The sequence below is a fragment of the Uloborus diversus genome, chromosome 1, assembly GCF_026930045.1.
Source record: "Uloborus diversus isolate 005 chromosome 1, Udiv.v.3.1, whole genome shotgun sequence".
In the NCBI taxonomy this organism is placed as follows: domain Eukaryota; kingdom Metazoa; phylum Arthropoda; class Arachnida; order Araneae; family Uloboridae; genus Uloborus; species Uloborus diversus.
Genome location: NC_072731.1, coordinates 60,720,633 through 60,864,811, shown reverse-complemented (window position 1 = coordinate 60,864,811; position 144,179 = coordinate 60,720,633). Strand labels below are relative to the sequence as shown.

General features: G+C 33.6%; 2 protein-coding genes across 2 annotated transcripts; one reads left to right on the top strand and one right to left on the bottom strand.

Moving 5' to 3' along the window:
* Positions 1 to 56,898: 56,898 nt before the first annotated feature.
* LOC129229965 (three-prime repair exonuclease 1-like) lies at positions 56,899 to 71,255 on the top strand. Its single transcript, XM_054864352.1, has 2 exons — positions 56,899 to 57,349; positions 68,762 to 71,255. Exons 1-2 carry the CDS (start codon positions 57,091 to 57,093, stop codon positions 69,736 to 69,738), a joined length of 1,236 nt encoding a protein of 411 aa, XP_054720327.1. The 5' UTR covers positions 56,899 to 57,090; the 3' UTR covers positions 69,739 to 71,255.
* Positions 71,256 to 71,395: 140 nt separating this feature from the next.
* Positions 71,396 to 130,413, bottom strand: LOC129229955 (tRNA wybutosine-synthesizing protein 3 homolog). Its single transcript, XM_054864341.1, has 7 exons — positions 130,087 to 130,413; positions 106,506 to 106,571; positions 104,440 to 104,538; positions 85,261 to 85,332; positions 85,082 to 85,150; positions 76,236 to 76,300; positions 71,396 to 71,784 (listed from the first exon to the last, which is right to left on the bottom strand). Exons 1-7 carry the CDS (start codon positions 130,249 to 130,251, stop codon positions 71,604 to 71,606), a joined length of 717 nt encoding a protein of 238 aa, XP_054720316.1. The 5' UTR covers positions 130,252 to 130,413; the 3' UTR covers positions 71,396 to 71,603.
* Between the last annotated feature and the right edge of the window lie 13,766 nt (positions 130,414 to 144,179).

Below are 144,179 nucleotides of genomic sequence, written 5' to 3'. Positions count from 1 at the left end.
ACGAGAACTTATTTTTTCTTATCTATGGTTGCTGCAGTCAGCAACTGTTTAGCTTTGGATTGCTTGTTATTTCATGTCTAGAGAGTAGTAAAATGTGTCGAAACTAATTTTACGCCTTTGCATTTTGGACTGCCCTTGATTTTTTAGACGATGTATGCAGCTATTAAGTTAGTTAAAAACCATGTGCTTCTTTACAATTTCCAGTGCGACCATAATTAGATATATATTGTGTGTTCAAGCGTGAATAGTTTCAACACCCATGTGTATACTTAATGAAACGAAACCCTTTCGATTACTTATTCAGTTGTAATGGTGGTACTTAGATTTTCTTCCGCTCATGTTCACTTGTAAGTATTAATGAATATTTTAAAACATGTTGTTATATACATTTATATTTTTGTTAATTTGCATTTGATGAGGCTCCAATTGTAACTGTTTTTGGGTTTATCGAATTAATTTAAAGTTATCCTACATACCTATGTGCGCGGTGTACTATTTGTTGTAACCAACTGAAACTGATTAATTACGCAAAAGAAATAAGATTTATATTTGAGAAGCAATCACAGAAAAGTTATTTCGAAATACTTGGATGTACATACATTTTGGTTCAAAAAGAAAAAAAAATCAATTGTTTAATTCATTAAAAATATGGTAATGCAAATGTTTTCTAGTATTGTAATATGCTTCACAAAAAATGTGCCAGTATTATTTATCTTTTTTTATTATAATTTATTCATTCATTTAAAAAATATTTATACCATTAGAAAATGACCCAGTTATCTATTAGAAAGCAACATAGTTATGCAATTAATTCATATGCTTATTCATTTTGTTAAATATGGTTGACAATAAAGAATTCCTTGACATTAGTTGTTCGGTAAATAACATTTCCTTCGTGGATATATTAGTTTAATGTAGGACAGTCAGGAGGAATGAGTCAGTGGCAAAAATGGAACAGCTGCATTTATGCCGAAATAAAAAGTAATATTAGTGATCATTTTTAAATACTATGTTATTAATATACAATGTACATATGGGGAGAAGACAAGGGGCGTTCACCACGCAGACTGCCATTGACATTTTCAGGGATTGCTTTTTTTAAGGGGGGGTGGCGCTTTATAGCATTTTATGGGTGCACCATCACTCTTATGGTGTGGAGGGAGATTCTCGTATGTATGAAATGGAATAATCATGCAACGGAATTCAATGTTTTAATAAATAAATTATATAATGCATTTTGCGCACATTGTAAAAATTAAATTAGTAACCTATTTTGATTAAGTATTTATATTTGTGATGAACTGGAAAAGGGCAAAAACAGAAGAATAAACCCGAATGGTTCCAGCAGGAGGACTTGGTGTCATATTTAAATTCACCAATTTCTCTGTTGGTACTTTTCGGTACACTTTGTTCGCCAGAGAAATTGACTTGAGGTGTACGAATTCCGGAACGCGAAGGGTAGGTAAGTTCTGTCAAATTTTATTCGAAATTAAAAGCTACCAAGTTTGATGCAAGATATCTTTTTAAGTACTGCATTAAAAATACAATATGTTGATAATTTTGTCTTGAAAATATTAAGAGAAAAACTGAAGTTTAAGCTTGTTTAACAAACAATCCCTCTTCTGAGAAAGTACCCCCCTCCCCTCCGCTGACGATTTTGTGATTAAAAATGAAACTACTATATTATTTCATAAATTTTCAAAAATTTATAACTGCGCATATGTTATGCTGTTAACCGTGCTATTTGTCATTAGAAATTCAGAAAAAAAAAATCCACGAATGATTCTAAAATTGCTTGTTTCATTGCTCTTATATATGAAAGAATTGAAACTGATATGGTATGCAATAGTATAGTAAAGAATGATATTTTAGAAAAATTCACGGAAAAAGGATTCCGAAATTCTTCGGAAACGTTTTTGAAAATTATTTGGAAAATTCCGAAATACTCGGAAACGTTTTCGAAACTTTCATGAACCACAGCTGCACAGAATACTCAGAAACATTTCTGGAAATTACGGAGACAGAATTCCGAAATACTCAGAAACGTTTCTGAAAATTACAGAAAGAGTATTCCAAAATACTCAGAAACATTTCTGGAAATTACAGAAAGAGGATTCCGAAATACTCAGACACGTTTCTGGACATTACAGAAAGAGAATTCCGAAATACTCAGAAAATTTTTTGAAAATTTCATAAACCGCAGCTGCACGATATACTCAGAAACGTTTCCGGATTTTTTTTACAGTGTATTAAATTTTCTAGCATTAATTGTTATTCTTGTCAGGCCACAATTATTATTTAGTTTTATCAAGAATTGATAAATATCGAATTCAACATCGTGGAAATGGCTGCTTAGAACTACGAACTTATTAGCATTTTCTTCGTTACCACGTGCGTTTGTTTTAGTTTTTTCGTCCGCCATTAGACAGTGACTGCAGTGCCCCCTATAGTTCGTTGGAGTTGCGAATAGCAAAAAGGTGTTGTTTCCAGTGCATTGTAAGAAAATAACATTAAGATTAAACGTAAGCTGAATTTGGCAAACGATAAATGAAAAATGTAGTCGAAACAAAATCTTACTAATATTATATATGCGAAAGTTTGTCTGTATGGATGTATGGATGTATGGATGGATGTTTGTTACTCTTTCACGCAAAAACTACTGAACGAATTTTGATGAAACTTTACAATAATATAGCTTATGCATCAGAATAACACATAGGGTAGTTTTCGTCCCGTTATGGGGGGCAAAACCCCCTTAGGGGGGCAATAAAACACAGATTTTGTATAAATTCTCTAATATTGGGATGAAAAAATACTTGCACATATTTACATTATATGTCCATCGAAAGCTCTGATTTTTCTGCTGAAGATGGCACCTGTTCGAAATTTCTAAGTAGAATAAAAAACGAGTTATGAGCTTTTTAGATCCATGTTCGAAGGCTTTCCTCAACTCAATACAGTATTTAGTGTATCATCTCAACTCCCTGTCGATAGCGACAATTGTTGTATTGTTGACTTTCTTTGCTTTTCGTGATTGTTCAAGGCTTTTCTCAAGTCAAATCTTGAAGTAAGATTTTTGCACAAGATTGACAAATACATGATTTGGCTGATGATTTTCCATTTAAACGGAACTTTAATGTTATTAATGGCTTTTAATATTATTTATGCTGATTGAACACTTACTCATTATCCAAACAACCAGCAGATCGCCAAAATTTTTGCAGAAATATTTCCGTAGCTGATGCATTTGGCAGTTTTTTCAACGTTGCTGTTTTTGAAGCCGAAGACTACGTCATAATGTTTCTCAGCTTTCACCATGTAAACAAAATATCGCCAATCAAAGAATTTTCAAAAGACTTTTTTTACTGTGTTAAATAATCCAGCAACTAAATTAGGCAAATCCATAAACAGCACAAAAACTTCCATTAATTTTCCTTTTTGCACAATTTCAAACAATCACCAAATTTTATTACTTATTTTGGTAACATTTCGGATGAAACTGTTTAGCGCCATTTTATGGTGACCAAAAATATCTCAGCATCTGGCGACGATATCTCTGTAACGAAAATTAATATCATATCGTTTTATAAAAGTTAAGGAAAGAATGGGGGAGTATCATCGAAGGTACCCCGAAACGACTTTCGCAAATTCGGTAAAATCGCACCAAGAGACCACAATGATTGAAATTTCCCGAAATAACTAAAGCAAGTGTAAGGGGATTACGAGCGCAGCTACTTTTTTTTAATCACTTCGTACTTCATTAGCCATACAGAGAAGGTTTTAGACTCCATTTTAAAAAAAAGTATCAACAGATTAATCTTTTTAAACATGAGAAGATTAATTTCATGTTTTTTTTAATTTGTGTATGCTTAAATATAGTGCTTTCGTTTCTAAATCAATACTACTTTGTTCTTTATACTTATTGCTATTTTAGTTTTATGGGTAAGGAAGAAACTCGATTTTTAATCACGTCAAAAAGATGTGTTTTAAATTCTTTCACTTAAAACAGAAAACAAAAGCAAGTAACGATTTTTTCTAATAATTATTACTGACCCAGGCAACGCCGGGTATTTTTGCTAGTGTGGAATAAAACAAATAGAATGATTCTATTCATTTTATTCGCCCTCCAACAAACTATAGGGGTCGCTGCAGCCACTGAATAATGTCGGATGAAAAAGGTAACACAAACGCACGCCGTAACGTATAAATTGCTCTTATGCTTAGTAAATGACAGAAATTTTTGTTCGCATGTATGATTTTTTTGTTTTTCCGTCTTTTGAAAATCTTTTGAAAAGTTTTTTTAAAGTCTTTTAGTTATTCTGATCTATGTAGAAATCGATGAAAAATCAAAATGTATTACGAAAGTAGGAAATTAATGCAAAGCACACAGTAAGTTGTTCTAATGCAGCCATTTTCACAATGTTGAATTCTATATTCACAAATTTTTGATTTACTTCGAACAACATTTTCATTTTGTTCTATTGTTTTCTATACGTTGGTACTTATTATGTTCAGTTTCGTGACATTTCTGGCATTTGATGACATTTTTGTCACTTAGTGAACATACGTGTTTTTTGAACTTAGTGAACAAACGTAAGTTTGTCTGTATGGATGTATGGATGTATGGATGTTTTACTCTTTCACGCAAAAACTACTGAACGGATTTTGATGAAACTTTACAATAATATAGCTTATGCATCAGAATAACACATAGGGTAGTTTTCGTCCCGTTATGGGGGGCAAAACCCCCTTAGGGGGGCAATAAAACACAATTTTTGTATAAATTCTCTAATATTGGGATGAAAAAATACTTGCACATATTTACATTATATGTCCATCGAAAGCTCTGATTTTTCTGCTGAAGATGGCACCTGTTCGAAATTTCTAAGTAGAATAAAAAACGAGTTATGAGCTTTTTAGATCCATGTTCGAAGGCTTTCCTCAACTCAATACAGTATTTAGTGTATCATCTCAACTCCCTGTCGATAGCGACAATTGTTGTATTGTTGACTTTCTTTGCTTTTCGTGATTGTTCAAGGCTTTTCTCAAGTCAAATCTTGAAGTAAGATTTTTGCACAAGATTGGCAAATAATACATGATTTGGCTGATGATTTTCCTTTTAAACGGAACTTTAATGTAATTAATGGTTTTTATTATTATTTATGCTGATTGAACACTTACTCATTATCCAAACAACCAGCAGATCGCCAAAATTTTTGCAGAAAGATTTCCGTAGCTGATGCATTTGGCAGTTTTTTCAACGTTGCTGTTTTTGACGCCGAAGACTACGTCATAATGTTTCTCAGCTTTCACCATGTAAACAAAATATCGCCAATCAAAGAATTTTCAAAAGACTTTTTTTACCGTGTTAAATAATCCAGCAACTAAATTAGGCAAATCCATAAACAGCACAAAAACTTCCATTAATTTTCCTTTTTGCACAATTTCAAACAATCACCAAATTTTATTACTTATTTTGGTAACATTTCGGATGAAACTGTTTAGCGCCATTTTATGGTGACCAAAAATATCTCAGCATCTGGCGACGATATCTCTGTAACGAAAATTAATATCATATCGTTTTACAAAGTAAGGAAAGAATGGGGGAGCATCATCGAAGGTACCCCGAAACGACTTTCGCAAATTCGGTAAAATCGCACCAAGAGCCACAATGATTGAAATTTCCCGAAATAACTAAAGCAAGTATAAGGGGATTACGAGCGCAGCTACTTTTTTTTAATCACTTCGTACTTCATTAGCCATACAGAGAAGGTTTTAGACTCCATGTTAAAAAAAAAGTATCAACAGATTAATCTTTTTAAACATGAGAAGATTAATTTCATGTTTTTTAAATTTGTATATGCTTAAATATAGTGCTTTCGGTTCTAAATCAATACTACTTTGTTCTTTATACTTATTGCTATTTTAGTTTTATGGGTAAGGAAGAAACTCGATTTTTAATCACGTCAAAAAGATGTGTTTTAAATTCTTTCAATTAAAACAGAAAACAAAAGCAAGTAACGATTTTTTCTAATAATTATTACTGACCCAGGCAACGCCGGGTATTTTTTGCTAGTACTTCATACTTCAACAGAAATAATCTAGATTCATTTCGTTTTAAAACATTTTATTCATGTAATGCTACGCAGTTTTTCTTTTGAATTAAAATAAAATTACCTTCAGAAGGGTCCAATGGGTCTAATGCTGCTTTGCAGACTGTACTTTTCAGACGAACGTTTTCTTCAGACGACGTTAACTTTCTTTTTAGAGTAATCCTTTTCGTCATTTTAATTTTTTTGTTTGGGTTTAAAAAAGCTTGTTATCGGTTTTGCTCGCTTCATTATGCAACAACTTTCACTTAGAATGTACTATTTTAAACAGACTGTACGTTTCCAAAGGAATACGTAGTAAATACTGGCCGAAAAATCAATGTGATTGCAATGGATACTCTGGTTAGCAAAGGTCGTTTTGACTATGATCTATGACACACACGAGACCAGACCAACAAAAACCTCTATCGTCTCGAATTCCGGTTATGCTATCACTTTCGGTTTCGAAGCCAAATGATCTTTAAAGAAGCAAACAAAAACATTTTCTTCAATTCAGAAACAGAGGAATTGTCTTCAAGAGCTGAGGAGGCAGTGGAAAAAAGAAAGAAATGCGTTCCACGAATAAGCTTTCCATAGGAAGATCAACCAAAGGACAGTCGTTTCGCGCACTTTCTTGGAAGAAGAGCAAATGGGTGATATTCACAGATTTGACATGTAAGATGAACATTTCAAGTTCATGGTTAAAGGTCATTCAAGTTAAAAGTCATTTCGCTCTGTTATCTGGATTAGTACTGTTCTTTGGTTGCTCTCTTTCTTAAAATTGTGATTCCTTAGAAAACCGAAACGATAGGAGTGAAAAGAAAGTATAAGTTTTTTTCAAGTGATGAAAAAAGGAAAACCGTAGAATACTGTCCAAGTTAGATTTGCAACAATTGCTAACCTCAAGAGAATAAATAATAAATCCAAAAAAAAAAAAAAAAAAATCAGGGACTAAAAAGCAATAAAAGACTTTCTTGAAAAAGATATGTTTAAAGCTTCTTTTACTGTCAAAATGATCCCTTAAACTCGCAATAAAGCACTTAATAATGTAATAATAGAATAAATACCTAACAAAACTAATAAAGAGGAATTTTAATCAAGAGCACATATTGTCTTTAGTATCGATTTCAAATTTTCACCATCATATTTCAAACTTCTATAAAAAATTTTCTTAAAACCCCCGTATCTAGAAATCTTTTTATCTCGATTTTTTTTCTTTAATGTGAAATTCGATATATATAGATTCGACTGTATGCAATATTCCCACTGCGCGGCTCAGAAAATTAAACATATTTAACAATTTGCAGAATCTATGACAAAGAAAGGCTGCATATACGTGGATTTAATAAATCAAACTCATTTCTAAAGCGAAGTGTCAAATTTCACTCAATTATCAAAAAATTGTCGCAGCAGAGGGAGGCGTCTTTATGCTTGAGGGTCACACATGGAGCAGATTTTCAATGGCATTGGGGGGGGGGGGGGTAGAGCGAAGTGAATTTTTGATCTTTGTTACTCAGAAAAAAGTCGTTTTGATTTTTTTTTCTTTTTCTTATTTTTTTCTTTCTTTTCTCTATTCTTTTTCCCTTTTTTTTGAGACTAACGTTTCGGGGGGGGGGGGGTTGTCCCCAAACCCCCCCTTAGCTACGCCCCTGTTTACCCCAGAGAAAACACGCGGAATGGAATGTTTACCTTTTTCTTTAGTATTGTTAATCACCGCAAGGTAGTGTATTCGAGCTCTGGAGTTGCGAATTGAGTTATTTCTTCGAATCGATTTATTTTAATTCTCGCTGTTTCATGTGTTTCTATTTATCAACAAAATAAAAAAATTCTGTCATTCTATGCTGTGTAAATCATCTACAAAGTGCTCGCGGATTACGGTAATGGCAGTTCTCTGTTTTAAATCTTCATGCATTTAATTCATTTGTCATGGACATGATTAAACTTAGAAGCGAAATCTTGTCAAGATACATTATTCTTTCACACAATACCAAAACAATAAACCTAGACAAACTTTTTGGCCATATTCGCAACTCCAACGAACTATAGGGGGCACTGAAGTCACTGTCTAATGGCGGACTTAAAAACTAAAACAAACGCACATGGTAACGAAGAAAATGCTAAAAGTGTTGTGATTTTTGTTCGTACGTATGATTTTTTCGCTTTATTCTTTTAAATTAATTTTCAAAGTCTTGTGGATATTCTGGCCCACGTAGAAAGAAATGAGAATTCAAGAAGCATTACTAAACGTTAAAGATTAATGCAAACTACGTAGTTCGTAGTTCTAAGCAGCTATTTCCACGATGTTGAATTCGATATTTATTAATTCTTGATAAAACTAAATAATAATTGTGGCCTGACAAAAATAAAAATTAATGCTAGAAAAATCAATATGACATTACAAATTGTTATCGAAAGAAGATGATACTTTTTTGCCTTGCTTGGCTAGCGCTTATTGTTTTCCATTTGTAACTGAGTTATTTCTCTCGAATTCCCGAATCGGTAAATTTAAAAATTTTCTGTTTCGATTTTTCTAATTTCTGAGTTACGATTTAATTGTGTCATGTTATGCAAATCATCAACAAAATTCTCACGGATATATGGTGGTAGTTTTCTCTTCAGTTGATTGACCATTATTTCTTTTCACTTATCGAATTCTGTAATCTTACTACCATTTTATTCCACTCATGATAAAAATTAACTAGTATGTTGTGGCCATCACGAAACTTTCTTCTATATTTTTCCTTTTTCTGATCCCTCCCCATGCTTGACGAGGAAGCAATATTCCTAACAGAAACAAAATTACACATGCAAAAACTTGACAACCATCCCAAGGTCTGAATTATTGTAAAAACAAAACAAAGAGCGAAAATTGAAAGTTACTTTAAAAGCCTTACTTGAATTAATTACAAATATTTTATTTATTAACAAACATAAGATGGCAACAGTTAAAAATTTTAAATCATTGAGATAATATTTCCGATCATTTCCATACAATTAAAATCACGAGAAATACGCAGACGACAATCTATTACGATTTATCTTTCTTATTGTTGCATTAATAAAACTATTTTTATTCGCAAAAAAAAAAAAAAAAAAAAAAAAAATCAACACCTCTTGGAGCGATTAGAGTCAAAATTGAACCAAAGCCTGTTTACGTATGGATTCACATATATTCCAAATTTCAACCAGAACGTAGCATTACTTCTTGAGATAGGGCACTCACAATGGAAAAAAAGAACGGGTGATTGCGCTACCCCCTTTTTAGCTGTTGACACCAAAATAAAATCAGCTCTTATACCCACTAAGGGCTACTTGTCAAAAATTTTTTGTTTGATTCCGTTCGTTATTTCTTGAGATACAGCAGTCACAATTGACGACAAAAAACGTTCTATAGCTCAACCCCCCTTTGAGTTATTGACACCAAAATTGAATCAGCACCTGCTCCTGTTAATGGCAACATATGGACCCAATTTTGTTTGATTCCGCCAGTTACTTCCTGAGGAATAGCAAGCACGCGTAACTCAAAAAACGTCCCATTGCTCCACCCCCCTTGGAGGAATTCGCGCCAAAAACTAATGGGCACAAGTTCACATAGGGGCACATATGTGTACCAAATTTCGTTCGATTTCATGCGGTAGTTTTTGCTATAGAGCGGCCACAAAAAACTGGTCACACACAGACGTGACACACATACATACACACACACATACATACATACACACACACATACACACACACACACAGACAGACAGACATTTTCCAAAAATAGTCGAAATGAACTCAGCACACCTCAAAACGTTCGAATCCGTCAAAATTCGAAATTCGAAAATTTGCACGAATCCAATACTTTCTTCTATATATTAGATATAGAAGAAAGTAAAAATGGTTTAATTAAAAACGCGAAATCTCGCCAAGGCTACTTTACTCGCACTATACTAAAACTATAACCCTAAACAAATTTGGCGAAACCTTTCAGCTGAGAATAAAAGGAATAAGAGTAAATTCTTTCTCGGTTATTCATTTTGTTCTACGATAATATATTCAAGAAAATATTTTGCATACTGTCCATTCCAACTAAATGCTGCAGTAAAATATGGTAAGTTTAATTAATTTAAGATTAAAAAAAACCCCATATTCTTACAAATTCATACAAAACAATAAAAATTTTTACCTTGTATAACGTTATCCAAGTTTGTTAATCCAGAATTTTCGCTTTCACCAATTATTAAGGAAATAATGAAAACTAACATTATTTTGAGAAGCTCGAGAATACTACTAAGGGACGAATTAATTTCTGTAGCTGAAAGCAAACTAAGACACATCGATTGCGTTAACAAATACTCAGAACAAACTGCCTGTGTTTACGTCAACAGACACACGTGGAACGCAACGTGGCAATGTTTTAGTCTCATTTGCAGTTTTGTAAATCACCGCAAGGTAGCGTATTCGAGCGCTGGAGTTCCGAATTCTTCCACCGATAATGGCAACTTTTGCAGAGCAATAAAGTAAAGTTGGCGCGCAATTTTAGCGATAAAAATTCCAAGCTATTATTTTTAATGTTAAAATTCTTAACGTTCTTTCTGGATTTTTCAATCCGTTCTGTGATAAATATTTTCAAGAATATTTATTTGTATACTGTCCATTTCAGTTATTCGCAACTCCAACGAACTATAGGGGGCACTGAAGTCACTGTCTAATGGCGGAATTGAAAACTACAACAAACGCACATGGTAACGAAGAAAATGCTAAAAGTGTTGATTTTTGTTCGTACGTATGATTTTTTCGCTTTATTCTTTTAAAATTAATTTTCAAAGTCTTGTGGATATTCTGGCCCACGTAGAAAGAAATGAGAATTCAAGAAGCATTACTAAACGTCAAAGATTCATGCAAACTACGTAGTTCGTAGTTCTAAGCAGCTATTTCCACGATGTTGAATTCGATATTTATCAATTCTTGATAAAACTAAATAATAATTGTGGCCTGACAAGAATAACAATTAATGCTAGAAAATTCAATGTGACATTACAAATTGTTATCGAAAGAAGATGATACTTTTTTGCCTTGCTTGGCTAGCGCTTATTTTTTTTTCCATTTGTAGTTGAGTTATTTCTCTCGAATTCCCGAATCGGTTCATTTAAAAATTTTCTGTTTCGATTTTTCTAATTTCTGAGTTACGATTTAATTGTGTCATGTTATGCAAATCATCAACAAAATTCTCACGGATATATGGTGGTAGTTTTCTTTTCAGTTGATTGACCATTATTTCCTTTCACTTATCGAATTCTGTAATCTTACTACCATTTTATTCCACATGATAAAAATTAAAAATGGTTTAACTAAAAACGCGAAATCTCGCCAAGGCTACTTTGCTCGCACAATACTAAAAATTAATAACCCTAAACAAATTTGGCGAAACCTTTCAGCTGAGAATAAAAGGAATAAAGTAAATTCTTTCTCGGTTATTCATTTTGTTCTACGATAATATATTCAAGAAAATATTTTGCATACTGTCCATTCCAACTAAATGCTGCTGTAAAATATGGTAAGTTTAATTAATTTAAGATTAAAAAAAAAACCCATATTCTTACAAATTCATACAAAACAATAAAAAATTTTACCTGGTATAACGTTATCCAATTTTGTTAATCCAGAGTTTTCTTGTTTACGCTTCCACCATTTAATACTTTTTTGAAAGAAATAAGGAAAACTAACATTATTTTGAGAAGCTCGAGAATACTACTAAGGGACGAATTAATTTCTGTTGTTGAAGGCGTTCTTAGACATGTTGAATGCGTTACTCAGAACAAACTGACCGCGTTTACGTCAACAGACACACGTGATGCGCAACGTGGCAATGTTTTAGGTGCAGACGCAGTTTTATAAATCACCGCAAGGTAGCGTATTCGAGCGCTGGAGTTCCGAATATGCTGTAGTAATAAGGTTATTTAAATCAAATATTTGGAATTAGATTAAGGGAAAAGCAGTAATTTTCAGCATGGCCCTAGTGTCCAGCCAATGTTATTAAGTCCGCTTTTTCCATCGAAATGAAAAACTAGTATTTATTCAAATTCACTCATTATATGGTAAATAAAGTGTGTACTCACAGTTTTTTAGCAGATATTTTTAATGTTACGCTGTTGCGGATGACGATTCCAAATGATGATCACGCAAGTAAAAAAATACACAAAACCAACTGCTTGTTTTGCCCAAAATGGTACACGTGGAACGCAATGTTTTACATTTTTCGGCAATTTTGTAAATCACCGCAAGGTAGCGTATTTGAGCTCTGGAGTTGCGAATTTTAAATTACGTTTTGTTGTTCAAACGAACTTTATGGCTACAGAAAAGCTCAGATATTGTTTCTTATAGAATGCGTTTTGTTCTTAGCACAGAAAAAAAAAGTGGATTAAGTTTCTTCTTGTTATGCATAACAGTTTAATTTAAGGCTTCCTGGATCTATATGACTATTTTAAGCAAGTCCACGCATTTTTTTAAAACTTTTAACTATTGTTTCCATCAAAGATGGATGAATCTCGATGTTACGGTCCCAATGTATTTTTCAGCCTGGCCTCTGACTCCAGTATTACTTTTATAGCAAACAAAAATGCTTATGTTCAAAATATGCTGTGTGTGTTTCGTGTTCTTTTTAAACAACTGTAAAAAAAAAAAAATGTAACAGAGAAATCAATAAAGAATGGGATAGTTTTCTTCAGACAAAAGTACTACTTTTAGTCACTGAAATTGATAGGATAAGCAAAAATAATAACATGGGCCCAGGAAATACTTTTATTTTCCCAACAGTAATTTTTTAATTAATTTTTTTAAATGTCCGATTTTTCCAACAAGGCCTGGTGTTGATGACGTCACAAATGATGCATTTTGGCGTATCTTTCTACAGCGTTTCCACGTTATGATAGTCAGAAGCGATTTAAACATTGCGCTCTACGCTTGCTATCAACCATATCGTTGCCAATACACGTGACTAAAGATGAGAATTAAATATTTTTCTCTGTGAATGGCAACACTGATTGGGGAGGGGGCACGGGCCCCCTCCCCACCAAAAGGGGCCCCTTCCGCCCTTTTTTGGTGCAGTAAGGGTTTCCTGCAGTAGGGAAAGGAAGCCTTATATCCCAAAACGATTACCGCAAAGTTTGGTGGCATTTTAAATCGCAGTAAGAACTCACAATATTTAAAATTTCCCAAAATAATTAAAGCAAGTATAGGGGGATTAAGGGCGACTACATTTTTTTAAACAGTTTGTACTTCAACAGCCATATAGAGAAGGTAGGGGATATTTCGATAATTGGGAATCTGGTGCGGTCGTCCTATTTTTGGCGTAAACAATTTTATTTTGGTAACCCTGCTGATTTATAGTAACCCTATGTGAATAGATGTTTCCGATCTCTTTGTTTTGATTTGCAAAGAAAAATACCTCTCGCTCAGGCGCTGGAGCCAAAAATTGACGCCAATGAAGAAAGATCGCCAGATTCCCAATTATCGAAATATCCCTAGAGCTAGAGAAGGTATATACTGTCCAACCACGGATTGCATGGAATTTTCAAACGTCCAGATAAGACAAATCTATGTGAATAAGGGGGAAAAGCATAGACATGGGAACCGGTTCGCTTTCGCTCACTTAACTAGATGGATCAGCCTACCGAAGTTCGGAGGGGAAAATGATTCTCCCTAGGAGTAGACGCGGCAGACATTGTGAGGGCAAATACAGTAGAACCTCTCAATAAGGGACACTAAGGGGACCGAAAATTTTCACCCTTAAATAGAGGTGTCCCTTCTTCGGAGGTATATGAAATGATTAGATATTAATTCAGAATAATTTCGTAATAAACATGAACTATTAACATTTAAGATAAAATGATTTATGTATACTGAATAAATTCAAAACCATTCAAATTTCAAAATTTATTCTTTAAATAATTAAAATTTAATCAAAAATTTGATTATCCTAAAGTTTTGGAAGATACATGAACTATTTTGAAGTAATTTCTTACATGAATTTATTTGATTTCATGCAATTTAAAATTCAATACAGTATAAATTTCAATCAGTGTTCACACCTCAAGTTTTTTTCACAAAGCTATTCGTGGGCCGTTGACTATCCATCGGCTGTTAGCCTACTTGAATAAAGTGCTCAGAGAGAAAATGAACAGGCATATAAATTTTAGCAAGACTTTTAGAATACGTCAGTATACGTTCATGTCAACCTTTCTCCAATTGAGTTAAAGACTCAAATTCCAGTAAATTCAATACTTTGTATGCATTAATTTTTGTATGTTTTCTCTGTAACTGTCCCTTAAATAGAGTGTCCCTTATTCAGAGGCAAATACATGAAGCTCCCAATGACCAGAAAAAATGTCCCTTAAATAGAGGTGTCCCTTATTTGGAAATGTCCCATAGAGGAGGTACTACTGTATATTGGTGGTTGAACACCATTTGCTTCATTTCTCAGCTTTTTTCAGGTGGATGAAACTCAATCATGCCGACTTCGTGTTCAGCATTTAAGTGTACGAATAGAGCAAAGAAAGGAAGCAATGTATCTTTCTACAGATAAGAGTGAGTTTGTATTTAGAAGCGTAGAATTTAGTTTGAGCTACTATAAGGTTAAATAATCAACAGGAGTAAAAATATTGTAACGCATACTACTATTTGATAGGAAAAATAAAGGAGGGCTGACGAAACCGACTAAGGATAGTGTTAAAATTTGCTCAGAAACAGAAAAGTGTATCCGTAAGTATATTAACAAAGGTTTACCAAAAATGTGTGTGGTCAAAATAAGAACCAAAATTGTCAATTTAATGGTAGCCAATTTTACTTGCATTTCATTATTTAAAGAGATCAATCATGGCAATGATGATAAAGATAGGGAGCATACACTTCAACTAATAAAATTACTTGCAAACCAATATGTTAAAACTAGATGTCACCATATTTCTAAGAATCTCAATTGTAAGCGTAGTAGAATCAGACACAAATTAACAAAAACTCTTTAATAACGATTAAATTATGCGTTAAGTGTAAAATAGCATAAATAAACTTATACCAAACAGCATTTTATTTTAATTTTGCTTGAAGTAAAACATGAACAATTACTAAGTTAACATATAAGCTGATTACGTATAGTTTTATGCAATTTACTAGCTTTTAGAACAATATAACGATAACTAATGCTTCAACTTTAAGTTTGAAAGATACTAGGAAACCATACGATAGTGTAATAACGAAAAAATATTGATGATTTAGTAGCAATGGAAAGAGCTAAGTACGTCATGTGTCTAGATTCGTAAATTTTTTGCATTCGTGTCCCCGTAACCGAAATATGAAGTTTGTAGTTCTCTCGTAATTTTAAGAAAAGTTTAAATTTAGCAAGTTTCAGTGAGAAATGGATAACATTTTTCACACGCATGCAGGCAGATACCGCTCGAAAACTAAAGTCTTTTGTATTTTTAAGGACAAAAAACTTTTAGATCAATCAAAAAATAGCGTTGAAAAGTTGTCACCATTAAAACCTGCACGTAATAGAGAATTAATAGCAAATTTTCGTGTTTTATCAACAATTTAGTTGCAAGTGTTACATATTATTTTATTTCATAATATTTGTTATTGATTCTGATCCGAAAGTGGATGTGAGATTTACAAATCTATGTACCTTATGCCATTTTTGTTCAATAAAAATATTTTGTAAATTTTACTTCTTGCAATTTAAAGTACATATTCTGTTTACGAGTAATTAAACATGTTATCATGACTTTAAAAGCCATTCAATATCAATTTTGATTTCTTAAATTTATAATTTATTACCAACCAAAAGTACATATAAATTTACCCATAAATTGCAAATTTTATGCAGTAAACTTCACAGATATATCCGAGTTAATTTAAAATCCCTTTATTTGAAAATATGCGAGAATTCACACAAAATACGAGATGCAGCGTAAAAAATCCTCGTAATGATTAAAACTGACTTATCCGTTACCCAAAAATTAATTTTTCGTTAAAGACAAAAGTATACTTTAATGTTTCGCATAATTCCGAATGACGAATGAGTTACAAATTAAGAAGATGCGAAATCTATTTTCTGTTTTGAAATTACCTCCAATAGTTAATTTCGAACAGAAAAATTATTTTGAGGATTTTTTTTTCAAATTGAAAAAAAAATCTTTCACTGAAAGTACTATTTTAAAACAGAAAAATCCCAGAAAATTGCGGAAAACGAACCGATAGTAAGCTTATGTGATGCGCGGTGTAAAGTTCTTGCCCTACCAATGGCGGACGATCGCTGGTTGAAAAGGAATCACTTTTCTACCACAGGATGATCCATCTAGTTAAGAGAGCGCGAGCGAACCGGTTTCCATGTCTATGGGGAAAAGTAAAAATTTGATGTGCGTATTCCGCTCATTTGAATGCGACTCTGCTTCTGCAAAAGCTGACATCGGTAAAAAATAATAGATTCGTCCATTTCCAGCTGTAAAACGGATGTTTGTCTTTCCATACAATCCATGGTCAGACAGTATACATGATACATGAATATAGCTATATATATATATATATATATATATATATATATATATATATATATATATATATATATATATATATATATATATATATATATATATATATATATATATATATATATATATATATATATATATATAATGCTGAGAAATCTTTTTAGACATACGGTACACAATTTGAGTCTCAGAGCATTTCCGAAACTAAGGTATCATGATAAATAAGATATCACCGACTTAAAACTTTCTCAGGGTAAAAACAGTAATAAATTTTTTTAAAAAATACTTACCTTAATGTATCAACAAACTCATTAGATTATTTATTTTGTTTCATATACAAGAAAATATTTCTTCAATTGCCACGCTGAGGATTACAAAACTCAAAATCACGAAACAAAATTATTTTGGCTTTAGTAAAGCCACATTCTTCTGAGAAAAGTCATTTTGAACAGTTGAAGCAAAAGTTCATGAACTTACGTCATACTTTTTTATTACCCCCAAATTTTGATTACTGTTTGACCACGGATTGTATGTAATTTGGCAATGTGTCAAGTAAGACGATTCCATCTGAACGAATCTAGCAGGGGAGAAAGTAAAATAACGATAAGATTTTGATGCATGCCACAGCCTTCTATATATCAGGCCTACGTGCTGTATTTCGCAATCGATGTCACGTGACCTCCCAGAGGCGATGAGCGGTAAATTCCCTTTAGTTCAAACAACGTTCGTGGACTAGCTGATCGTTGCAAAACAACTCTGGAATTAGTTAGCAAAGTAATAATTATTCGAAAAGTATGTGTGAATGTTTAGTTTACGTTATCAGCAGTCTTTTAATGAAGACTTGGAATGATGTTTTTTTTTCTTTCTTTGTATTGTTGTGCTTAACGCTGCAGAAGCCGTTGGGATGCTTTAAGCCCTGGTTTCCTAGAAGCGAAATCACCGAGCTTTGACGTCACTATTCGGCGTGACGCTGAAATCAAAGTCAAGTGATTCCGGCGTGCCACTCACAACGCCGATTTTGCTCGGGCGCGCATGCGCAGAAGAATGAAGCTTTCCTCTTGTCGAGAAGCGACGCCGAAGGTCGGCGATTCCCTCCTAGGAAACCAATGATTAAGTAATGAAAATTTAACGTTTTAACATTTCCGAATATGTTTGGAAGCTACATTTTTGGACCATAACATGTTTTCAAGAAGGTAAGTCTGATTATCAATGCTTTTTTTTTTAATAGAATCGATAATAAAAAATAAATACTAGTTAAATGATTTTTTAATGATTTTTTCCCTGTAAGGTACAAATTTTTATGTGTGGTTTTTTTCATGCTATACATTTTCATTACTTTCGATTTTAGTGACGAAGGTTTTTAGCCCCCACTTTGGGTAATAATTATATTTTGTAAATATTGTTTCAAGGAACTTTTTAGCATGAATTTTCTGAAGAGTGCGTTTAGTAGAATACAATAGATAGCGGCATTTTAAAAAGACCAATATTTTATATTTTAAAGCAGCTTCTATTACTGTAAGGTACTGTTATTCTATTACTGTAAGGTACACATTTTTATGTACTATGTTTTTTTTTCATGCTACATGTTTTTATTACTTTCGATTTTAGTGACGAAGCTTTTTTGCCCTCAATTTAAGCAATGATTTTTTTTTTTTTTTTGTAACAAATGTTTAAAGGAACTTTTTACATAAATTATGTGAAGAGTGCAGTTTAATAGATACATTAGACCGCGGCTCTGTAAAAGGGCCAACTGTTTCAACTTTTAAAGCACCTTCTATTTGTACAAATATATTTCAAAATGTTGTGGAAAATTTTTAGGAGGAATTCGTATTAAATGAAAATTAATTAAAGCTTTTAACAAATATTGGCGAGCCATGTATTAGAAATCTGGTACATGATCATTACAAGCTTTGGTCTCACAACATTTTCTTGATTTTGCGAAATGTAATGCAAACGATTTATAAAATACAGTTGTACAATGATGTTCCCATCAATTTTTCTGAGAGTTTACCCCCAGTAATCCATTACGCACAATTTGTGTATGTGATCAAATGCATGTCATAATATGAAAATTTATGAAGCTTGAGGGTATACGCTATATGTCTAAAAAATGTTTGAGAGTATACGGCGTATCGAGTATACCCTATATGGTAGTAATGAAGTCCAAGTCGGTTGCGCAAACTTCCCCCGAACACAGGGCAAGTTTACACATAGAGTGGGTCCCGTTTACGCATGATAAAAATGATATTAAGGAGTAATTGATATTGTGATATTGATATTTAACCAAAATTTAAATGTTTTATTCGCAACTCCAACGAACTATAGGGGGCACTGCAGTCACTGTCTAATGGCGGACGAAAAAACTAAAACAAACGCACGTGGTAACGAAAAAAATGCTAAAAGTGTTGTGATTTTTGTTCGTCTGTATGATTTTTTTGTTTTATCCTTTTTAAATCAATATTTTAAGTCCTGAGGATATTTTGGCCCACGTAGAAAGAGATTAGAATTCAAGAAGCATTACTAAACGTCAAAAATTAATGTGAAACACGTAGTTCGTAGTTATGAAGCCGCCATTTGCGCGAAGAGTGCATCTTAGGAGTACACCGTCATTCTATACACTGTTAAAAATTCAGGAAGATTTTCTGGTAATTGTTACTGTAAAATTGCATCGCCGACGCATCGCTGATTTTTACGGTAATTTATACCAGAGAAATAAGCGATCCCAGCGCCAACTGGTTGCTGTGGCCTACCGAGGAAACCGTAAAATTTTACAGTAACATTTGATTTTTACGGTAATAGTTACCGGCAACATGGATGCCAGTAACAATTACCGTAAATTTTCCGGAAAATTTTTAACAGTGTATGAGTCCCCTCTCTATGTAAGTTGGTCTTGGTCACCTCAACATCAAAGGAATTCTTTTTAAAAAGCGGGCTATTTGGAATCTGGTTGTAGAACGGAATACATCCGTAATAATAACGTCACTTCCGAGTTCCGACCGTTTGCCGTGGTTCAAAGATTTCCTACGAGAAGGTGGAATGTGGTTTAATTTATGTCGAATTAGGCCCACGTAGAAAGAAATGAGAATTCAAGAATCATTACTAAACATTAGAAAATACAAATTTCGTAGTTGTAAGCAGCCATTTCAACGATGTTCAATTCGAAATTTATCAATTCTTGATGAAGCAACATTTTTATAGTAACCATATGAACACTATAAATATTTCATGTAAATAAACCTTTGTTTATCAGTATTATCAAAAGAGGAAGATGAAAGTTCTTTGTTTTGTTTGGCTAGCGCTAATTGTTTTACATTCGGTTTCGTATGTTTCTAATTTCTGAATTATGATTTAATTCTGTCATGCATCATCAATAAAATTCTAACGGATACATGGCGGTAGTTTTCTTTTTAATTGATCTTCCATTATTTCTTTAAACTTATCGAATTCTCTAATCTTTCTACCATTTTAATCCACACATGATAAAAAATAAAAATGGTTTACAACTGACATGCAAAATCTCGCCAAGAGTGTCCTTATTGCTCGCACAATACTAAAACTATAACCCTAAACTATAATCGCACTATTTTGGCGATGAAAATTCTCAGCGTTAAACATTTTTCATTCCGTTCTACGATAATATATTCAGGAAAATATTTTGCATACTATTCTTCTTTTGAGCTTAACATTTAAAAAAAAAACATATTCTTACAAATTCACACAAAACAATAAAAAAAATTTACCTGGTATAAAGTTATCCTCTTCCAAAAAAAAAAAAAAAATGCTTCGAATAGACTTGCAAATGCAAAGTTTGTTAATCCAGAGTTTTCTTCTGTTTAGGATTTCACGCCATTAACGACAGTCAACTCGCTTTTTTGAGGGAAATAATAAAGACTAACATTATTTTGAGGAGCTCGAGAATACCATTAAGGGACAAAACACTTTCTATTGCTGAAAGCAATCCAAGACACATCGAATGCGTTAATAAATACTCATAACTGCCTATATTTACGTCAACAGATATACGTGGAACGCAATGTTTTAGTTTTTTCGGCAGCTATGTAAATCACCGCAAGGTAGCGTATTCGAGAGCTGGAGTTGCGAATAAAAATAGTTACCATGGAAACAACAAAAAGAAAAGAAAATATTTTCATTTCGTTCAGGAACGTAAAAGCAAAATGGTAAGCTTAAAACTTTGCAATGAATAAATATAAATCATTTATTTTTTGCCGTGAGAATATAGATCGAATATACTTTAGATTTAAAAAATGTTGCTGTGAACAAATTTTCATTTTTACAACATTAAGGCTAGATAATAGAGAGGCAAAAGTGCACAAATGAAACAAACCAACTAACATCCCTATAAACTAATAGATGCGTCCATTTCCGCCTATAAACCGGATATTAGACTAGACGTTGAATCCCGGTTATCACAAATTTGCCATTTCAACTGCGCTTGCCCGCGGACTTGGCTTTTTATGGCTTTTTGTTTTAAGATTTCGCGTTGCTTGTTTATATTTAGACTGAGCGAGAGTCCCACCAAATTAATGAATGAGATTAGAATATTTTCACAGCGATTTCGTGATATATTATATGAAACTACGGATATGAATAACTGATACTCTTAAGAGAAAAATGACACTTCAATATTTATCAGTTTGGAAATATTTATTTAACATAAATGTAAAACACGTTGTGTACTTCAAAAATGATTGGAATATTAGTACAAAAATCCATCTTTTGCGGATATTTAAAGTTAGGCGTAAACAATTTAGTATTATACATTTTTATTTAGGTTGGGGGTTCGGCTTTGTATTAGAAGTGATGCTGCAATTCTAGTACGCTCTTCTGAGGTTAAAAATTTGGTCCTGAAAAAGGACAGACAAATCAAACACCGAATCCACTAATAATTAAGACGCAAAATTCAATCTTTACCGAGGCCTAAAAACTAAATCAGAGAAAACTTTGTGATTTCTATTTTTTATCTGTTGCTATCTCATATTTATTACCAAATTTAAAATGTTTGTAATTGAGTTTAGCAAGATTTTTGAAATCAGCTAAGTTCGCGCGCAAGCGCAGTTGAAATGACAAATTTGTGATAACCGGGATTTAACGTCGAGCGGATATTAGCCTTTCCATGTAATCGATGGTCAGACAGTAACGATGTTCCGATGCACATAAATTCAATTCTTAATACACTGCTCAAAACAATTAGGGGAGCACATGGTTTTAACAAAATTACGCAAAGATGCATACTAATAAATAACAGAAAATGTATGTACATATAAACATCCATAATTTTAAGCCTACCAGGAAACGGAAAAAGAAAACTTTATATGCCAATCAGTGTTCATGACGTCAAAAACCAGAAAAAGGAGATAAGAGCAGAAATCGAGATGTTGCAGAAACGTCCGTTTTATTGCCGTAACTGTGAAATTCGATTGCACAGTATTTTTTCTTGAGACAAGGTTACTTGAGAATGTCTTAACAGAGTGATTTACCGGAATCCATGACATGACATCTTATAGGCAGACTGGAATCCGCGCAAACATAACGTAGTGTCGCGGACGCTGTTTGAGTGTTGTTGCAAGGCTTTGGAATCAATTCCAAGAGACAAGAAATGTTAGACGTCGACCAGGGCAAGGTCGGCCACATGCCACTGAAGCAACTGATAACCAGTATATACTGTTAATAGCCCGTCGAAATAGAACAGAGAATGCTACGCAGCTGCAAAGACAGTTACTCTTGGCAACAGGACGAAGGATGTCCAGCCAAACAGTACGTAATCGGCTTCATGAGGGAGAGCTCTATGCACGTAGGCCAATGGTCCTCATTCCGTTGACCCCACGCCACCGTGCTGCCCGAAGATGATGGGATGCTGAACATCGAGATTGGGAGCAACATGATTGGAGCCAAGTGTTGTTTACAGATGAGTCCCAAATCAGCCTAGAGTGTGACATCCGACGCTTTCTGGTATGGAGGGACAGGGGCACTCGAAATAACCTCGCATTCATTCGTGAAAAGTCACAATACAGATGAGTTGGTTGGATGGTATGGGGTGAAATCAGCATAGGCGGACGTACGGACCTGCATATCATTCGGAATGGCACTTTGACTGGCCGAAGGTATGCATACGAGATACTGCGACCTCATGTCATCCCTTACTCTGGAGCCATTGGAGATTCCGTTGTTTTCCAGAATGATATTGCCCGACCGCATAGAGCTCGTCTGGTAGAGAACATGCTTGAAGCTGAAACAATACAGCGTATGGAATGACCAGCGTGCTCTCCTGACCTGAATCTAGTCGAGCATGTTTGGGACATGCTCGGACGACGCATTGCTGCCCGATCAAGGCCGCCTGTTACTGTTCGAGACTTGGAAATTGCACTTCTTGGGGAGTGGAACAGTATTCCCCAAAGTCAGATAGATAACCTCATCGCATCCATGGCAAACAGGTGTGCAGCAGTCTTAGGTGTTCGAGGAGCCCACACGCCTTATTAAAACTTATGCATCATGTCTAAACAGTGTCTTTTTTCATCATTTACATGTAACCAAATTGTTGCCCTAAATCATCTTTTAGCGTTTTTTCCATACTTTCAAAGCATTAAAACTTAATTCCAATTATTTTACGTCTTTTTTTCTGTATTGCGCATTGATACGCGTGTACTATCCATTGTATGCCAATACATGGCCGTCTCGCCCGGTTTTCTTCACATTTTTGCTTGCTCCCCTAATTGTTTTGAGCAGTGTACTAATTGCCGTTTCACTTGGATTGACTCTTCTATAATCTCTCTCTCTCTCTCTCTGCATATAAATGCTTTATCAAAGAAAAGTCTCATGCTCAGGAGACCCCATAGTGTGTACAATCTTGAAATGTGGCACAAAATTTCTTTCAATCGGTGGGATTTTTACTATGGATACATTTTTTTTCGTTTCAAATTTCTTTTTGTAACTAATTTCTGACGCTAAAATTTCGCATGAACTGCCTATTAAAAGAGCGAAATAATTCACGTATCTCTAATTTCTATGCCATTAAAAAGTCATTCTGCACATAATGAGGTTTGTTTCACTTTTCTTAATTAATTAGCACATGAGATGTAAACGTTCTAATTTTGTAAAAATCAAAGACTAAATTTACTTCAAGCACTGAGCCACGCAGCCGAGACTGCACATTTGAAAACGACTTTTCGTATGGCCGTTTCGCTTTACTCAGAAATCAACCATTTTTCGCACCTACAACCTATACAGCCTAGAAATTTGGTAGAGAATCAGTTTCGAAAGTGAGCGAAGAATTCCCTTTATGTGTGTGTGTTACTAGCTTTTTACCCGCGGCTTCGCTCGCGTTGATGTAGATTTTGTCGATAGATTCAGGTTAATTGCCAACACAGGCAAAGGTCAAATAGTTAAGGAAACAAAACTACATAATATGAATCAGGAAAAATTTAAAGGAGTAGAAATTAAACTTGGGCAATTCTTAAAAAATTAAAATCCATTTGAATAAAGTCAATAGTTCTTTAAGACCACTTAAGGAATTTCACAAAACAGTAGTAACTCAGGGGTGCCCACCCCCTAAAAATCACGAAGACCCCCCCCAATGCAAAAAAGACCCCTCAAAACACCCCCTTAAAAATTTAAATGGCGCAGTCGGCGCCATGACCCCTCCCCCCCCTCCTAAGTGGGCATTCCTATTTAACTAAAGTTAAAACTGTTTAAACACTAATTTTAGTGTGCGGCAGAATTTAATCAAGAGCCAAAAGAATGAAATATGATAGCCGTCCTATTTCAAGAGCATATAAAATTTATCATCAGATTACTATAATACAGTTGCCTCACGATAACTCGAAGGCTTATAACTCAAATATTCCTTTATCTCGAAGTTTTCATTTGATCCCAAAATAATTTAGTTTTTCTTAATACCAAGTTGTCTCTATATCTCAAATGTACTCCAACGACTGCACTATTATCTTTTCTTGTAATGGCAGCAAGAAAAAAAAATAGATAGAATAGCTAAACTGTTTTGATGGCAAATTAGTTTTTCCTCGCCCGTTGAGGGCGGAAAATATTGTTTTACATTCTTACGTCAATAATTGTTCTTACTAATTTCAAATTTATTAAAAAAATTTCTCAACAAAAATATTTGTCAAGCCTTGATCGATATTATTTGATTACCCAGGAAAATTATTCGATTAAGTTTAAGTCTTAAACACTGCGTCTATGGGGAAAATTTCGGTTTCGAGAGGTTATATTCGTACAATCTGGGTAGTCATTTATCTGTTACCCCATTAAGCGAAAGTATCTTAATAAAATTTATTCTGTTCTGTGTAAAGTTATTTTTATTTAGTACATAGTTACAAAGATTTAATTTATCCAAGCTATACATGTTATATAGTTTATCTATCATGCACTATTCTTGAGAAAGAAAATAAAAATTATCCTTGAGAATGCTAGGAAAGGAAATTAAGATAACTTGAATTGCCGATTACTCGAAGGTTTTAAGCAGACTCTTGGGACTTCGAGGTACCGGGAGTTCACTGTATATATATATATATATATATATATATATATATATATATATATATATATATATATATATATATATATATATATATATATATATATATATATATATATATATATATATATATATATATATATATATATATATATATATATATATATATATATATATATATATATATATATATATATATATATATATATATATATATATATATATCGGAATTCTATTTCACTAGCTTTCTTGTCAGTTGTTGCAACCATAAGGTAGAATTTCAAGCAGTTTTCGTATGCACTAAGCCCATCATTTCAAGTTTTTCAAGGGGTAGGGAGGCAAAGGACATATATACATTGCAAATGTTAGGAGAAAACAGTACAGTAGGCGCCGCTTAATGCAATCACTTTGGGACAATTGTAATTAGATAACAATAACCGAAAAGAATCCAAAATACAACATGATTTTTTTCAATTAAGCATTAATTTTTAAAACTGCAAATTAAAATATCAATGAGTCAACTAAACACAGTTTTAAATTATAAATTACTAAATTAGCAGAAAGGAAAAGCAGTTTTTTTTCATCAATTAAACCCTTTCGCCGATGCTTTTTTGCCTATTTTTAAAACAAGATCTTCTGGGTTTTTTTTCCCGCATTAACGGACTGTTTACTCGCATATTCTTTCCCCTGACATTCGTAAATCAGTTTCAAAGTAAATTCAACTTCAGCATCTCTCCCAGCACTTGTTTAAACTTTTATTTAGCTTCGCTTCCTTTTCAATCTCTTCACAATTTTTTAGTAATTTACAAAATAATGGCAGATAATTTTTTAGTTGCGCATTTCCTTGATTCATCATGATTAAATTGTCAAAGGGCTTAAAAATGTCATTTTTTCCTTGACAGTTATATAATTGCGTTTTTTTCTCCATAGCGAACATTTTTGACCGTTTAAAGAGGAGTTTTTAGTGTAACTAGACAGTAAGGAAAATTTTATTCTTTACTGATAAGAAGAGAATTTGATTCACCAGAAGCTATATTTATTCTCTAAGTAAGAGGAACTGACTACCAGCAAAATGTCCAACGATTGAATGTGCAAACAAAAGACATCTTGGAGAGTCAGTGGTCCTCAAAAGTAAAAAATAACCCCCAAAAGAACCTCCCTTAAAAATTTCAATGGCGCAGTCTGCGCCATTGAAATTTGGCGGAATATTTAATAACAAATGTAGCAGACGCAATGAATAATTTAAGATTAAATTTGCAATACTGGTCTGCCAATGGCGACTAAAGCTACTATTTTGAAGCAAAGGTGACTATGGCGACTATTTCACACAAAATATTGCCAAAAACCACTATTTTGCCATCAGTTGTAAAACACGGCGATTTCTTTAGTGAAAAAGCGACTAAAATACGTAAAAACTCTTCTCTTTTTCCCTTACAGCAAGAGTTGAAAATTCGCTTACGAATTCACCTCCCAGTTTCCGGGGGGGGGGGGAGAAAATAAAAAACAGGAACATTTTACCGCTTTTATTATTTTTTTTAAGGCGCTTTAAAAACTAGAAAAATTAAATGTAATAAACATATTGTAACGGATCCGGCGAGACTTCCAACTTTCTTGAAAGGATGACACAGTTCTTGATAAAAACACAGGAGCTTTATTTACACTATGTACAGGAGAAATCGTTAACAACTGCAGCAATTAAACAAATATCACACAACACCGTAAACTTAACGGTTACCCACGTATTTACTTCCAAATACGAAAACAACACATCGAAATGCCTCGCAATAAACAGAGCAAATACGCTCTCAGTTCGAATTCTCAATCGAAACTCCACTCTTTATCACGCGGGACCCTTTTATAAACATCGAAAGAAATCTCTCAAATATTCCAAACGCTTCTGGAAAATAGTAGACCGTTATCAAATTTTATCAATGAACAAAAAAAGAAATAGGGGGTTCGTATGCTTTAGCCATATGTTAAGGGGTTGTATATTCATTACGGGAAACTATTTACAGGTTACGTTACTACAATAATTACTATTTACAGAATTTGTAACATTGCCCCCTTCCCAAGGACTGCACGTCCCGGGCAGTACAATCCCCAGAAACGGTGCAAACTTCAATCACAAGTTCACGAATACACACATTAAATAACAACCAATAATGCAGAGAAAACACAATAATAACAAGAAATATTACTAAACATTAAAAGCAAAAAAAAATTATCTACAATTTTTATGTTATCAACCATGGTTGTTTACGTAATACTCATGAACTATGGCCATAGTATGGGGCTAACCGATCATAATGTACAACCCTAGGTTTTGCATTAGGTGATTTTTGGATCCTCACTACGACGTCATTTAGTCGGTTAAAGACTTTGTAGGGTCCATCCCAATGCGACTGCAATTTGGGTGACAGACCTTTCCGTCGGATGGGATTCCATAACCAAACCTTGTCGCCTTCGTTGAATTCATGTCCAGTAAACCTTGTGTCGTATCGGGTCTTCATCTTCTCCGCCGCGATGTTGATTCGCTCTCGTGCGAAGTTATGAACGTCTTCCAACCGGGCCTGGAGATCCTGGATGTACTCCTCAGGCGATGCAGGCGCATCCGGAGGACGACCGAAGACGAGATCACAAGGTAGCCGAAGCTCTCGTCCGAAGAGCATCTGAGATGGGACAAATCCAGTAGTCTCGTGGACAGCACTGCTGTAGGCCAGCAGGAACAAAGGTAGCTTCTTGTCCCAATCCTGTTGATTTCTAGATACCATAAGCGAGAGATTATTCAGGATTGTGCGGTTAAATCTCTCCACCATGCCGTCCGATTGTGGGTGTAGTGGTGTTGTCCTAGTTTTCTCAATTCCGAAAATTTGACATAGGCCCTTAAACACAGCAGAGATGAAATTCCTCCCTTGATCGGAATGAATCTGCAAAGGTGTTCCATATCTCGAGATCCAATGTTGGACTAGAGTCTCTGCTACGGTGGTAGCTTCTTGATCTGGAATGGGACACGCTTCGGGCCATTTGGTGAAATAGTCGATGGAAACAAGACTGTATTTGTTCCCATCAGCAGTTCTTGGTAGAGGACCCAGGATGTCGATCCCAATTCGTTCGAAAGGAGCTCCAACGTTGTACAGATGTAGCTTCCAGTAGGGGAAAAAGGACAGTTTCGCGACAGCAGGCCCAACTGCGCAGCTGCATTGTGCAATTCGGCTGCGCCTCCTAGATCCGCCTCCTGATAGCCGACTGTGACCTCATGGCTGCGCCTCCGTGTAATCTTTGTAGAAGATTACGGGGGTATTTTCGTGCACTTTGTCGTTTTTCGCGCGTTTTCGGACTTTGTCATTTTTTTTTCTTATAATCTTTTACGAGGATATTTTCGAGCATTTATTTTTTTCCCCCGCGTTTTTGGACTTCGTCACCTTTTTATCATAATCTTTTACGAGGATATTTTCGCGCATTTTTTTACTCTTTAATTATTTATTTATTAATTTTTTTTTTCAAGCTTTATTGTTTTTTTCGCGATTTTTAGACTTTGATTATATATTTAGGAATTCAATTATTTTTCAAGATTTGTTTTTTGAACTTAGGTTATTTTCATGCCTTTCACACTTTGATTTATTCATATATTTCAATCTTTATCATTTTTACATTTAAAATTATTTTCGCGCCTTTTGAACTTCATAGTTTTTTTGATTTAGTTTATTTTCAATCATTTTCGAGCTTAGATTCTATTCGTTAGGTTGATTTATTTTCTTGCTTTGATAGAATTTTTTCACGTTTTTGCAAATTTTCAAGCATTTTAGAGTTCGAAGATTATTTTTACCGTTTTAATCTTTGACTATTTTAACGTAAATATTTTTTGAACTTTGATTTATTCATACATTTCGAACTTTTTCTTTTTTACAACTTAGATTATTTGCACGCATGACATGGTCAATCACGTGTAATTGATCATGTCAATTTGCATGAGATGCGAAAACGTCATCGGCATACTAGACGTTAAATCCCGGTTATCACAAATTTGCCATTTCAACTGCGCTTGCGCGCGGACTTAGCTTTTTGGGCTTTCTGTTTTAAGATTTAGTGTTGCTTGTTTATATTTAGACTGAGCGAGAGTCCCACCTAATTAATGAATGCGATTAGAATATTTTCACAGCGATTTCGTGATATATTATATGAAACTACGGATATGAATAACTGATACTCTTAAGAGGAAAATGACACTTCAATATTTATCAGTTTGGAAATATTTATTTAACATAAATGTAAAACACGTTGTGTATTTCAAAAATGATTGGAATATTAGTATAGAAATCCGTCTTTTGCGGATATTTTACGTTAGGCGTAAACAATTTAGTATTATACATTTTTATTTAGGTTGGGGGTTCGACTTTGTATTAGAAGTGATGCTGCAATTCTAGTACGCTCTTCTGAGATTAAAAATTTGGTCCTGAAAAAGGACAGACAAATCAGACACCGAATCCATTAATAATTAAGACGCAAAATTGAATCTTTACCGAGGCCTAAAAACTAAATCAGAGAAAACTTTGTGATTTCTAATTTTTATCTGTTGCTATCTCATATTTATTACCAAATTTAAAATGTTTGTTATTAAGTTTAGCAAGATTTTTGAAATCAGCTAAGTCCGCGCGCAAGCGCAGTTGAAATGGCAAATTTGTGATAACCGGGATTTAACGTCGAGTCATCAGCATTCGATGTGATGTGAAAACCTGCTACCATCTTAAAATTACTCGTAGTAGGTTAGGATGAAGTTGGAAGACAAAGTATTGGCATTTTCTAAAAATGTGAATACTGTGGAAAACAACTCAACTCTGCTCAAAAGTTCGTATGATATTCTATGACGTCAGTAGCAAGAGACTTATGTACACTTCTCATTGGTTAAAGTCAGGGGCGTAGCTAAGGGGGGGGGGTTTTGGGGACAAACCCCCCCTCCCCCCGAAAAGTTAGTCTCAAAAAAAAAGAGAAAAAGAAGAGAGAAGAGAAAGAAAAAAAAAGAAGAAAAGGAAAAAATTGCAAGCGATTACACACACACACACACACACACACACATATATATATATATATATAGAGAGAGAGAGAGAGAGAGAGAGATATGTATAAAAGAAGTAACCCCCCCCCCCCCCCCCCCCCCGAAAGTCGGGTCTAGCTACGCCACTGGTTAAAGTGAATATTCATTGGTTTATAGTGGATGTTTGGAGAATCATTTTCAGAGTGATTCTGAGCTTTGAAAGACGTCGTGAAATTTTATTCTATGTACTTAGGATTTTTCTTCACCCGCTAGTGTTAAAACCTAGTTTGATTTATTTTTTAAGTTCACAGGAAGTTATTTTAGTATTGTGACTCCTAATCCTATGAGAGTTAAGAATGACTAACGTTGGTGAAAATCATTCTGAAACTTTGAAGCCTGAAGATGAACAGATGGGATGCAACGAACATGAAAATGAACATTGAGGCTTCTCCACAGCCTGATGATATGATACACTTGGGTGATTGTATTTTCACTTGAGTGAATACTTTTCGGAAACGTACACGCGTGCATATTAGAAGATATACGTGTGGGAAAGATGGTATTCTTCGACCAACTAAGGATGGTATTTCCTTAGAACCAGATGTGTGGAGATCACTTATTTCAAGCCTACGTTAAAATATAAATCAAAAATTAATCGAAGACCGTGATTTCGCTTTTGTTGTAAAAAAGGACTTATGTGTATTCGTCGAGAGTGCGAATGGTATCATCTGTGTTAGTGTGCACTGTAAAATTGCTTCATTTAATTTACTAATTTTTTTCCGTAAATTTACTGTACAATTTCCCCTTATAAATAGAAAAGTTCCGTTCTGGATTGAAAACGGAACTTTTCATGGAATTACTGGAAATTTTCTTTTACTTTAGCGCACTAACAGAACATGTCCGTATGTGATCGTTAGAGGGAGCCTTTATCCGTGAAAAAACGGAATATCTCCAGCGTAGAAGATTTTTTTTAGTATTGAGTAATGACAACAAATGAGTAATGGCGGCGAAGCACGTTGTTTATTTCGTGCATGGAAATAGCTGTATACTGAACATTTTTCGAACTTTTCCCTCTTCTCCATCAACATCTAATTGTTTTATACAAAAGTAGTGATTACTGATTTTAACTGAAACGCGTAGAGCGTTTGTTCGTAGGCTACGGTTTTTTTTTTTTATCTTGCAGCAATGGCGGATGCCGTAGCGGTCAGAAATCATTATCGCCGGAGACGAAGTTTTTGGTATCTTCTCATCTGGGATTGATTGCTGGTGAGTGTTTGCATTTTTACTACAAATAATTACTTTTTGAATTCTGTAACGATGATTGCTGCTTAAAATTAAGTTTTTATCTAGTTTGATCATTTAATTTCCCACAGACCTTTGTTTAAACTTTAAAACATCATGACAAGTTTTTAAAATTAAAAAACTTCTAATAATATTAAAAACTTTTGTTTGCTAAGGGGATATTTTACTAAATTGTCTCGAATAACTAAGTAATTGTTAGATGGGACACCATTGAGTCTTGATTGTTTTATTGTTAATGAAGAATATTTTCTGCCTGTATGTAAGGTTAATGTAAAGATATTGCTTATTACTTTAAATACTACTGTTTTTTTTTAATTAATTTATTTTAATTTCTATGAATAACAACTATGTCTGTATAAATTGCTTCTTGCAATTGATTAGATTTCAATTAACGAATTGAAGCATCTAATTTTAGTTAACTACTTGGGTTTTCAAGAAAACAATTTTAAATCTTGATTCTCACCGCCCCCCCCCCCCTCTCTTTCAAACTTTTAAATGCTTGTTATCTACATTAATGAATATAATACATAATTTTTTAAGGAAATGAATACAAAAAATATGTATCAATCATTAAAAAAAAGCATTATTTTGAGAAATTTGAATCATATTATTCTAAGCACTTTATTTAACATTCCAGATGCTGTCCACTTTGAATCCTCTCAGCACTGGAACCTTCCAAAGTGAGCCGGAGAATTTATTGATGGAATGCGGATTCAACTGTGCAACTGAGTGAACAGAACTCCTTGAACAGAAAAGGGAAGTTCGCCGAAGAATATGCAAATTGTAAGTATAAAACATGTTGTTTTACATATGCATTAGAGCTGGGCATTGGACTAATACATCGCCAAAAACTGAAGATAATGACACCTCACTCAGCTTTATCGCAGAAATGACGCTATTTCCTCAGTACTTGTCACACATGCCAATTACTGGGGACTAGCAAAATTGAAGCACCAGTAAATGGCACCCATCATTGTTTTAAAATTCCAAATAGGGACGAAAATATACTTGTACGCAATTAAAGTAACACCTTTCAACTAAACAAAACTTTTGACAACGAAAATTTAAAATATATTTTAAGTCAGATTTTAATGGATTTATGTGCAAGCTTCCCTTAAGCCAGAAAAGAAGCTTTTGCAACAAAAATGGCTGATTTGACACCAGCCACAATTGTTTCTCTTTCCTACGTACTGCTGCCATTTAGTAACATGAAATGAAGTTATAATCTTTAAAATTAATGTACATTCATTTGGTATGTTAAAAAAAAAAAAAAAAAAAAAAAAAAAAGGATACGAGTCTTTTTTTAGGACATTTTTGTTGGAAGTGCCAATCACTGGTGCCGTGCCAATTACTGGGGCTGTTACCCTATTGTTCGGCAAATTAAAAAATAATCTCTTCCCGAACATTTAAAAGCGGGGTTGTCTGTAAAGAAGTATCATAAGCGAACGAACAACTTTCACTTTTCCCAAAACTTGTAGTAAATGCAATTGTTTTTAAAAACCTTTTTGCAAAAAATATATTGATGAACAAAGTTGATCAGATAATCACTCTACAATTGACGAGATACGAAATTATCATAACGTGGAACCGTGACATGGGTACAAGCCAATTGGCAAGAAAATTCATTATACATTATTTGTAAATATAACAGGCGAACCAAAAGACCATTTAATTTTTCTATTACGGGGAAAGCCGTGCGAGTACCACTAGTAATTGAATAAAATATTTCATTTCTCAATTTGTTCCATGGAAAAAAAAAAGTTGAAAATTTCCACTTTTTTTTGAAACTGCAAATTTACTGCCAAAATTAAAAAATACAGTTTCAATGTTAGTTTTATTTTAAATAGAATGTTCTTTCTTTACTTACTATAATTTTCAAAATAAATTTCTAATTTTTTCAATTTGAAAAAGCTCAGTTATCTTAACTATTTCACTTTACCCCACATTGCCCACCTCAGCACAAATGGCTGGCTGTTTATCAGTTACTATATTTCTATGAATTATGACGACAAAATTTACACGCATGAAAAATTTCTGCTTTAATTCTAACAAAAGTAAAAAAGTAACAATTTTTAATTATTGCAGTGTAATCTAATTTTAACGACATAGCTGCTTTAGCAAATAAAACAATAAAGCAGACAGCCTATCCTAACCCAATACACTTCACAATTTGTTCTAAAATGCAGAATGTCTGTAAACCGAATCCAATGATAATTTAAAGAGTAACTGATGTTAAACAGAAGTCTTTCCACTTGCGGAAGGATATACTTTAAGTTTAAAAACCCAATTGGCCCTGAGAAATAAAGCCTTACAATATTTTACTATTTTAAAAATAAATTTTTTTTATGAAAAAAAAGTTTCCAGGAAAAGTTTTTCAGGTGTATATTAAGTCAGAATCGGAATAATATAATTTTTACAGTTTTATGTGGGAAGGGGTAAAGGCGACCAAACTACGAAGGACTAACCTTGGCTGTTGTTGACCTGAGTTCAACTATAACATATACATTGAAAAAATTGTCTTCTCATAGTTAAAATTATTTCCGCACCAGCTGCAATTTTACACGATTTTGTGGAATTGTGCATTATTGCATCCTTCCACATAAATGAAAAAGGAGATTGAAAGCACAGTACAAGGACAAATCATAAACATAAAAAAATAATGATTTTTTTTGTGGGAGGGGGGGGGGGAAATAAATATAATAGAAAAACATCCAGGTATAACTCCGTTATATTTATTGTGATTCACAAATTCATGATTCCTTCCATGACAGTTGTTCTGAAGTTATTGAATAACATGCTCGAAATAATTCTTATAACCTGCTAAAATATTATTTTTTCATGGATAAGTTTTGTTTTTTTCTGGAGAGTCAAGTAATGAGGTTCGGAACAAAAATTGAGTTAGCAAATAAAATGTTACACTTACTATAGTTAGGGCAAACCTAACCTGGAAGCATTGTGAAAGCTAAGCATACCCGAAGCTCAGCATTACTTGGCTGCCAGGTTAGGTTCACCCCAAACTATAGCTAGCCGAGAATTAGAAGAGATCGAGAATTGTTTTTGAGCTATTGGCTGGCACGTTCAATTCTAACATATCTACTACTCCACACTGCCTTTAAAATTGAAAATATTAATTTAAATATTGTTGCAAAAAAAAAAAAAAAAAATATGCATGGGTTTTTACAAATTAACTGTTTCTGAAGTAAGATGCCTAATTTCTCTCCAAATTTCGACAGTGCTGTTAACTACTTTTTTCGCTTGCCATCAGCGTATTACCTCGTTGTCAAGAAAAATTGTAGTCAAATATCTTACCGTAGGTAATTGATGTTTTCATCTGCATTTTATGACATGACACTTGGTAATTTATTCAATAAAAAGTCCATGTGTTAAATATTTTTGATATAATGCATTGATACTTTTATTCTTGTAATTTAGGTTTTTGACATTAATTGTGAAAAATTGGAATTGTCGAAAGATGGCCCAGTTGTATCCATGAATCTTATTTGATCTCTATATATGAGTGCAGAAATAACAATGGTACTGATGATGACAGCAAAGCAAACTATTAATTCGACATTGGCACAAGTAAATAATGTTAAAAATTGTGTAGCACAAGATCTGCAATAAATGATTTTGTACTTGTAATAAATGTTTTGTTTTATTGAAAACTGTTAACTATGCACAATTGATAAGTTTCAATAATTTTGATAAAGTTAAATTTTATGGCAGTTATTTTTCAATAAAACATCGCACAGTTAATTACAGGAACTTTTTTTTTTGCCGGAGGGGGGGAGGGAGAGGAGGGCATTTTTGTGAAGACTGATTTAAAAAAGAAAAAAAACGGTATGATTTGCGTTTATTTCATATGTTTTGCAACTGTTTGTAGATAAAAGATTTCAATACAATAAAATGCAAAGCAAATACATTCTCAGATAGCTGTTATATCTTCCCTCTATACCTTCAAAAGAGAAAGATAGTTTCTGCATAGTAAAAATGTGTTTCCTCACTTTTAGGAAGTTTCACAAATTTTTGGAAGTTAATGAAGAAATTCGTGCAAATGCTCTAATAAAACTGCTTTTATTTATTTATTTATTTATTATTTTTTTTTTTGCTGTTTTTCAAAAAGAAAGAAAAAATATATGGGCTTTTAAAATCTGCAAATGTTAATTCATTATGCTTTAATTGCCCAGCTATATTTTCAAAATAATAGTTTTTTAAACTGAAATATGCTTGCATAAAACGGAAAATATTAATATTATAAACTGAAAACATCAGTTCATAAAACGGAAAATATTTATATTATAAACTGAAAACTTCAGTTCATGAAACGGAAAATATCTATATTAGAAACTGAAAACATCAGTTCATAAAACGGAAAATATTCCGATTGAGAACGGAAAATAGCAGTTTTAAAACGGAAAGTGTTCGTGATAAAAACGGAAAGTGTCAGTATGGAAAAACGGAAAGCATCCGTGATAAAAACGAAAAACGCAACTTCTGTAAAAAAACGGAAAATTGTCGGCAACTCTGCTGCCAGTACATTTTCCGTTTTTTGAGGGAATTTTAAAATACAGTGTGCAAAGATTGTTCAAACTGAAACGAGAAGTGTTCCAGTTGATGCCTGATAGAGTTCTACTTTTGGAAAGCCAGATTGACAAATTGTGTTACGCGTCCCCTTGTATCTCACGTAGTGTCAAAGACAAACTTATGACTTATACTCTAAAAGAGTATATCCTTTCGGAAATTGAGAAAAAATATCCCTGTGATTGTCGATGTGATAAAATCAGCACATATACATCACAAGAAGTTAGTAAATTGGCTGATTCTCTACGTAAGTGTCTATTTGATGAGCTCATATGTAACATAAACTACCTCTCTAAAAAAGAATGTGTGGATTGTAAAAATGGATTCATTTTTTACATGAGAGTGCATGAATGTGAATCATTAACAAGGGGTCGAAAATTCGACACTTTTTTCGAACAGGCTCTTCATAATGTTAATTGGGAAAACTTGACTCGTGACTTCGTTACTTTGAATGTTGATAGTCCATGTTTAAAATGTCATGTGTCTGATTTATTTGATGCAATCGATGTTAAAAATATGCTTAAAAGTTTTGAAGAGTTTTACTTAAAGATGTAAGTTTATTTAATTGTCTTTTACTGTGTGTGTGAATAAATTGTGTTTATCATTTTAAAAGAGACTTGTGTTTTTATTGAGTTGTTGAATATGGTTGATGGATTATACTTTGAAATCATTCTTACATATATATTTTATATGCACTTTCTTGTAAGTAATCTTTATACTATCGGTGTTGTCTTCATCTTATTGTATGGTTTTGTAATTAAGACTGAATGAAAATATAATTTTTGTGATATTTCTATAGATTAATACATGCGAAGGACTTCGACTAATGCTAAGTGGAAAGTCAAAATTAGAACCGTAAAGCTTAAACATGTCAATGGTTTGAAAACAATACACAGTTATATTCACATACACAAACTCGTACGTATCAATACACTTACATTAAAGAGAAATATTAAAGACTTATAAATTCTCATATGAGATAAGAACGCTCTTTCTTAACTTAGTTGGTCACATGATCGATAAAAGACCCTCACCTATTTGTGATTTGTCATGAAATAATATACATCGATAGATATGTTACTAAGTGTGTGATAGTTTTTATTTTTCTTAAATTCAAAGTTAAAACCAATTTGTTAATTGTAGGATTAAATTAAGTGCTAAAAATGTGATATTTTCGCTTATAATTTCGGTTGATGAGTAAAGTTTTATTACAAGTTCCCTCACACGAATGAACAATAACATGTTAGATGGATATTTGAAAGCTTGAGTGGATGATTTGTACGTATCTTAAACATTATTATTATTATTTGTAATGCGTGTGTGTTAATTAATACTTAGAGTGTAAAGAGTAAATGGTTAAGTGCTATTGGTTATTAATACTAAGAGTAAAGTGATATTGAGTTTTAAATTTAATTAAATCATTTCGTTTGAAGATTCAGTTGAAAAAATTTTATTTTGTAAGTTTGAAAATTTTTGAAAAAAAAATAGTTTTGCAAAAAAAAGATTGAAAAGAAAAAAAATAATATGTTACAAAAATATTATTATTATTATTATTTTGTTTTGAAAAAAATATTTTTGCGGAAAAATTTATTGTTGTAAGATTAAAAATTGATTTTTATATGATTGAAAAAAAAATTGATTTTTTTTTTAATTAGTGGAAAAATATTACAAGTTTGAGAAATTATTTCTTAAAAACATTTTATATGATTGAAGAAAACAAAAATTTTTGATTTCATTTTCTAAGTAGAAAAATATTACAAGTTTGAAAATATACTGTTTTGAATCAAAAATCTGTTTTTTAAAGAAATATTCTTACAAGTTGGAAATTTTTTTAATAAGTTGAAATGAAAAAGAAATTAATTCGAAACTACGAATTAAAATCTAAAATTTTGTTTGGAAAACCTGGCATCAGGCTATTGACGATCTATGATTGAGATTTGCTGTGGCGTTTGAGAAACATGAACTAATTTTAATTGGTCAGAAACAGTGACATCACTTGAAAAATGTAGGCTAGGGGTGAATCATACTCGCACGTGGGGTTTGTTATCTGTTATCGGTAAAGGGGTAGATAGCAATATTGATAAAGTCATTTCCTCAATTTGCATCGGCGTGTGTGGACGATGTGAAGTTGTTTGGGATTACGGTAGTTTTTTTTTTTTTTTTTTTTTTCAACAGCCGCGTTGATTTGCCGATATCACGGCATGCCTTCTGCAAATCGACGACGGGCAGCCAGCCGTATGCAGCGGTTTCAAATGAAACATGCTTGTAGTTGTAATTTGTGAGATTGAGTTATAATTAACAATCCACTTATTACAATTTCATTCATTGTTTTTAAATAACTTCGCGATAGCTGATACTTGAGGGATTTCACCCCAAAAAGGTTAGTCTTTTGTACTTAATTTTACTCAGTATTTAGTTATAACTTAATTTGTCAAATTTTGGATTAAGTTTCTTAATTTAACGTTTAGCTAACCATTTGAATGTATCGTTCGAAAAGGATAAAGACTAAAATAAATGATATCGATTTTGTTAAAAAAATTAGTTGTTAAAGTAAAATAAAATATTATTGGGAAAATGAAATAGTCAAAGTGATTCTAATTCATGAAGGTTGAAAATTTTGTTTTATTCTAACAAGAGTGCTTGTATAAAAAAAAATAATAATAATAAAGTAAAATACTATGCGATAAAATGACTAAGTTAAATACTAATCAAAAAATAATTAATAGAGTTGATTAAATAAAATGTGATAAATTAAATGAAACTCTTGAAAAGCATATAAAGTGATGAAATGTAACTTGAGTGCGAAATTTGCTTACTGGAAAAAAATTAAATAAATTGATTTTTTAAAATTCGAGAAAATTTGTTAATGATAAGTGTTAATTACTACTAAGAGTAAATTGATTGCAAGTTTTTAAATTAAATTAGTTGGATAAAAATTGTAGACCTGATAATGTTTCGAAAAATTTGTGGGTTCGATTCCTGTCACTAATTGTGAAAAATTTCTAAGTTTAAAAATATCGGGGGGAAAAAAAAAACGATAAAGTAAAAACAAGCAAGAAAATAATTAAGTTAAATACTAAGCGATAAAATGACTAAGTTAAATACTAATCAAAAAATAATTAAATAAAATGTGATACATTCAATAAAACTCTTGAAAAGCATATGTAGTGATAAAATGTAACTTGAGCGCGAAATTTGCTTACATGAAAAGATTATTTAAGATGATTTTTAAAATCCATGAAAATTTCTTAATGATAAGTGTTTATTAATGTTAAGAGTAAATTGATTCCAAGTTTCGAAATGAATTTCAGTAGAAGTTATTTTTCGGTGAGTCTATTTTTAAAATTTGCTGACATGAAGTTTTGATACTCGACTTATAATTTTAACATTTCTTGGGTTCTTCATTGATGTTTAACATTTTTATGTGACGTGTTTTATTTTACCGTAGGTAAAAATAATAAAATAAAACTGAAATTTATAAATTGTAATGAAAATTCTGTTAATGAAATTAGTTGGTTGTAAAGTAATATTTTGGAAAAGCTGTAATGAATGATAAATAGTAAAACGCAGTAAGTAAAATAGTAAAGTATGGTAAAGTAAAATAAAATATTATTGGGAAAATGATATAGTCAAAGTAAATCTACTTCGTGAAAATTTTGTTTTATTCTAACAAGAGTGCTTGTATGAAAAAAAAAAAAAGTAAAATACTATGCGATGAAATGACTAAGTTAAATACTAATCAAAAAATAATTATTAGAGTTGATTAAATAAAATGTGATAAATTAAATAAAACTCTTGAAAAGCATATGTAGTGATAAAATGTAACTTGAGCGCGAAATTTGCTTACATGAAAAAATTATTTAAGATGATTTTTAAAATCGTGAAAATTTCTTAATGATAAGTGTTTATTAATGCTAAGAGTAAATTGATTCTAAGTTTTGAAATGAATTTCAGTAGAAGTTATTTTTCCGTTAGTCTATTTTTAAAATTTATAGGATTATAGATATGAAGTTTTGATACTCGACTTATAATTTTAACATTTCTAAGGTCCATCATTGATGTTCAACATTTTTATGTGATGTGTTTAATTTTACCATAGGTAAAAATAATTAAATACACCTGAAATTAATAAATTGTAATGAAAATTTTGTTAATGAAATTAGTTGGTTGTAAAGTAATATTTTGGAAAAGTTATAAACTCTCGTCTTCGAAAATAACTATATTGAATATGATGTATTTTGAATATAATAGCGGGAACATTTTTCATCACTTTTGGTAAATGTATGAAAAATAGTAAAATGCGTGAGAATATTGTAAAGTAAAATAAAATAGTCAGAGGGAATTTAATTCATGAAAGTTGAAAATTTTGTTTTATTCCATCAAGAGTGTTTGCATGAAAAAAAATAAAGAAAGGAAAATATGATTAACTTAAATATCGATGATAAAAAATAATTATTAGAGTTAATTAAATGAAATGCGATAAATTAAATGAAACTCAAGAAAAGCATATGTAGTGATAAAATATAACTTGAGTGGAAAATTTGGTTACAGTAAAAAATTATTTAAGATAATTTTTAAAATTCATGAAAATATTTGATAGTGATAAGTGTTAATTAATACGAAGAGTAAATTGATTGTAGATTTTGGAAAATTAAATGGATAAATGTATGAAAATAATAACGTATGTGATAAAGTAAAATAATAATAATGAAAAAGAATCAAAGACAATTAAATGAATCAAAATCGTAAATGAGTTGCTGTTTTAGTAAACTCAAACTAGAGTGAAAAGCATTTTAGTAGGAACATGTTAAAATCTCTTGTGCTAAGAAAAATAAATAACTTTTAAGCATAATTTTGTAACTGGAATAAATGTATAATAAAATGATTAAGTTAAGTATTAATGAAAAAGTAATTATTAGAGTGAATTAAATGAAAAAGTAATTATTAGAGTTAATTAAATGGAATGTGATAAATTCAATGAAACTCTTGAAACGTATATGCAGTGTTGGAATGTAACTTGAGTGCGAAATTTGCTTACTGGAAAAAATTAATTAAGTTGATTTTTTAAAATCCGTGAAAATTTGTTAATGATAGGTGTTAATTACTACTACGAGTAAATTGATTGCAAGTTTGACATGATTGCAAAAATTGAAGACATGATAACGTTTCGAAAAATTTGAAGGTTCGATTCCTGTCACTACTTGTGAAAAATTTTTAAGTTTAAAAATATAGGGGAAAAAAAAGGATAAAGGTAAAACAAGCGAGAAAATTATCAAACTCTAACATATACTAAAAAAAATCGAAATCGCGAAAAAATAATCTAAGTCTGAAATGCTTAAAATTAGTTAAAGACTAAAAAGTGTAAAAATAGTTAAAGACTAAAAATGTGAGAAAATAATTGAAAAACGCCAAAATAGTGAAAAAAATAATCAAAGGTCTAAATGACAGGAAAAAAAAACGTTAAAGTTCAAAATGAATGAAAGAAGGATAAACTATGAAATAATTGAAAATAAACTCAGAAAAACTATGAAGTTCGAAAGATGTGCAAATGATTTAAGTTGTAAAAAGAAAAAGTTCGAAATGTATGAATAAATCAAAGTTCAAAAAATATTTACGTTAAAATAGTCAAAGACTAAAACGGTAAAAATAATCTTCAAACTCTAAAATGCTTGAAAATTTGCAAAAACGTGAAAAATATTCTATCAAAGCAAGAAAATAAATCAACCTAACGAATAGAATCTAAGCTCGAAAATGATTGAAAATAAACTAAGTCAGAAAAACTATGAAGTTCATTTGGCGCGAAAATAATTTTAAATGTAAAAATGATAAAGATTGAAACATATGAATAAATCAAAGTGTGAAAGGCATGAAAATAACCTAAGTTCAAAAAACAAATCTTGAAAAATAATAGAATTCCTAAGAATATAATCAAAGTCTAAAAATTGCGAAAAAACAATAAAGCTTGAAAAAAAATAAATAAATAAATAAATAATTAAAGAGTAAAAAAATGCGCGAAAATATCCTCGTAAAAGATTATGAGAAAAAGGTGACGAAGTCCAAAAACGCGGGGGAAAAAATAAATGCGCGAAAATATCCTCGTAAAAGATTATAAGAAAAAAAAAAGACAAAGTCCGAAAACGCACGAAAAACGACAAAGTGCGCGAAAATACCCCCGTAATCTTCTACAAAGATTACACGGAGGCGCAGCCATGAGGTCACAGTCGGCTATCAGGAGACGGATCTGGGAGGCGCAGCCGAATAGGGAAGTTTTCGATTTTTCAATTTTATTTTTATATGATAGAGTAACATGTATGAACATCATAGGTGAAAAAATTTTTGCGATACGATAAGTAGTTTTTTTTTAATTAATTTTTAAAGTTCAAGCTCTGGTGACGTCAAATGGCATAGGAAGTGACGTCATCTCCTCTCCTGATAGGGGATAAGCGAAGGTCACGCATTCGACTTCGAAGACGAAACGTAAAAGGCTTTCTCCTCGCATTTAACACCTCGCGTTTCTGGAACATTAAACCTCTCCTCCTCTCGAAAATATTCGAATATCTCATTGGTGTTACTTGAGGAAGATTATTTAGATTGTGCTTTAACGAATCCGGCCACCATAGTGTGTTCAAAAGGATTATTGAATTTTTAAAAAATAAAAATATCAGCGCGCTCAAAATGTTCCTAGCGAAAACAAGGGATCTTCGGCGGAAGGCTGCCCATTCGCGCCCTGTGACGTAGGCTCGTGACGTTTCAGAAGCGCGAACTTTTGCGCGTGGATTTTTAAAAATTCATTAAAAATCAACCACGGTGTTTTAAAATTCGGCGATGGTGAATTTTTTAGTTTTGAGGGTCAATTAACAACATCCAATAGCCAAAATATGAACATTTAATAGGTTGCAACTTCCCTATTGCACAATGCAGCTGCGCAGTTGCGCCTGCTGTCGCGAAACTGTCCTTTTTCCCCTACTGCTTCCCTCTGCTTCTTTTCTTCGGTCCTTTACGAGCAGCACAGGCGTCACAAGAATGGCACCACTTCTCCACGTCATCCTTCGCCTTGCTCCAGAAGAAGCGCTCCCGAACTTTATTGAAGGTTTTCAAGACACCAAAATGTCCTCCAGTCGCACTACTATGTATTTCTTTCAGAACATCTGAAATCCTTGATCGGGGAAGTAGTAACTGCCACATAGATGTTTTGCCGTCATCAGATTCCCATTTTCGGTACAATACGCCGTTCCGTAAATGGAGTGAGTTCCATAAAGCCCAGTATCTTTTTGCTGCTGGACTGAAGATGGAAACGTCCTGCCAGCTAGGGCGTCGACTGTCACTTTCCATGAACTCCAAAATTGGTTTTATGTCGGGGTCTTCAAGTTGATCTTTTCGAACTTGGTCATCACTCCATGGATCAGGTTCTGATGATGTTGGAGTTACTGTCACCTGATAGGCAGTAGGGCTAGTCGTTCCATACTGTTTCTCGATTCGGGAACAATAATTGCAGTTCTCAGGACAGGGTCTACTTGATAAAGCGTCTGCATTACCGTGAGACAACCCTTTTCGGTGCTTGATCTCCATGTCATATTCCTGGAGCCGCTGTATCCACCTGGCTATCTGGCCTTCTGGATTCTTGAAATTCAAAAGCCAAGTTAACGAGGCATGATCTGTCCGAAGCAGAAACTTTCGGCCGTAGAGGTAATGATGGAAGTGTTCTACAGCTTTCACTATGGCCAGTAACTCCTTTCTGGTGACGCAGTAGTTTCGCTCCGACTTTGATAAGCATTTGCTCCAGTAAGCGATGACATGTTCATTGCCGTCAATTTCTTGGGATAAAACAGCTCCGATGCCCTCGTGGCTCGCATCAGTGTCTAGGATGAAGGATTTTCCAGGCTGAGGATATGAGAGAATAGGCGTTGATGTTAAAGCCTCCTTCAGGCGTAGAAATGCATCTTCGCATTCTTTGGGCCATTCAAACTTTTGCTTGCTCTCCGTCAGCTTATGCAAAGGTCGTGCAATGTTGGAAAAACACTTTCCAAACTTCCTGTAGTACGTGCAGAGCCCCAGGAAACTTCGCAGCTGATGGATGTTTTCGGGACTACTCCAACTCTTGACCGCGGATACCTTTTCTGGATCGGTTTGTACACCTTCAGAAGAGATGATGTGACCAAGGTAGTTCACTTCCCGGCGGAACAAATTACATTTGGAGGGCTTAACTTCAGATTGGCTTCCTTAAGCTTTTGCAGCACCTTTCTAAGATTTGCCAGATGTTCTTCGAAACTGCGTCCCACGATGATGATATCGTCTAAGTAGACCAGACAGGATTCGTAGGAAAGTCCTCTTAACACTGTCTCCATAAGACGCTCGAACGTAGCTGGTGCATTGCAGAGGCCGAAGGGCATCACTTTAAACTGCCATAAGCCTTGTCCAGTTGTAAACGCTGTCTTCTCTCGGTCATCAGGGTGTATCTCAACCTGCCAGTAGCCGCTCTTCAAGTCCAGGGTCGAAAACCACTTGTGTCCGGAAAGAGTGTCCAAGGTGTCGTCTATTCGTGGAAGAGGGTAACTGTCTTTCTTGGTGATTTCATTCAGCCGCCGATAATCGACACAAAATCTGGTGGAGCCATCTTTCTTTCGGATCAAGACGATGGGAGAGGCCCAAGGACTGGATGAGGGTTCGATTACATCATTCTCCTTCATCTCTTTCAGGAGGGTTTCAACCTCTTCCTTCTTGGCGAACAGTAGTCGTCTTGGATGCTGTTTAAAAGGGGGGGTGTTCTCCAGTGTAGATCCTATGCTGCGTTAAATTCGTCCGGTCCACATCCTCCGATGTAGATGAAAACAGATGCTTGAAGTCATCCACCAATTGTTCCGCAGCAGTTCTTTGATCTTTCGATAAGGGTGCACTCCCAATTAACTTCGATGTCAAGGACTCAGAAGACACAGTCTCAGGGGAATTGATTCTTCTAATGATGCAGTTTACGGGAGTACAAGTTGCTAACACTTCGCCTTTCCGGATATTCCTTGGCCTTTCACTCATGTTGGCAACTCTCACAGGAATTACATCCTTAGAAAGTTCCACAAGCGTAGATGCTACCAGCACTCCTTTTGGGTTATTGCTTAAGTTGGGGTATTCAATGAGTCCAAATCGAAAACTATTGATTTCTTCAATGCAGCCAGGTATTAATGATTCTGACCTTGAGGGAATCGATAAATCTGTTTGGGCTATTATTTGATGAGCTGATTTTACATCATTTTCTGCGTTGAAGATGGCTATGTCTTCTCTCATCGAGTGCAGTTCATTAGTCTTGAAATCCAGGGTGAAGTCGTATTTCTTTAAAAAGTTCAACCCGAGAATGAAGGGGTCCGTGATATCCGCGACGAATGCCGTATGATGGTAGGTGGCATTCCCAAACACTATTTCCAAGTCCACTTTGCCTTCAATCTCGATTTTGTCACCTGTCACAGTCTGGAGACTTACGCGTGGCGATGTCCACAACAGTTTCAATCCAAATTCACGAGCCACATCTGTCCTAACGATTGTCACATTGGCTCGAGTGTCGACAATCAGTTTGCAAGGATTCCCATTTACATGTGCGTAAATGAAAAGTCCATCACTGCCACTACTAGTAGAGGAAATCTGCAGAGCTCTGGCGGTGTTGATTTCCTTCCCTCGCGTAGCTTGGCGAACCGGACAACTCCTTCGCAGGTGTCCTTCACTACCGCATTTCCAGCACTTCTGCTCTTGTTTCTTTTGGGCTGTTATGCTGCTCAGATATCTTGCCAAGTCACCGAGTTGTCTCTCAAGTTCAGCGAGGTGGGACGACCTGGAATCAGACTCATCAGCTTCCTGAGTCCGGATTAAATGGCGATCCACGCGGGTTGCTTCTTGGGCGGCCTCGTATCTCATCGCATATAGCAAAGCGGATTTCAGGTCGTTTACATTCGCCATCCGGAGGGCTTTCTGGATCTCAGGATTCCGAACTCCGTCGATGAAGTAGTTGAGTGCCAGGTTGTCTCTAACATCCGCAGGACAGTCGCAAAAAGCAAGATGCGACAGTCTCTCGACGTCCGCCGCTAGCTCTTGCAGGGTTTCCCCGGTTTTCTGGAAACGGGACTTCAACTGGAGTCGGCTGAAATCTTTCTGGCACTTCTCACCGAAGCGAAGCTCCAACGTAGATGTGAGGGCGGCGAAATCCAGGAGCTGGCTGTCCGGAAGGGTCTGGAGAATGTCCGCTGCGTCACCTCTCAGGGATGCTGCAAGATGACAGGCCTTGGTAGCAGAGTCCCATCCGTTCGCTTCCGCCACTATCATGAATTGAGTTTTGTAAACCTGCCACGAAGTTTTGCCATCAAATGTGGCAAGTATAATGGACGGTCGAGCAACCGATGTGGGAGCGCCAAACTGTACAGAGCTGCTTTCCGCGATCGCCAATCTCCTTTCCATGTTTTTAATTTTCTCATCCACATGATTTTCAACTGTTGCGATACGGTTTTCTACTGTTTCAAATTTTTCATTAAAATCATCAACTCGATGCTCTATCTCATTAAATTTATTTTCCATCACAGTCTTTACCGAAGTAAGGTCGTTTTTAATTTCCTCTTGGTTAGAAGCTAAATCATTTTTCAGTACCATTAAATCACTTTTCAATTGTTCTTGATTAGCCGCAATGTCATTTTTAATTGTTCTTGATTTGCAGTTAAACTTGCAGTCAAATCACTTTTTAATTGGTCTTGATTAACCGCAAAACTTTCAGTCAAGTCACTTTTCACAGCATTGATTGCGTCAAGAAGTTGTTTTAATTGATCATCCATTGCACGCGTAATCACCATAAAAACAAAGTCTATAAATTCAAACAGTCTTTATGAAAAAAAAAACGTCCAAAGTCACACTTACTTCAAGAAAGTCCAGAAGAAACGCCCCACGTTGGGCGCCAAATTGTAACGGATCCGGCGAAACTTCCAACTTTCTTGAAAGGATGACACAGTTCTTGATAAAAATACAGGAGCTTTAAGATAAATAAATACCTTTGTGCTGAACAGTAAAGTAAGACAAAACAACGTTAGAAGAAGCACAAATTTGTAAATGTGCTTCTTCTAACGTTGTTTTGTCTTACTTTACAGGAGCTTTATTTACACTATGTACAGGAGAAATCGTTAACAACTGCTAAATTAATCATCAGCAATTAAACAAATATCACTCAACACCGTAAACTTAACGGTTACACACGTATTTACTTCCAAATGAAAACAACACAGCGAAATACCTCGCAATAAACAGAGCAAATACGCCCTCAGTTCGAATTCTCAATCGAAACTCCCTCTTTATCACGTGGGACCCTTTTATAAACATCGAAAGAAATCTCTCAAATATTCCAAACGCTTCTAGAAAATAGTAGACCGTTATCAAATTTTATCAATGAACAAAAAAAGAAATAGGGGGTCGTAAACTTTAGCCATATGTTAAGGGGTTGTATATTCATTACGGGAAACTATTTACAGGTTACGTTACTACAATAATTACTATTTACAGAATTTGTAACAATATTCACGATCAAAAACTTGCAATTTTCATATTTTTGAACGAAACGTTTTGTTTTTTTTCGATAGTGGTTTCTTTATAAAAGTTTGTTTCCGCTGCTACTATTTTTACTAACTATTGTTTGCATTCTGAATGAATGTCAGTAAAATTTTGCTTTTTAATTTTTTTAGCTTTTTAAGATAATTTTTTTTTTTACAAACGAATGCTAATTTTCACGCGATTGGAAATATCGCAAATGCTGCATTTCTGTTTATTTTTATGCTCTCAGTCTTATGTTTTTAATTAACAGTAAGACTCAAGAGATCATACCAGAAAGTTTCTTTAAAAAGGACTTGACCCAAGTCAGGACACTCTTTTCTGCATTTTTTATATTACAGGCTACTAGAGCAACTATTTTTAGCAGCAGAACTCAGTGGCAACTCTGTCAGTAGGAAAAGAAACAGTTTATCTTGAAAAAAATAATTTTGTTTTTTAAATCATCTATTACAAAAAGTTTTCTTATTTTTACTTCCATTTACAAAAAAGGAAGTATTGTATTCGCGAAAACATTTTCACCCAAAAATCGGCCTTAAATTCCATTTTGCTCACCCCCGAATGAATGTTGAGTTTTTTTTTTCAACCCGACCACGCTTGGATATGTGCCTAGGAACGTACAGACACCCGAAATATCCATTTTGACGATCCCCAAGTTAATTACAACGAGTTTTCTCGTGACGTCTGTGTGTACGTATGTATGTGCGTATGTGTATCGCATAACTCAAGAACGGAATGTCCTAGAAAGTTGAAATTTGGTAAGTAGACTCCTAGTGGGATCTAGTTGTACCCTTCCTTTATGGTTGCATTCGTATGCTCCAAAGGAGAGCCCCTTTGGAGGGGGGGGGAATCATTGTTAATTTTGATGTAAACTCAAGTGGTGTTATAATTTGGCGGACGCTTGGCGATATATCGCCAGTCTTTTGGTCGCCAAGTTTTGTCGCCAACTTGGCAACAAATTTGGCATTTTTTAAATTTTTTTTTTAAAATCTGGTTTTAATTTGACCATTGTTAGTGATATTTAGAGAGTAAACTATTAAATCATATTAAAACTGCCAATAATGAGAAAATGACATTAAATTGGAGTAAAAGGCAGTCATGTGATGCACACATCAGCTCGTTTATTTTGAAACAAATGTTTTGAACATTACTAAGCACAAAAGTAATATTTTGTAATTGATTTTAATACTAGAAGACCCGACAGACGTAAATTGAACAGTTAAAAAACTTCAATAAACTATCAAGTGTTTGAACCGTTTTGTTGAAAAAAATAAGTAAAAAGAAAATGTTTTAAGCTGCTTGGTGTCAGAATGCGTATATTTATTACAAGTTGATTTATCTAATGCCCACTGGGCAGTTGTTTTATTAACTTTTTTCTCCCATACTTGATGGTTTGTTCCTTCAGTCATACTCAAAGGATAAGAAGCATCCTCAGATATTAAGTGTAAAAAACTAACTACCCATCTAGAACAAACAGAAACTCCCGCTGCAACATCCCACATATGATAAAGAATAAAACAATCGAAAGGATATCGTTTAAAAAAATGATAAAGGTAAAAACAGTTCTCTGAATAAGCGAAAATCACTCCCCCCCCTCCCCAATATAAAATCAAACCATTCTTCAATCAAAGTGGCAAAACACTCTTTAAAAACGAAAAACAATTCTTTGCAATTCGAAATATTTCGCCAAATAAACAAAAAATACCTTGAATTACATTAACAGTAGCTTTAAAATGTAAACAAATGATCACGCAACTCGATTGTTTAAGTAGACGTTAAATCCCGGTTATCACAAATTTGCCATTTCAACTGCGCTTGCGCGCGGAAATTTACAAAACTGCCGATGAAACTACAACATTGCCACGTTGCGTTCCACGTGTGTCTGTTGACGTAACCACTGGCAGTTTGTTCTGAGTATTTATTAACGCAATCGATGTGTCTTAGTTTGCTTTCAGCTACAGAAATTAATTCGTCCCTTAGGAGTATTCTCGAGCTTCTCAAAATAATGTTAGTTTTCCTTATTTCCTTCTAAAATATGAGTTGATTGAAAATGGTGAAAGCGAAAACTGGATTAACAAATTCGGATAACGTTATACAAGGTAAAAAATTTTATTGTTTTGTATGAATTTGTAAGAATATGAGTTTTTTTTATCTTAAATTAATTTAACTAACCATCTTTTACAGCAGCATTTAGTTGGAATGGACGGTATGCAAAATATTTTCTTGAATATATTATCGTAGAACAAAATGAAAAATGTTTCACCGAGAAAGAATTTACTTTATTCCTTTTATTCTCAGCTGAAAGGTTTCGCCAAATTTGTTTAGGGTTATAGTTTTAGTATTGTGCGAGCAAAGTAGCCTTGGCGAGATTTCGCGTTTTTAGTTAAACCATTTTTAATTTTTATCATGAGTGGAATAAAATGGTAGTAAGATTACAGAATTCGATAAGTAAAAAGAAATAATGGTCAATCAACTGAAAAGAAAACTACCACCATATATTCGTAAGAATTCTGTAGATGATTTGCATAACTTGACATAATTAAATCGTAACTCAGAAATTAGAAAAATCGAAACAGAAAAATTTTAAATTAACCGATTCGGGAATTCGAGAGAAATAACTCAGCAACAAATGCAAAACAATAAGCGCTAGCCAAGCAAGGCAAAGAAGTATCAGCTTCTTTCGATAATAATTTGTAATGTCATATTGAATTTTCTAGCATTAATTGTTGTTCTTATCAAGCCACAATTATTATTTAGTTTTATCAAGAATTGATAAATATCGAATTCAACATCGTGGAAATAGCTGCTTAGAACTACGAACTACGTAGTTTGCATTAATCTTAGACGTTTAGTAATGCTTCTTGAATTCTCATTTCTTTCTACGTCGGCCAGAATAGCCACAAGACTTTGAAAATTAATTTAAAAAGAATAAAGCGAAAAATATCATACATACGAACAAAAATCACAACACTTTTAGCATTTTCTTCGTTACCACATGCGTTTGTTTTAGTTTTTAAGTCGGCCATTAGACAGTGACTGCAGTGCCCCCTATAGTTCGTTGGAGTTGCGAATTGATAAGAAGTTAGCTGTTGCCATTTTTCTTGAGTTTGAACAAATAAATTCTTTCTTTATTGTTTTATGGCTTTTCATGCAACGGGGGGATTTAAAACTTTTTCTATTTGATATTTTTAGCGATTGATTGATCTTGCAAACTGCGTGAGTACAAAATTTGAGTATAGTCACGGCTTCACTTGATACCTGGACCGATTATTATGAAAATTGCCATATATATATATGTATTTTTCCACGGAGAAGGTGCATAATTCGGAACTCCAGCGCTCGAATACGCTACCTTGCGGTGACTTACAAAACTGCCGTTGAAACTAAAACATTGCCACGTTGCGTTCCTCGTGTGTTGACGACACAGGCAGTTTGTTCTGAGTATTTATTAACGCAATCGATGTGTCTTAGTTTGCTTTCAGCTACAGAAGTTAATTCGTCCCTTAGTAGTATTCTCGAGATTCTCAAAATAATGTTAGTTTTCATTATTTCCTTCTAAAATATGAGTTGATTGAAATGGTGAAAGCGAAAATTCTGGATTAACAAACTTGGATGACGTTATACAAGGTAAAAAATTTTATTGTTTTGTATGAATTTGTAAGAATATGGGTCTTTTTTAAATCTTAAATTAATTAAACTATCCATATTTTACAGCAGCATTTAGTTGGAATGGACAGTATGCAAAATATTTTCTTGAATATATTATCGTAGAACAAAATGAAAAATGTTTAACCGAGAAAGAATTTTCTTTATTCCTTTTATTCTCAGCTGAAAGGTTTCGCCAAACTTGTTTAGGGTTATAGTTTTAGTATTGTGCGAGCAAAGTAGCCTTGGCGAGATTTCGCGTTTTTAGTTAACCATTTTTAATTTTTATCATGAGTGAAATAAAATGGTAGTAAGATTACAGAATTCGATAAGTAAAAAGAAATAATGGTCAATCAACTGAAAAGAAAACTACCACCATATATCCGTAAGAATTCTGTAGGTGATTTGCATAACTTGACATAACTAAATCGTAACTCAGAAATTAGAAAAATTGAAACAGAAAAATTTTAAATTAACCGATTCGGGAATTTGAGAGAAATAACTCAGCTAAAAATGCGCTAGCTAAGCAAGGCAAAGAAGTATCATCTTCTTTCGATAATAATTTGTAATGTCACATTGAATTTTCTATCATTAATTGTTGTTCTTGTCAGGCCACAATTATTATTTAGTTTTATCAAGAATTGATAAATATCGAATTCAACATCGTGGAAATAGCTGCTTAGAACTACGAACTACGTAGTTTGCATTAATCTTTGACATTTAGTAATGCTTCTTGAATTCTCATTTCTTTCTACGTGGGCCAGAATATTCACAAGACTTTGAAAATTAATTTAAAAAGAATAAAGCGAAAAAATCATGCATACGAACAAAATTTACTAGACTTATTACCATTTTCTTCGTTACCACATGCGTTTGTTTTAGTTTTTTCGTTCGCCATTAGTCAGTGACTGCAGTACCCCCTATAGTTCGTTGGAGTTGCGAATATGCTCATTGAAGCCACTCGCCACCAGGTGGCACTGCAGAGTAGCAACTTCTGCCCCGTTCAACCGATTGTCATGAAAATCAGTATAATGATGTATTTTTTTGTTGGCGTAGCAACGCGCGTGGGGTACAGCTAGTTCTTTATAAATATAAAAAATATCTTGAAACTTTAACTTATACTAAGTGATACTTTAAAAATACATTTTCAGTTTAGCTGCAAAATACATTTCTATAAATCTTTCTTTCGTGCAAAAATAAATTAAAGCACTATTTATATCGAAACTATAAAAAATATTTTCCTTTTTTTTTTTTTTTTTGCAAAGTTAAAATGAAAATTTTTACTCTTGCAAGTAACGTTGTTCGTTTAACTCCTCGCGTTTCTTACACTTTGAACCTCTCGTCCTCCCGGAAAAAGTCAAATATCATCATTGAAGTCGCTTCATGAAATTTATTGAACTGTCCTCTCACGAATCCAGCCTCCATTGTGTATTTAACGGATTAATTAATGGATTTCAAGACTTTAAATGCGGAGCGTACTCTGTGCTTATAGTCTTAACACGGATCCTCCCTCGGAGTGAGCTTCCCTACTGCCATGTGACGTCACCTCAAGGCGCGCTTTTTTGTGTGTGGGATTTTTAAAAATTCATTAAAAATCGGTCGTTATGTTTTAAAATACGGCGTCGGTAAATTTCAGGGTTTTGAGTGTCTGTTAACAATATCTAATTAGTCAAAATAGGAATATTTAATAGGTTGCAACTTTGATTTTTAAAATATTTTCTTTTTCCAAAAACTCATTAGCATATCAAATTCACGGTTCGTTAAACTGGGCTCAGCCTGAAAAAATCAGCCCAGTTTTTTTCAGGCAGGCATACTTGGTACCCACTATCTCGATAAAGTGGGGTTTTCACAATTTTCTATACAGTGGACTCCCGCTACAACGCGATTCGAATCACGCGAAAGGACTATAACGCGAATTTTTCGCGATTAACGAATTTTAGAGCTAACGCGAATTCCTCGTCAACAACACGAATTTTTTTGGTAAGAAGTATCGTTTTTGTTATTGGCCATTGACTATTGATTTTGTGAAACGTTATTACATCTCTTTAGCATCACTGATAGCGAAAGTTCTCACACTAAACTAGTCTACGCAACGGTTGTTAGTGCATCAAATAACCTCAAATCACTCAGTATGTTGCGTACTTATTTTATTTTCATTCCAATTATTAAAGTTGATGAAATATAAGGACACCTTAGTGCTCTGTTTCAGCCAAAGTTTGAAGATGGGAAGAAAAAAAAGTTTCTGTGAAAAAAAAAAAGTTAAGATTATCGATATGCTTGAACTACAAAACGTCGACAGTAGCTCGACAATAAGTATGAGTGAATCTTCTAAAAGTTACAATTAAAAGTCAAAACAAAAAGTTATCTGTAAAAGTTCAGAACTTAGTTTCAACATTGAAGCTTGCAGAGTTGTGTCTAAGCAAAGAAAATATATTATGAAAATGGAAGCTGCTCTTGTACTGTGGATTAGAGATCAAGAAGAGAGGCTGTTGCGTAAATGGGAACGTTATAAAAGAAAAGGCGAAGCAAACGTCTTTGTTAAAAAAGAATAACGATCTGATCATGGAGCATAGATTATCACCATCATTATTTTACAACACATGAATATTATTGTATCTACTGTAGTGCGTGTCGTGTTGTGTTGTTTTATTTTATGTCTTTCCCTTCCATTGATCATTTATTTTGTGTATCTTAAAGTATTTTATGTTGAATAAATTGGCTTTTTTTATTTTCTAAAACAGTAGCAGTTCAGCTCTTTACTAAGAAACTGTAATGTATAGTGGAGAAATGCTTTAAAGCAGTTTAAGGGGTGTTTAACTGTGTCAAAAAGAATTTAGTATGTTACTAAAAAAATTGTATCAGTACATTTTTCTACAACGCGAAATTTCGACTTACGCGAGGAGTCTTGGAACGCATCCCTCGCGTAAGTCGGGACTCGACTGTATTTTGAAACATTGTCTTCGGAAACAAACTAAATATTGATCAATATGAAGTCCAGAAATAGACATCTTGCTTTCTGGACAGTATATCAAATATTAGAAATTTAAGCTACATACTAAGCAAGCAATAACTATTTCGATCATAGTCCAAGGTTTTTTTTTTTTTTTTTAAAGTTATTGGGGTAAAATGCTTTGGTTAACTGAAAATGGCAATCTCTTTTTTAACGGCAGCTCCATGTAAGGTTTCCAAGAGAAAAGTTCTATTTCAATCGCTCCTCCCTCACACCCGCCCACACTCGAAATAACTTCGAGATATGAAGTAAAAACGTACACTGTGTTCCAAAATTGAATATTTACAGATTGTTTTTCCTTTAATAAATTAATGCCAAACATATTTTTTCCATATTACATGTCTACAAAACCTGACCCCAGGAGTTAACTATATTTTGCTTGAACACCAGTGCATAAAGGCGTTCAAAAGACATTTGCACGACGGCGCCGATCAGACTTGGCACGGCCCTGATCAAATATAACGTACGATTTTGTTTTGGGAACTTAAATTTGGAGGGCGGGGGGATTATCGGGAGTGGCTATCGGAGCTCCTCTCTCCTCAACTTAAATATAGTCTAAAACTGCGTTTTTATATCTTCAATTTCGAAACAAATGCAATGAAGGCCTCCGACAACCCTATTTCTAACTGAATATTATCCTTCGGATTAAATTTATATTGCTAGTAATATGACTATTCCTGCTAAACCAGAAGCTAAATCTTCTCTCTCTGCATATTGGAACATGCGTTTGAAACAATTAAGGGGCCGCCAGATGGGTACCCCCCCCCCCCTATTTTGATCTAGTGACGGCCCTGCAAAAGACCTCTTTTTTAAATAGACAGTGTCCACAACGCCGTTTAGTACCGACAGCAGGACCGGATTTAGACTTAACGGGGATCTAAGCTGTTTCAGGTATGGCGTATGGGGCTCCTTTTGTAGTTCGAACAACGTTTCTCTCGGTGGTGTAAGAGGCAATTTTTAATTTTTTTTCCCCTTCACTATGTTCTGTCTCTTACCTCTGATACATACAGCAATACTTTTACTTTGCTGATCGTGTTTTAATGTGTTTTCCTCGATGTTCTGTTTTGATTCACCTTAAGAGGGGAATGGTATTAAGAGAGTGGTTCAGGACTCTCCTTCAAGTGGAGCATTGAATATTCCCAATTTTCTGGGGCCCACAGGTTACTCCACCGGAGGAAATTTTGAAAAATAGATATAAAATTCTGCATTTTGAAGCCGTATAAGATGTAGTTGGAACTACCAATCAGCACCGAAATAGGCAAACAAAACTTTTTGAAAGTTATATACTGTTTCGAAAATTAAGATAACATGACAGTAAAAATTGTTTTTGATTTGACAAATCAATGACAGCAGTTTACAGAGAGAAAAAGAGCGCGAGAAGAAAGAAGACAATGCATTGTTACTTGCTCACATTGGCTTTTTGTACAATTAGTTTTTACTCACCCCTCCAACCTACTCCAACCCACCGACAAATGCAGCAATAAATTAAATATAAAATTATCAACAGTAAAAAATGCTTTTTAATAAATGGTGTTAGAAACAGTTTTAGAAAATATGTAACAAAAGAGTGACATACTGTCCATTTGAACAATTCATAATGTAATAAAATTGGAGCCCAACTTTGCTTAGGATTTTCAAAGACTTATCTAATTATTTTCAAGGACTCTAGAACAATTAAAATTATTTAACGCACTTAATTTATACTTTCCAGTCCCTGATATTTTAGTACTTGATTGTAAATTTTCACAGTCCAATTCTAACTTTGTAAGAAAAGCTATTTTAAATTTAAAAGAAAAAATAAACTATAGACTTCTTAAGAAAAGAACTTCAGTTGCAAGTGTGGCAGAAAACGAAAAGGAATAGAGGTAGTGTGTTTTTTTTCGTGCCAAACTGATTTACAATATGCAGAAGAAGTAAGCTAAAAGCAAGCAATAACAAAAGACTTTCCAAAATGCTGCATTCGGAATTACATAAATAGCAAGATATGAAACATGTGAGTCACAAAAATTTGCAATATGTTTCAAAAATGTGAGAACCATGGTTTTTACATTTTTGGTGCAGTATGTAGCAAGGAGCTGAATTTTGACGTATTATATTGGCATTTCCTTACCCCCTCCCATTTGAGGTTTGAGCCACTTTTCCAAATTTTCAAGCACTAGAAAATAAAATTTATTTTTTCAAGTACTTTTCTTTTTTTGGAGCGAATCATGCTAATTTCCGGGAGTTGGGGGTCCCCTAAGCTATAGCTTGTACTTAAATTCAGGCCTGACCTACAGTGACGTCGCGGCGTAGCATATTAACAAAAGTTCAAAGAACGTCAGGAGAATCGAGCTACACGAACTTGCATACACCCGTATGACGTCACATATGGCCAACTTTATTTCATGAGGGTCACTTCCTCCACCTAGAGTCCCCGAGTAATCGCGTTTGGTGATTGTTCACTGCGAGCGATAATAAGCGGCACGTTGTTTATTAAACAAAGGGCTATTTTTAGCAAATTTGACGAAACCCCGTGCAACAATGTAAAATCCGATCCAAAATGGCTAAACTTAAGCTTAGGCGTCGGCCTATCTACATAGCGGCTCTACCTCCACCGACTATCTTTTTTTCTTTCTTTTGCTGGCAACAACCACTTCAAAATCAAGCGTCTGTTTGTTATTGTTTACTGATAAGAACGGCAATTTGAACTACATAAAATTTTTTTAAAGCGATTTCATCTAAATAGTTTCCACTTTGAATAGCAAAAAATTCTTTTGTGAGAAAAAAAGATTGATTTTTGCCTTAATTTTATTTGTGTCAAAAAACTGATTTTATTTTACAAGAACAGAACAATGAATAATAATGCTTGCGGGACGGAGATCAACCACAAAAATTTTGATTCTCCAGTTTCGACCCTAATTTTCATGGATTTGGAAACCACAGGATTACCAGGTGAAATCGGTAAAAGAAACGTTCATATTACAGAACTGTCTCTAATTGCTATCGACAGAAATGATTTTGAAACAGACAACACCTTACGGGTATTAAATAAACTTAGTCTGTGCATAAGACCGAGAGCTTGCGTTTCACCAAGTGCTATGTATATAACAGGTACGTTATAGTAATCAAATTACTATTTTTTGTTTATATGGTTAATTTAATAAAAGTACAAGAAAAAACAATTCAACGTGAATATATGTTTAGACAAATGAAGTATGGCTATAGAACCTTAAACAAGTTCCCAGATAAAACTAATCTGTAATATGATGGAAATTATTCTTGCATTGAGAATTGATAGATAAAAATCTAGGCATTACTTTGTAGGGATAAAATTAAAAATTGAAGAATCATTTTTAATACATAAAATATATGTAAGAGTTTTATAAATTTTTGAAAAAATTCTATAAATATAAATGATATACATATGCAGAATGATACAAAATAATTATTTAAAAATCTGTACCATATACAAGAAGCAAAGGACTTTTAAGGTAACAATATAGACTATTATTTTTAAATACTGGGGGGCTCTGCCCCCAGCTTGCTACGGCTCATCATTTCCCGAAGATTGCTAAGCAATTTTGTTTGCTGAGATTGTACGTCAGGAATAATTAGACAGGGTGGCGACAGATCAGGGAGATCATGGAAAAGTCAGGGAACTTTATTAATCAGGGAAATATCAGGGAATTTTGAAAAAATAACAAAAAATCAGGAAAAATTGATTTTATGAAGAAAAAAAATTTTTTTGCTTTACAACATTAAGTACTCTAATATCCAACACATTTTCCGCCAATTATCTTTTCAAAAAAAAAGTAAAATTAATAGGTGCGATTATACACTGCCACATATTTGTGCATCTTTTTTCCTCAACGTTAAAGTATTGAATCTTACTTATTAACCACAGGATGAACTTCCTAAGATTGCTTCTGTGTCTGTTAGTTTGTTTATTTTACCTAGCTTGAAATTTCCTTTTACGCTTTCAATGCTACGTAAAATAAACAACCATACAGACAAAGAGGAAGCATTCATTAATGCCTTAGCTCTTTTGCCTTTATTCCATTGTCTCAAAGTAATTAGCGTACTGTAATCACAATTTCAAGAAGAAATCTTTGGTTTTTGAATTAATACTATAAAAGCTTAAAAGTTATTACTTCTTTGCGTTTTTAATTTAATTGCTAAAATTGAACTTTCAATTTAAAAAAAACTGTTTTTTGCCGTTATAGTATTTGTTGTCACCGCAAATCATAAAGGTTTTCTTTTCTTCAGACTTAAGTGATTCTTCAATTTTATAACCAAGTTGTATTCTTCTTTTATATATTTTGAAATTAACTAATTGCTTTTTTTTCTTTTCTTTTCTTGCATTTCAAAGTTGTTTGTTACAAAAACAATCTAAGATTTTTTTGGTTACATACTGAAATCATTTGAAATAGAGTTAACTTGTGTACTTAAGTAAATATCTTTACTTTTTTATTGTTAAAATGCTGTATTCATTCATTAAAACCTATGTTTTTGATTAGAGAAAAGCTCCCTATGAATGGAAGTCAAATGGTTTCATCTGTTTTGCATAAATATGTCAATTAGTTATATAAGAATAACTACATTACTTCTATTCTTTCACTAGTACTTGTTATTCTTGCAACAATTATTATACTGTTTGAAAACTTAGTTCAAAATAATTTCAATTACTTTTTAGTTCTATCATAAATACACATATGTTTTTAAGAGTAATTTTAATAGTTTCTTAAAATTCTTATGCTAAGTGGTTTCTGGAAGTAAAGTTTTTTTTTTTTTTAATTTTCTATAATCTTTCCATTTGTAGAAAAATTTAATATACTGTTTTGTAGGTTTTTTTCCTCCCTTTACACAACTTAAAACGTTTAAAATGCTGCATTTTATACAAACATACAATGGATTTCAAGTAGAGCCAAGAAAGAAAACCATTATCATTGGTAATGTAAATCAGGGAAATTTGGTGAACTTAGGGAATTGAGAATCAGGGAGATCAGGGAAAAGTCAGGGAACTTTTCTTCCCAGTTCCTGTCGCCACCCTGTTCGACTAAAACATGAGTTATGATTAGAACAAAATAAAAACCCCACTCCCCATCTCATAGAAAATATTATTTTAAGTAAAGATCTCACTATAATTAGAACATTAAAATTCCAATTCCCACCCCAAAAAAGATTAATTTGGAGAAAATATGCGTAACAAAATTATTTTCCAAAAAAAATGCTTCGAAGAGCACCCCTTTTCCAGGGTCCAAAAAGGCTAGAAGGCTTCTGAGCTCAGCAAAACGGTGGTTTTGTACCTTTGAAAAACCCTTTTAAGTTCTCAGTCTCCAGTAACATTTTGCTCCTTAGCTACAGACTTCAAAATCGAGTTCAGCTGAGGTCTTTCACGAAAGGTGTCGGACTTGTAAACAAAGGGTCCCTGGTTTAATTCCAGCTTGTCAAAGATCCTCTGTGTTCATTAATGAGAACTGGAGTAGTCTTGCATAATATAGACAAACGCGCAAACGGCATTCGCAGAAAATTTTTGGCTCTGCAGAAAGTTTTTTCAAACTGCTAAAGAAAATCCCAGAGTTTATTTCTATTAAAGCGTTTCTCCAAAAGCCTTTTAAAGCACATGTGTAAAAAAAATGACTTTGGCAGTTTTCTTCAGTTGATGAAAAATAAGCAAACTACATGTTATTGTAAAAAAAAAAAAAATGATTTAAAGCACATTTTTTGTCTCTTTCATATTTGATTATAAATTTATTTTTTTTATTCAAGGGTGAGTAAGGCAAAATAATTATTTGCAGAAAATTTTCCAAATAGGATTTGTGTTTGCAGAAAGCTTTTCATTTTATCTAAGTCTGGACTGGAGCACATTAAATATGACATAGTCACTAAGTCCTGTAAGTGAATCAATACCTCTGGGGATGTTCAACCTGGTATTACTCGGGTTAAGGTCTAGATAAAAAAAAAAAAAGAGCTGTCGTCAAGGCCCTATCTAACCGGTTAAACCATAAATAGTGGTAGATATAGGGGACCCTGGAGTGTGATGTTCCAATTGAGAAAACTGGATCAAATTTCTTGTTATGAGAAAAAAAAAGCAGCTTGTTCAAATGACATAATTTGTTTAGGAGTGTGTGGAAATTGGTCAGCCCTTTAAAAGGCAATCAGGGTTTGTACTCAATTTGAAAAAGAAAATGAAGGAATAAAATGAGATTTTGAAGGAGTACTTTTGGGCTTTCCTTCATGATGTCATGCTTTTTTTCAACATATTTGATCCCTTCCCCTTTGTCACAGTATCACACTTCACCTTACTACTCCCTAATGTCAAATGCCATATTTTTCATAAATATATTGCTATAATAACTGCATGATTTCACTTTTTGTAACCCTCTCTCAGCCTCTTGTCATAATTTCATGAACTTGTCTCCCCCTCAAGGCATGACATCACTTGTAGATGACCCTTTTTAAAAAAGTCAAAACTGATTTACAAAGCAATTGTTTTTTTTTAAACACAATCACTTGATATAGTACATCTATTTGTGTATTTTTAAATATTTAAACAAAATTAGAGAAACTGACTTTTGCTGCTGAGGTGGGGGGAAAAGCAAAAATCATAAAACTTAAGCACAATTAAAGCACGTTTTGCTTCACTTATGAAATGTCTTAGTCACCTAATACTATTTTCATCTTCAACTTTTATGACTTCTATAATCAATTTGTAAATAAAAAAATATAAGAAATTACTACATTAAAATTGTCTTTTTACCTTCGCCTTTGTGACGAAATTAAGTTGTCAATCAAAGTACAGTAAAACCCCTCTAACGGACACCCCTCAAGTGCGGACAATTCTTAATTCCCCAATCCCAAGGAAAATAACATTATTAAACCCCTGTCCTGCAGACACCCCTCTATTGTGGACAGAAAAATTTGTCCTGTTAGTGTCCGCATTAGAGGGGTTTTACTGTATTTTAAATTATTGTCCTAGAGGAAGCTAAAAAAGAAGTTTTAAAGGAGTTAAAACCAAAATGAAGGAGTTTGAAGGACCCTTCAAAAAAACTTCCGAAATGAAAGAGTAATGGAGGAGTGTACAAAACCTGGGCAATTTATGCACGATTTTAGATAAAAAATGTGCAAAATAATCAAAATTTAAAAAGCAAAAAAGATGCTCCAAGGTGCAATCAATCCCTTGGGGGTTTGATGAAGTTTTGCACCAAATTTCAAGGCTGTTGTTGCTTTGGGGCCTCCTGCATGATGGACAGCCACTAGCACAATTTAATTTAAATTTAATATTACTTAAAATTTGTAGAGATACAATTTTTAAGTAAGGGGGGGGGGGCAAAGCGGGTAGGCCTTCGTACGCCCCCTATGGTGTGTAAGCGGCGATGCATAGACATGTTCTGTTACCCTGAGTTTTAATCAGCACCAGTGAAGCGGCATGGCACAACCAGGCTTAAGGGAAAAAAATGATACTTTTCTAAAGACAATGAAGTTTTATAACTTGTGATTAATCAAAGACAAGCTTATTTCTTTGATTGTCAATAATATTATGTTATACTGACACCATCCACCTACAAACTACGATAGTCATTTCAATTGTTTCTTTTTTAAATTTAAGGTAATAATTATTGCAGTAAAAAACATGCCTTTGGGCAAAGTGGGTATAGGATTTCATCATATATTTACATTTACAGTATACCGTCGTTTTATGTGGCTTTATTTTATGCGGTTTCAATTATACGCGGTTTAGGATTTGACACCTGTTATTTTCTTTTATGCAGATGAGTTTTGGTTTTAGGCGGATGCGGCAAAGCAAACAGATAAAATTTTCCCCTCTTTTGAAATCCAAACTCCTAAAGATTGCAGATTACTTGTAAACAACTGCATTTTGGCCTGCTAATAATCGAGCCTGGGTCACTGGAGATATTTTATGCGATTGGTTCCAGAGCCCTTTCCAGAAGTAAAGTTATTAAACTCACACAATTTAGAACTCACTGGAAGAAGAGCTTTTAGGAGTGACAAAGGAGGCCAAAACCAACGAGGATATCGGTGTCAATGACGCACAACCAAAAATGTTCACATTGAAAATTTTGAGCCATTCCTAGACAATAGAAATGATCTTTCTGATTTGTTACTGAAGGAATATTCTATCATGGAAATGACGCAAGTGATCATGGATGCATTAATGCTCTGTAAAGAACTACGGAGAATAATTCTTAATGACTGCCAAATACTATCATAGCTAGCTCCTCTTTATAAACAGAACACAAATTAATTTGTTTTCTTTATGCATATTGTGCATTAAAGTCGATATAAGTACACATTAAACTTATTATACAACTAGTCATCATTAGAATGAATTATTTTGTTATCTACAGAACCAAACCCCTATTTTAACTATTATTGTTAGGTCTCAATTTACGCAGTTTCGATTTAGGCGGCATTTCCCTGGAATGTAAGCCTCGCATAAAACGAGGGTCTATATGTATTTATAATTTCTTGACTAGTGTACTGACTTAGATTTTCTATTTCAAAAGGATAAGTACAACTTTAAAAAAGTTATTTTTTAGGATGGCAATTAATTAGTCTATTAATTTAATTAGTTATTTCTTTATGTTTTATAAACAAATGTGCTGACTTTAAATTGGATAAGTACAACTGTTTTATATTTTTTTTTATATAATGGCAGGTAGCTAGTCAACTGTTTTAATCATTTACGACTTCACATTTGATTGGCAAATCTACCAAACCATAATTAGTTAAGTTCACTTGCTTTGCGCACCCTGGTAGGGCAAAGTGAGTTTTTCAAATGTTTGTAAACTTTAATAATAAATAAATATTGTTGGGTTTGAAATAATACAAAAATTACTTTTTATTTTGAAGTTCAAGAGAACCCTACTAGGAAATAAAACCAAAATTGTTGCGATAAAAATCCAAAAACTACAATTCTTGAGTGTTCTTCGAAAACCTACCTGCTTTGGGCCACCCTCCCCTAAATTTATGCACTATGCTTGATCCACTTAACTTTACTACATTATTAGGACTTAGACCATTTAAATTGTATCAACAATTTTCAACATTGACAGGTATAATTTCTTTTATTAGATTCTATGAAGTAATATTGACTGAGGGAGTCCGCCCTCCAAAGGAAGACTAAGAATATAGAAATATTAATAAAATTCATTCTGCAAAAATGAAAGATATAATTCTATTTCTGGTTACAAAACACCACAACCTTACCTATTAAAGAGAGCAATTATTGGCAGTCAGTTTTTATTAATAACTTTTCAGCAGTTGCAGTTTACTTACTTGCATGCTTATATACATAAATTTATCTTGTTAGTGCTTGACAAATCGAATGCATCATCTTAGCCATTCTTTCAAGTACTTATCAATAAGATAGAATTTTCAATACACTCTTTGCACCTCGCTTGGATCTTGACTGACATGAAATTGTTGCTTCAAGGTAGAAATCCATTTTTCTTGTTTGTTCAAAGTGTACATTGAATTACAAACATTGTCTCATGAAACATAAATTTCATTTATACTTGACTGATTTGCTTTTGAAATAAGTCATATTAAAATTTTTATTTTATTTACAAAAAAAAAAAAAAAAAATAATAATAATAATAATTAGCAAAAAATGACCATCTGGAATTATCTAGGTGGAATATTGTTTCTGATAAAGAAATTCATCAAAAAGAGAACTAATGCTATGCAATGAAAAATAAATTAATTTTATTTTTAAGCTGCTGTTTTTCAGTAGTGCATTGCATGTTTGTATTCTTATTTTGAGCTAATTTTATGCATTTTTAAATTTCATGACTTTTAAAATTTATAAATGCATAATAAGAATAAGACTTTTTAGAGTAAACAAGTAAATTAATGTAAACATGAGTGATGTATCAAAGTGTTTGTTTTTATTTTGAAAACAGTTATTGTTAATTTCACTCAAGGAAGACAAACAAGCTTGTGCTAGATTGGCAATGTTTTTTTCCTATAAAGAATCTGAAAAAATCGCTAAAACTGAAGAACAATTAAAAATTGTGCTGTGTAATCAAAATTGCAAAACAGATTTGGTTGGAAAAAGCAGGAAAACCTTTTTTTTTTGGTGTTGAATCCCTTAAATCAAATTCATTTTGACATAGAATAAAGTAATGAAAATCTAGTTTTCCTTCTATTACTTTTTAAGAAAATAATTCTCGAAATAGAAACCTTCATTCTTGGTAGTTCAAACAAGTAATATTCATTATGGATGAATCTTAGAGCAACATTCTATGAATTATTTAGTAATCAATTATTGTAGCATTTGTAGACGTTGAATTGAAATAATTGATAAAATAAAAAAGTTTTTATGTTCCGTGCCTTTAAAAGGATTTCAACTAAGAAAGTATAAAATAATTTCACTAAATTTCATGTAGATTTAAAGCCCAATACAGATTAAGAATTTCTTACACATTGTCTGGAAAATTCGAGTTGTAAGCTATAAAAGGAAAAATATGGGGTGCATGTAACAGAAAATTGACAATCAACATTTTTTTCACTCTACCAATAGTATAAACTGAAGTGATACATATCCTTCACACTTGTAGTTATATAGTACACTAACCGCCTGCGGCGACCAGCTGGTTCGCCTTCTTACGCCATTCACCTTTCTATGCAAGTAGCCACCTATGGCAGCTGTTTGGCTAACTTGTCATTTACCTTTTTACTTCAAGTTTGCCGCCTCCGGCGGCTGTTTAAATAAATTTGGCAGCAGTATTAATCAATCCATCTCTATCTTTTTTTGTGCCATTCACATTTTTACGCCAAGATTGCCGTTCATTTCCTAATGAAAACAAAGATCACTCAAAAAACAACTTTTTTAAGTAGAGCAAAAAAAAAAAAAAGTTATCTCCAAAATTCCCCTTAGTGTGCAAAAAGTAACAAAGTAAAGTAAGTGACAAAGAAAAAAAAAATCTTGCTGTTTTTATTGAATTAAATGCGCACAACTATGAAATTTAACGTAATATTGATACAGCAAAACGTCCAGCTGGGGGGGGGGGGGGGGGTGAATAGAAAAAGAAATAAATGCAATCCCTAAATTAAACAAAAAAAAAGGAAAGAAAAAAAGCAAGCGCTGCCGGAAAAACACGTGGTCATCACATCATAAAATGTAGAAGTAAGCTATATAGTAAAAAAATAAGATTAATATTGTTTGCGATTATTCTGTCGTAAATATCGAATCAAAATCCAAGTAGTGACGTAAGAGGCATAAAATATTGAAGAACGCTTTTTTCGACCATGCGTAGAAAGACATGATGTGTTCAGCATTAAAAAAATTGTAAAAAAAAACTATTGCGTATTTTGAAAAACTTTTTTCTTCTGAAGAGGGCGAAATGTTTTTACTATTACCAACTTAAATTTTAGAAATGAGGCTTTGATACTTCTTGCAGGATTATATTAGAAATATATAAAACCCAGGAAAAATGCAAAGTGAAGGTGTTTTTCAAAAATTCATAAAAAATACAAAAATTGCTCTAACTTCAAAATTTTTTCATTTATCATATTTAAAATTAAATTTCCAACACTATAGTACAAAAACTATTTGTGTGGTGCGATCGGGATCTGTGAGGCAAAAAGTACTAAAAAGTGCAAAAAAACACATAAAACATTAAATAACTTTTTTTGTAATTAAAATATCAAAAATCGAAGCCTGAGGTGCACATCTTCGGCAGAAACCATACCTGTATACCAAATTTCATCTTTCTAGGCCTTACTGTTTTCCCGGGAAGTGCGCCACACACACACACACACACATAAACATCTTATTTTATTATATGTATAGATGTACCCTGTGTTTTACATTTTATAGCTTACAAGTATTTTGATAGCTATTAAACTCTCAGAATCAAATTGTTCAGACAATCTGTAAGAAATTCAGAATCTGTAAAGGGCTTTAAATCTACATGAGGCTTAGGGAAATTATTTTATATTTTTTACTTCATATTAAAAACATGGTATATTAAAACTTTATTTCATTAATTATTTTCTGCTTTATAGTATTGTGTGTCTGAAATATTTCAATTGATTTTAAATACTTTGATCAGACAACAACAGAGATGGTGAAATTGATGATGACAGTTTGGTAAATTTACCCAGTTGATAAGATTAGCTTAAAAAATTAACCACATTCAAAATAACATTGTAATCCTACAAAATATTTTGTTTTATTTAAATTTTTATGTACAACATCAGTTCAATGCAAAGAAAAAACATCTCATAGTTTGGTAACCCTGAAACATAAGCAATTATTATTATTGTACTTTTTTAACTACACAACTTGTTTACTTCTGAAAAGCTGTATGATTTACAGAGAATCGTACTTAATAGATTCTAAAGGCATTATACCACATTAGTATATTAAAGGACAGTGTTTCTCGCTTAAAAGATACAGTAGGACTCCGATTTAACAAACCTCTCTTTAACAAGTTTCGCGATTCAGCGAATTTTTCTTTTCCCCCAACTAAAATGAAGGCAAAAACCCCTATTTAACGAATAATAAACCCTGAATTCAGGAATAATTTTACCAGCCGAATTTTTTTTTTTTTTTTGTTAATTTCAGTTATGAAGAATTGGATTGTTTTCCAAATGTATATCCATCTTGTGAAAAGCTAAAAAACAATTTTCTTTGAAGCAGCAATGTTTGACGGGCAAGTAGGCAACCAATGAATAGCCATTCTGTTGCAGAAAGCAATAATGAAACTCTCATTAAAACTTACTAATTCTAATGCTTTACATGGAATGAAACTGTTAAAACATATCTCATGCAGTAGGCTGTAAATGAAATCTTCCCTCCATAAAGTCGAAAGAGAACTATTTTGAGTCAAGCATCAAAAAAATTGTCAAAATCTATTACTCAGTACAATAAAATTTCAAGTTAACTAGTGTGTAATAAGTTGCGGAATCCTTAATAAAAGGTGTACACTTTTTAATGATGGATATTTTCGTGCAGTTGCTTATTGAGGCTTTTAGATAAAATAAACACATTTTTTTTTGCACCCCGATATTACGAATAACCCCGATTTAATATGAAAAAGTTTTGGTCCCAATGAATTCGTTAAATCGGGGTCCGACTGTATTATAATTGCCAAAGATCTTGTTTTAGAATTCACTATCAAAGGTCATTAGATCTGCATGACTCACCAAACATTGCCTTAAGGCCAAAAATTTGAAAAACATTGACTTAATCTCTTTTTTCAAAATACTATTTCTTTTCCTACATAATAGTAAATTTGAGTACAGTAGACCCTCGTTTTATGCGGTTTCGAGTTTACGCGGTTGAAGATTTGACACCTTTATTTTATTTTATGCGGATGAGTTTCGGTTTTACGCAGGTGCGGTATGCAAGCAGACAAAATTCTCCCCTCTTTCAAAATCCAAACTCCTAAAGATTGCAGATTACATGTAATAACCTGCATATTGATTTGCTAATAATCGAGCTTGAGTCACCGGAGACATTTTACGGCGATTGGTTCCAGAGTTATAGAGCTTTTTCTAGAAGTAAAGTTATTGAACTCACTCAGTTCAGAACTCACTGGAAGAAAGCTTTTAGGAGTGCCAAAGGAGGACAAAACCAACGAGGATACAAACATCCATGACACAATACCAAAAACGTTCACATTGAAAATTTTGAGCCATACCCAACTGCAAATGATTTCTGATTTGTTAGTGAAGGAAGATTCTATCATGGAAATGGCGCAAGTGATAAAAAAAGCGTTAGTGCTCTGCAAAGAACAACATTGAAAAATTCTTAATGGCGACCAAAATACTATCATAGCCAGCTTATTTTTATGAACACAAAATTAATTTACGTTTTCTTCATGCATGTTTATGTATCTATATCAATATAAGTACACATTAAACTTATTATGAAATTAGTCATCTTTAGAATGAAATATATTTTTCCATCTTTGGAACCGAACCCCTATTTTAACACTATTATTAGGTCTCAATTTACGCGGAATTTCCGTGGAACGTAACCCCCGCGTAAAATGAGGGTCTACTGTACTTCAATTTTTTTTTTCTCCTATGCATGTTTTATTTTTGAGACTTATTTATCTTTTGAGAGTGTTTATTCTTTTATTGTTATAAAGTGAAAGAAAATAGATTTATTAATATATCGCTCATTTGGAAGAAGAGTGCCACAATACAAAGAAATGAAATTTTACAAGAGAAGCGTTTGAAGTTGAAATTTTCTGGCAATTTGCATTAAGAAAAGTAAGTTTGCTGTGCTCTCCAATGATTAGTATTAGACCAAAAAATTTGTTATTATTTTCCAGGGAAGATAATGTCATTTAAAGCCCTTTAAGTGAAAAAAAGAAAATTAAAAATTTTGTATTGTGTGGCACTCTTTTTCTAAACGAGCAATATATTCCTATAAAATGAATTAGCATATCAATCTAATTTAATACTAAACAATAAATATCTTCTAATGCTGCTAAAAATTGATAATATATGATAAAATCATATTTAAAATTTTCTTTAATATAGGATTATACAATGATGTCTTACAAAATCAAGAGGAATTTGACGATTCAGTCCCAAAGATGTTAGAGTTTTTTTTTCGTCGTTTAAGAACACCAATATGTTTATTAGCTCACAATGGCAACAAATTCGATTTTCCTGTGTTACAAGCAGAACTGAAGCGTCTAAATTACACATTACATTCAAAAGTACTTTGTGCAGACACTTTAGAAGCATTTAGAACGATTTGCAGGACACCCCAAACTGTAAAAACTGCTTCAAAACAACCAATGTCAAATTTCAAGAATGAATTGGAGAAAACTAATGGCAAAACAATAGATTCAAGGCACCAAAAAGAAATGTCGAAATTAATAGAACATAATCACTTGTTTCATGTTTCTGAAAACAATGCAACTACAAACAATCAAAATGAAAATGAATTGGATAATGAAATTGATAGTTTATTGGAAGATGACATTGAAAGCTTTCGAGATATTGAAGAATCAACTGAATTAAATGAAAGACAACCATTTGAAAACACTGTTGTGGAAAATCTACAGCCACAATCAAAAAATGGCAACAATTTTGTATCTGTTTTTGATGATGAGCATACTCCAAAAAGAGCAAAAATTAACAACCTAGTGGAAAATGGAAAACTTAAAAAACAGAAGAGCAGTAAAGATATATATAGCATCAAAAGTGAATATGAAAACAGAAATTTGCCAGATACATCATCTGTAGCAGCCAAAAGAAAGCTTTTCACGGAAACAACAGGAAGAAAAAATGCAAACCAATCTGCTTCAGAAATGAAATTAAATTCCATTGCAAGTTTTACATTGGAAAAGCTATACCATCATTTCTTTGGTGAAGCACCTCCACAAAGTCATTATGCTGAAGCTGATTGCATTGCTTTAAGTAAAGTTTGCCAAAAAATCAAAGAACAATTTTTGAACTGGCTGGATGAGAACAGTAGTGAATTTTCTGAAATACAACCTTTGTGGTGATTGATGAAGAAATGAATTTTAATGTAGATAAATTTAATGCTTTTAGAAATTAATTATTTTTATACTTTCGATGATATTATAAGGAAATGTTACCCACGTGGAATGAAATTATTTTGACTTCAATTAACTTCAATGAAGAGTAAAATAAATGAATTTTAACCTTTTAAACCTAAAGGCCAACAATTAACAAGAACTTGTGTTTTAACTCATATGTAAGAGCAAAGATCTCCTGTTATATAAAGATATACTGCACCATCCTGTGCAGCTCAAAAGGATGTTTATATTTTTAATTATTGTATTAATTATCTGTGACTTTACTTAATGAATTTTTATGATACATGATTTGATACTATTGGGAGACTGATGTATCACGTTGGAGAATTGAGAAAAAGATTTTAGAGATCAAATATTAAAATCACTATTAAAAAAAAATATTTTTGCATAAATTACTCTGCTTGAAATTAATAATTTATGATAAACGAGCTAGCATGATTTATTTACCTATACCCTTTATCATCATGAGGGAAGAGGGAAAATCACAGCTTTTCATAAGTTCAAAACAATTATGCCTTACTTAACTATGTGGAAGAAATATAGAAAAAATACCACACAAAATAATTCTAAAAAAAGTGATTTTGTTTTTTAAATTATTTATAGAAAATTACACTATTTTTCAGTCAGCAAAAAATTCTTCAGTCTTTTTCAAAATACAAATTAAGCTTAAACTGTAAATTCAGAAAAAAAAATATATATAGAAACAAATAGAAAAATAATAATTAGGGTAAAAAATACGTTAATCTAAGGTATTACATGCTGAAATAACTTCCAACTGTCAAACTACTAAAATAAGTACAACATGCAAAAGGATTGAAATCTCAGACATTAGAAACAAATTTGCGCAAAGTACATAGGGACCTTGGCATATTTCCAAAAAAGTAAAATTTCCATCAATCTATATAAATAAAACAAAGAATATATATATGTCTGTCTGGTCAATTTGATTTTTGCACTTCAGAGTTTGTAGATAAAGTTATGCATTTCAAACTACCTACCAAGGGTCTGTCACTAAATGATGTCATGATGAGGGGGAGGAGGCATGGGAAATTGTTTTAGTTTGCGACAAAGGAAGGGAGGGAGAGGGTAACATTAGGGACACACATTTTTATAATAATATGCTTATGAAAAATAGCATGACATATAACAAAAGGAAAGGCAAAGTGTGACACTTTGTGACAAATAAAAGAGGGGGTCAAGCATGTTGAAAAAAAAAAGTGTGGCATCATTTATGGACTTCCCCCAAGAACTTTTTTTAAGGGACCCACTAAATATGGGTCTACAAAGGGGGGTCTGCTGTCTGTAAAGTTTGGGAAGCCCTGGTATAAGTAATAACATCTGACAACAAACATTTCCTTCCAAAACCAAAATGCAGAGAAGCGTTTTTAATCTCTGTAGAGCACTTAGTCCTGAGTTATAGTTGTGTCATTTCTCCTGAACGGATTAATAGGGAATTTGCTTTAGCTTTTCAAACCTATTTATAAAATTATAGCAAAAAAAAAAAAAGGTACTTATCACATGTTAAACATTTTTTTGAATCTTCCACCACATCATAAAGACAATGTATGTACAGTTTTGAAATTGATACACAGGTTCTCAATCTATGTAGTTAAATACATGAGAGATTTTATTAAGGCTGCACAAGACAGTGACAGAGGCTGCATGTGACCTCAGGGCTGCAGGTTACCTGCCTCGTATAGAATGCGGAACTTCATACTTTGCAGGTAATGTAGATTATATTTCACTTTTTAACTTTATAGTTTTTCATACTTTTTTCCTAAGTAAAAAATGATATAAAATATGTTTTTTACTTAGTTTTTCAGTAAATTCTCAAAACCATCACAAAATGAGTCAAATGATACTGGACTAGGTGACTTATACTTTGGTTCTTTGTTTACTTGAGATCTTAACTGTTTTGAAGCTTTTTCTTTTGCCAAAACTAACTGCATATTTTCCTTCTCAGAAAAGGATGCCTGGATATTTAAATAAAACCTAGAAACAAATAAAAAATTACTTAAAAATAAAGATATAAAAACTATAAGATGCAGAGCATAGGCAATATAAATTCAGTCATGACTAATAAAAACATGACTAATAAAAGTGAAACTTGAATGACATTCAGGATTACTTTCACTTCAGGTTTCATTTTTATTTGTCAATAAAAATAACTTTAGGCATAATGTACTTACCTAAAAAATATTCTTGTGCAAAACTAAGAGGCTTCATTATTAATGATATCAACATTATCATCTAAGTTTCTACTCCATAAAATCTTGTTACATTTTTGAGCATTTTATAGTATCACTTTTTTTCTCCTAAATACACACAATGAATTTCTAACAAGTAAGGTTAACAAAAATGCTTCACAACTATAGTACACCACGGTTATTACAGTACCTAAGCATTAGTAAAGGTGTTTATTTGGAGTTTTGGTCTACAATAGAATGGTTTTTAAGCAATCAACAAATTGTGTATTACTCTCACGACTGAAGTTGATGTTTTCTCCTAAATACACACAATGAATTTCTAACAAGTAAGGTTAACAAAAATGATTCACAACTATAGTACACCACGGTTATTACAGTGCCTAAGCATTAGTAAAGGTGTTTATTTGGAGTTTTGGTCTACAATAGAATGGTTTTTTAAGCAATCAACAAATTGTCTATTACTCTCACGACCGCAGTTGATGTTCTTTCAATTTTTAGACCTGCGCCTCTGCAAGCACCACTATCCACCGGCACCAGTTTTTTTTTTCAGAACTATACCACTGGAAGGAAATGTCAAGTGCTTCATTTATCACAGAAATACACATACGAGTTGCTCTTTACAGGGTTCAGTCATTAGTCAGGCCGGAAATGTTATTGATCTGGATGTCTTAATACATCAGGATTTCAAGTTTAGTCAACAGTGTAGTATCGCAAGTAACATAGCGAATAAAATGTTTAGGTTTATCAATTATTTTAAACAAATCTAAGAAGGTTCTTCTGATTTTACATAGAAGTTTGGTAAGACCTCATTTGGAGTATGATGTTCAGTTTTGGTCCCCTTATCTGAAGAAAGATTTCTTTATTGAAATGGTTCAAAGAAGGGCTACTACGCTAGTAAGGGATTGCTTTTAGATTATACCAGACTCAAAAGGCTTAATATGTATAGCCTGGAGCAAAGTAGAGTCAGAGGGGACATGGTTCAGTTACTTAAATTTATCAAAATAAAAGATATTAATAATGGGTTTACATTCTATTTTTCAAAAAGCACACACACGCGCTCAATTTAACTACACCGATGCACAACATAAAAACTCATCATAATAATTCAGGCTGAAAACTTTTGCTTACTCACAACACATTTGATCGATCTAATGTTCTCAGAAAAAATAACAACTCTTAATTGTTTCCAAAATATGATAAAAATAAATTTACGCAGACGATAAGTTAAAAAAATAGGGCAAATTAATTATTCTACTTTGTTTTCTTCTTACTTGGTTTGGCTTTAATCTTCTGTTTTAATAATATTGTTTTTTGAAAGCAGACTATATTTTTTCAGAATACATATTCATTTGAATAGAACAGAGATGGGCAGACATTACCAAAATAAAGTGATACTTTCAATTTTCACGAATTGTTTTGATCTGCATAAATGTGTGCATAAGTTATACATAAATTAGTAATGTTAATAACTGTCGAATACTTATTTACGTAGATAGTTAAAACAGGAAGAAAGACATTCATTCTAAAAACCATCTGGTAAACAATCACTGTTTAAGAGTTGAAATTCAAAATAATATCATCAAGAAATCAAATAAATATATTTACATTATGTGCTGAAACAACTCAAAATCTAATTTATCCGAAATCAGTCCTTATTAAAAGATTTGCACTGTATGTTATCTGCTACTTTTGTAAGCTTGGTGTATAATTACCGATCCCTAGCCTTGCGATTTCGGAATCAGAGTCTTAGGCTCTAAAATTCCGGGAGTCGGAGTCGGCCTGTTTTTCTTCTGACTTTGCAACCCTAAATTGTTGCAGAGTTGGAGTAGGACTGATTTTGAAGTAAAAGGGTCGGAGTTGGAGTTCGAAGGTTTTGAAACTCAGAGTCAAAATCGAAGTATGACTGCTTTTGGGGTAAAAAAGTCAGAGTAGGAGGCAAAGGCTCTAAAATTCCCTGTGAGTTGAAGTCGATTCTTTTTCTTCCGACTCCACAACAGAAATTTGTTGCGGAGTTGGAGCCGGACTGATTTTGAAGTTCAAGAGTTGGAGTCAAAGTTTTTGAAAGTCCAAGTCAAAATCTGACTTGAACTGCTTTTAGGATAAAGGAATCAGAGTCGAAGGCTCTAAAATTCCCTGAGTCGGAGTAGGCCAGTTTCTTCCGACTCCACAACCCTAATTTGTAGCAGGGCTGTAGAGTTGGAGTCTGACTGATTTTCAAGTAAAATAGTCGGAGGTCGAGGGTTTTGAAACTCCGAGTCGAAATCAGAGTGACTAATTTTGGGGTAAATGAGTCGGAGTAGAAGGCTCTAAAATTCCCCATTTTAGAGTCAGTCATTTTTCTTCCGACTTCACAAACCTAGTTTGTAGCAGGCCTGTGGAGTTGAAGTTGGACTGATTTGGGCATAAAAGAGTTGGCGTCAGGAGTCTAAGTCCTTATAAAATGTAAAAATCTAAAATTCTTGAAGTTAGAGTCCGTCATTTTTCATCTGACTCTGCAACCCTAATTTGTAGCAGGGCTTCGGAGTCGAAGTGATTTTGAAAAAAAAGTGTTGGAGTCGAATGCTCAAAAATTCTCGGAGTCGGTCATTTTACTTCCGACTCTGCAACTTTAATTTGTAGACGGGCCGGACCGTCAGAGAAAAAAACAGAAGGCATTGTGTATATTCATTACAAATGAAAAACATAATAAAGTGAATGTGGGGGGGGGGGGGGGTCGTCTGCTTTGCTACATCCAAAAGGATAGGAGCAGCAAAGTTTCCAATGAACCCCACACCATCTCACATCCAAGAAAGAGCAGTTGGTTGTAAAGTACGAAGCAAAAGCCAAATCCGTGTCCATCTAATCGATTTCAGACCAATTGTCAAAAAAAAAAAAAAAAAAAAAAAAAAGCGAATACATGATAAATGAAGAAAAAACTGAAGTAAACTAATCAAAATTCAGGCAGGGTCATCCGTTAAGCCATATTAATACATCCACTGACTACCTTCACGTGCATGTACTTTGAGTAACTTGTATCATTTGTTAAACAATTAACAGGGCTACAGTTAACCAATCTCAAAAAAAGCAATCTTGAAAATGAAAATTCTTTAAAATGGTTTCCGAAAAACCTAAGGGAATATTGTTGTGGTGAAGAACCTCTATTTATGAAATTAGCATTGTTTTAAATTCTGCCTGCTTTACCTCCATTTATGACAAAAGGAGAGATTTTTGCTTCTCAGTTAACAGTCTTCAAAACTGGGACTCATGCCTCAGTGAAAAAGTTTTTAATGGTATCATTGTTTCACAAGCACTAAGAATTTTCAGAATTTGCAACACTGAATCTGCTTTTAATAAAGAACTTCTAGTTCTCAAAATTCTTCTTCAACACAACAATTTTCCCTTAGGTTTTTCGGAAAACATTTTAAAGAATTTTCATTTTCAAGATTGCTTTCTTCAGATTGGTAAACTGTAACCCTTTTAATTGTTTAACGAATGATACAAGTTACTCAAAGCATGTGCCCGTGAAGGTAGCCAGAGGATGTATTAATATGATTAGCTTATGAATTTTGATTAGTTTACCTCGTTTTTTTCTTTGTGGATCATTTATTTGCTTTTTTATCGCCAACTGGACTGAAATCGATCAGATGAACTCGGATTTGGCTTTTGCTTTAGACTTTACAAGCAAGTGCACTTTCTTGAATGATACATGGTGTGGTCCATTGGAAGCTTTGCTACATTTATCCTTTTGGATGTAGAAAAGTGGACGAAACCCCCACTCACTTTATGTTTTTCATTTGTAATGAATATACACAATGCCTTCTGTTTTTATTTATTTATTTTTTTGATATAATTTTCGTGACTTTTTCTTTGGCCAGGTGGTCAATGATTAACTCCACACCGGGCATTTGTACATCCATTATATTCTCTCCCCACTTTATATCTTTTCACAATTTGGCTGCCTCTTCAAAGTAGGCCCTTTTTGGATTTTGTATACATTTGCCTAACTATCTATTTGATATTGCTTTGTAGTTCTGGTAATTGGTGCTTTGAGATTTCCAATACTGATAAGTTCAATCTCAAAGCAGCCTTTCTCTTTGTAGACAGGTTTTACTGCATATATATATATATATATATATATATATATATATATATATATATATATATAAATATATATATATATATATTTATATATATATATATATGCAGACAAAAATATATAAAAAATATATAAAAAAAACACACAAAGAAACGACAAACCTTTGTGTTCTTTGCCAATTTTCCTCCATTTTCTGATTCAAATTATCTACAATGTATGCTATATACTTTTAAAAAGAGAAAAAAATTATATTCATATATGTATGCAAAAAATATTTACATTATAAAATAAAGCAAAGATAAAAGTTACTTCAATTTACTAATTTGAGATTTAGTGACTGTTCACTTATACACCCTCTCTTTTATGACTTTGTCAATTATATGGTACTTTTCATTTGTCAATACTATTGAGCAAGAGAATTGTTCCCGACTGATACCTTTAAACAACTAGTTAGCACAGTTCAAATGTAACAAGGGTTGCATGACGAAATCTGTCGACTGGAAAAACTATAACATAAGACTTATTAAAATAAACCAAATTTTATTTGGCGATTAGTATAGTTAGTCAAAATGTTAAAAACAGTAAAGTTAAATGCAAACTAGAGCGTAATAGCAGGGCGACTAATTAACATCTTAAGAACAATCTAATACAGGGAACCACATTGTTGCTCAAAAGCAAACGAGCGTTTAAGACACCAACTAGGTGAAACATTTTTAGAGTGAAGTCACAGAAGTGAAGTTCCAACACTAAAACCTTTTCTTATATATGTAGTAGATAAACCATTACCATACAAGTATAAATCAACTATTGAGATATGCGTGCATCTAATGACAACAAGCATGTGCCAATCTAATACGGAGCATCATGACGCAATCTCTTATGACATGTAACACTATGTCATCAATCGGCAACAGCATGTGTGAGAATTAGCTCCTGGCAATGAGTGATGCAAGACAGGAGAAAACATTGAAAGCTTCCCCTATACAAGAATTAGCCACTGACACAAATTTAACATCTGTTATCAGAGACTACCCTTTTACTGGGGGGGGGGGGTCTTATGCAAGAATGATCCCCCCCCTTAATGAACCTATGGTTTTGGGTACAAATCATTTCTGAAACTGCTTGGTAATCATTAAAAATCATGAAATTGGCTTGGAACAAGGCCCCTAATAGAGCCTAATTGTTACAAATTAATGTCAAAAACAAATTCATTTCATAAACAATGAAAGTAAATTTTTGAATGAAGTAATTCAATTTTTTTTCAAAAACAATTACTTTGAAAAGATGACTAAAAACGTTAGCAATTAATTCATAAAGTGTTTGAACACAATGAACATATATCATTGTCGACGGTTTAGGGGGGGCAGGTCATGACCCTCCCCTTGTATCTGCCACTGTACATAAAATTCCCACGGTACTGTCTGACCATCGATTACTTAGATAGGTTAATATCCGGTTTATGGGCGGAAATGGACGCATTTATTAGTTTGCAGGGGTGGTAGTTTGTTCGTCACATATGTGCGCTTTTGCCTATTTAGATGCAGTTTTGTGCAAATGACAGTTCGTTCACAAATTCATTTCTTAAATCTAAACTATATTCAATCTATATTCTTACTACAAAATATAATTGATATATTTTTAACAACATAATTTTGCGCTTACCATTTTGATTCTACTTTTCCTGACGAAATGAAAACAATGTATTTTCTTTTTGTTGTTTCCATAGAAACTGTTTCTTTCCGCTCTTTTTCAACTTAGAAAATGCAATAAATTAATTAGGCACTAGTGACATTATAAAACGTGTGAATCAAAATCCCATCACTATTTATCTTCTCCCTGCTAGATTCAATCAGATGGAATCGTCTTAACCTGGCCAATTGCCAAATTACATACAATCCCTGGTCAAACAGTTAGTCGTGATATAAACTTGTTCCGAAAGTCATTACTTGTCAATGGCGTAGCTAAGGTGGGGGCAGTCCGCCACGGGCGGCACTCTCCAAGGTGCAGAAAATTAACCCTTTTGATGTGGAAGAAATAAACATATTATTCAAATAAGGAAATTATGGTTCTAATCTGTTGCTGCAGACAAAATGAAAATCTTCGAATCGAAAGACTTTTGTGTCACTACCAGATTAAAATTACTTTTATACAAAACTTTCTGCTTTCTTTCGAAAATTTTGAAAAGTCTTTCTTGATAGCATATCAGTACAAGCCCTTGTTTTTTCTGAGGGCACAACAGTAGACAGTCAAGGGACCAATGTTTTTTAGACTGTAGAAGTTAACACCAGGAGGAAAACAATGAAGTTTTTCAATTTTCAAATTAGAAAGAGTTAACACTGGATTTTAAGAGAGTTTCTTGAAAACTTCCTAGTGAAACAAAACTTTTTTCTTTTTAAACTTCAGGAAAATGGTGTAAAGATTAAGAAAGGGAGGGGGAGGTGAAAATGGTACGAAACAATTTATTGTTCATCACAAGGATGGCTTTATATGTTGCAGAGTTTATTTTGATTTCTCATTTATTACAAGAGTTTTCTATTTTAAAAGAAGTGATAGGGATTTTTGTTTTCTCACTTTTGAGAGTAGAAAATCTATCTGACAACCTTGGATCACATGTTAGTCTATTTGTTATGGAAGGTAAGCGAATTTCATTTTTCAAAATTTGGTTTGGTCCCTCAACTTGGCCAAACACAGTCTAGTATGGTTTTTTAGCGCATTCAGTGTCAAATAATTTCAGTTGGGAATCTCTCCCACCTCCACTCTGTAATCTATCAGCGTGAAAGATAGCTTCAAAATGTTTTTATGAGGGAGAGCTCTCGAATCTTTTATCCCTTTTCCAGATATCATCAAAGATAGCTTAGAAATACAGTTTTAGACCTCAATGTTTAAAATTTTCTAAGTAGAACCCAGAACCCTATCTTTTCCTCTAACCTAGCAAGCACAGCCAAAAATACATATTTAGGCCTTTCATTCTGAAAACTTTCCTGGAGAGAGCTCCTACCCTCTCTTCTACAGTCTTAATATATAGCCTAACATTAAGTTTATAAAACTTCAATACATCAATACCAATTTGTGAAAACAACATTTTATCCTTGACAATCCTTTATCTCCTTTATATCCTTTAGGACTTCAGTTGCGGAATTCTTCCGAGAGAGATACCTGAATCATGCCCTCCCCTTCCCCCGTCCAATGTCTCCAAAGATTAAAAACTGGGTTTTGTAGGCTTCAATTTTGAAAAATTTCCAAGGAAGGAAAGCTGCACCCCTCAGACCTTTCCTTAGCGTCCCCAAAGATAGCCCAAAATTTTGCTCATAGAAATTTGCATGGGTGGGAGGGCTCGCTAATAATTCCTTCTCAAAGATACCTTAAAATGAACTTCAGCTTTAAGAAAAATTTTGGGAGGGAAACCTGCCTCTGCCATGGGCGGATTTATGGGGGGGCAGAGGGGGGCAATGCCCCCCCAGTTTTGGGAGGACTTTATGTAGTAACAACACATCTTCCAAAAATTTAAAAAAAAAAATATAATTATTTTTTCGTTTTTGAATAGTTCAAAAGAGCATGGGTGGATTTATAGGGAGGAGGGCAAAGGGGGCAATGCCCTCCAGTTTTGGGAGGAGTTACTAGTAACTAAAGGAGGAGTTACTAGTAACTAGTAACTAAAGGAGGAGGGACTAGTAACTTATCTTCCAAAATATAACAAAACAAATCATGATTTTTTCTTTTTTGAATAGTCCAATTAAAATGAAGAGAATAGCGAATGTCCTTTTCTGAAGGGAGAAAAGAAAAAGAAAAAAACCAAACGTTAAATACAAATAGTACAGCTGTCACTGGGATTCTGAAAATTGGTCTAAAATCACTATTTCGGATTGAAAACCATTTGGGCAAAATATAGGCTAAACGAGCTATGCATTCAGCTGCAACACTTATAATAATTGACTTTTGGGACCCTCCCTCTCCCTTCTCCAATTTGCGCTATCAGAACGATCTACTCATTACGATTTGTTTTCTCTCTTTTCAGAATGTTTATTTTCAATTTGCGTGATTTCAAAAACTAGATGTTTTGGGTTGTTACAGACGAAAGATTTTGAAGAACCTTCTGGATTCACACGTTCAAATGAAATTAGCTGATTTGAAATGTATGTTATTGCAAAAGAAGTACATAGCTAAAAGGTTTTTGTACAGCAAAATACTATCAAATGTAACAGTTAACACCGTAGCACAACTCTTGTAAGATCGCATTATTACCTGATGAAATGTTTTTATAACTGTGTTTTCTTTATTTTTTTAAAGGAAAAAATTTGTATATATGAAACTAATAGTTAGAACTGTACTTCATGCGCTCGGAAAATTTTCGGCTGGTCTTTTTTTTTTTTTTTTTGGGAAAGAAAAGTAAATACTATCGCAACTGATCAAACTTCAGTTATCTGAACGTTCTGATTAATTGAATCTTTTTACTTAGAGGGAAAGTACCATTTTCCTTACTTTCTAAAAAATTAAGGTAAGTCATAATCATCTAAGTCTAAATTAGACAGTTATTGTCATTATTGAAATCTGAGTAATTCAGTCATCAAAAGTTTTGGAAAAATTTGCTGAAATTTGATAAAAACCGATAAAAACCTTACACAGATTGGTAACATCGTAAAAATCCTTAAACTGTAAAAACTGACGAATTTTCGATACAATTACAAAAAATCAAACAAAAATCCGCAGGTAAGAGTGAATTACATGCAGGGCTGGATTTGCCTATAAGATAAAAAAGCTATAACTTAGGGCCCTTGCTTTGAAGTGGGCCCCTAACTCCCAAACAATTGTGATTCATTCCTTAAAAAAAAGGAAAGTGCTTGAAAAACTAATTTCATTTTCAAGTATTTGAAAACCTTGAATATTTTTAAACGTGTGGCTACAAACCTTAAATTTTAAAATTTCTAAGAAATTGTAGGGGGAGGAATGCCAAAATGTGTCAAATTCAGCCATCAAGAGGTAGTACTCTCTTGATACCTATTCTCTAAATCTCATTTCTTTTAAAGTATTAACTTGCATCACAAAGCACTTTTAAAGCATAAAACTTTAAAAAAAAATATTTGTCTATTATTTCCAATTAACCCTTATAAGACATCAAAATGCAGAATTTTATATCCATTTTATATAATTTTCTCTGGGGGAGTAACCCCCGGGCCCCCTAAAATTAGAGATATTCTATATCCCACTTAAAAGGGAGCCCTGCATCACTCTCTTAATACCAGCTCTTTTAAGGTCAATTCAAAAAGGACAGCATGATTACACACAGTAATGAAAATGACACATAAAAAAGTAAAGAATGGCCTTATGCATCACAGAAAACAGACAGAAACGTGGGAGAGGGAGGGGGGGGGGGCAATTAAAAATGTTGCTCCAAAAAAAAAGTCCTGCCCCCCCAGGAACTCAGTCCTAAATCCGCCTATGGCCTCTGCCCCCCTTTTGCTCATAACATTATCAATATCAAGCAAAGCCTAAAGTCGAGCGTCACTTACGGAACTTTCCCATGTGAGCGCCGCCTGGCTTCACAACATTTTCCGTGCCGTTAGATCAGGGATTCCCAACCTGTGGGTCGCGACATGATCTCTACATAAAAAATATATCATTGCATAGTTAAAAAATTAAAATACATGGGGAGAAATTAGCATCATTTTAGAGTAGCATCAATACTTAAGCACAATTTTGAATCCAGGAGTAGGACTATGAAGCAGCAGCAATTGCCCTCTCTCGAGCCAGATTACCTGATCTGTCAACTTCCTTTAAGATTACCTGAAACTTTGGTTTATGAACTTCAGTCTCTACAAATTTCCTTGAAAGAGAGTCCCGAATTCACCCTCTCTTCTAAAATCACCCCTCTATAATCCTCCAAAATTGCCTAAAATTTTGTTTTTGGAACTTCAAGTTTCGAATAATTTCTATAAGAGATTCTCAAAACCCCCAATCCTTATCTTGAAAGATGCTCTGTAGTAGCATTTTGAGACTTAATTTTGGAAATATTTCAGGGAAGAGCCCCGAACCCCATCCCATACTCTCAATTAATCAAAAATAGCCAAGAAATGGATTTTTAGGATTTTGATTTAAAAAAAAATACCAGTTGAGCGCCTACTGTTTCCGTTCAATAATTAAAGAACGTATGAAATTACGTTCTCAGAACTTAAATTTCAAAAAAATTCCAGATTAGGTTCTCTGAGCATTTCCCCTTGTCATCAAAGATAACTTTCTATATCTGTTCTTTGACTTAAATTTTGAAAAGATTCCTTGGGAGTTCCCCAATCCTTTGTACCATTAAAATTTGACGAAAATTTCGCATTTGGGACTTCAATTCTGAAAAAAATCCGGGATAGCGGCTCAGAATCTAAACCTTTTTTCTAACAGCTACAAACATGGCCTATAGTTGTGGTTTTAGACACTTTAATTTGAAATTTTTCTGGGTAAATGTCGCCTGAATTCCTTTTGTTCCCTTAACTTCAACAAAGATGGTCTACAACTGAGCTAATTTAGGAAATAGCATTTTCATTGTAGAGCATCCCTGATCCTCCCTTCCATCCCTTATCGTTAAAATAGTCTAAAAACTCCCTTTCTAGGACTTCAATTTCAAGAAATTACAAAAACAGAGTCTCCGAGCTTGAACCGTTCATAAAAATTCCCGAACCACTCATCCTTCGAACATCACTAGCGATCGTGTAAACTGCAGTTTTAGAACGACAAAATTTGAACATATTCTGGGGTAGGGCCTTCGCGAATGTTAGACTTACGATTGTAGATTCATAATTGTTAATTCTCTTTCTACACTTAAAAACTGCGATTCTCATAATTTGATTGCTCATATGCTAGTAATGATCTCTCCTCCCCATCCCCTTAAAAGCAAAGATCTAGACTCTCTCTCTCTTAATATACATATGCTTGAAAAAAAATTGAGTGGCTGCCAAAAGCCCTTCTCGCAATTTTTTTGAAATCGCGACTGCCTTGTTTAAAAAAAATGCCATCATTCACTTCAATGAAATCTTGCAAACAGTAATAATACTATATAAGAGATTTGTATGACCCGAGTTCCTCCAAAAACCAAATCTGCATTCGCCACTGCAAGGACGCAAGAATTTTAAAAGTGTCGAAATGCATGTGTTTAACACTATAGAAACTATCTTTTTTTTCTTCAATTCTGCAACCATTGTAGAAATTAAAAAACAGAAAGCATAAATCAAGTATCTCAAGCACGTTGAGGTGTAATGTAAAATATGCGCATACGCGTGCGCACACACACATATATGTATATATATATATATATATATATATAAATGGGGGGTCGTGGATTGTTAAGTTGGTGAAAAAGGGGTTGTGACATAAAAAAGTTGGGAACCACTGCGTTAGATGTTAGGGAACCCTTTAATATCACCAAATATAGCCTAGAATTGCATTTTTGAGACTTTGATACCGAACAATTTTCAAAGAAGCCTAACCTTTCCCTTCCACCAAACCAGCAAAGATACCCTTAAAGTTGATTTCAATTTAAAAAACATTTCAGTAAGAAACATCAGCGCCTCTAATGCCTACAACTGCATTAGAATACACATGCAATTGCGTTGAGACAGATAGCCTAAAATTGCATATTTCAGAATTGCCGACAATTCCCGATTTTCTTAACCTCGCCACAAAACAGCCTAAGCTGCATTTTAAAACTGATTTCGGAACATTTCCTTGTGGTGCCCACCGATCCCCTAACATCAACAAAGAAACACTAAAAGAAAATTTAGTTCTGAGAAAAATCGGGAGCAAACCCAACCCGCCCTTTCTTTTCACTTTACTGAAAACTGCCTTTATTTGTGATTTTTTATGTAAATTTAGCAATTTTCTCCAAGTGTCCCCCCTCCTTTTTTTCTTTTGTAAGTATGTAGAAATTATGTATTTTTTTCTTTAATTAAATTTCTAGTTTTAATTTAAACCCCCTTGACAGTTTAATGTATTAGTTCGCAACAAAAGGGTGGCAAATTGAGGAACCGCCCTGGGCGGCAAACACTGTAGCTACGCCACTGTTACTTGTAAACAAGAGTGCAAGGCTAATGCATATCAGATGTAAGAAAATGTGACAATTGTGATCCACTGACACATCACACTAACGTAGCGATACATTTTTAACTTATGAGTCATTAATATTTTACTATGAAAATAGATCTTAATCAATAAGCAATTTTCACTGCAGAAAAAAAAACTAACTCTAAAAATAAAAAAAGGTGGAGTAAGAAAGAGTGCTGGTGACTGAAAGCAGCTACTTTTATAGATGTAACACATATCCCAAAAGCAATTTTAAGTACTTTACTTTCTTGCATACAATCCATAAATTTGTACTGTCTGCCTTTTCCAAGTACAAAAAGCAAATGTTGAATAATCTGTTGCAATTTTTAGGGTGAAAGATATTAATTGAATGAGGTTTCCAAAAATTAAGAGATATGTGATCCAATGCAATTTTTGCTTCTTTGCGTTTCTCTCTTTTTTTTCCTTTCCTTTACTTTTTTTAAAGTATTAGTTCTTCAATTGAAACAAAATAAAATCCCTTTTAAAGCTTCTTTAAGAATCCTAATATATATAAAAGCAAATTCACTGATCGAATAATGCTGACATCATCAACAATGAAACTCGCGCCATTGCATGATAATTTGATAATTTTTAGTAATATTTGAAATGAAGGGAAATGCTTTGTTTTGATAGGGATGAACTGGATTCGGTATCTGAACTGTTTTACTGGTAAGACTCATTTTAGGAGAATGAAGAAACGAAAAAATAGTCAACAATGAACGCTATCTACTGGAGTTTAGGGTTATTCCACTGGAGTTAGGGTTAAAATTTCAACTATGAAAACATCACCAAACAGGCAATTGCAATTTTCACCTTGATGGGAAATTTTCTAGCTTATAATAACTAAATAAACCTGTACAAATGACAGTTTTAAGTTCAAAACACTTCTTGAACATAATATTATACCTCAGATGATATGACATACCTCAGATGATACAAGTAAACATCCTTCAGATGAAATTGGAACTTCTAATGCCAGAGTACTTCTAACAGCCTGAAATATATTTTCAAATTTATGATTACAAATCGAAGGTAAACTGAAAAAGAAAAAAAGGAGCAGTACAATGAGCAATATTGCTGTTACACAAAATATTAAATGCATACCAATATAATCTTCCCACTCCTACCTATGCTGAAACCAGAATTTCTGAAACCAGACTGAATGCTCAAAGCGTGCTGGAAATGAAAGAAAATAAAGGAATGATGCACAACATAAATACAGTACCTTTTAATCAGTAATAAATTTTCAATTTTTATTCGAAATATTTTAACTTTCTTTCAGTCAAAAGTAGTACTTTTTGTCCCTGAAATTGAGAGAATAAGCAAAAAAAAAAAAAAAAAAATAATAGCATGAACCCAGAAAATACTTTTATTTTTCCCAACAGTTATTTTTAAATTAATTTTTTAAAGTGTCCGATTTTTCAAACAAGGCATGGTATTAATGACATAACAAATGATGCTCTTTGGCACATCTTTCTACTGCGTTTATAGGTTATGATAATCAAGAAAATTAAAATTGCGCTCTACGCTTGCTATCAACCCTATCGTTGCCAATACACGCGAGTAAAGATGCAACTTAAATATTTTGCTCTGTGAATGGCAACACTGAATGGCATTTCATCACTTGTGATATCAGCAGAAGCATAAACAATGAAAGCGCACTGATTTAAGTAATTTTTCAAAAATATTAAATTTAAACAAATTTTTTAAAAAGGGGTCAGATTCTATGTTTTTAAAGCAAGCTCTTTCAGAAAAAAATACTTTCAAAATTTTGGAAACAACCCCATTCAAAACTTAAAGCTTTGATTATCCAACCCTTTAACAAAACGAACGACTTTGACATAACATTTCATGTGGAAAAGACCAGTTCATTTTACACTGGAATGAATATAATTTACCAGGTTATACATATATAGAAAAAAAAAATCCTTAGAACTACATGAGCCAACTTCTCCATTATTATGTTTCACTACTAATATTCCTCACACTGAAAAAACCAAGAATTGGATACTTAAAATTAATTACCAATGGTAAAATAAATTAAATATGAAATATATCAATCATCTTATTAATAAATCTGTTTTGCAAATTCATATTATATATATACTAGCAAAAATACCCGGCGTTGCCTGGGTCAGTAATAATTATTAGAAAAAATCGTTACTTGCTTTTGTTTTCTGCTTTAAGTGAAAGAATTTAAAACACATCTTTTTGGCGTGATTAAAAATCGAGTTTCTTCCTTACCCATAAAACTAAAATAGCAATAAGTATAAAGAACAAAGTAGTATTGATTTAGAAACGAAAGCACTATATTTAAGCATATACAAATTTAAAAAACATGAAATTAATCTTCTCATGTTTAAAAAGATTAATCTGTTGATACTTTTTTTAACATGGAGTCTAAAACCTTCTCTGTATGGCTAATGAAGTACGAAGTGATAAAAAAAAAAGTAGCTGCGCTCGTAATCCCCTTATACTTGCTTTAGTTATTTCGGGAAATTTCAATCATTGTGGCTCTTGGTGCGATTTTACCGAATTTGCGAAAGTCGTTTCGGGGTACCTTTGATGATGCTTCCCCATTCTTTCCTTACTTTTTAAAACGATATGATATTAATTTTCGTTACAGAGATATTCGTCGCCAGATGCTGAGATATTTTTGGTCACCATAAAATGGCGCTAAACTTTTTCATCCGAAATGTTACCAAAATAAGTAATAAAATTTGGTGATCGTTTGAAATTGTGCAAAAAGGAAAATTAATGGAAGTTTTTGTGCTGTTTATGGATTTGCCTAATTTAGTTGCTGGATTATTTAACACGGTAAAAAAAGTCTTTTGAAAATTCTTTGATTGGCGATATTTTGTTTACATGGTGAAAGCTGAGAAACATTATGACGTAGTCTTCGGCTTCAAAAACAGCAACGTTGAAAAAACAGCCAAATGCATCAGCTACGGAAATCTTTCTGCAAAAATTTTGGCGATCTGCTGGTTGTTTGGATAATGAGTAAGTGTTCAATCAGCATAAATAATAATAAAAACCATTAATTTCATTAAAGTTCCGTTTAAATGGAAAATCATCAGCCAAATCATGTATTATTTGCCAATTTTGTGCAAAAATCTTACTTCAAGATTTGACTTGAGAAAAGCCTTGAACAATCACGAAAAGCAAAGAAAGTCAACAATACAACAATTGTCGCTATCGACAGGGAGTTGAGATGATACACTAAATACTGTATTGAGTTGAGGAAAGCCTTCGAACATGGATCTAAAAAGCTCATAACTCGTTTTTTATTCTACTTAGAAATTTCAAACAGGTGCCATCTTCAGCAGAAAAATCAGAGCTTTCGATGGACATATAATGTAAATATGTGCAAGTATTTTTTCATCCCAATATTAGAGAATTTATACAAAAATTGTGTTTTATTGCCCCCCTAAGGGGGTTTTGCCCCCCCATAACAGGACGAAAACTACCCTATGTGTTATTCTGATGCATAAGCTATATTATTGTAAAGTTTCATCAAAATCCGTTAAGTAGTTTTTGCGTGAAAGAGTAACAAACATTCATCCATACATACATACAGACAAACTTTCGCATATATATTAGTAAGATATATATATATATATATATATATATGTAAATATGTAATTCTTAGAGAACTTAAAATAAAATATTCTACATTTAGACAGCGCAAATGCAGCTAAAGTGTTAAATGTATACAAGGGCGTAGCCAAGGGGGGGGGGGGGGGGGGGGGGGTCCAGGGGGTCCGGACCCCCCCTCCCTTCCTGATAGGTCACTGTCCCCTGCACTTACATAAACAGAATTTTCCAAAAAAAAAAAATAATAAATAAAAAATTCTTTTGTCTTAAATATTTTCATTAAGCGACAACTTTCTCACGTTCAGTTTAGTTTAGAACAGCAGAACCTCTGGGAGTAGGGGGGGGGGGCGACAGAAGTCTTCAACCCGTGGTACGCGTCGCAGACCTGCCCAAAGGAGACATTTTATCTTAGTCCCCTGCCTCGCAAGAAAATCGCCAGCAGCTATCCGAAAAAGGAGACATTATCGTAGTGTCCCTCCCCGCAAGGAAATCGCCGGCAGCTCGTAAGCAAACATTTATTGTTAACGAAAGCTTGATGAGAGTCATTAATGATGAAAATGTCAGAGACAGGAAATTTGTAGGAATGTTTTTGCGGGAAGGTCATACAAAGAGGAAAGCGACAGAGGGGTCAGCCGCCCTTGTAATATAGCACCGTCTTTTTAGAAGGTGCCTAAGGCTCCTAGAGTTGTGGATAGTGCAGAACTCTGTTAGGTCGCATATTCACTTTCTCTATCGCTGCCATTGGTATGGGTCGGTTGCACGAATGTTTTCCTCCAAAGTTAAATGGAAAAATCAGGAGCAAAATCATTAACACGTAAGAAAAAATTAGCCAACCCCCACTGGGTAAGTTGTATTGCAGTTTGTTTTTTAATGTTTTTTTTTCTTTTTACTTCCTTTTACAAAAAAGGAAGTATTGTATTCGCGAAAAAATTTTCACTCAAAAATCGCCCTTAATTTCCATTTTGCTCACCCCCAAATGAATGTTGAGTTTTTTTTCGATTCGACCACATGCGGAAAAGTGCCTAAGAATGTATAGACACGCGAAATATCCATTTTGACCATCACCGAGGTAATTACAACGACTTTTCTCGTGACGTCTGTATGTATGTGCGTATGTGTGTATGTGCGTATGTATCTCGCATAACTCAAAAATGGTATGTCCTAGAAAGTTGAAATTTGGTACATAGACTCGTAGTGGGGTCTAGTTGTGCACCTCCCTTTTTGGTTGCTTTCGGATGTTCCTAAGGGGGTCTTTTGCACCTTTTTTGGGGGAAATCATTGTTAATATCAATGCAAACTTAAGTGGTGTTACAATTTGGCGGACACATGGCGATATATCGCCAGTCTTTTGGTCGCCAAGTTTTGTCGCCAACTTGGCGGAAAATTTGGCGATTTTTTTTTATCTGGTTTTAATTTGGCCATCGTTTTTAATATTTAGAGATTAAACTATTGAATCACATTAAAATTGCCAATAATGGGAAAATGACATTAAAATGGAGTAAAAGGAAGTCATGTGAGGCACACATCAGCTCGTTTTTTTAACAATAGGAACAACTTTATGCATTCTCATTTATGCGTTTCTCATTTATTTAAAAATTTATTCAGACAAAGATAGCATCGAATATCATTTCATTTTTAAACCAATCAATTCAATTTATTTCATTTATAATTTTCATTCGTAACAATGATGAATTACTTATATCATTGTATCCCGGAAGCTCGCAACTTTTAGCATTCATCTAATACTCTAAACCTAGTTATTTTACTAACAATATGGAAATATAAAAATTTTAAATTTCTACCCTTTTTCTTTGGAGGTAATATTTGCCCTATTTGTGATAATACGGCAGCACTAAAATTAGATCCCAAATTAGATATACTGTAAAAAACTAATCATCCTTCGGTGACAAATATAAAAGGTTTAGAGGTAGTTTGAAGCCTCAATTAGCAAACATTTTGCTCTAAGTCATCAGATGTTATACTCTAAAGGTTTAAAAGAAGATAAATCTCTTGTAAAAACTCTAAGAAAAGTTGTAAATGCCTTTCTACAACATGGTTGTAGATTGCCTTTCTACAGCCATGAAACTAATGTCTGGAAATTCGTTCTGAATATTAGTTCATTTTCATCACAAGGTAACAGATTTTTTTTTCTTTCACTCTGAGCAAAAATGTACCGAAATGAACTAGAATTTTTGCGAATGTTTTATCTTTTGCGTTTTTATATATGATTTATAAAAAAGGAAAAAAAAAATATGTATCTGGTGGTAGTAAAAAAAAAGATGAATAAATAAAGGTTAATACTAATATAATAAAATTGATTTCAGTGAGATATCAAAGTTTAAAAAAACAAAGAAATTGAATTAAAAAAAAAAGTTTGGATGTGTTTTAATTTTTTTAGTTTTAAGTTTGGAATGATTCACACATGTGTAAAGATGTATAAGTTTAAAGATACATATATATTACACAATGAAATTATTTTAAATCATTATTTTAAAATTCTAACTGAATTGTGTTCACGAGGTCAAAAGGAAAAGTTATTAATTAGTTTAACTGAAAATATATATTTTCTTCTATCTTCTAGTTCCATTTTTCGAATAAAATACTATATAATATTCCTGCATGTTCTTCATTTAGCAAATTTTTTGATAGCTATTTACTGACTTATTTGTATTTAAGAATTATTTAATAAGTATCTGTACATTCATGGTTAAAAAGCACAGTAGACTCCGAATGCACGAATAATAGTTGTTGTTCTTATCCTTATATATATAACAGCCAATGATCGAGTAACGCTCTTGACCTCATCAACAATGAAACTCGTTTCACGCCATGATAATTTGATAACATGTTTTGGTAATGTTTAAAATGCAGGGAAAGGCTTTAGTGTAACAAGGCTGAACTGGATCCAGTAACTTAACGGTTTTACTGGTGAGACTGTCATTTCAGGGCACTAAAGAAACGAAAAAGTGATCAACAATGAACATTATCTACTGAAGTTTAGGGTTAATCCACTGGAGTTAGGGTTTAAAATATCAACTATCAAAATGTCACCAAACAGGCAATTTCTTTGTTCAAATGTGGAATCAATTTTCATCCATCATATCTTAACGGGAGATTTTCTAGTTGTTATATAATTTCAAAATATCAATTTAAATCATATCTAGATTTTTAATTTACAACTTTTCTTAAGAGTTTTTACAAAAGAATTGTCTTCTTTTAAACATTTAGATTATAACATTTGAAGACTTAGAGCAAAATGTTTGCTAATTGAGTCTTCAAACTACCTATAAACCTTTATATTTGTCACCGAAATATGATTAGGTTTTTACACTATATTTAATTTTGGTGCTGCCGTATTATCACAAATAGGGCAAAGATTACCTCCTAAAGGATCGAAATCGGATGACTACCGCCAAATATAAAAATTTAAAATTTTTATATTTCCATATTGTTAGTAAAATAACTAGATTTAGAGTGTCAAATTTTGTTGTGATGATTCATTACTGTTACTATTGGTCATTTCCCTACAGTTGTTGTTTGAATTGAAATTTTAAATTTAGAATGGAACATTTTGCACAGAAGTTGTTTTGAATCAGTTTAATAAACTAAATCAAATCCATAGTTCTGTTCATTTGTTTTCCAGAAGAGGGGTAAAGACTATACATAAAAATACTATGTATATACAATGTGTTCGTAAGTGTATTTATTCATTTTCCTAAGTTCTAAAAGTAGTACTTCCTCTTATCACCCTTAAATGACTTTGCATGTGAAACTCCTAAAATAGAAAATGTTCAAGAAAAATGTTTAATATCTTTGATGGCCTAAAAAATAGTATTTATAAACAAATTATCATTCAAATTTTCTTCAAAATTTTGACAAAGAAATTTTATTGTTTAACTTAATTCATCGTAAATACCATAACTGATCCTTAGATATCTATTTTAGCAATACATCACAAGAAAATACTTATTAATGAGCAACGACTCTTTCTATGTATTTTAGTTGTTTCAACAGCTTTAATAATGTTTTCCTAAGCTTTTATATGAAAATACTATAAAAAAAGATTAAGATTAGAAGTATCATTCCATTTCTTATCTTTGAATGAATTTTAAAAATTTAAATGAATTAAGAAACACTTTGAGCTTTTCTTTAATGAGCCTTGGTGATATTTTTGTCCATAGAAGCATTAAATGCAGTCCAAAATCCAATTCAAAACAGTCAGGAGTGGGGAATTATGGAGCATTTATTGAGTTGATAATGTAGTTAAAATAAATGTGAGCGTTTTTTTTTTTTTTTTGAAAGCAAATATATTGCAAAGCTTAAATTATCATACTTATATTACATCATTACTTAATCTAATTATCATACTTATTAATTGTAGTTTTGATTGGAATAGTATCAATTTATACAATTAACAGTTAATGCTTCTGATTTAGCATGCTTCCATTTTTAAAGTTCGTGCAACCTTGGACCCCCCCCTTAACAAAATCCTAACTACGTGCCTGATGTATATTATATACAGTAAAACCTGTAAAGTTGACCACCTTTGTAAGTTGACCGCTTTTGTCAGGAACAGAATTAGTCCTATCTTATGTAATACAGTAAAACCTGTAAAGTTGACCACCTTTGTAAGTTGACCGCTTTTGTCAGGAACGGAATTAGTCCTATCTTATGTAATGAAGGAAAACCTCTGTAACTTGACCACCTCTATATCTTGACCACCTGTCTATCTTGACCACTAATATACACCAGCTTTGGTTTGGAGTATTGTAAAAAACCCTTTGTAAGTTGACCACTATGCAAAAGCATTAGATTGTACATCAAAGTTTCATCAGTTATGCCTCAAATAAGTAACCAGACATTTTAGAAAAATCTATGAATATTTATGTTTCTATCGAAAAACATTCGGCTAATGTTAAGTCACAGAAAATGAGCCAAACTTCAATAAGGAGTTACTTTGTTGAAAAATAGATTACCATGGTTACAAATGTACAAGAAAAAATCAAATAAAGAATTTGAGTCCCTTTTGACTTGTTATGAATTTTTAGGAATTGTTAATATCAAGTAAGTAGTTTTTCATAAGCAATAAGGCTTTTTTTTTTGATCAATTCACAGAAATTTTAAATTTGTATGATACTTTATGCGTCGTTCTGGTAAATAATCTCTAAAAACATTTAATCAACATTTTTTCTTACATGAAATACACCGACAGCTCAGTCATTTCCAGCCAAGGACTACAGTTTCGTACTTATTAGCACTCATCAGCCCGGCATAGGAAAGTGACTGAGCTGGAGATGGAAAACCTCTTATGGAAGCCAAGAGGGCGAAACAAACTGGTAGTTAATGTAGAATTAGCACAGACCAGCCGAGTGACCGAAGCAATGGTTCGGTTCAACTCGAAAATTGATGGCAAGGCATGGTATATTCAGTAAATTACCGCCCATCAGCCAGGGCTAAAGCAGAAATACATGAAATTGGTGTATCTCATGTATTTCTGCTTTAGCCCTGGCTAATGGGCGGTAATTCACTGAATATAACATTTTTTCTTATTGTTTTAAAGTAATGTCAAACAATGAAAGTGAGTTTAAAGTATTCCAATTAGTTAAAAAATAAATGCATGAGACAAAAGAAATGGCAAAAAAAAAAAAATAATAATAATAATAAAAGTTTTCATTACTACCCTCTATAAGTTGACCACCTGCCTAAGTTGACCAGCAAAATACTGCACCGCAAGTGGTCAACTTACACAGGTTTCACTGTATATTATTTAAAGTCTCACTCGTAAGTGGCACACTAGCAAGTGTATGAAACAAAAACAACAAGAAACATAAGAATAATAACAATATAAATTGAAAAACTATGCGAAGTTGAACAATATGAACAATAGAAGTTGAACAATATGAATTTTAGAATGGGTAGTAACTGCTACGTTATCAAAGAGCTGGAGAAGTTGGCATAATATATTAATTTGCAGGTTTCTAAAGAGGTCGGTAACGTACATGTCATAGTGCATTTGCATTCTTATCATATTAGCAAGTATTAACTTGCCAGATTGAACGTGATAAATTTTTATAAAAATTGACGAGTTTTTTAAAATGCTGACATGTACAAGTACAACCCCCCAGCTCTGACCTACAAAAAAAGAGAAAGCAGTCAACTTACCCATTCTGATAGAAGAATAAAAACTCCAAGAAATCAGTCATCCAATTAAACAAAATCCAGTTTCATTCCAGTTCCGACAGTTGACCGAAGGCTCAGCGTCCAAGAAACACCTCCCTTGCATAAGGTTTTAAGCGTATCCCATCATTCATGCCTTCAGTGGACCTGTTGCCGTTCGCAGTTATTTGGGCGGAGACTATAATTTTCGATTTTTTATAAAAGATTTCTTGAATAAATTAAAGTAAAAGAAGGTAAAATTGGCAGGATAAAAATTGTAGTAGTATAAATTTGCAGCAAATTTAAAACATTGTTTGCTGAAATGAACGTTGTTATTACAAATCCTAAAAAATCTGCTTAATTGTCCGATTGACTCTGTCGATATCGTGCCTAATGGCCTTATTCCTTTTTGTAAACAAAACAATATAATTTACAGAATTACCTGTCTAACTTGTTTTCAATGTTATATAGGACAAACATCCAATGAACTGCAACTTCGTATCAACTTACATCGTTCACAAATTAACAAAGTTGCCCATCTCACATTTGAAATTAAACACTTTAGAATGCACTCTTTTGAAAATATAAAAATTTGGTACTAAATTCAGATTGAACAATACCTGCAAACTTCGCAAAGCAATTTTTGTTTTTAGGGAAAACGTTCTACAATTTATTAAGAAAGCTGCATATTCACACTCCATACCTTTTGAGGCTTTCCAGGAGTGGAAAGATAAGTTAATTGCAGAGTTTAAAGCATTTTTAGCGAAGCAAATTAACAGCAAAGAATACAATTATAAAAATTTGAAAAAAAGAAGACATTGAATATATAAACAATTTGAAAAAAAGTTTTATTTTTGTTCCAATCGACAAAGCAGCCAACAATTATTCTATCATCTGTAAACAATTTTATATCAACAGAGTTTTGCAAGAACTCAACTCCTCGTTCTATTATATCAAATCTAACCTCAGCACTGATAGTATTCTAAAGCAGCTCATTGCATATAAAAAACTCTGCAACTCCAAGTTTTCCTACAACTTTCCCATTTGAAATTGTCAATCTCTGCCTTTTATTTTCATAACCCCCAAATTCCATAAAATGCCAATTAAATTCCGTTTCATTTGCTCAACAACTGGAAGTATCGGTAGAAATATCAACATTAAGTTGCAACTAATTTCAAAACAAATTTATGTTTTTTTGAAAAACAACTATATGCATACTAGCTACTTCTGGAGTATTGACAACAGCTTTGAAATTATTGGAAAATTACAATGTACACCCAAATCTCTTCATACTTTTGACTTCGAAAATTTGTTTTGTAACATTCCTATTGATGATTTATACAAAACTCTATTAAAACTTTTTGATACTTTTCATATTGCTGAGGAGCTTGGAATTGATAAAAATTTTTTGACAGTATCTGCCATTTCTGTTTTTTTAACAATTTTGTTACTTTCAATGATTCTATTTTTAAACAGGTTCATGGAATCGGAATGAGCACAAATTACTATAGCACAGCTGCAAATCTATATCTATTTTTCTACGAATTCAAATACACGGTTCAATATAACAAAAAAAAAAACAATATTTTTAGGTATATCGACGACATTCTGATCCTCAATAGTAACTTAGAAGATAAGTTCAATCTAATTTACCCACAAAGCTTATAATCAAACAAAGCCAATGATGATATACATTCCGCTAATTTTTTGGACATTACTTTCAAATTTGATAAATCTGGGCTTATTACTGATATCTACGATAAAAGAGATTACTTCAATTTTTTCACTAATAGTATGCCACATTGGTATAGCAATCTACATAAAAAAGTTTTTTGGGCAATTAAGCAGATTTTTTAGGATTTGTAATAAGAACGTTCATTTCAGCAAACAATGTTTTAAATTTGCTGCAAATTTATACTACTACAATTTTTATCCTGCCAATTTTACCTTCTTTTACTTTAATTCATTCAAGAAATCTTTTATAAAAAATCGAAAATTATAGTCTCCGCCCAAATAACTGCGAATGGCAACAGGTCCACTGAAGGCATGAATGATGGGATACGCTTAAAACCTTATGCAAGGGAGGTGTTTCTTGGACGCTGAGCCTTCGGTCAACTGTCGGAACTGGAATGAAACTGGATTTTGTTTAATTGGATGACTGATTTCTTGGAGTTTTTGTTCTTCTATCAGAATGGGTAAGTTGACTGCTTTCTCTTTTTTTGCAGGTCAGAGCTGGGGGGTTCTACTTGTACATGTCAGCATTTAAAAAAACTCGTCAATTTTTATAAAAATTTATCACGTTCAATCTGGCAAGTTAATACTTGCTAATATGCTAAGAATGCAAATGCACTATGACATGTACATTACCAACCTCTATAGAAACCTGCAAATTAATATATTATGCCAACTGCTCCAGCTCTTTGATAACATAGCAGTTACTGCCCATTCTAAAGTTCATATTGTTCAACTTCGCATAGTTTTTCAATTTATATTGTTATTATTCTTATGTTTCTTGTTGTTTTTGTTTCATACACTTGCTAGTGTACCACTTATGAGTGAGACTTTAAATAATATATATATATATATATATATATATATATATATATATATATATATATATATATATATATATATATATATATATATATGGGCAGTTCTCAAAAGGTGGGAACAAAAAAGTTAACTTTGAGCAATTTCAAAAATTTTCAAATTTGACATCAATTTTGCTTTTATTCTACAGCATGCATACCTAGAACACAATATATGAACATGAAAAGACAGCAGGTATTTGCAAAAATTGTTAATTACCAAATTAAATCAGCTGTCTGTAGGTAACAGATTTTGGACATTGTTGTCCTGTAGGTAACGGATTTTGGACATCATCATAATGTAAGTTTCACCATTTTTGACAATTGTCAATCTGATTTTTAACTTTTCAAATGAAAATTTTATTTACTACTTTTTGAATTTTGAAATTTAATAATAAAGAGGATATTAATGAAGTACTTGAATGGCTATACATACTGCTCTTTACATATAATAAAGTCTTGGAATGATTTTGAAGAAATTGATGAAAGGTAAAAAAAAAGCTTCATGGAAATAACTATACAAACTCGTAGCTTCTTTTATTAAATAACATTTGTATTTCTCTGGATTATTAACTTTCATTTCTGCAGATATTTTCCAAACTTAGAATGTACTTCTACCAGAACCTCACTTTTTGTTCTACTTCTAGGAGACAATCTCGTGTGAGCATTAAAATTTGCAATAAATACTTTTGCAAATAGGTATTGAAAATCAATAATGACTTCAAAAAGCATATAAATACAAATTCCATAAAAGAACTTAATTAAATTGTTTAAAGCACTTTTTCAAAACATGTTAATTCAAAAGGCTTACTATCTCTCAAATCTCAAGATAGAATGAAAATTACCAACTAATATTTGTTTACAAATCAACTGCAGACGATTTTTTTTAACTCTAAAAAATTAAAAATAAAAAAATTGCTAGCGCAGGTGATAAAGTCGCCAAAACTGGTGCAGCTGACAATCAACTACATTTGTCAAACTGGAATTCCCCTCTGGTAACCTTTAGCTTATCGTATACTGTGTTGTCGCCAACGGAGGTTTGCTTGGCGATTTTCGCGCAAAATGGCTTTCGTTCGATCATAACAAGCCATGTTTCTACTGTAATTTATGTATTGTTCTATGTGTAACGTATTAATTATGCAAAATACCAACGGATTAAAGAAGATAACATTATAATAACCATTTTTATTGAGGTTAGAAGACAGTGGATCATCAAAAATTATGAATAAACGGACAGAATTATCGGCGTCAAGATCGTAACACCATTTGGACATTGCACATGTATGTTTAAGAAAAATCATTTTTCTTCTAAGATACTGCATAAAAGCTTATGAAAACACTTTAAAACAATTAAAAATTGATTCTGAGGATCGATAAATACCTTTAAAACGAAAACATCATATACTTAGTTCTCAAATAATAGCATTGTAAAGATCGTAACTTTTGGACATACATCAAATTTCAAACTTGCGTTTTTTAAAAATTGTTTACAAAGTAAATAATCTATCTTTACTTTTGTTATTTGTGTAAAATATTAACAAAAAGTTATTCAGTGTAAGATTCATACCTTTAATTTTTTTTTTGAAACGTATGGAAATAATTAAAAAAATTTTTTTTTAATGGTACATTTGCTCAGTTAACGTTTTGGTATGTCCAAAATTGTGCCTTTTAGCAAAGAAAATATTTTTTTAAGGGCATTTTTTTCCATAATTTATGTCAATTCTTGTCTCTATACAGTATTATAGTTTAACTCAAAAATTTTTGAGTTAATTAAAATGAAAGTTATTTGGTGTTGAAGCTTCAAAGTTGAGGTCTGTGTTTGTACCCACCTTTTGAGAACTGCCCATATATATCTCCAGTGGTGGCGATTGAGACATAAATGAGGGGGAAAGGGAGCAAAAAAACAAAAGCTGAGAAATATTTAGTGGCAGCAAAAATATGAAAGAAAAAGAGAGTGAGAAATTTTTTTTTAGGGTTAGTTTTGAGAACAGATAAGTGGAAATTGTTGTAAATTTAACAACTAAACTCATGTTTTTCTTAAGACTTTGATGAATTATGTAACAATAACTTTCCCACAAGAAACCCTTAGATATGAATAAGACTGCCATTATTTACCCAAAAGTATTTTGAGATGTCACAAAAACTTGGTAATAATTTCATTAAACATGTAGGGGTACGTTGGACTGTGGCCATGGGGCACGTTGGACCGGTCTCAATTATTTTAATACCATTAATATTTTTAATTTTATTTTATGACCAACAAATAGCACCTACGGTCCTACAAATCTATATATATATATAAATGGATGTATGTGTGTGGGTGTGTGTGTATGTTCCTTATACAAATCCAGTTTTTGTCGGATTTCTTCTAAATTTGGCAAAAAGGTAAATTGTTGCTCAGGAATTTATATAGGCGGGTTTTTTGAAATTTAAAAAGAGCCAAAGAGATCTAATTTCATATTTTGAGTCATAAAATTACTCTTTTCTGCACGAACGAATTTTGTATGGTTATGAATTTAGTCTAAACAGGGTTCATACTCAAGTTGAATAAAAAAATTCCATGACTTTTCCCAGACTTTTTTATGACTTCATAAAAATTTTCATGACCTTGTTACACGAAGAGAATAGTACTATTAAATGCCAAACTTGCCAATTTTCGGAAATTGGCTTCCGAAAAACTTTTATGTGAGTGCCACTACCTCATTGGAGGGCACTTACTTGTGACTAAAAAAAACATCAGTGCACTGCAGAAACTAATAAATTATTCTTATTTGTCTTCATCATATCAATTCAAGTAAAGTAAAAATGCAATGCACTGATGTTTAAATGTCTAACAAATATTTAATAAATAGGGCAAAATAGTAATGAATGGGTCATTACTAAGTTACCAATAATAAATTTACTTCATAAAAACATTGCCCTTTGGTGTCAATAGTGCATTTACTCACCAATGTAATTGAACAATATACTATATTCGTTCATTAAAGTAAAGCCACGTTTTTCAGTTTTTTCAGTTTTCTAAATCAGATATTTAGCTGGCCACAACGGGTTCAGTTTTAGGAGGTGTATGTTGGGCATACACTGTTTTAGAGTATTAGGATTCCCCTATTTCTATGTTCTATTGCCTGATTAAAATCTTCACTTTCTAAAGTCTTCAACATATAAAGATAAACTCTGGTAAATTTAATAATATATTTTTTACAAGTAGTTGAAATGAACTCGGGTGCAATTGAATTACACATTTTGAGGGGGCGTACCAAAATTGAGAAAGTGCAAGTCCACTACTACAGAATATATAATATAAAAAGTGCATAAAATAATGGTGAATTCAAAATTAGTGATGTCCTATTAGTAAAATCACATTACAAAAAAAGGCAAGCGGCTGTTACAGAAGCGGATGAATTTGGATTCCAGAACTTGGACTTGTTTCTGAGATTGTTCAAGTTATATGCAATATTACTAAACCACTCAAACTTTCTAGTGCTCTTTTACATATTGTTGCTTTCTTACTACTCAAGACAATTTTCCATGACTTTAAATAAATTTCCATGACTTTTAATGAAAATATTAATCTTCCATGACTTTTCCAGGTCTGAAATTTGCTTATTTTTTTTCCATGACTTTCCAGGATTTCCATGACCCGTGCAAACCCTGTCTATGCTCAGTTTGGGTTTACTCACAAATGTAATTCTTCTTAATGCTGGGAGGGGGACTAAGAACATTATTTAGGCGCAAGTTTTGAGATAAATGTATGGAATAGAAAATTATAAATCATTTAACTGTTAAATTTTTAGGCTACGTTTTGAAATTTGGAAATACATTTCATTTGCTTTTAAGCTGTGGATAAGGGGAAGAAATATGCAACACCTTCTGTAAATCATAAACAAAAGAATTGTCTATTATACAGTAAGTACAAACAAGACGTTTTTTTTCTTTTTTTCATGGCCTGCAAATAATTTTTTTAAAAAAAACTAACACGGATAGTGACCAAAATGTGTAAATACAATTTTTTATGCTCATTTAGATAGAATTCAGTCATTTGATTATCCAAAAGATATGTTGTATTGAAAAGCACATGGGCAATGCCGGGTAGTAAGCTAGTCTTATAATAAAATCACATGGTACAGTTATATTGAACAAATTTTATTCAGAAAGTGTTATTTCAGTAGTCCTGAGTAATTTTCAGAAAACCATAACTTAATTTTTTTGAAGGTTTTCATCAAGATTGCGGAAAAAAAAAATTGAATTCAGTTTCTTAAAGTAAGAACTCTTTTAGTTCACAATAATTGGCAATTTTTTCATTTTTTGTCAAAAAGAATGAAAATTATGACATCACTTCTTCAGACCAAGAACGTGGGGTGAGTTGGTCCACTCTTTATGGGGCACGTTGGACTGGGCAAACCTACCTCATATAATTTAAAAACTTTTTTCTCTTAAATCTTAATAATTATAACAATATTCAGAGTGTTTGTATATAATACGTTCATTTCATGAACGTATTTTTGAACATGTTTCAAAATAATAATAATAAAACATTAGGGAAAAAAAGGCAAAGATATATTTTATAATTTTTTAACAAAAATTATACTAAATTAATTTTATCAAAAGGTTTATTTCATATCTGCACCTTTTTACTATTTCTATTTTAAAATATACCTCTAAATTTTTGCCGACAATTGTTTTCTAAGAATAAAACATGCAATACATGCTATAATAAAGTTCCAGTATGAAACAATTTTTTTTTTTGCTAAACAAGCATTCCTACATAGAAACAAAATAAAACAAATAACTGATTAAAGGAAGAGAAAAGGATATTTTTACTTAAAATTATCTAATTTCATATTTTATATTTGATTTTAGAATGCAAAGATATGTTAACTTAAAGCTGTCAATTTCATTGTACTTTTTCTTTGAAATATATGGTATTAGTATAATGGATTCTTTTCGTTTTGGAGTTGTTTTATGCAATGCAATGAAGAAAGAGTTTCCCCCTCCAAATATTGATGCAACTTTGCATAAAAGTAACGAATATGACTTATATGCTTTAAAAAACCCAATCCAATAAAAGTCCTATTTTCAAAGCTGTGGAAGTAGCACTTTTATATTCCCAGATACCATTTAACATATCTTTGGTTAACTTTATTTAATCTGCATTAATTGTCCCATGAATATTCAATAATTTGGTTTTCTTTTGATTCTTAAAAAATAATTGTGTACTAATGGTGAATATGTATTGCTGTTCTTAATAAAAGATGATTTATCAATTAAAATCAATTTAATATGTTATATTTATCTTAAAACTTTATATTTTTCACTCTACACACAAAAGAGGATAAGGTAGTTACAACATTTGATAGTATTCATCACTAAAATTATAACAAATGTTGTTTGAGTTATGCAGTCCCCAACGTACCCCACCGGGCAGATCAACATATTGGTCCACTTTATAAGGTTCTGTAAATAAAAAATATAAAAAAAGTTTATAAATTCAACATTTCCAAAAAAAAAGGGGGTGGGGTATAGAAGTGTTTAGTGAAACTTATTGTAGAAAATCAAACTACTCATAAAAATTTTTGATGTGATAAAAATAAGTAAAAAAGTGGACCAACGTGCTCCACCTCGCCTTATGACTTGTTTAAGTAAAACAATTGATTTACTAATATCTGAACAATGAATACATAAGTAAAAGCTACTGCTTGTGCTAAATAATGTTTTACAAACAGGTATACAAAGTAAAACAAATAATTATTTTCTGAAAATTTTGATTGGTTTTTTAATTATTTCTAGCTATGATTCTTAAATTTGAAAATAAATAAATTAATTAACCATAAAAAGTGAGTCGCCCCCCCCCCCCCCCCGGAATCGCTGTCACTGCATATCTTTATGCATAAACTTCTTTCGTATATGTGTGTGTCACTGAACTACTCCTAAACGACTGGACTGTTTTGATAAAATTTTGTGTGTGTGGTTAAATTGATTCAAGAATAGTTTAGAAACAATTAAATCCAATAGGAAATGTTTTTATAATTAATTTAGTTAAACACAGGATGATTATATCTGGGTCATTCCATATTAAATCAACAAATGGGCCGTGCCGCACCATTTTTGATTTTGATGAAATTCGGTATGTAATATGCAGCAATATTCTGTACACCCTAAATGTTAAATTTTTTTCTTGGAAAAATTTTATTCCTGAGATATAGCTGGTTCTTTGCTCTGTGTATGAGCAAAATTTGGCATTTTTGATTCTTTTTCAAAAAGCTCTAATAAATTTATTTAAATTAGTAAGAAGATCAAACAAGTCTTATTTTAAAGATGAAAGAATGAACTTTTATTTATGCATAAAAAGAAAAGATTTAAGCTAAGCCTGATTAGAAATTCTTGGTTGTCAAATCATGATTGAAAAAGTGCCGTTCTTGTCATTTTGAGCCTCAAAAAGTCGATGAGGGACCTTCAGTAGGAAGCTAATTTTTTCCCCTGTTGTAGTTAATTATGCATTACTAGAAGTACAGAAAAAAATAGGTTGATACAAAAAGTTCTTCATGATGAAAAAATTGCTTAAACTTAAGAAAAAATGAAAAATGGGCTTTTTCAGTCCACAAAAACGGAATGTTTGTTAGGTGGTAAAAATTTAAAAATGCTAGAGTAAGAAGCTGTTGCATTGCCCTTGAAAACAAAACAAAAATTGACTTGTTTTTTTAAAGTGCAGAAAAGATCTAAACCTTTATATAAAACATTTTTTTTGGTAAAAAATTATGTTTTGTAAACATAGTTAATAAAAATTGAAAGCAACTTGTTTAAAATTACATTTTGAAAATGCCTTTCAGTGAAACATGGTTATATGCTATTTTTTAAGGTATTTATCCAGTCATCACCTACCCCACAGGTCACTTTTGGGGAGTAAAAAAACCCATTTTTTCAGTTTTTTTTAAGATTAAGCAATTTTTTCATTATAAAGGACTGCCAGTATCAGCTTTTTGTTTTCTGTACTTTCAGTATGCATAATCAACTGCAACAGGAAAAAAAAAAATTAGTTTCCTATAGTAAGTTCATCATCAGCTTTTTTAGGCTCGAAATGATGAAAACGGCCTTATTAGAAATTTTCCGTTGTCAAATTGTGGTTGAAAAAATGCTGTTTTCGTCATTTCAAGCTTAAAAAAATTGATGATGGACTTACTGTAGGAAACTAATTTTTTTTTCCTGTTGCAGTTGATTGTGCATACTAGAAGTACAAAAGAAAATAAGCTGATACTGGTAGTTCTTTATAACGAAAAAACTGCTTCAACTTAAGAAAAACTGAAAAATGGGTTTTTTTCACTTCCCAAAATGACCTGTGGGGTAGGTGATAAAAATTTGAAAATGCTAGGGTAAGAAGCCGTTAGATTGTCCTTTAAGACAAAACAAAAACTGTTTTGTTTTTCTAGGGCATAGAAGAGAGGCCTTTAAAGTAATACAATAACAATTCTTGCACATTATTTAAAAGAAGCCAAGTAGACTGGATAAATACCTTAAAAAGTACAATATAACCATGTTTCATTGAAATGCATTTGCAAAATGCAATTTTAAACAACAAATATCTCTCAGTTTTATTAACTATATTTACAAAACATAATTTTTGACCAAAAACAAACAAAAGTTTTATTTAAAGGTTTATATCTCTTCTACACCTTTAAAAAAAAAAAAAAAAACAAGACTTTTTTGTCTTGTTTTAAAGGGCAATGTAACGGCTTCTTACTCTAGCATTTTCAAATTTTTATCACTTAACAAATATCCTGTTTTTGGGGAGTGAAAAAGCCCATTTTTCATTTTTTCTTAAGTTTAAGCAATATTGAACTAATCTCAATACCAAAAAGGGCAATACCACCTTGGGTTGGTGGTAAACAAGGTAACTTTATGAAAAGAAAGAAAAAATTAAATATATCTACAATATAAAATAATTATGTACCATTTTTTGAGCATCTGCAATTGTTGAGCACTGTACATGCAGAATAAATGGTTCAAATTTAAGCACTGCAGAACCACTATGTGATTTAAGTGAGTTGATCTGAAATAAAAATGAATTAACATCAATAAAAACAAATGTTTAAAATTCATTAAGTACACACAATTGGTGTTCATTACATTTTATCAAAAAAGTAAATGGAATATACAGCATATGATGAAATTGAATAAGCACATTTGGAAAGCATATTTTTTTAATACAGAAATTCATTCAAGAAACAATTATTAGTTCAGGGTTCATTTACTATGTTTTTTTTTTTGGCCCATCCATGTTTTTTCACTGGAAGAAGATTTTAAATAACCAGTTTTTAGTTGATAGAGGTTAGTTGAACTTAGGTCCCTCACCTTTGTTTGTACCCTATAGATAGAAGCTACTGCTAGTTAATTTCAGGTTCAAATCATAATAAGAGAAGGGGGCAAACAAGAAAATGTCTTTTGTGAGAGACTTCTTCACAATGGTGGATTTACCATGCCACAGTTGTAAGGGGCCCCCATGACCATAAGGGTCTTGAAAGGGATACAAAAATGCACATGATAACTGTTTTACATAGTTCTGTGATAGACAAAAGGGGCTTCCAAATACTATATATACAGACATGGAAATTTGATGTGAACTTGTGCTGATTAGGTTTTGGCACCACACACAACACACAATCAAAGCACAATCAAAGTTTCTTCTGTACGTGTGACTTCTATATTACAATTATAGTTGAATTCAGCGAGAACTGATAGTGGAAGTAAACAAAGCAACCTGCCACTGGGCAATGGGATGGCAAAAACAGCGTCAATCAGGAAAAGCGAAATGTTTGAGAGAAGAATCTCAAACCCAATGAGTAATTCATGAGTGAAAAATGATGGTGACAAACAACAAACCACTTTGTTTACTTCTGCTATTAATTCTTCCCAAATGCACTATAGTACTAAAGCAATTTAAACAAAACACTGGTATACAGATGGACCATTATTAGATTTTGGGCTTAATTGTTTCAAGGGAGCAACACAAATGAACTTCCATTCCTGGTAAGTATAAATGCTTTATAAGAAACAAAGAAATACCTTTGAGCATAAAAGTAAAAGAAAATATTACAACCTTAAATCATACAAATTTGCAGAGAACTGCATTGCAAATTTGTAGGACATAATAAAGTTGTAATATTTTCTGTTGTAATATTTATAACTGCTTTATGATTAAAAACTAGGATCCTGACAGAAATTGGTAGGCAGTTGACCCTTACTGATAAAAAGTTGTGCTGACAAATTTTTAAGAAAGTAATACAATCCAAGGCTCAGATGTTCTTTGCGTTAAGCATGACTGCTATTTCTTAATAAGTTGTGCAAAGCTTGAAATGAAAATTTGCACACGGATAGATCTTAAAAGGGATTAGAGCAAACATTGTAGAGCATTAAGAACAATCACTCTCAGGTATAATTTATACATTGGAAAAAAAAAGCCAAGGTCTGAGGCAGGGGCTGACTGTGTCCCACAAGAGAGCGTCGATCTTCACCTCAAACGGTGCAAAAAGAAAGGAAGAAAAGAAAAAGAAAGAAAGGGAAAAAAAAGAAAAAAAAACATAATGGTACACAGGTTTACAAGCTTAAAGAAAAGAAGAAACAAGCGAAGGGAAGTCACACAGGTTTGTGAGCAGGGGGAAAAAATAAATTGCACTAAAATATTTTTAAAAAAAATTTATATATAAAAAAAGTGTTCAGGCTTGAGGGAGCATCGGCCTGTTGGCCGATGGGCCAGTCCGCCCCTGATTCAAGGCAAAAGTCCTCTAGGCTTTCAGATACAAACTAATTCCAGTGTCCGTGCTAGGTATGTGTGAAGTGTGACCGCACAGAGTACTAATTACAAGATGTCAAATTAATACAAGATGTTCGAAAAGTCTGGCATGTTACTTCAAACTTTCACAAAACCACATCTTCTTAAAAAGGCAACAATAAATTTAAATTAAAAAAAAGCAGCAATTTATAATCTAAATAAAAATTATATGTATTTTGTAAGCTTACAATTTCTTTCGAAGAAACTTGATCATGACTCACAAAAATCCAACTGCAACCTTTTTTCTTTACATCCTAAAACAAAAATTTATTCTGATATTTACATTTTGAAATATAGACAAAAATACACTGGAAGCAATATAGTTATTAAACTTTAAAAAGTTGTTTCAATAAAGAATCAAACAGAGAAAATCATTTTCTAAACCTTAAATGTCATTTGTTTCCATTTGGCAGCATAACGAATTTTGTCTTTTAAAATACTATGAGAACAAACCGAAGCTTTGCTGTAGTGTCAATAATCAATAAAATACTCAGAAGATCCTATTAAATCAATTTTAAACTTGAAAATAGCAGAACTAATTATGTTGGAAAATAAAATTTAATTCATTCTTTCAGCACTTGCAACAAGTACACTTTGTTTAGATTTGAATGCTTACTTTTTGTTATTCTGGGTCAAATAAAATTTAACTACTTAAACTGTAAGTCAATTTAACTGTAAGACAAGAATAATATTTATCAATGTTTTAGGAAAATGCACTCAACTATTTTAGTTAAAGCCCAATGTCGTCATACAGTTTTTTAACCCTTAACCATACATAAATTGTACTATGATTTTCTAAAGTAGTAACCTATTTCCCCCGCGATTTGAACAATTAAAAGCCAAAGAACATATTTCAAAATTCAGGTGTTTAAGGGTTAAATTACACCCTGTTATGTGTGCATATGTGTAAAAATATGTATGTTATCTCTTGTTCTAAGATATTAAGTTGATATTCTTGTTAAATCTGAGGAAAAAAACCAAGGGCGTTTATAAGGAAGGGACTGAGAAGGCCCGAGCTCCGTCCAAAATCCGGGAATTTTTTTTTTAAAGGTAATTATTCTTGGTTTTAGTTGCTCACAAATAATTTCCAAACTTTTAGCTACAAAAAAGAATAAATAAATACGATAGTAATAATATTAACTACAATACGTTAGATCTTAGATTTCCGAACTAGGTGCAGCAGGAAGAGGTGAGGGGTGCCGCAAAGTGACCATAGTAACAATAAAATATGCATGAAACCAGACTAGGATGCTGTGAGAAAATTCTAATTCTTCAAAGAGTGTCGCGAATCATTGAAGTTTAAGAAACCTGAAATAGATGCCACCAGGCAATGGTGTTCAGATGGGGTCAGGGGATCCGTACCCCTTAATTAAGAAAAGAACGTGTTTTGGGAAAGTGAAGTTATTTCAACAAAAAGAAAAGCAAATAATGTTGGGAAAAAATCTCAATTCTTTCAAAAAGAATTTTTTTTTAAAAGAAAGATGCAGCTTACTGCTTAGCAAATTAAGCTCCCTCTCATTCTTTCAACCCCCCCCCCTTTTTTTCTTCTTCATAGTCTGTCCGAAAAGAAGGGTCTTCAAAATGTTTCTCTCCTTAACTCTCGTCCCCTGCAAGAAATTTAAAATAAGTTTTAGTTGTTCGGTTGGAGTAATAATGGAAATTGATGTCCTAAAGACTCTTTTTTTAGATATCAATTTCAAAACATTTCTGGAGGAGGGTCCCCGAACCAACACCCCTTCACTGAGGTTACTACCAAAAGTACTCTGAAATTGTGCCTTTAAGATTTCAATTTTGAAAAGTTTCGGAGGAAAATAACTAAAACCTCTCCTTACCTCTAAATGTCTTGCGTCTAAAATTGCGTTTTACCATTCAGAGGAGGATTCTCGAACTCTTCCTTTCAGGGCGCTAGAGTTGCTGGGGAGTGTTTTTGCTGCTCCTGAGATAAGTGATTTTTTACTGTAATTGTTTATTTGACTTACTTTAGTTTCAGTATTTTTATTGTATTTTATCATATAATTAAGTATTCTTGTGCTTTTAAGTCTTATTTTTGATTTACTTGCTTTCTTAAAGTGTTTTTCTATTCTGTGTAGCTAAGCCTAAATTGTGCTGATTTCTTGTTAAGCCTGACTGCTCTGTTTAGGGTGTAACTTGTTTATTTTAATTTACTGCTTGTCTTAGGATTTAGTAATATTTGTATCTTTCACTTCCAATGCTTTCTAATTCTAATAATTAGCATTATTTCTCCAATTTTGTATTTTTGTATTGACTTTTTAAGTGCACCATTTTGAGCTAGAATGGGAGTTATATGTATAATGAAGGAGGTTAAAAGTGGTATAAAGGGGACAAGTGGATTTCTTGTGACCTATGTCAGATGTTCTGCTTGTTTAAGGGGAAGGATGAGTCTGAGAAGGATTTCATTTGCACTAACTGTGTTGAACTCTCAGAAATCAGAAATAGGATGCTTACTTTGGAGAGTGAGTTAGCATTAGGCTGTAGGAGTATAGATGGGGTAAACACTACAGAGGGAAAGGGGGAAGTTAGCAAAAAGGAGGTTGGCATTAGCTGTGTGTTAGATAGTGGGAATATTCCAGAATTAAAGGAGGAAGTTAGTAAAAAGGATGTGGGAATTAGCTGTGTGTTAGATAGTGGGAAAATTCCAGAGGTAAAGGGGAAAGTTATTGCTGAGGCGACTGACTGGGAAACTCAATAGGCAGAGTTAGACGTAAGGTGGCTAGATGTTGTTTGCCAGGGGCTCGGGTGAGAGATGTAAATAGGGTTGCTGAAAAGAAGGGGGTATTTAATAAAGAGGATGTAGTTAATTTATGGGGGGGGGGGGGAACTAACGATGTAGGCCATAGTAACAATGATGAGTTTACAAAGGAATGGGATTCCCTGTTGGACAAAGCAACCAACTGTTCGGCAAATGTCCAAGTGGTTGGTTTGCTTCCCAGGTATGGAGTGCATAGGAGTTGGTTAAACCAACGGGCTAGGTGTATGAACCTGGTACTCAAGGAAATTTGCGTTAAGCGTAGTATCAGGTTTATTGGTGTGTGGAGTAAATGTAAACGAGATTGGATTGCTAGGGATGGCCTACATCTGAGCTCTACAGAGGTCAAAATGGTTAGTGGTTTGGTTTTAGAGGCTTCAGAATCAAAAAACTAAGTTGGAATGGGGGGCATGGTTTAAGGAGCAGAATTCGAAAGGGTACTAACTATCGGGATTTCAGTAGAAACGGAAATAGGGTGGCTAATAAGAGAAAAGATTGTAACACTTGGGATTCAAACAATCGTGCAGCATTAAATAAAAGTAAGATGGGCTTACATAAGTTTTTTTATACAAATGCTCGTAGTATTAGGAACAAGATGGAAGAATTGAAAAGCATAATTATAGACGAGAGGTTGGATATTATTGGAGTTACCGAGACATGGGCTACCGAAAGTGATGATGATTTATTATCTATTGCTGGGTATAATTTGTTTAGACAAGATAGAGTAGGTAAAAGAGGTGGTGGGGTTTTATTTTATGTCAAAGACACTTTAATTTGCAATGAATTGGTAATTAATGATAAACCTAATGAGATTGATATGATTTGGCTGGAGTTGATTAGTAATAAGGGCAAAAAACTACGTTTAGGGAATATTTATAGGCCACCCACCTTAACCCAGGGTCAAGACGAACAGATGTTTAGTATTATTAGTGACATTTCTAGCAAGGGGTCAGTCATCATAATGGGAGATTTTAATTTTCCAGGAATTGATTGGAAAAATTTTTACCATAGTAATAGCAGAGAAGAGGAATTTTTGAAAGTAATTGGTGACTGTTTTTTAGATCAAATTGTAACTCAGGGTACTCGACAGGACGCGATTTTAGATCTAGTTTTCTGCGACATGGAAGGCTCTGTTCAGGGGTTATGTGTAGAGGAACACATTGGAGATAGTGACCACAACAGTATTAGATTTGGGATTAAATTTGATATGCACAAAGTAGAGAATTTTAGGTTTGTGCCCAATTTCAGAAATACTGATTTTGTGGCACTTCGGCAGAGTTTGAAAGCAGTTTTTTCTTCTGGATTGGACAATAGCGATGTGAATCTCCAGTGGGCAGAGTTTAAGGAAAATCTAGCGAATACGGTTAGGGATCATGTTCCTTTTAGGAGAAAGGGTGTCAACACTAAAATTAGGCCAATGTGGTTCTCCAGGGAAACTAAAGACGCTCTAAATTACAAGCAAGCTGCTTTTCATAGGTATAGAGAAACAGGTCACAGTGCAGATAGGCTCCAATATTGTAAGGCAAGGCGTAAATTTAAGTATTTGGTACGGATTCAGAAAAGAGAGTTGGAGCAAAGACTGGCAGATAACATAAACAGGAATCCCATGAGGTTTTTTGCATACGCTAATTCGGGGAAAGTTCGAAATAGTCATATTGGGCCACTGGTTGATGAGCACGGAATTTTAATTCAGGACGATAGTGATATTGCTAATGTTCTTAATAACTTTTTTTCAAGTGTTTTAAACGATAACTGTATCTCAACAGTTGACACCAACAAGACACAAGCTATAGTACAGCTTGAGGACTTTGTATTTTCCAGGGATGACGTTTTACTTCATTTGAAAAAAATTAAAGAGACTAAGGCTCCGGGGCCAAATAATATTTATCCGAAAATTTTAGTTGAATGTGCAGAGGAATTAGCAGATGTAATCGCAAACATTTTCAATGCTTCTTATAATTTGGGGACAGTGCCAGAGGACTGGAAGCTGGCTAACATTACACCGCTCTTCAAGAAAGGGTCTAAAGGGAGTGCGGGAAATTATAGACCTGTGAGTCTAACTTCGGTGGTTTGCAAAATTTTTGAAACATTGATGAAAATTAAGATAGTAAATTTTCTAGAGACTAATAATCTATTGACTAGTTTTCAGTACGGTTTCAGGGAAGGTAAATCTTGTGCAACTAATTTATTACATTTCTATGACAAAGTTACCATGGCTTTGGACAATAAGAAGTCTGTAGATGTTGTTTACATTGATTTTCAAAAGGCTTTCGATAAGGTACCGCATGTTGCTCTACTTAGCAAATTAGCTGATATAGGAATAGGAGGGAAAACTTTCATTTGGGTAAAAAATTGGCTGACTGGAAGGAAACAAAGAGTAGTTGTAAGGGGAAATTATTCTAATTGGAGTGAGGTCTTAAGCGGGGTTCCTCAAGGATCAGTGTTAGGGCCTGTTTTGTTTATTGTCTTTATGAACGATATTCACAAAAATATTTCTGGGAACATGAATTGTTTTGCTGATGATGTCAAAGTTATGGGGACTGTAGAAAATGAAGAACAAGCAAATGAAGAACAAGCAAGAGGATCTAGATCATATTACGGAGTGGGCTGATAAATGGGGTATGGCTGTTAATGTTGGGAGATGTCAAGTGCTACATTTAGGGCATGGAAATAAGTGTACAAGTTATTATTTGCAAGGTTCAGTCATTAGTCAGGCTGACAAAATTACTGATCTGGGGGTCCTAATAAGTCAGGATTTAAAGTTTAGCCAACAGTGAGGCATTGCTAGCAACAAAGCCAATAAGATGCTTGGGTTTATCAATAGATCTATTTCAAATAAATCTAAAGAAGTTCTTCTGCCCTTATATAGAAGTTTGGTAAGACCCCATTTGGAGTATGCTGTTCAGTTTTGGTCTCCTTATCTAAAGAAAGACATTAATGTATTGGAAAGGGTTCAAAGGCGGGCTACAAGGCTGATAAGTGGACTTTCCCACTTAGATCATGATTCCAGGCTTAGAAGGCTAAAAATGTACAGTCTTGAGCAAAGAAGAGACCGAGGGGACATGATTCAGCTGTTTAAATTTATTAAAACGAAAGATGTTACGGGGCTAAAGTTTAGCACTGAAAACAGGACAAGGGGTCATTGTTTTAAGCTTTTTAAATCTCAGGCTAACATGGATATTAGGAAAAATTATTATTTTAGCAGGGTAGTGGAACCTTGGAACAGCTTACCGGAAGAGGTGGTAATGAGCAAAGGAGTAGACAGTTTTAAGAGGGCCATTGATCTTCACTGGGGATTGTAAATTGACTAGGACCAGTCTAGCTGGGCCCAGAGCCTGTTGCTGGTCGTCACTTTTGTATTTGTATTTGTATAAAGATTGCCTAATGTTTAGGACTCAACCGATGCATCGGCGCCGACGGTTCATCAATTTAGCCATCGGCATCGGCGGCCAATGCTAACTTGCAGGAAACATCGGCCCATCGGCCTTAAAATACATCAAAAAGCCAATGGAATTGGCCGATGTTTTTGAAAAAAAATTAAATAATAGTTTAAAAAACTAAAAAAGCACGCTTTCATAGCGAAATGAACTAAAACGTGAAAAATAATCTTTGGATGATAGTAGTTGACCAATCATTTAATTTTAATGTAATACAAAAACGCGTGGGGTGCTGTCTATTTACATTTTTGCATGGACAACAAATGGAAGAAATTCAAGACAACTGATAAGAAGCCCCCCACGCTTTTTTGTATTACATTAAAATTAAGTGATTGGTCAACTACTATCATCCAAAGATTATTTCTCACTTTTTAGTTCATTTTGCTACGAAAGCGTGTTTTTTTAGTCTTTTAAACTATTATTTTATTTTTCTATTTTTTAGTCTTAAGTTGGAGAATTATCAGGCAAAATTGCAATTACTTCTTTTCGTAAAAGTTGAATTGACGAAATTATAAAATGAGTGCAAGGTAATATCTTAAAGTTAAGACAAGGACACCCCGATGGGAAGCTAGTCTGAGTCATCGATGTATGTTTGCGGAAATCATATTTATATTACTCTGAAAATTTGAGATGCATTTGAATAAAAGTTTTGTTCAACAATGGTCTGATTAGCAATAAATTTCCAATTGAAGGCTCACCTAAATTTTGGCATGAAATTAGTTAAAAAGAATTATATTTCATGTTCTAATTACCTTGGATCATTGGAACAAATTTTGTCTGATGCAGAAAAATTAAAGGTTTTTGAAGATATTTTTAAATAATTTTTGCGTTCATTTTTTAATGTATTGTTTTTAATTTTTCCTTTTTCACATTGTTGGATTTAGGCCAAAATATTGATTAAAATTGGAGGAAACCAACAATTATAAGAGTTACAGTCGGATCCCGCTACAACGTGATCCGACTTACGCGAAATGGCTACAACGCGAGTTTTTCCTGAGTAATGACTTTTTTTTTGCTGACGCAAATTCCACGATTGCAGGCAGCGCGAAAATTTTTGGAAAAGAATCGCAGAGGGTTAATATGGGCTTCATTGACACTAAATATTGGTTTCGTAAATGAACCTTCATCCCTTTGGAATCACTGAAACAGGAAGTTCACTCACTGTACTAGTCTAAACATCGCTTTGCTTTCAATTATACAAATATCCACTCGGTATTCTTCATTCAGTTTTTTTCACTCTACATATGAAAGTTTATAAAATTGAATGGCACTCAAACGTTTTCTTCCAACTAAAGTTTCCAAAGATGGGAAGAGAAAGAGAAAGTTTTTGACGGTTAGAAAAGGTCAAAATTCTGGACATGCTTGAACACTTAAAAAGTGCATCAAAAGTAGCGTGAAAATTAGGCATGAGTGAATCTTCAATTCAGATAATTAAAAATCAAGAAAAGGAAATCCGTAAAAGTTATAAATTAAGTTTTAATACTGAAGCTCGCATAGTGTCGAAGCAAAATACTAACATCATGGAAAATGGAAGCTGCTCTTGCATTGTGGATTAAAGGGGCTAGAAAGAGGGGTGTTCCGTTCTTTGTAAAAGATACTGCAATTTATAGTTAATAAATGGTTTGAAACAATATGAGGGGTGTTTACAAACGTCTGAAAAAATTAGGTATGCTTTAAAAAAAATTACTAAACATACTTTGTTCCACAACGCGAAATTCCGACTTGTGCGAGGTGTCTTGGAACGCATCCCTCGCGTAAGTCGGGACTCGACTGTAATTAATTAATTTGATTTTAGAATATTGCATTGTCATTGGGTCTGAGGTCACGTGCCTAATTTCAAAAGAATCCGATCGCAGGAAGTGGGCGAAATTTGAACTGCAAGATTCCGTTACAAGATAGATACATACATACATATATACATACATACAAGTGAAGCAAATAAAAGCATGTTAAAAAAAAGGACCTTTTCTGTTTTACTTTTTAATACAAAGTAAAGGGAGTTATTGTCTTAATATATACCTATAAATCTTCTGTGTGTACGTTTGTCACCATAAGGCTTTTAAACGGCTGGACCGATTTTGATAAATTTTTTTTGTGTGTAATTAAGTTGTGGCAAGCATGGTTTTGAAGTGGGATGGATCGAATTGGAAACGTTTTTGTTAATTAATTAATTAATTTAAACATTGGATGGTTATGTCTCCCTAATGATTAATATTTATTTTAACGTATTGTTGAGCGAGAACTGAAATAAATGTTTAACCTGTTGCCAAAGGACAATGAGAATGCCAGCTCTGCTTATTGTAATGAAATTTCCTACTGTGATATGTCAGTTGAGAATAGATAAAACATAGAGAGAGAGTGAAGCCTTCATTTCTCTCTCTCTTGAAAGCAACGATTTTAGGTCCCGTGATATATTTTCAAGTAAAGTTGAACCAAGTGACCGGATCTGTGCTCTAGGTTTCCCCAACCAAGTGATCAGAAAGTACCGTACCTAGCACAATTGTTTCTCGGCTGAAATCTATCTGAGTTTTGGCACCAATGTCAAGAATACTTTAAGCAGGGGTCTGTCCAGGATTTTTCACAGGGTCCGTTTTTTGAGAAAAATAAAATAATTTTGTGAAAAGTGAATTAATTTTGTGAAAAATAAAATAATTTCGCAAAAAAAAAAAAAAAAAAAAAAAAAAAAAAAAATTTGTTAAATCGAAATTTTAGAATTTAGAGCAGGCACAAACTACATCATTTAAACTTAAAGTAGAGTGTTTTTCTCTCCTATGTTGAGAATATTATTCTGGGGTGTTTTTCTAGTATTTAGCGGGGGGGGGGGGGCGGCATCGCTCCCTCAAGTAGCAATATTTATCTACCATACTACATTATGTTAAATTATACTAGAAATATTTCTCTACAGCATTTAAAATAATTGTAACAAACAAATAAATAAATAAATAAATAAAATTCAGACGAGGGGGTTCAGCATTTAACTTTTTGACTCAAGACACTCTGATAAAAGCACAGAATTTCATTTAAAATTTATAAATTCCGTGATTTTAACAAAAATAAAAAGAGATTTTATTTGTTTACTTCTTAACAAAGCGTAATAAACATCAAAAATTCAATAAATCGGAATCCCATAGCGGATGCAAAGAGATCGCAATTCTCAAAGTGAAGGCATCAAAGGTATAACAACGGCTTGTAAAAGAAATATTTTTGATAAAACTATTTTTAAATTGCATTTTAGAGTCCTATGATAAACATATCATTAATATCTGTGAACACAGCTAAAGCAAAAATAAAATTAAACCATTGATTCAGCATTTTAATTTTGTGACTCATAAAAGAAAATGAAATTTTGCTTTAAAAACTTGAAGTGCGTGTTCTAACAAAAATAGACTTTTCATTTATTTGCATCCTAATAAAACGAAGTTAGCTTGAAAAAAGAACAAAATATGGTTCTTATGTCGGATGTTAAAAGATTTATAGGTAAGATAAAGGTATTTTTCAAAATGTAGACATCTAAAGAAAAAAAAAAAGGCAAGTAAAACAGTTTACTTAAAGTTAATCATCCTTGTTAGCATCGAAAAATCAAACCCATATAATTTTCTCCCAAAATAACAGTTGAACATCGCACCGCACCATAAAAACGCAAATATTGACAAGCTGGTAAAATGATGAGAATATTTTCTAATCAAGTCATTATAAAGGTTTAACGCCAGATGCTAAATGGCGATAATTTTAAAGTTGGTAACCCTATCTGAAGCGATCACATTTTTTTCCCACCCTTACTATCCCTTTGCAGTTCTAAGTTCATTTCGCTGATGTATATTATTATTGTTTATTAAATCATCAGCGGGGGGGGGGGGGGGGGGAGAGAAAAGTGCTTACCAAACGCCTTTTCAGAAAAGTTTACAACAACACCGCTGTTAATTAGCTGTGATAAAACAAGCAAAATTATTTGAAACCAAACTTATTTCCAGCTGTTAATTTCTTTCCAAGAAGCAAACAACAAGCATTATATTTATTTGGCAGTAGCAATTTATCGCTTGCAGGAGCATCACAAGAGTGCCGATTTTTTTTTCTTTGCAAAATTAGCAGATTCTGTATAAGCTGATGCCTCTAATTTGACTTTAAAAAAGGCTCCAAAAATTATCGGTTTAATATGCGTTATTTTGCTTTCAGATTTGCTCCTTCAAAAAACAATTTGTGAAAGATCCATTCTTGTTTATCAGAATTTTGTGAAAGGTCCATTTTGGTTGATCGGGATTTTGTGAAAGGTCCGTTTTGTTTGATCGGGATTTTGTGAAAGGTCCGTTTTGTTTGATCGGGATTTTGTGAAAGGTCCGTTTTGGTTGATCGGATTTTTGTGAAGGGTCCGTTAACGGACTCAAATATCCTCTGGCCAGACCCCTGTTAAGGGTTATTTAATTAATCAGTACATTATTAAAGGAAAAGATTATGGAATTTAAAGACGAAACAAATTTTATTTTCATCTAGATAAATTACAACAGACACAAAAGATCAGTGAAATGGAAGTGGTAGTGGTAGTGGAGTCTTTGGTGGAAAGAACAAATTACGCAACATATGAAGTTAAAAAAGGTTTCGTTCAAAAGATCGGACCGCTAATCGGTCGGAGTTGGCTTCGCTCACTGATTCGGCTGGATTACAGTGACGTGGTGGCTTGACAAATTTGGCTATAAACAATAGAATTGCGTGATAATTTGTTTACAATTTAAAGCTATAATGTAATTTACTGTATTTTTTTGTTTATTTGGCGAAATATTTCAAATTGCAAAGAATTGTTTTTCGTTTTTAAAGAGTTTTTAGTCATTTTAGTCGAAGAATGTTGATTTTACATCGGGAGGAGGGGGGGGGAAGGATTTCTGATTTTCGCTTATTCAGAGAACTGTTTATACCTTTATCATTTTTCTAAACGATATCCTTTCGATTGTTTCATTCTTTTTCATATGGGGGGTGTTGCAGCGGGATTTCCCGTTTGTTCTAGATGGGTAGTTAAATTTTTACACTTAATATCTGAGGATGCTTTTTATCCTTTGAGTGTGGCTGTAGGAACAAACCATCAAATACGGGAGAAAAAATATTTAATAAAACAATTGCTCAGTGGGCATTAGATAAATCAAGTTGTAAATAAATATACGCATTCTTTCACCATAACAGCTTAAAAATTTTTTTTTACTTATTTTTTTCAACAGAACGGTTCAAACATTTGATAGTTTATTAAAATTTCTTAACTTTTCAATTTACAAAGTTTGAACAGAACAACGTCTGTCAGGTTCTCTAGTTTTCATATAAAATTACTTACTTAAATTTCAGTATGAATTCCTATTATAGTCACCACTGAAAGAGTTTTTAGTACTGCATTCAGGTACCAAAAACGTTAATTATTGTGTTTCTTGCAGCTGGATGTACGTATATATCTCTCATAAGTCACAATTCAAAAATGCTAAGCTGTATAAAGTTAAATTTTCGCATGTGGGGGGGCGTACATTCCAGTTGTGCACTTCTCTTTTTGTTTTCGATCGAGTGTTCTGAAAAGCCTGTTTACTCATTTTTTGTGGATATTAATTACTTATTTCAATGCAAATTAACTAATATAGCGTCTCAGACTAACGATCATTTGGTGATATATTGCCGAATTGGAGACTATGGAAACAAATATCAGATGGTGAAACCGGTTTTTTGTGTCATTTTGTTAGATTCCCCTTGAACAGAAGGTAATTTCTAATTTTTCAATATTTGTAATATGAATCACGAAATGATAATGAATCAATGAACGTTTGGGGCCCGTCGAAATACATGTTGGGGCCCTATTTCTCTATCATAGAAGTTGTAAAACATTTATCTTAAGCATTTTTGTAACTTCTACGGTGCCCCTGTGGTTATGGGGCCTCTCGTGCAATTGCAACATTTGCTATATTTTAAATCCATCACTGCACGTCAAAACAAACTCGGGTGCAAGTTTTAAAAGGTTTTTTCTGCTCCATGTTTATGATTATTTTGAACTCTATTTTTTGAACTTCCGAGAACACTTGCGTGCCCCTTCTCCCATTCCCTCAATTTCTGAAATTAAACTCTAGTTGTACTTCTGAGTTGTTTAAAACTAACACCATTCATAAAATTTAGAGGCTTTTTTTTCAAAATGTTATCTATTGTTTAGAAATAATTTAGAGCATTAATGTAAGAAATTGATTAAAGATGTTTTGAATGGTGACATAATTCGAAAATCGAAGGGACTTTTGAATTTTTTTCTTCAAAAGTGCTGAAGTAGATTCAGAAACTCTTCCGAGGTGTTGGTGGTAGCGGTTCTGTACTAAAACAATGAGGAAGTTGGGGCCAAAGTGTGAGTTGCTCCAAAATCAGAGCGTAACCCCCCCCCTCATCCTTCCTCCTTGTTTTAAGCATTTCTTAAATATTTAGCGATTATTTATTTTAGTCAAGAAATGTTATTTTGCGTATTTCTCATACTTGTTTAACCTATATTTCATAATGCGCCATCGTTTTTGCATCATTAATAGCGATCGATTTTTTTCTGTTGTAAGTAACTATTTTTATGTATTTATATAAAATAAATGAATAAGTTATTTTCGTGTTTTATAGAAAAGTTTCAAGGATTTTCTATTATGCATTTTTTTAAATTTCAGAAAATTATTGTTAAATCGAAAAATTTAATTTGAACTTGTTTGTAGTGCTTCATAAAAGATTAAACAATCAAATTGTTCAATATTACGTGTGCAATCATCAGATCAAGTAGTATAGGTATGTATTCAGTTATTAACCTGGTGGAAATATTGAGTTTGCTTACTATAGCTGCGTTTTAAGAACCTCGCTCTTTTAATACTATTCCTTTTTTCCGCAAAATTTATGTCACTGTTATAGCTTTTATTAAAAATGCAAACTTTTCTATTCATAAATTTTATATAAGTACAAAAATATTCCTATTATGATTTATATTGTAATTTATCTGTTACCTTTTTTGTTTAATTTGATGACTAAAAATGTCTACGTGCAATCTTTCCACTTTAATTGCGTAATTTGTTGACGGTTTCATAGTTTTATTCTTCTTATTATTTTTGAATGGTTAAACAACATAATTTAATGTTTTTAAACTATTTTTAGTGTATCTAAATCCATACATTATTACAATATTACTGAACTCTTAGTTATATGTTCAATTAAAAAAACGAACAAATCAATTGGTTATTAAACAGTGCCTTTGTTTTTCTTCCTTTTTCTTCTTTCTTTCTTTTTTTTGGCTGTTGTTCTTTCTTTTTCATCATACAGCAGTCAAAAAAGGAGAAGCATAATTACACCCTATACGGATAGTACGTAGTACGATCCAAAAGTTCGGGGACAAGCTGTATAGAACCTTATCCAGAATAGTTCATAATACCGAAGCACATCCACTTTCAAAAGGTCACCTTGAGGGACTATGTACTTCTGCCAGTGTTCATATAACTTTTAGAATCACTCCTGGAAGCCATTTTTTGCTACCTTCTGATGCAGCTTTATCTTCTCCTGATGGAAGAAACCGGCATCCAAGCAAAATTTTTTTTGCTGGGAACAGGTAAAAGTCACACAGAGCTGAGTCCGACGAAACGTTATGTTATTTGTTTGTCATATCAGAGTATTGACCAATCCAACCGTGCATCCTCAACATGAAAGTCGCCTTCTTCCCCACGGTGAAGTTAAAACAGCAGTGCAAGAGGCCTTACAGCAGGTTGTGAAAAATGTCTTCCAGGATTGTTTCAAAAAGCTATACGAACGTTGGCAGAAGTGCATAGCCGTCCAAGGTGACTATTTTGTAGATAGATGTGCTTTGGTAATGTGAACTATTCAGGGTAAGGTTTTATACAACTTGTCCTCGAACTTTTAGGTCATACTACGTACGTATGAGTTTTCAACTTACTATTTCATAACGTGTTTGAGTGACGCAAGTTTATGCGCAAGACAAGAGAATTCGGGATAATTAACTGAGGAGGCATTCAAAATGGATATTTCGGTCATCTATATGTTCTTAAGTACATATGCATGTACAGATGTGCCGAAAAAACTTGTGAAGTTTAAATTGGGTGATCGTGAAATAGAAATTCAGGTCTAAATCTGATTTTTTTTTTGTGATTACGATTCCTTATGCGTAGAAAGGAAGTAAAGTGAAATTAATCAATGATCCTTTAAATCCCTGATAATCTTATCAATTTATTTCTGATTTTTTTTTTTTTTTTTGCCGTCGGCCAACGGCATCGGCCATTTGGAGGAAAACAATCGGCCACCTTTGAACAATCGGCCAACAATCGGGATCGGCCCATCGGTCGAGCCCTACTAATGTTAGGAAAAAATCTGAATTGCTTTTGAAAATAACCTTAAAATAAAAAACTTCAAAAGTTACTGACTATTGATCAGGTTATTTCGTCCAACACTTGCTATTTCTTTCATCCCCCACCCCCGTCCTATTTTTATATATTTTTTATTTTTCCTAATCGGTCTAAAAATAAGAAAGACTTCAAAATGTTATTTTCCAAGCAACCTCCACCCATTAAAACAACTAAAGAGCTTCTCAAACCAAATTTTCAGAATTTCAGTGTCAAAAATTTTTCAGGGGATAGTACCAAACACCTTGCCTTCTGAAAGCATCAAAAATCATTTAAGATTGCTTTTAGGGAGCTTCAATTTGAAAAGTGGCAAAACCCCTAACGTTACCAAACATGGTCCATAGTTGCGCTTTTATGACTTCAATTACGAAAAACTTTTGAACGAGGGTCCGACTGCTCCTGTATTATATCTGAAAAAGACTAGTTTTGAAAAAATTAAGGTGAAGAGCATTTAAATCCCTCTGCCTAGTATCAATTAATATCTCTTTAAAATTTCGTTTTTTAGAACTTTAATTTCAAAATAGTTTTTGGGGAGAGCCCCAGAACCGCCCTGCCCGTAACATCAATGGAGTTAGTCTGAAACTGCGTTTTTAGAACTTCAATTTCGAAAATTTGGGCGGAGGAGAGATGGATTTCACTCTGTTTTTAAAGTAAAATCAATCCAGGGCAACTTCAAAAAGTCCCATTCCTTTCATTACACTAATGTCAACAAACATAACCTATGATGGCATTTTTACGATTTCAATTTCTAAAAATTTCCACAGAAAGCCCCCCCCCCAACCGAATTTTTCCACCCCGTAGCATTACCAAAGACCGTTAAAACTGCATTCTTAGGACTACAACTACAAATAATTTCTGGGGGAGAACCCTGAACCCCCCCTTCATCCCCTACCCACAAGAAGCAACAATTTTTTTAAAGTAACCCTCCTAAAACTATTATATGGTTGTGCCACTGGGTTACAGTATGAAGTCCTTGCTCCTCCTCGAAAAAAAAAGAGATCAGAGCACTGTTGCCCCCCCTCCCTCCTCAAAAAAATTGAAATTACAAGACAAAAGTGGGGGAGGGGAGCTAATGTTGGTTTATATGGGCCCCCTGCCTCCAAAATAAAAACATGAGAGAAAAATGCCTATCTAATAAAGTTAACAGTTTTGCTTTTTTTAGCAAGACATCTGCTTGTTCTTTGGAAAAGATGCCATTTTCCCCTTTTTTTGTGAGAATTAAATTTTTGTGAAATAATTTCTCTTCAATAAAGAATTTAACTAGCAAAATGAAATAAAATCATAAAGAACAGACACTTAAAATAGTAACATTAAGTTGAATATGATGCATCAAAAGTTGAATATGTACAACTGAATGTGTACATCAAAAATATTTGAGGAGATTACAAACACAAATGTGACGACCAGCAACAGGCTCTGGGCCCAGCTAGGCTGGTCCTTGTCAGTTTATTAGTCCCCAAGGAAGGTCAAAGGCCCTTTTAAAGCTATCCACCCCCTTGCTCATTATCCCCTCTTCTGATAAGCTGTTCCAAGTGCCCACGACCCTACAAAAGTAGTAATTTTTCCTAATTTCCAGGTTAGCCTGAGATTTGAATAGCTTACAACAATGACCCCTTGCCTGCTTTCCATGCAAAAATTTAATCCATTAACATCTTTCATTTTCATAAATTTAAACAACTGAATCATGTCCCCTCTGACTCTCCTTCGCTCCAGGCTATATACATATTACAGGTTATCAAACCAGAGTTGTAGTTTTGGCCAGATGAAACCCATTTTAGCCATTGGCAAAAACCGGTTAAAACTGGATTTAACCTTCATAGAGCTGGCCAAAACTGAATTGTATTACAGCACACTAATATGTGTATACATACAGTTTGTATGCATAATAATGCACATATTAATGCAATAATGCACGAATCAAGGAAATAGGATATGTATTAATCATAATTGAAAAAATTTTAAAAACTGATTTATTGATTAAAATCAAGTTTGTTTTTAACATTAAAAATTATTCACAATAAAAATAAAGGGATACTCGTTTATTAGGAATACTAAACAGCCTACAATATAAACTAATAGCTATTCTTCACAAAACTTGTAACATATATTCAATGTATTAAAAAATAAGTCATTTACTTTAATTAAATTTGAAATTCATTTTGTGCACATAAAACTTTGAAACAAGTATGTATTGTGCTATTTACACAATTTGAAACATTATGATCTGACTAACCGTTAGGAACAGTCATTTATTATTTGCATAGGGTGTAAAATGAAATGTTGACTTAAATAATGAATAGTGACTGATTATAGGATTGATGTTTCATATTTCCTTTAATTATGTGTTCATTTATTTTTATTTTAAATTTTATTATTCCCTATATCCACATCTAATGGCCAAAATTGGACAAAACTGATTTTTATTATACATAGTTAAAACCACCCCACTGGCCGAAACTGTAATAACCCTGCATCAAACCCCTTTATTACGTGCAAGTTCGTGTAGATGTATAGAAAACAGCAATTAATACAATTTCTGGCCGAAACTGTAATAACCCTGCATCAAACCCCTTTATTACGTACAAGCAGGGTTGGCAAAAACCCGGGTTTTTTTAAAAAAGCCCATGGACCCAGGGTTTTTTTAAATAAAACTGGGTTTTTTAAAAGAAATGTGGGTTTTTTTGTCTTTTTTTAGGGGAAAGGTGGGCTACTCGTAGCATATTGTAGCATAAGTATATGGACAAAGCACAAAAATTATCTTGATAAAAAAAGCTGGAAAATTCAGCGTTTTATGAAGAAAGGTATAAAAGAACACAAAACTCAAGAATGGTGAAGTTTCAGATTTTTTTAGTTTCCATGACTGCCAATAGTTAAGGCAAAGTTACTTCTTGAGTGATAAAATCTATTGTTTATTTGTTCGTTTTTAATTTCGACATTTTTTTTTTGTATTTTACTTTATTGTATTTCATTTTGTTATGCAAAACTACTGTAGGACCTCAAGTAGTTTAAATCCCTTTTTACTGAATTCCATCTTAATCAAGACATTTCTTTGAATTTTATGTTGCCTGTTTTTCTATTTCAGTGTACAGAGTAAGAAATATTAAACTTTTTCGTAAGATAATGAAAATACTGTACATCCTATTCCGTTTTCTGTCCGACCATTTGTAAAACCTGTTAATTTCTAAAAAATATACCTTGTTTATTCGAGTTTTGTGACGTGTTGGTTTGCAGAAAATAATTCACATGAGAGCCTTTTAGCTAAAGTAGTATCCTCTGTATACAATCTACAAATATTGAGAAAATCTGACGTGACAGGACTTAGTCAAGATAATTTGAGTTCGTTATAGACCAGTTGAAGGAAAAAAGTTAAATATATTTATTTAAAATCTTTGAAGCATTTTTTAATGCCCTTAAGAGTTAAGAAATACTATTGAAGTTCAAAATTCATTTTTTATGTCCATTGCCTATTGTGAAGAAGAAATAAAAAAGAAGTTTAAATTGTAAAAGTATTTAAATTAATTATTTTTTAAAAAAAAGTTCTCAGAAAATTTTAAAAAACCCAAAAGTGGGCTAAATAATGGGTTTTTTCAAAAAAACCCATTGGGCCCAACCCAATTGGGTCCAATCCGGCCAACCCTGCGTACAAGTTCGTGTCATAGGCGTCGGAGCCGGGGGAGCTTGAGCTCCCCCTGGAATATTTCAGATCGGCTCAGCGCCCCCAGAAAAATTCTCGCACAGCAGCTTTCTGTCATACATTGTTTACCTCAAACCTGATTTCCAAAATGTGATCTGTCTTTTCTAAGAATTTCCACCCAATAAGCAACAAAAGCAGGGGACAGACGGAGTGGTCAGTGCACTTGAGTCCACCTTCACCCTTTTTCTCGCTGTTTACACACCTCTTGGTTCCCGGAAGAAAAATAAAAGAATTTTAGACAAGGTATCCTACTGGCTGCGGAAAAGTTGGCTTTGCCCCGCGGCCTGCAAAAATCAGTACCGATAGGGGTTTGCTTCTCACCTTGAGCTCGTGTTTCGGGAGCGGCATCGCAGTTTAGTTCACATTCTTATTAGTTTTGCCTCGCATGCCGTTTTTTTTGTTGCGTGATCACAAAAAGGATAGTGAGCAGGGCCGGATTAGCCATAGAGCAGAAGTAGCAAATGCTACAGGCCCCGCGCCATGAGAAAAATTCCAGAAAAAAAAAACTTTCCGCACTTTAATCCGTTTAAATTCATCTCTATCTTTCTCTTTTTATTTAGATCTAGCTTTTCTAAATACTCAGGTAAATTAAAAATCTTATTTTTTTTCGTTGGATTGCTTTCCAGAAATTTCTCTCAATTGAAGTCTTAAAAATGCAATTTTAGTTAATCTTTCTTAGTGGAAGGAGAAAAAGCTCCGTTGGGTCAGAAAAGTTTCAAAACTGACCAAAAATTACAATTTTAAGCAATGTTTGGAGAACGGAAAATTGGGTTTTCTCTAGATTTTTTTTCTTTTTCAAAATGAAGTCAATTTTAAGGTAACTTAAGAAATTTAAGGGAGTTAGGGTCCTAAAATTTTCAGCTATTCAAGCCTAAAAAAAAAAAAGAAAATTTAGGTTGTTTTATAACAATAGAGGATAGGGGAAGGGGTTCTTTCCTGAAATTGTGTTCAAAACTGAAGTCAATTTCAGGCTGTCTTTGGGAGGAAAGGGTTTGAGCGATCGTCCCATGGTATAGCTGAAAACGAAAATTTCAAGCTATGTGGGAAAATTAGAGAAAGGGAACTCCCCTAGAAACAAATCTGACGCGGTTTTAGATTATCACTGGAGGCGTTATCAGGGGGTGAGGATACGGGTTTGCTTCGTAAAATGTTAGAAACTGAATTATTTCAAGACGCAGGCTATCTTTAGCTTTAGGTAAAGAGTGGTGGTTTGGAACCTTTCTCCCCGAATGTTGAGAAGTTAGGCAAGTAGGTGGATATTTTCCTTTGGAATTTTTCTGAGATTTCGAAATCGAGATGGTTCAAGGGCTTTCTCCGGAATTTTTTGGAGTTTGGGGTCGAAAAATTTAAGCAATTTTTGAGAAGGAGGATGTTGAAACTATTAATGCACAAATTCTAAAACCACATTTTAAAGCTCTTTTTGGCAATGTTAGACAAGAGATGGGAAAGGGTTACCACGCAAAAATTGTTTGAAAGTGGCTTTCTTCTTAAAGCTTTAGAAATTGGAGTCCTGAAAAGGTAATTGTTAGTCATCCTTTAAATCCTCTTCGGTTACTTTAACTTCATGTGAATTTGTCACCCTCAAAATCCCCCCTCCCCACGACACGAGCCCGTAGATCCGGCACTGTAAACAACAATGAGCAAAATTAAAAGATCATGATAGAAGAGAATAAAAAGATTCTGAAACTTATATATAACACTTATGTTGAGCGAAATAAATAAATTGTTAAGAGAATATTATTTTTTGCTGAATTAAAATAATTATGTGTAGAAGAAAGACTTTAACTATTGTTTTTAATTTTTTTTCTCCGAGTGGGGGGGGGGGACTAAAAAGCTGCCACCCATGCCCCGAACCTAACCCATTTCTTTTGCATCACCAAAGGTAGCCCGGTAGCCGAAAAATTCGAACTTGACATTCAGAAAAATTCAGGAAGAAAATTGTTTAACATAATCGAAAACCCGCTAAAACTGCTTTCTGGAACTTCAATTTCGAAAAATTTCCATGGGTCGAATCCCGAGCTCTCGATCCCGTCCTATAACGTCGTTTAATAAAGTGGCCTACAAATGCGTATTTTGGACTATAATTTCGAAAAATTTCAATGGGAGTGTACCCCCCCCCCCCCCCAACATTGTTAACAATGGTCTAAAATGTACTTTTAAGACTTAAACTTCGAAAATTTTCCGAGTTGCCTCGGAGAGTGCCTGAACCCCATCCCATACCGAAACGTAACCCCCGATGGCCTACTATTTATCACGTTTTCACAACTTCACTTTCGAGAAATTTCCCGTGGATGGCTTTCGCGAACTCCGCCCCAAAATCACCAAAGAACGTAAAACAAATACCATTTCAGAATGTACAATTTCGAGATTTTTTGCTTAAAATTGTGTTTTTAGATTAATAACAGATAATAAATTCAAAAAATTTTCCAATGGGACCTCTTTGAACACCACTCTTTCCTTTTTCTACAACATCATTAAGGATAATCTACAGTTTTATTTAAGGCTTCAACTTTAAAAAACTGCCTAGAGAGAGTCGCTGTGAACTCACATTTTTTCCTTTGATCTTACCTAAGATAGGATACCATCACGTTCTTTGACTTCAGTTTGTAAAAGTAATGACCTTCGTATCTTCTCTTTCTAATATCACCAGGAGTCATTAGAAGTGAGTTTTTAGTACTGAAATATCGAAAATTTTCTGGGGGTAAGCCCCCAAACCCCCCCCCCCCCCTTTATATCGTCCAAACATTGCGTTTTTGGAATTAAAAGTTGAAAACGTGTAGTAACGGGAAGACGAGGGGCAAACATAAGAGGGTCCTAACCGTCGTAAAGCTCTAAAATTATATCCACATTTATGTATTCATGCGTGTTATAAGTGCACTTCCCATCTTCATGAAGAAGAGCTCTAATGTTTACTATATCATGCAAAAACGAGGCCCCTTGGAAACATTTGCTACGGGCCCCGCGCTGGCTTAATCCGGCCTTGATAGTGAGTCAGTTTGGCATTTAAATATGAATAATATGGAAGGTGCTACAGACATAACTATGAAAAAGGTTACTAAGGTAAGCAACTTGTTCAAATCAAATAATTTCAATTTTCCAGAAACTTATCTCATTTTAAGATATCTGGCTTTTTTGGCACAATGTAAAGAATTTCCAGCGAAGTCCTTTGAAACTGGTTGAGTAAAAAAAACTTGTAAAATTTAAAGTGAAAGTTAAACTAAAAAGTGGTTGTGTTCTTTATTCATTGCAATTACCTACGTTTAAAAAAAAAAAAAAAAAAAAACCTCGGGTAGTGGGGGCCATATAGAGAATTCGTAGCGCCCGAAATAGATCAAACAAATTATTTATTTATTTTTTGATGGGAAATATTATCAAAAGAAACAACATAAATCAGTGACGTGCTCAGAAATTACTTTTGGGGGCGCAAATCATTGCTGTGATAAAAAACGCAATTTTTAAAACTATCCCACGGTAAAAAATAATAATAAAAAAAAAAAAAAATGTGCCCGTTACTTTGTTTTATTTTAAACTGTCAGGGATGGATTTTTTTAATGAAGTTATAAAACTGCAAAGACAAATATCATTCAAAGAATAGTAAGGGAACTTACACTGCAGGAACAAAAATTCACATAAATCAAAATCGGTGATATCTTCACTATTATAATATTCTTAAAATCTTTCAATGATTATAAAAACAGTTAATGTAAAAATCAGTTTTAAAAGGTGCGAGTTTATTGAAATGAAAAATTTTGAACATAATACTTTACTAAGTTAAGAGTTATTCATATTTTTTGCTTTCCTAATTTACGATTTTTTTTTTTTTTTTTGTCACTTACAGATATATTTTCATGCCAAAATTGTAACTTTTCATTTATTATTTTTCATTTGTTATAAAAACTCCTACAATATTTTATAGTTTCTCTCAAAGACTTTTACTAAAATTTATCTGAACAATAAAATATATAACGAACACTTCATTTTAACACATTTCCAACGATCTGTTTCTGCACCCTCCTGTTTCATACTTTTCCCCTTTTCTATTCCTCAGAAAATAAGAGAGTTTTCTAAATGCTACGCTGCCGAAGTCCTCCTTTTCCTTCAAAATTATTGCGGAGCGCCTCAAATTTTGTTTTCAGGACTCGGTTCCCTGAAAATTTCCGAAAGAGAGTCCCTGAATACCTTGTTCTAAAATAATATTACCTTTTTGGGAATTCAATTTCAGAAAATTGCTCGACTCCTAACCAGGGCTTGATTACCTCACAGGCCAATTAGGTAGACCTGGGCCTAGTAATTGGCCTGGCCTAAGAGGTCTCAAATTACTGAAAGAATTATGCATAGCATTACAACTATACGAAAAAATTCCATGTATTTTTAAAAGTAATAATAAAAAAATAATGACTTTTTATTAGGAAAAAACTTCCTTAAAGGAGAATTTTTATTAATTCTGCAGTAGCGAATTTACCATGCCACAATTTCGAGTGCCCCGAAGGGGATTCGTGAATGCACATGATAAATAATTTACACACTGGGGCCCCCCGAAAATGCATTCCGACAGGGGTAATAGAGTCTTCAGGGAGCCCTGAAATAATTTCAGGCCTAGGGCCTCACATTTTGTTATTCGGGACCTACCCCTAACGCTGAAAAATATCATCCGCAGTCGCGTTTTTTAGAGATTATAATTTCGAAAAAAATAAGGAGAAGGAACCTCTGAACCTTTTCTGATAACACCATTGAAGAACGCTCTCTAGGACAATTTTGAAAAATTACCAGAGTAGAGCCCTAGTACAGCCTTTTCCTCTGACATCATTAAGGATTGTCTACAATTGCGATTTTGGATCTTCAAATTCGAAATATTGGGAGGGAGATGTAAATCGATTTGAAAATTCGATCGAGGACAAACCTTCAAGTCATGTTAGTTTCACTAACGTCAACAAATATGGTATATAATCCGTTTTTAAGACATTAATTTCGAAAAAATTTCAGGAAAGTTTATCCAAACGTTTTCTCACCTTAACATTCCAAAAATTGCTTAAAAACTCCAAGAATTTTGAAAATTTCCCGGGGGAGGGTCCCCTGGAACTCCTCTATTTTTACGTGCACATCTTCGAGTACTGACCGACCCCCTTTCAAAACCAGAGTTTTATCACCTCATTATCTCCATATACAATGTATTTATTAAATATGATTGAAAATTTTGCTGGGAAAGAGAGAGAGAGGTGGAGAGAGAAGCTTAGAGAAGCTAATTTCTTATGGGGAAAAATTTAAGTGTCCCCCCCCCTCCAAATTATTTTCTGGTTATGGCATAATGTGTCTCAGCTCCCCCTACTTCCACGAAGTTCCTACGCCTCTGGTTCGTGTAGATGTAGAAAACAGCAATTAATACAATTTCTTCAAGGATATTTTTCTTTGAAAGTTCCAGGATTTCAAACATTCTACGCCAGTATAACTGTTTTGTTGTTACGAAAGATTTATAATCGTTTTTATACTTACAGAACTTGTGAAGATAATAGCACGACCAGAACAGGAACTGGTAGTAAAATATGAAGGGTGTGAATTCAAAACATTAACTAAATCGCTAATCCTGGAATCAACAGATCCCTTTTTACTCAGGTCTGCCTTTTTTAAACATATCTCTTTTTGAGCAGAAAACTGCATTTTAAAGAACTTTGAAGTAAGAGAAAAGCTTCCTTTTGGAGTAACTTCAAATTACTTTGAATAAAGTAAAAACTGAATGAAAAGCATCACAAATAAATTTTCTAACTTTCTTTAACAAGAATCTAGAATATCCATTCAATACAGACCAAGACCACCAACAACACGGAGAAATTTTTTCAAAAAGGAAACCAAATATGTGCTTCAAAGTTATTGCCACAGAAATTTTGGAAACTTTGTGTAAATTACAAATTTGGAAAAATAATAAAAGATCTATCTAAATAGAATTTTGATCGCTTGCAAATAACATAAAAATGCTAAAAAGAGGAGTTCGCAACTCCAGCGCTCTAATAATACGCTACCTTGCAGTGATTTACGAAATTAAAGAAAAAGGTAAAACATTGCGTTCCATGTGTGTCGATCTGTTGGTACTAGAGTCCCTAGGGACTCTAGTTGGTACACATACTGAAAGCTTGCGTTCGAACCTCACCGATCGACCGATGAGTAACCGGTAACAAACCGCAGCGTTCCAGGATCCATCGGTTACCATTTTAAGCTGTTGATTGGTTGACTGAAACAAGTGATCAGTAGCTGTCACGTGATCAGTTAACCGGTAGTGACCAGGACGCCATCTGGCGAGAGAATCCAAATAGGAAACGATGGCGATTGCCCGTGGTTCTGCGTGTTAAACTTTTTAGCGAAGGAAATAAATGTCATTTGTGTATTTTAACTTATTGAACAAAAATTAAAAGCTCTCAAGCTGTTATCTTTGTAGAAACTCTTGTTTAACAGTTAATCTTTCTGATAAATCTGAAAAAGGCATCATAAGAAAACTTGTCTTTTGTCACTCATATACTATACTGATGATCATGCTAGTCATCCAAAAGTATGACAGTGTGAGATACGAAAATATTTTGCAACGTAAACCACTCGGAAACTGACCCTGAGTAGTATATATTGCTAAATTACTAGGATTTGCTATGATACAAGTATATTCTAGCTACATTTTTAGAGGTAACTTCGTTATTTATCGGCTATTAGATCAATCAGTGCAAATAATAATATGCAATCTTCCTGTGTAGAAATGTACACCAACAGTGACGAAGGGATAGTAGACAATAGATTAAAGCTGAAATTAGAAACAGAATAAGATCTGGAATGATTGTAGACGGTAAAGAGTCAAAGAATGGATGTGCAACAATACCAATACTAGAAATCAAACTAGGAAAAGAAAACCAATAAACCTGCAGTTTACGAATAATTAGTGCATTACGAATAACCACATCTTCCCAAACCAAGCACAAAATATGAAAACAAGGCATGAATATTACTAAAAAAAAAATAAATAAAAATGTAACGATTCATTGCTAGCTTTCATGCCGTAGCAGAACATTGTAGCCTACAAGCTGGTTTCGTTTTTGTCCTAATTATAGATATATCATTAATATATTACTTAATATATTACTTAAATAAAGAAACCTACGTTTTAATTTAATCATTTTTTTAAATAAAAAAAAAACACCTGAAGATTATCAGGGGGCTTTCAAATTATTGCGGGCATGGGACCTCCCTTTGAGTTAGTTGTGTCCCTACATATTTGTTTAAGTTAAAGAAATAAAAATACACACCCACACACACAAAATTATGAGTCGAATGCATGTATATATGTTTCCAATTGAAAAGAAAAAAAATCTAAATTTTTTACGGAAATTTCAGTAAAGAGGAGAAAATTACCGAGGTCACACCGATATGCGTTTCAAAGAATAGAGAGTGAGAATAGACAATGGTAGTTCTAAACGTTAGAAGGTAAAAAAAAAAAAAAAAGTCTGTTAGAGAACAAAAATGGAAAAAGTGACCAACACTGCAAGGGTAACACCTCAATCCACATAGTGAAAAACAAAAAGACTCAGGGATCAGAATTTCAGTTTCAAACAAGTTGAATAGTTAACGTGGAAATTGAATATTTCCAATAAGAAACGTTCAAATTCACAAAACATCCAATTTTTTTTGGAAAGATAAAAATTAAGTGAAGCTTTCCTACCACATTTTAAATAAAAATAAAAAGAAGATAGGGGAGAGAGACCCCAAATCTAATAACTTCCTTCTACGCAACCAAAAGTAAGCCAAAAATACACTCTGTCGCAAAAAAAATATATGCACCTAGAAGAATTAGAACCAAAATCATGAAACTCGGCACAAATGCAGTTTGGAAGCCGATATGCAAATGATTAAAATTTCAGCGCCAATGAAATAAGACTAAGTGCGTTATGAGTATGTGAACTTTACAGGTGGGAGAGTTTAAAAGCATGAGTACTTGCACCGTAGGGCTATTCAATCGAATCTGTTGACTTCGGTAGACTGTACTGTGACTTAAGATGCCTCTAAGACGTAACCGGCGGCAGTACGAACATTTGACGGAATTTGATAGGGGCCGTATAATAGGCCTCAGAGAAGCAGGTTGGTCAAACAGGAGTATCGGCCGTCACCTCGGTCGGAGTGATATTGTAGTTGCTCAGTGTTGGCAACAGTGGATCACGGAAAGGAGAGTACCGTCGCGGAGGGTCAGGGCGTCCGAGGAACACAAATGAACGCGAGGATGATCGCGCAATTAGAAGAACGGCCACGTTGGCACCGACAACGTCGCTAGTATCGATTCAACGCCACTTACCTCCTTCCAGGCATCCGGTGGTATCAAGGGAAACCATTAGGAGACGACTGGCTGAAGTTTGCTTAAGATGGCCAACGTCTAATAAGACGCTTGCCACTGACCCCATATGTCACAGGCAGTGTCGGGTGTATTTTTGACGACCTCGGGCAGCTTGAAGTGTAACAGACTGGAGGCGTGTGCTCTTCAGCGATGAATCCCGATTCAGTCTCAGTGCTGATGATCACCGTATACGTGTGTGGGTGCGCACCGGCCAGCTCTCCGATCCGGCATTTGTTGTCGAGCGGCATGCAGCCATTTAAGAAGGTGTGACAGTGTGAGAAGCGATTTCTTAGGACACACGATGGCCTCTAGTTATTCTCCAAGGCGCTTTGACAGCTCGGAGATACATGGACAGTATTTTAACTCCGATTGTTCTGCCTATTCTATCAAGTCACCCAGATGCCATTTATCAGCAGGACAATGCTCGTCCACATACTACGCGTCTCTCTCAACATTGTCTTCAGGGATATGACGTACTCCAATGGCCTGCCAGGTCACCAGACCTTTCGCCAATACAGCATGTCTGGACATGCTAAGAAGGCAACTGCAGCCATCCCGAAGATACAGGGGAATTAACGATGCAGTAGCAAAGATTATGGCATGATCTTCCGCAGGGGATCATAACAGGCGCGGATACAAAGGGGAGGCAATGGGGGCAATTGCCCCTCCCTGGAAAAATCAGGGGCGCCCCCAGACGAATAATTTAATACCAAACAGAATGAACGAAAGACAGTTGGAAAATTTATTTGTCTCATTCACCAGTTCTCAACCTGTGTTGAGTGGAGCGCCCGTGCCCTTCGAGGGGGCGCAATATCCGCAAGTTATGAGCTTTCTTTCTGAATTTGGTAGGGACATTTTGGTATTGGGTACAAAAGAAAGAAAGACATTTGGGAAATTTATTTGGTTCATACACCAGTTCTCAATGTGTGGGGAGTAGGGCGCGTCCCTAGGGTTGCAATATCCGCAACTAATGCGTTTTCCTTATAGAAGAGGGGGGTATTAGGTACAAAAGAAGGAAAGATACTTAGAAAATTTATTTGTCTCATTTACCGGTTCTAAACCAATAGCAAGTAGGGCGCTTCCACGCCCCTCTTAGGAGCGCAATATTAGCAACTTATAAGTTTTCCCTCTAAATTTCGGGGGAAAGTTTTGAAATTGGGAACAGAAGAAAGACATTCAGAAAAGTTATTTGGTTAAGTCACCAGTTCTCAAACTGTGTTAAGTGGGGCGCGTTCTCCTAAGGGGCGCAATATCCGCAACTAATGAGTTTTCCTTTAAAGTTTAGGGAGGAAGTTTTGGAATTAGATACAGAAGAAAGATACTTGGAAAATTTATTTGTCTCTTTCACCAATTCTGAACCTGTGGGAAGTGGGCCGCTTCCGCGCCCCTCTAGGGGGCGCACTACTTGCAACTTTTCGCTCTAAATTTAGGGGGAAAAGTTTTGAAATTTGGTACAAAAGAAAGATTCGAAAATTTATTTGGTTCATTCACAGGTTCTTAGTGCTCCCCGGGAGGCGCAATATCTGCAACTAATGAGTTTCTCTATACATCTACTGGGGAAGTTTTGGAAATGGGTACAAAAGAAAGAGAGACATTTGGAAAATGTCTCTCCAAATCGGTTCATTTCTATTCTATTCTATTCAAGAGTCACAACTGACTGCAACTGTATTTATGTCGAGGACTGCATACTATGTGCCTTGCCTCCATTATTTTATATACCGATAGATGGCAGCACCATCACCGGATCGAACAGTTAGTGAGAATTTAGAACTAGTCCAAGAGCTAATAGCTACCTGGTACTAGCACCCCCAGAGGTATCGTTTCACTTGGAGGACATTGAGACCACGAGCATATTTAACGTCGCCCAGTCCCCTTTAATGACGACGGTGGGTCTTCGACCAGCGGGGATCGAACCCGAGACCCTCCGGCCCCGAGTCCAATGCCCTACCGATCAGGCTACCACGGCCCTCGGTTCATTTACCGATTCTAAATCTGTGGCGCTACCGCGCCCCCTTGTGAGCGCATATCTGCATCTTATGAGTGACCCTCTAAATTTAGGTGCAGTTTTGGAACTGGGTGAAAAAGAAAGATATTTTATTTTATTTTATTTTTTTACTTCATTCACCGTTCCTCAACCAACGAAGAGTGGGGCGCGTCTGCGTGTCCTTAGGGGCGCAATATCATGAGAATTGCCTGTTCTCAACAGCGGATACAGAAATTTTTCAAGTGAGGAGCGATTGAATTTAATCATTCAACCTTCACTACGTATCCTGGTTACACATGTTAATAACAAAGGTTTAGGTCTTCCATTCTGAAACATTTCTGACACATCTGACCCCCCATCCCCTTTCCCTTACTATTATCAAAGATCACCTAAAATTGCATTTTTTAACATTCAGTTATATAAAAACTGCGCTGGAGGAAACTCCTAGCGGGGCCGGCCCTCTTTCATATTCCTAACATTATCGAAGATCGTAAAAAATCGCATTTTTGGAACTTCAAATTCGAAAAATTTCGGGAGGAGAGATTTCGGGATTTTTTCCCGAATTCTCGGGAATTCGGGAGAAGTTTTCGAAAAGTTTCAGAATTCCATTTTTTCGTCTGTCGTTAAAGCTGGCTTGCGATTGTGTTTTTATTTATGATTTTAGTTTTTAAAAATGTCCGGAATAAAGGGTGAACCTCTTCCCTATCTCTGCCATCACCGAATATCGTCAAAAATTGCGTTTTTGAAATTTTACTTTCGAAAAATGTTCAAGAGAAAGTTCTAAATCCAAACCTTTCCTCTAACGTCTAACGTCACCAAAGAGATACTACAATTACTCTTTAGAATTTCAATTTTGACAAAATTTCCAAGAGAGAGTCTAACCTCTCTTTGCGAAGCATCATTGAAGATCGTCTGAAATTGCGTTCATGTAACTGTTTGAAAAAAATGCGCATGAACATTACGAAAGATAATTTACAATAGCGTTTTTATGACTTAAAGTTTTGAAAAATATCTGGAAGTAGGAAGCTGAACAACTCATTTCCCTAATATCATCAAAGATAGTCTTGTCTTTAATTACGTTCTTCTTATGCGCAACCAGCGGAGGGGTCCACAGACCCCCTACCTACCCCAGAATGCTGAGTTGTATTTTTTTTTTTTTTTTTCAGAAGCATTCTCTCTTATTGAAAGAAAGAAATGAACATATCTTAGAGAAAGAAAAGTTGCTTTAGCAAGAAAAAGAAATGTTAGGAAAAAAACCTTAATTATTTTCAAAAGAAATCTTTAGGTTAAAAAATTTTAACAGTAGCAGACTCTTGGTCAGCTAAATTGTTCCGCCTCCCTTCTGGAAAAAAAAAAAAAAAAAGAAACAATGCTGTGTGCGAGCCCCCCCCCCCCAGCCCCCATCGAAAATTATTACAGATGTCTCAAACTTTGTTTCCTGGTCTTTAATTTTGTAGATTATTTAGGTGGAAGAGCCGCGAACACCTTGCCATCTTACAGCACCGAAGATCGTCTAAGTAGCGATTTAGAATCTTCAATTTCGAAAAAGTACCAGGCCCTTAACCTTATCAAATATAGTCTACAACCGCATTTTCAGGAAAGGGGCTTTCGAAATCCGTCCCTCTAATATCAATAAAGAATGAAGAAAATTGTGTTTTTAAAGCTGCAATTTCGCTAGTTTTAAGGGGACGAACCTCTGAATATTTCCCCAACATCATTGAAGAAAGTCTAAAACCTTTGTTTAAAGGACTTTCAAAAAACTTCCAGAGAAGAGCGCCCCCCCCCCCCCCCCGCGGAACTCTCCTCTCCTTAATATCTTCAGATTGTCAAAAATTTCGTTTTGGAGCTTCAATTTTGAAACATTGGGTGAGAGTTGTAAATCGACTAAAAAAATCGGTATTCTAGTACTTCAAGAATTCTGGGTATTCTAGTGGGTTTTTTACCGTTTGATAATAGTCAATTTGCATAGGCGACATTTCCTGAACCCCAGTTCTTTCTTTAAAGTCCACAAATACATTCTATAATCCCGTTTTTCGACATAAATTTACAAAAAATTCCCGAACAGTTGCTTCCTTTAACACAACCAAAGATCATCTCCCAGTTTTGACCTCCGAACGGTCCCGTTAGTTTTTTGTATGTGTGTGTATATATTACATATACTATATGTCTGAGGGAAAATTTTTAAAAATGCTCTAAACCCCTCCCCCCCCCTTTTAAATGAAAAAAAAATTATTTTCAAGTTGTGCACCTGCTCTTTTTGGAACTTCAACTTTCCGGAGAGAGTTCTGAATCCTCTACTTTCCCTTACGTCAATAACGATAGAGTGCAATCGCGTTTTTAAGACTACAATTTGGAAACATCTTTGAAGAATCCCCATTACCCCTTTTGCTAACTTCATCGAAAATCAACTGAAATTGCGTTTATGGCAGGTGGACAGTCCCTCAATTGATCACCCCTATCGCCTCTCCCTTGCATCCGCGCTTGCATTTTTGCATTTTGTTATTAAGGCTATACTTTAACAATTGTTTACATTGAAAACGTTATGCGCATCATTTACCTTTATTGCAATAATAAATCACAATATCTTGTTATACTTTTTTTTTTGGTTGGGCGAATTGGGGGGGGGGGCACAAATTAACATCCGAGGTGTCACCCGTTCTGGGAAACTCCACTATACAATTGTATTATGTCCTACACACACAATCGTATTATGTATTCTTAGTTTATTTTAATTTTTTTTCGCTTGCAGTATCAATGCATTTTTACTAAATATAGTAAAACCCCTCTTAACGGTCACCCCTCAAGTGCGGACACCCCTCTTATGAGGAAACTTTTTAATTCCCCGATTCCAAGGCAAGTAACATTATTAAACCCCTGTCCTGCGGACACCCCTCTATTGAGGGCAAAAAATATTGTCCCGTTAGTGTCTGTATTAGAGGGGTTTTATTGTATTTTTTCCCCTAACGAAAAAAATGGCTGAATGTTCAAAAATAAAGACGATGTGGATAGTAAACAAAAATGTGATTTTTCCTCCTTATGAATTCATTTGACCCGGGGGGGGGGGGCGCCAGGTGGGTGGGGGCGCCAAAATTGGAAAAAAATTGCCCCCTCCAAAGAAAAATTCTGGATCTGCTCCTGGATCATAAGTAACCTAATTGATTCGATGCCACGTCGTGTTTCGGCTTTCTATAGCTACCAGAGGTGGCGTTACTACTTACTGATTTGTAACCTTTTGCATGCTGTAACTGCTTAATAAAATTATCTTTTATTCTGAATTTTTAATCATCTTCTTATCTCCTTATACACTACATGCCTGTCAAGTTTCGTGAGTGTAACTCAATTTCTTCTGGGTGCATATATTTTTTTGCGACAGAGTGTATGTTTGTAGAATGTAGATCTTTAATTTTGGAAAATATCAAGTGGAAAGTTTTTAAACAACATCCCTTCCCTTAACGTCATCAAAGCTGACTTACCATTGCGTATTTAAAACTTCAATTTTCTAAAATATTCCAGGGAAGAGTCTTGAACACCATTTCTTTCCCTAATATCACCCAAAGTGACCTCTAGTTGCGTTTATAAGACTTCAGTTTCGAAAAACTTCCCGGATGTACCTCTAAACCATACTCTTTCAAACAACATGAAAGATCGCTTAAAATTTGGATTTTAGGATTCAGTTTCAAAAATTTGGCAGATGATGGTCCTAGTCCCATGTGGTCTAGTGGTTGGGACAGCTGACTTTCCCCGACTCTCTCCCGACGACTCTGGCTCGATTCCCGGCATGGGTCACCGGAAAAACCTACCACCTCTCTCGTGCAAAAATTGAAATCTAAAAGGCTTCCTGTTATTAGATAAAAAGTTGTAGAGAAAAAGGCAATCTCTGAACTACACCCCTAACCTCTAAGTTTGAAAAACAAAAGTACCTAAAACCACGTTAAGAATTTAATTTTGAAACATTTCTGAGGAGAGCTCCCAATTCCCCCTCTCTAACAACATCGACGATCGTTTAATATTGCATTTTTGGAACTTTTAAAAAATTGACAGGGGAGTTTTGAGAATTCAGCTTCGAAAAAATTTCTGAGCGTCACCTCTAAGATCATCTAAAATTCCGTTTGTTGGACTTGACTTCCAAAACGTTTTCCGACATTGTCGCTTTTTTTAACACGCTTTTATTAGCTACACCTGTATGTATGTATGTATATATGTATGTATGTATGTATCTTGTAACAGAATCTTGCAGCTCAAATTTCGCCCACTTCCAGCGATCGGATTATTTTGAAATTTGGCACGCGATATCAGACCCGATGACAATGCAATATTCTATAGTCAAATTAATTAATTAACTCTTTCAATAGTTAGTTTCCTCCAATTTTAATCAATATTTTGGCATAAATCCAACAATGAGAAAAAGGAGAAATTTAAAAAAAAATACATTAAAAAATGCTCGCAAAAAATATTTTAAAATATCTACAGAAAACTTTTAATTTTTCTGCATCAGACAAAATTTGTTCCAATGTTCCAAGGTAATTAGAACATGAAATATAATTGTTTTTAACTAATTTCATGCCAAAATTTAGGTGAGCCTTCCATTGGAAATTCATTGCTGGTCAGACCATTGTTGAACAAAACTTTTATTCAAATGCATCTCAAATTTTCAAACTAATATAAATATGATTTCCGCAAACATACATCGATGACTCACAGTAGCTTCCCATCGGCGTGCTCTTGTCTTAACTTTAAGATATTACCTCGCACTAGTTTTATAAATAATTTCATCAATTCAACTTTTACGAAAAGAAGTAATTGCAATTTTGCCTGATAATTCTCCAACATAAGATTAAAAAACGGAAAAATAAAATAATAGTTTAAAAAACTAAAAAAAACACGCTTTCGTAGCAAAATGAACTAAAAAGTGAAAAATAATCTTTGGATGATAGTAGTTGACCAATCACTTATTTTTAATGTAATACAAAAAAGCGTGGGGGGCTTCTTATCAGTTGTCTTGAATTTCTTCCATTTGTTGTCCAAGCAAAAATATAAATTGACAGCACCCCACGGCTTTTTTGTACTACATTAAAATTAAGTGATTGGTCAATTACTATCATCCAAAGATTATTTTCACTTTTTAGTTCATTTGCTACGATAGCGTGTTTTTTTACTTTTTTAAACTATTATTTTTTATACTTCAATTTCAAAATATTTATAAGAGCGTCCTTCCCTTAAATATCATTTAAGATCGTCTAAACTCCAGTTTTAGATCCCAAATTTTGAAAAATTACAGGGAGAGACTCCCCAATCCCGCTTACACCTTTGAAAAATGATTAAAATTACGTTCTTGGAACTTTGATTTCGAAAAATTACTCGAGGAGGGTCCTTGAAACCCATCCCTATTCTTAAGGTTACCAAATGACCAACAGTCGCATGTTTACGACGTCTACTTTGAAAAATGTCCACTGAAGTGCCCTCGAATGTTCCCTAACCCTATAGCCCAGTCAATGAAGGTAACAAAATAGGCTTTGTCATAACTAATTTAGGGAAAGCTGAATTTTTGCAGGATGTTAGCAAATAAAGTATACACTAAAAAAATACAAAATGCCGACCCCCACCCCTCTTTCTTCCCCCCCCCACCCTCTCCGAAACATTGAAAGAGCAGTACTATGATTATACGCTTTTCGTGTCGCAACTAATTAGGGGAAAGCTGAATTTTAGCAGGATGTTAGTACATAAAGCATACACTAAAAATCCACAAAGTCCCGACCCCCACCCCTCTTGCTTTCCCCCACCCCCTCCGAAACATAGCAAGAGCTGTACTATGATTATACTCTTTTCGTGTCGCAACTAATTAAGAGAAAGCTGAATTTTGGCAGGACGTTAGTAAATACAGAAAACACTAAAAAAACCCAAAGTCCCGACCCCTACCCCTCTTGCTTTCCTCCTCACCCTCTCCGAAACAATTAGACCATCAAGAGCAGTACTATGATTATACGCTTTTCTTTTCGCAACTAATTAAGATAAAGCTGACTTTTTGCACGATGTTAGTACATAAAGCGTACACTAAAACCATAATGTTAATTCTTGGCTAACTATTTAAGCTTTAAGTAAATCAGGAACAGTTTATTTGAACTGAGATTATTTTCTCGCAGCGGATATTATTAACGTTTAATATTGCTTTTGGTTATTATTTTTAAGTCTTATATAAGGGGCCAACTTCTAATATTTCGTTGGTTTGGTCCGAAATATTGTTACAGGGCATTCCACTACAGTGTCCAGACATAGAAGAGCAATCGAACCTAGGCTTTACGACAGATACAGTTTAAAACACATAATGTTTTCAATTGTAAGATATTAATTGGAGAAGTTCACTTGAAGCAGAGGTAATCTTCATGTACTTAGGAATAAGTCTGTTGCATGAAGTATAATGCCAACCCCACACTTCTGGGGGACGTTAAAAACCTAACCAAGTTTGAATCTGGTGTTGATCCTAAAAACTCTGGTGGAAACCTTTAAAAGATGTTGACGAGTGACGTCTGAAGTTGGTGGAAGATTTGATACATCAAAAGTGGACTTTAGGAACATTTTTGCGATTACTTGCTTTTCACAAACTTTTATTCAAACTTGGTTAGGTTTTAAATTTCCAGCAGATGAATGGGTTTGGAAATATATTTCAAGCAATAGACTGATTCCTAAGATCATGACAATTACCTCTGCTGCAAATGAAATTCTCCTACTCATATCTTGCAACTGTAAAACATTGTGTTACAAACTGTAGCTGTCGTAAAAATGGGTTCGATTGTACGTGTATGTGTGAATACTGTAGTAGAATGCATTATAACAATATTTCAGACCAAAGCCAACAAACTGTTAGATGACCCCTTATAAAAAAAAAATTGTAGTAATACAATTTTGATGCTTTTTTTTAATGCAACCTGTTTTTCAGAAACCAGTTGCAACATAGTCCTCGAGTTGTAACATTTCGCAAAACAATGGTGCAAACTGATCAGTTTCATGGGCCGGATGTGACCCGTAAGCTGTAGGTTGGGCGCCACTGGTTTATAATATTGTAAGAAGTTAAAATAAAAGGAATCTCCGGTATCATCATTAGTTTTTAAGCTGTAAGTGTATAATCATAATACTGCTCTTGCAATGTTTCGGACGGGGCGGGGGGGGGGGGAGAGCAATAGGGGTAGGGACTTTGTATTTTTTTAGTGTATAATTTGTATACTAACATCTTGAAAAAAAAAAAATCAGCTTTCCCCTATTTAGTTGGGACACCGAAAAGCGTATAATCATAGTATTGTTCTTGCAATGTTTCGAAAGGGGGGGGGGGGAGAAAGAGGGGGTCGGGGGGTCGGGACTTTGTCGCATTTTAGTGTATACTTTTTGTACTAACATCTTGAAAAACATCCGCTTTCCCAAAATTAGTTGCGACACGAAAAGTGCATAATCATAGTACTACTCTTGCAATGTTTCGGAAAGGGGTGTAAAGGAAAGCAAGAGGGGTGGGGATCGGGACTTAGTATTTTTTAAAGAATACATTACGTACTAACATCTTGCCGAAATTCAGCTATCCCTTAATTAGTTGCGACACGAAGAGCGTGCAATCATAATACTGTTCTTGCAGTGTTTCGTAGGGGATGGGGGGGGGGGGTGTAGAAAGTGGTGGTGGTCGGAACTTTGCATTTATTAAAGAATACATTACGTACTAACATCCTGCCAAAAACTCAGCTTTCTCTTAATTAGTTGCGACACGAAAAGCGTACAATCATAGTATTGTTCTTGCAGCGTTTCGGAGGGGGGGGGGGGGGGAGGGGGGAGAAAAGAGTGGTGGCGGTCGGGACTTTGTACTTTTTTACAGAATACATTATGTACTAACATCCGCCAAAACTCAGCTTTCTCTTAAGTAGTTGCAACACGAAAAACGTATAATCATAGTACTGCTCCGACAATGTTTTGGAGGAGGTGGGAGGGAAAGCAAGAGGGGTGGGGGGTCGGGATTTTGTATTTTTTTAGTGTATATTTTATGTACTAACAACCTGCAAAAATGTAGCTTTCCCTAAATTAGTTGCGACACTGAAACCTTTATTGACTGGTCTACTAAGACCACCACAACAATAATTTCAAAAATTAAAAGTTACAGCCCAGAGATCCTTCTACTAGGCTTGAACAGTTTTTCTTTTTCCGCAAAAAATAACGCAGTTCTCCTGATCTGTGTGCTTATGTTTTTGTGATGCCCCCCCCCCCGTTTTCTAACCAGAAGCTGGATCTGAACTAATGCATGTGTTTGAAAAAAAAAAAGAGCGGCTGTCAATTTACCCCCCCCCCCTCTTCAGTTTCATGACCTCGCGAAGTCCCTACATTTATTCCAAAAGCCCATTTTCGCATTTTTAATTTTATTTATTATTTAATATTTTTGTTTTTTGTATCATCTCTACCATTGTTTAAAACTTAAGTAGGTACATTTTTATCATTTAATCTAGTTTCAATAAATATCTTTTACTTTTATGGGAAAATCAGCTACAAATGCAAGGTTCGTTTTATTCGCATTCGTTTGATAAGAATGATTATTTTAAATGTATCATAAAAACTAAAATTGGGGGGGGGGGGGGGAGGGGGAAGTTATAAATTTTAGAAATATATCTATGCCCCCCTGTCGGGAAAGCTTGTCCCCCCGCGTGCCTCGGATATTTCCTAGCGCCACCACTGTTCAAGAATGAGAAAAGAAAGTGCTTTCATTGTGTTCTTCCTCATTTCAGTAAATATTCTTGCCTTGCGGTCTCTTACAAACAATATTGAATGTAGTAATCCTGTGTTCAGAAGGGGCATTTTTTGTGTTATTGTATTTGTCATTCATAAACTAGTTTCACTCTTACATGTAAAAAAAAGCTCTTAACAGTTGTCCTTAGTTGCGTCGTTTGTGAAACGTTGTTGTTTTTATTTTCATTTTGCCTTAAAATATTTTTTAAAGATATTAATTCCCATAAAAGCGGCAGGTGCTCCGAAAAAGCGGGGGATCAAAAGAAATTAAGAAATTGGGGGAGGTGGGGCGTCCCTAAAGGTGACCTTTTTTATTTCTAAAGTTAGATCATATTAAGCAGTAAGTTACCGCCCTTCAGCCAGGGCTAAGACAGCACTACATATTATTGGAATTTCATATCATTGTTGATTAAAGGACTTTCTTTAGAAATTCTGGTCACGCCCTGGTCACAGTAGCCTCCCTCCTTTCAATTCAAAGTTTTGTGAAAT

Bases quoted from the DNA above. Each gene is read 5' to 3' on its own strand.
- LOC129229955 (XM_054864341.1), bottom strand. From the start codon at position 130,251: ATGCAGTTTTCTGCTCAAAAAGAGATATGTTTAAAAAAGGCAGACCTG. The intron at 104,539-106,505 runs GTAAGCTTACAA...TTTTTATTTCAG, and splicing joins AAGTTTCTTCGAAAGAAATT to ATCAACTCACTTAAATCACA. The intron at 85,151-85,260 runs GTATGCATTTAA...AATATATTTCAG, and splicing joins GGAGTGGGAAGATTATATTG to GCTGTTAGAAGTACTCTGGC.
- LOC129229965 (XM_054864352.1), top strand. From the start codon at position 57,091: ATGAATAATAATGCTTGCGGGACGGAGATCAACCACAAAAATTTTGAT. The intron at 57,350-68,761 runs GTACGTTATAGT...TCTTTAATATAG, and splicing joins AAGTGCTATGTATATAACAG to GATTATACAATGATGTCTTA.